The 144,179-nt window shown below is 45.1% G+C and overlaps 1 protein-coding gene across 3 annotated transcripts; it reads left to right on the forward strand.

The window, feature by feature from the left end:
- Window positions 1-23,477: 23,477 nt before the first annotated feature.
- TRIM29 (tripartite motif containing 29) lies at window positions 23,478-70,783 on the forward strand. Of its 3 annotated transcripts, XM_035139070.2 has the most exons (9): window positions 23,478-24,560; window positions 44,733-44,828; window positions 46,794-47,027; window positions 48,725-48,923; window positions 55,799-55,885; window positions 57,304-57,396; window positions 60,932-61,033; window positions 61,271-61,347; window positions 66,245-70,783. In XM_035139070.2, exons 1-9 carry the CDS (start codon window positions 23,727-23,729, stop codon window positions 66,305-66,307), a joined length of 1,785 nt encoding a protein of 594 aa, XP_034994961.2. In that variant the 5' UTR covers window positions 23,478-23,726; the 3' UTR covers window positions 66,308-70,783. The 3 variants fall into 3 exon arrangements, with proteins under 3 accessions (XP_034994961.2, XP_034994963.2, XP_034994964.2); XM_035139072.2 differs by lacking the exon at window positions 60,932-61,033; XM_035139073.2 differs by lacking the exons at window positions 60,932-61,033; window positions 61,271-61,347.
- Window positions 70,784-144,179: the final 73,396 nt, after the last annotated feature.

The following is a 144,179-nucleotide window of genomic DNA, read 5'->3' on the forward strand; positions in this document are numbered from 1 at the left end:
GGGTGCCTTAACCCTTGCCGCTTGCCGCAGCCCTATAGATTTTGCTGACTGAAACCAATCCAATTGCAAATGCTTTCAAAAGGGTGTCCACGAGTCCTTCTTGGGGAAGGCCCCTTCTTTTGCACGGAGCACAAGCTAGGCATGCAGAAGGCTCCTGATTCAACCCCAGTGATCTCATCCTAAGCACATCTAGGTACTTTGCAGGCAGAACACCCCCAGGTTTAACCCCCAGCATCTCCAGGTAGGGCTGAGAGAGAATCTTGTCTAAAATTCTGAAGAGCCACTGCTGATCAGTGTAGCCTGTACTGAGTTAGGTAGACCCAATGGCGGAGGAAGAGGAGTGTGTGGGGAGCACACCACCCCCGGCAGAGCGATCCCGGTGGGGTGCCATCCAGGCTGTCCCTCCCCGCCCGCCCGCGCTGTGTGCCACACCCCCAGGACATGCGCCAGCCCCACCCATGCCTGCTCTCCACCCCCTGGTGCTGGAGCATGAAGCTCCGCCACTGGGAAGACCAATTGTCTGTTTCACCATCGCTTCTTTACCTCCGAGGATGTCTGTGCATTGCTTAAGCTTTCTTCTTCTTCTTCTTCTTCTTCTTCTTCTTCTTCTTCTTCTTCTTCTTCTTCTTCTTCTTCTTCTTCTTCTTCTTCTTCTTCTTCTTCTTCTTCTTCTTCTTCTTCTTCTTCTTCTTCTTGTGTTGTTGTTTGCTGATGGACCTAAAGGACCCCCTTCCCCATGCTCTGAGCCCAAGAGGTACCAGAACTCTGACATCCTTCAATAAGGAGTTGAATTGCTACTGCTATGAGATTGATTCCTAGCTCAGAGGTTATCCCCTCTCCTGGTGTTTATATGTGTACCTATGAGGACACCTAGTGGCTGATGTGGGGAAACTCAGCACACGCCCTGGCTCCTGTTGCAACAATGTTGAGTAGTACATTAATTATAATTATGTCTGCCTGAATTATGACACAAGACTGTGTTTCAGTTAATTTCAGCAAGATTCAGGACATCCCTCTAAGCTTCTACTAATTGAGGGTGTGGGTCTATTATTTCGCCCCCTCCCCCGATGCAGGGCCCAGGGTGTGTTGTCTGTTGAACTCTGATTGCAGAGTTCAGACTCCACACAGGTGCTCTTAGGGTTAGGGTTGCCAAACTCAATAGAGGACAGGACTTCTGTGCCTTTAATTGCCCTGCTCTCTTTTGAGTCTGGAAACCTTAAAGAGAAACCAGCAGACCCTTTGTTTAATTTCCAAGCAAAGGGTCTGCTGGTTTCTCTTTAAGGTTTCCAGACTCAAAAAGAGAGCAGGACAATTAAAGGCACAGAAGTCCTGTCCTCTATTGAGTCTGGCAACCCTACTAGGGTAACTGGGTGATTAACTGGGTCTATACAATTCGCTGGCAGGGTCCTAAATACAAGCCTGCAGCAGGGTTTCTCCCAGAACCTAAGCCAAGTGAAGACAAGGAACAGGGAGTCTCGCTTGTCATTAAGGGAATTTACAGGCTCTGGCTTGAAACACATCCCTAAATAGAAAGGGGAAAAGCTGCCTTATACTCAGCAAATCCACCTGCCCATCTACCTCAGTATTGTCTACACTGACTGACAGCAGCTTCTCCAGGACTGCCTGCAGGATTCTCTCTCAGCCCTACCTGGAGATGCCAGGGATTGAACCTGTGACCTTCTGGCATGCCAGGCAGATGCTCTGCCACTGAACTACAGCCTTCCCAATAGCTGGTGATGCTGCTCATTTCTTCTTCAGGATGTATCGTAGGCCTTCCATTCTTTGGACCCCAAAGACTTCAAGTATCTAGAAAAGCTTAGATTGCCTTCTGTCCGCAGCTGTGCTGCCTACTGGAGACATCGTTTGTTCCCAGAGGTACTGAGAAGAGGGAGTAGCTATTATAATCTTGCAAGGGGTCTTCAAGGAATAAAATCACATATTGTGGATTATTTGCTTATTTAGGCCTACTCAGGAATCACATTTTCAAATACAGCCATACATTGGAAACCGAACAGCTTGGTTTCTGAACGTTTTGGCTCCCGAACATCGCAAACCCGGAAGTGAATGTTCCGCTTTGCGAACAATTTTTGGAAGCCAAATTTCTGAAAGGGCTTCCACGGCTTCTGATTGGCTGCAGGAGCTTCCTGCAGCCAGTCAGAAGCCACACTTGGTTTTCAAACCTTTTGGAACGGATTCTGTCCGACTTCCAAGGTACGACTGTAATATACTAGCTGCCTACCACTCATCAGGGCTAGCAACCTGCTAGTGACATGAGATTTTCTATCACAGATGTCAATGTGGAACAGAAGAAGTCTTGAGGATGCCATTCCCGGCCAAGAGGGAGAAAGAGGTCTGGGGAAGAAGGTATAAAGTCCCCCAGAGTTGGAGACATGAAAGAGTGACCAGAGGAAATGGGAGCACATCTTAATCAATGACAAACATGTACCCAAAGCTCCCAACATCATTTTTTTAATATAAAAAAACTTTATTAAAGATTTTCGTTGGTTACAAAAGTACGTGCTTTGTCTCTTTTTTCAGGTTGTAGAGTCTTTTCTACAGATCAGTTACATTCAATGTGAGACATAAATGCAGACAGTATATGCTTAGGGGAGAAGAGAGGTGGGAAGAGGGGGTGGAGTGGTAAATACTTAGTGTATTGTGGGGTTTTGGTGTCAACGTCACTTGGGCAAGAGAATTTCTATTCATTTACTATTTTTCCTTGGCAGCGAGAGAGGTGGAGGGGCAGGGCATGGTTGCTTGCCCTTTTTTGACTGCAGTGAGAGTTGTTTGTGTATGTTGGGGGGAGGGAAGAGAGAGATTGTCCCCAATATCATTTTTAGGGCAACCATGACAGCCTAGGAGTAGACTACTTAAGAAGTAGTGTTCTGCCCCTGTGCAAAATTTCTCAGTCAAAACTTCATCCTGGCCATTAACTGTGGGTCAGGATAGATCAGGGGTCAGCAAACGTTTTCAGCAGGGGGCCGGTCCACTGTTCCTCAGACCTTGTGGGGGGGGGGCGGACTATATATTTGGGGAAAATATGAAGCAATTCCTATGCCCCACAAATAACCCAGAGATGCATTTTCAATAAAAGGACACATTCTACTCATTTAAAAACACGAGGCAGGCCCCACAAATAACCCAGAGATGCATTTTCAATAAAAGGACACATTCTACTCATGTAAAAACATGCTGATTCCCAGACTGTCCGCAGGCTGGATTTAGAAGGCGATTGGGCCGCATCCGGCCCCCGGACCTTAGTTTGGAGACCCCTGGATTAATCCGTCAAAGTGAAGTTCTCTCCATTTGTTTATTTATTGCATTTTTATCCCACCCTTTCCCCCAAGGGGTTCAAGGCGGCACACATGGTTCTCCCCCTCCTCACTGAATTAGTCGCAACAACCCTGTGAGGCAGTTTAGGCTGAGAGGTGGTGACTGGCCCAAGGTCTCACCCAGTGACCTTCATGGCTGAGTGGGGATTTCAACCCTGGTCTCTCAGGACCTAGTCTCACACTAACCATTACGCATTTCTGCATCTCTTCATTATTATTATTATTTTTTAAAAGTGATGTAAACTTGCCAGCAATTTAGTGTGCCTTTCTCCTAATAGTTTCCCCTGCGTCATTCTGTTTCAGAAACATATTTAGGTTAACATTTTAAATTTAATTGGAATTTTATCCAGAGGGTTTTCTGCTGTGCTCTTCTTAATGCAGCTTATCTATGTCTGTAAAATATTGTTGTCAAATTTATATTAGGTGCTCAGGATAATTTGCCCGAGGTGCGAACATACACATCTATTCTATCAATGAATATGAAGCAAATGTTGCCCTTCCTGTCCTTTGATTTTAAATGGTTTGGGAAATGTTGAGAGAAAAAATTCAATAATTATTGTGATTTTTATCATTGATTGATTGATTGATTAACCACCCTTTACCCCAAGGTCCCAAAACAGGTTACAATTAAAACCAAATATTAAAAATAAAAATAAAAATTAAAGCAACTTGAAGTCACAGAAATAAGGTGGGCTCCCAATCTGCTTGTGGCAAGGGGATGTGACTTCTGCTTTGGTATAACTTTATTTTCTTACCCTAATTTTGTTTTTATTTTAATCCTGGCTCTTTATCCGAAAACAATTCCAGTGCAAGTTACACTGTATTGGTTCTTCTGGCCCCTTGGGTTTTCTGGATGAAGAAATGACAGGGCTGTTGCACAGGCCAGCCCTCACCAGCATAGCTGCCAAGTTCTCCCTTTTTTTAAGGGAAATTCCCTTATGCTGAATAGGCTTCCTCGCGAGAAAAGGGAAAACTTGGCAGCTATGCTCACCAGCTGAGGCACACAAGGGTGCTGGCATTGGTGTTGATTTCAGGTGAGACATCACATGATTTCGGTGAGATCTTGCTGGAAATCTCCCATAATTGGAGGTAACAGGGCAGCCATTTCATCCGTGGGGATGCCATCTTGGGAGCTTCCGCCGCCTGAGCCTCACCCCCACCTGATGGCTGCACCAGCCTTGGACAGCAGCAGCAGCAGCAGCAGCGTCCACAACATGGCATCATTTGGGCAGAGGTTGACACTTCCATGGAGGAACGATTGCCAGTGCCTTGCAGGAAGGTGGAGCAGGAGGAACGGCTGAATTAGGCACCAACACCCAAGTCTCATTAAAATTCCCACCTGCGCGACCTGGATCTCCTATGCGTTCCACCCACCTCCTTTCAAAAGCTGCATCTTCATAATTGCTAGGGCTACTATTATAATAATTGTCACTTACTTAATTTATAGACCACTTATCTTTCCTCTTCTGCAAAGAAAGGTTGCCGCATCTGGGGCTTTTTTTTTGGTCGAGAGAAAGTGGATAGAGAAAAGTTCCCCCCGCCTTTCTCATAATGCTAGAAGTGGGGGGGGGGGGCGTCCAATAAAGTTGAAGGTTGGAAGATTTGGGACAAGTGCATTAAAGGGCTTATTCAAACAGCACACAGTCATGCCATGGAGCTAACTCTTGCAGGAGGCAGTGATGCCCCCCCCCCAACTTGGATGGCTATGGCTTCATGGTGAGAGGCAAGAAATGTTTCTGAGTACCAGTTACAGTTGTACCTTGGTTCTGGAATGCCTTGTGACTTGAACGTTTTGGCTCCCGAACGCCGCAAACCCGGAAGTGAGTGTTGTGGTTTGCAAATGTTTTTTGGAAGCCGAAGGACTGACGTGGCTTCCGATTGAGTGCAGGAAGCTCCTGCAGCTAATCGGAAACCGTGCCTTGGTTTTCGAATGGAGTTCCGGAACGAATTCAAGAACCAAGGTGTAGTGCAAGAGGGATTCTGGAAAAAGTTTAACTTTGGGTCCCTGTTCTGTTCAGCTTGGGGAGAGAAGCTAAGGTTGGTATTTTGGGAAGGTGCCTGGCTTTTGTGTCTGGCGCTCCTTTAAGATAAGCTTTTCTCCTCTTCCCTTAATTGCCTTGGGAAGGTAGGGAGTGACCTAAACTCATCGGATGGTTGTTAATCAGCCGTTGCCCAGCTGCAGTGAATAGTTGACAATTGATTTATAGTTTTGGTCTTTAATCATTGGGTCTTTATTGATTAAAGTATCCCTTCAATTGGTTTAAAATCGCACTACCTCGTGGGGTTAAGAGGGATATATACTCAGTGTCTAGAGGTGCAAGGGGCCCTCCTTTGGCCACCTTTGTCAATATAAATGCCTGCCGTTGAGAAGATTGCTGGAAGTCTGCCAGAGTGTTCGTCATGCCCTTGTTGGAGTGCAGGGACCTGATGGAGGGAGTTTGTGCTTTAATCTTAAGATTGAACTTTTATGTGTAAGTACATTAGAAAGTAATGCCAATTTAGGTTTTGTTTTATTTGTATGCTTATAAGAAATGTGCACCCTGTTTATAAGTATTTTAGTTACAATAAATACTGAAAAGTAATTCTTGGTTGGTCTTACTTGCCTTTGAATGAGTGAAGCTGAATCCCGAGCCAGACCATTCGACCGCTACTAGATATTTTGTTGTTAGTTGGGTTATAAATTGTGAGCTAACCGTGCAACCCATATAAGGGGCAGAAGGAGTCTCCCTAAACCTTCTAAGTAACAGCACAACTGGGAGTGGTGGCAGCCTACTGTAACTGTATTGCTAAGCTCTAAGCCAGCCCCTGGCTTTATTCAAGTTCCTGCTGGGGTAGAAGGGGCGGCTAAGGCGTTCTACACAAGGTACCACTGTATTGGAAACCACAGAGAGCGGGCTCTTGTGCTCAGGTCTTGCTTGTGGGTTTCCCACATGCAACTGGTTGGCTGCTGTGAGAACAGGATGCTGGATTAGATGGGCCATTGGCCTGATCCAACAGGCTCTTCTTGTATTCTTATGTAAAATGGCTTCTGTTTTGCTTAATGAAGATCTTCCTGTTCAAACCAGGAACAATGGAGAAGTTTGGAACTTTCACCACTATTGGTTATGGCAGATTTTATTTTTGGTCAGTGCATGTTTGTTTCAGAGCAAAAATATTAACCACCTTGAAAACATTCGCCTTCTCCAATGCTTTATCAACCTTCCATGGGAAATGTTCATGGATATGTTTCCATTGTCCTCACTTGCTCTCACCCTTAATTGACTTTATATGCCCTTTAGTGACATCATCACCATGTAACCACTGAGTCCTGTTGGGCCAGATTTGAAAAAGAGTCCTGTTTGGCCCAGCATCCTGTTCCTCTCAACACAATGTCTACAGGGAAGCTACAAACAAAGTTTGGAGGCAACTTGTCTCTCCCACTGATGCCCCCCCCCACCTAAATCAGTATTCAATGAGTGACCTGCTGCTCCTGAAAGCGGTCTCATCATGACAAATAGCCATGATGAGTTTGTCTAACCCCTCAAGCCATCTAAGCCAATGGCCATTGCATCTTGTGGTAGCGAGTTCCACATATTAATTATGTGTTAAATGATGCACCCTCTGTTCTGGGTGTACTACTAAGCAACTACTCTATTCCCAAATTAAGAATGGAAAGCAAAAGTGGTGGACAACAAAAGAGGTTTAAAGGCACTCTCAAGGCAAATCTTTAAAAATGCAGTATAAGCACGGATAATTGGGAAACACTGGCTTGCAAGTGCTCCAATTGGATAATAGTTTCTACCCAAGGCATAGACTTTGAAGATGCATGAACTCAGGACAAAAGGGAGAAATGAACTAAGAGGAAGGCACATTTGGCAAATCCTCACCATGATCAACTCCCGCCCAGAAACCTATGTCCTCACTGTGGAAGGACGTGTGGATCCAGAATTGGCCTCCACAGTCACTTACAGACTCATTGTTAAGACTGTGTTCATGGAAGACAATCTTATTCAGCTACGAGTGATCGTCAAAGAAAAAGAAGACTACTAAATCAGACTGGTAGCCAATGGTAGTTCTAATCAGAGTAGACCTACTGAATTTAATGTACACAACTAACTTTGGTTTGTTGATTTCAGTGTGCAACTTGGATGAAGACAACACTCATTTCCAATTGCACAGCATTGGCACTCTTGGGGGGAAGAGGGAGTATCCTGGACCAAATAGAGAATTGAATGGATAGCAAAGTCTTCTTGAGATGCTTTCCCTCCTTGATCTGAGCAGTGGTACTGAGAACACATTGTGGACCCTAGCTCTGCCACTGCTACAGACATTGATAGAATCTCCAAACTTGGACTTTCTCACTACCTTCCTTCCCAATCCTTACCCGCAACCCTAGGGAGGAGGTAGGGGGTCTAGGTGGAGCTGCAAGTGCAGGATCACATGCCCCACCTTGCCTTCATGTAGGCCATCCTCGCGCCTGGGGCTAGCCCAGTGTGCACTCTCTGGGCGTCAGCCAGTCCCATGACGCTCCGTCGGGTTGAGTCTGGACTTGACGGAGCTTTTAAGTTAATTGCAATTAACTGAATAAACTGCATCAGCTAACGTTCACACAGCAAGCCAGTGGACAGGGGCCAAGGCAATCGAGCAACTGGGTGGCAGAGCCAAAGAAAACACACCGCATGAAGCAGAACCGGAGGAAGCTTCAAAGGAACCTTTTCCAAACCCTTCTTGCCAACAAAAACCCATCCATCCAAGGGTGCTCCCTTGCAGATCTGCCTCTTTGCTCCTGGAACTCCAACAGGTGCAAAAATAAATGTTGGGCTTTAAGGGTCATGAAACAGGTGTGTTTTACAGCTGCAGCTCCAGGGTGTATCCTCCTGGCCAGTGTGGGAACTCATATGAAGACATTATGCTGCTGTATATTGAGTCATTAGTCCATCCAGCCTAGAATTGTTCAGTTTGATTGACAGCAGCTCTCTAATGTTGGGAAGCTTTCCCTATTTCTTTTCCCTCCACTTCCTCACTGTCCTGTTCCTTCTCCTTTCTGTGTGCATTACAGAGTCACAGAGACAATGCCCCTGCCCCAAGGCGCTTACAATCCATATGTCGGCAGATGAGAGGGAGGGTGACAGAGGCAAGAGGTGAGTTGTCAATGTCGGTTTTTCTCCATTTCTCATTTTCCCACTCTTTAGTTCAGTCCTTCACATTCACACCTGAGTCCTCACAAAAACTCATCAGTATTTTAATGTATCTCCTTGTATATGCATGTTTGCGTGCAATTTTTGCTAATATACACATGTTGGCAAAGCCATATCCCTTAAAATACAGCAATTTTTTTTGTATGTTATCTTCACTAGTACATGCAGTTTAATAGACAGTTTATCCCGGTATGTTAGTTTTTGTACACAATATTTGGCTAGAGAACTTGATTACAAAATCCAGTGAATTACAAAGTTTGAAAGATGGCTGTGTTTTGGATCCCAGATTGTTTCAGAAAATGTGAATTAGGTACATTGGCCTTTAAATGTGAACTGGCCCAAATGTCACTTTCACCCCTTGCAAGGGGAGAGGGGAAAGATGTGTTCAAATGTTTGAGGAGAGTTTTGAAGGGAACTGCGAGCATAAGGGGCATCAAGTCATTTATGAGGTCAGGAGATTGGAGGATGGGATAGCTGAAAGAGGCACCACGGACACTGAAACTGTGGGTCCCCAACAGTTGTTGGAAAACAGCTCCCATTTTCCTTGGCCATTGGCCATGTTGACTGCAGGGGATGATAAGTTTGGTGCAAAGGCGAGCCATATTTGAGATACGCCAAGATCATACACTGAACAGTTCCCTGCCCCTTCACAGATGGGGAACCTCTGTCTTTCCAGATGCTCTTGGACTTGAACTCCCATCAATCCCCAGGGCTTGAGGATGATGGGAACTGTAGTCCAGCAACAATTAGCTGTCCCTGCTCTGCTTCTTGCAGATCCTAAAGCCAGTCACCTCTGTGTTGGAGATCACAAACCACACGGAATCATCCTCCTTCAACTGTAATCAACAGCTAACTAATCTGTTGCAGCCGCTTCTGGGGAAGCTCTTCCCACAGTCCGCTATGTGCTTCTGGAATGAGCTGGTAGAAATGGCCTGTTTGCTAAGAGCAGGTTGTACCAGAAGATTCGGTTTTCCCAGGCTGGGACAGATTAAAGGGGAGTTTTTAATCACTTGTGTTCTTTAGTATCTAGTCAAATTTTGTGCCACAATGCCTCTAGTCCTATTGAACTCTCAATTTTGGGTGGGTGGGGAGACCCATAGCTCACTGGCAGGGTGTATGCCCAGTGTAAAATAGGTCTCTGGTTCAGTTCTTGAAATCTCTGTTTATTAGGGCTGTGTACTGGATTCAGCTGCAGCCTCAGTCCCATACCAAACTGAGCTGATTCAGTGGGATCTGGGTGTCACCTGAGTCAGGCTGGGACAGCCCTGACTTGCTGCAGGTTGGGTCAGGTGGCCCCAAGCTATCCAGGGCTGTCATGTGTTAGGACATCAGGCAAGAAGTAGAGGCAGCAAAGCAGGAAGAAGTATAATAGAATCATAGAATTGTAGAATTGGAAGGGCCCCTGAGGGTCATCCAGTCCATTCCCTGCAAAGCAGGAATCTCAGCTAGAGCATCCATGACAGGTGACCATCTAATCTCTGCTTAAAAACCTCCACTAGCTCCCAAGGAAGTCCATTCCACTGCCAAACAGCTCTTACTGCCAGAAAGTTCTTCCTGATGTTTAGATGGAATTCCCTTTCTTGTAACTTGAATCCATTGGTTCGGGTCATTGCTTCTACAGCAGGAGAAAACAAGCTCGTTCCACCTTCCATGTGACAGCCCTTTAGATCTTTGAAGATGGCTATCCTGTCTCCTCTTTTCCAAGCTAAACTTACCCAACTCTCTCAACCATTCTTCATAAGGAGAGTAAGAGGACTGACTGGATGCATCTTCCTAGGAAAAGAAAGAGATGGTTGTGTGTGGATACCTTTGGATATGATTTGCAGGGTGCTGTATTTCAAGTGACTTTTTGCCCAGCGTCTCCTTTGTCCCACCTGATACCTTGCTCCCTGAAACAGCACATACTGTAGCAGGATCAAATCTTCTGTGACAAACAGGCTATTTTTAGGTTCCTATGCTCCTGACTGTTGGCCATAGTGATGGCAGCTGGAGTCCACAAACAACTGGAGGATACCAGATTGGCTACTCCTTGTGTTGGCAGTACATGACTGGATGGACCAAAAATCTAACACAGCTTCAAATAAATGTGTGTGTTTGTGCATGTGTGTGTGGGTTGTGGGTTGGGAAGCTTGTCTTCCTTCGTACTCCCAAGAGGCCAACAACTTTCCGAGAGAAGGAAGAAAGGAAGACTGAAAATGGGATCTTATGGTATTCCAGTCTGCAATTTTCTTGGATTGTTTGATATCTGAGCTCGGTTGGAAGCAATTTTCTACAGGGCCCTAATTTCTGGAGAGTGATTCATTAGAAAGCAAGTCTAATGAATTCCAAGGGACCTGTCCATTTGAATCACAAAGATGTTGAATTAATAACCTTATTCAGAACAAAGTGGGAATTATTAGCATGGCTGATGTGTTCACACTGACTGTTTAGAACACACACACACACACACACACACACACACACACACACACACAAGCAGTCATTGTTGACTTGATGAATAAAGGCTAATGCAACATTACAAGGAGCTCTGGGCTCCCATTAAAATTGACACCACTGCTCTGGAATCCGTAGCACACTTGTGGGGGAACCCAGCAGGGTCGGTCTTGAACCGGGGCTCTCAGCAGTCCGGCTGTGACATATTCCCTCTGATGGGTCACCAGAGCCACATTTCTCTCACACAACAAGCCTTGCAGACTGAATTGTTTTCCTCAAGGATGCCATTTAGGCTGAAGCACCTGAGTCACCACCTGACTGAGCACTTAGTCACCTGAAACCAAGGACCAGTCCCATACCACCAGAGCTCGATCATCATTATTCTGAGTGGCCTGTCTTTCTTACCTACATACATATGGGCTTTGATGTTGACATCCTGCCAGAACTGGGCTCAATTTGTGCATTTAAAACTGTATCATGCCACCTTAAAAAATAACACGGCTCCCCCCAAAGAATCCTGCGAATTGTAGTCAGAGGTTGTGAGTGCACTTAAAGGTAAAGGTACCCCTGACCATTAGGTCCAGTTGTGGATGACTCTGGAGTTGCGGCGCTCATCTTGCTCTATAGGCTGAGGGAGCTGGCGTTTGAACACAGACAGCTTCCGGGTCATGTGGCCAGCATGACAAAGCTGCTTCTGGTGAACCAGAGCAGCGCACGGAAACACCTTTTACCTTCCTTTCCTACCTACCTACTTGCACTTGACGTTCTTTCGAACTGCTAGGTGGGCAGGAGCTGGGACCGAGCAACGGAAGCTCACCCTGTCACGGGGATTTGAACCGCCAACCTTCCGATCAGCAAGCCCTAGGCTCTGTGGTTTAGACCACAGTGCCACCTGCATCCATAGCAGTGAGTGTAGTTAGGAGGCCTCTATTCTCTCCACAGAGCTACAACTTCTAGAGTGGCTTAATAAACCGTCCCTCTCACCAGGGGAAAGGCCAGCTGGACCCGCCTTCTGGAAACATAGCCGCTTCAAACTTATAGACTCTTATATCCACCCCGAATGACAACCCCCATAGCCCTGTAAAGCATTTTTATTTTAATAGCTGGTATACGACCGTAATAAAGCTTGATTGATTGAAACCGTCCCTCTTCCTGGGGAATTTAGCATGCAGGCAGTCCCATGTTGAACCCCTGGTGCCTCCAGGTAGGACTAGGAGATGCCCCTGCCTGAAACCCCAGAGAACTGCCACCAGTCACTGTAGACAATATTGAGCTACAAGCAATGGTTTGTGTGCCTTGCCTGCAAAGCAAGCAAGAAAAAGTAGCTGAATCTTCACCTCTGATTCAGAAAGAAACAGGAGATTTAGAAAGAGCTGCTCTTGCTTCACATTTTCTGCTTACTCAGGGATTTCACAGAGGCAAACTGTGTCCATAAAAACTTGCAGAGAAGCCACCTTACAGAGGAAGCAGCGATAATCAAAGGGAAACCATGAAGCAAGCTGAGGCAAGTTTCACCTGCAAAAAAAGAAAAAAAAGAAAGAGGAGCCACAGAAGCTGTAACACACCCTTCTGTGTTTCTTGCTAGCAAGGCAGGCATCTCTGGGATGCTAAGCCAGTATCTCACCTAACTGTTAGGGTTGCCATCATCTGTTTTCCAGCAGGGCTCCTGTGCCTTTAATAGCTGCACGGCAAGCAGAAATTTGGGTAGCGGAGCTTTCTTGTCATGCAAACACAGAGGCAGGAAGCTCTTAAAGGCAGTTAAAAATGTTATTAACAATATTGTTCATAATGATGATGATTATTATTACCCACCCTTCACTGTAAGGTCCCAGCATGGGTGTTACAACATTAAAACACAGTTTTAAACATCTGAGAATCACAAAAATAAGGTGGGTTCTAAAAATATACACCTCAAGGGTCGAATGCTAGGGCAAAGAGGTGCTGATACTCCTGATATCACCCTGTGCTGCGCTAAGCTTACTTCTGGTTTGTGATGAGGTATCTTAGAGTGTAGTGCAGCCTTGAACCCATACACTGGCCAACCTGATGCCCTCCAGATCAGCCCCGAGAACCAGGCTGGTGAAGACTGCTATACCCATTTCCTCAGAAAAATCTCCAATGTGACCTGTACCCAAGAAGGTGAATATAGAATTGTGGCCCTGCCCATTCTGCAACTCATTGGTTGAACCTGAAAGCTCTAGCCAACTGAGCTATCCAGGCTGCACAGTGGGGTGCTCTACTTTTCGTTTTATTCAGAATTAGTTTGAAACGACTCCCACCCAGCTCAAACCAGCTACATTGCTACAAAACCCTCCAGTTGCTTCTGGACTCCAATACCCATCAAACCTGACCATTGGCCATACTGGCTGGGGCTGATGGAGTCGGACGACACGACACCTGCAGGGCAACACCTGGTGCTCCACCCCGATCATAGAATCATGGAGTTGGAAGATACCATGTGGGTCATCTAGTCCAACCCCCTGCAATGAAGGAATATTTTGCCCAAGGTGGGGCTCAAACCCATGAGATTAAGAGCCTTATGCTCTATTAACCGAGCTATACAAAGGTAATTGTTATATGAAGATTACACTAGGATTAGTCTGGTCGTCCCGTCCCCCCCAGTTGACCCCAGTCTGAGGTCTCCATCTATCCTTATCTTCCATTGTTTCATGCCTCTTATCTCTTGCTGTTTACCATCTTACATATCCAGTTTCAGATATTTTTTCCTAGTTCTCACCCTGCTCCCTCTCTTTGTGCCCCTGTCTCCTTGGTGTCTGCTCTTCCCCTTCCCATCTACATTTCCCTTCCCACCCCCATCAAACTTCTCCTTCACTTCATTAAAAAAAAAGAAATGGAGAGAAAGCAAGGGGGGGAAATGAATTGGCGGTGTGACTCAGTTGCAGAGTGAATAAGCATTCACTTGTCTCAACATGTTTTCCCCAATAGCCTCCCAGGAGTTTCTCACAGCGAAAACACCTACCAAACGATGGCCTCACAGCCTCTTGCTGCACCTCTTGCTGCACATTGGGGCTGCATTTTCCCAGCGCTAAAGCACTTTTGAAGGCTGCTGCTGCAAATGACCTCATGTTGGAAGAAAGGGCTCAAAGCAGGGTGGGATTGGGATCGAGTGTGATATTAGGAGACGGCAAATCCGTTTCAGTTTCTTCTTTTTTCCTATCTTACCTGCAGTCACACTTCCACACACTTTTGCAAAACAATTTCCTCTGCTATGACGCATTTTTGCATGTTGGTTTCACAAAAAGATGCATTTTAAGGCACATCTTGCCTTGATATATACATTTTAATACAGATTAGTTGACTGGAGAACTGCACTGCAAAATTCAGAGAAGTGCGGATTTTGAAGATGTGTTTTGGTTTGTGCATTGGTTCGAGAACTACAAATTAGGCACTTCCTCATTACAGTGCAAGGAAAACCTAATTCTTCCCCATCTATAGCTACATGCTGCATGGTAATTTTGTGCCCATTAACATGCATTTTTATGTGGGTGAAGCAGAATCAATGTGCATCTGCATCCAACTCAGCAATACAACTTCAAGAGACCCCCCAAATTGGATGGGGGGGGATGGGAATTGTTGTGGTCTAAAAATGACAACTTCTGCAATCCGTTCTAACTGCATTTTAACAAGGCATCACCAAATATAAATCCGGGGCAATTGACAGAGAGTTATTGACCAGAGACTTGTACCAGGAGATGTGGAATGTGCTCCTAAATAGGATATGCTCACTCTGCATCAAAGGAGGGAAGTGGCACATGGAGAATCCTTCAAACACATATCTCAGCAGGTTTTGCTCCCTGTTTCTTGGCCGTGTCCCTCCCTTGTTTGTTTACACAGCTCTAGTAACCTGTGCAATTGACCTATTTCACAGCTCTGTTGTTTTATTGGGTTTTGCAAAGGACTCTGGATTCCACAATGACACTTAAAGATGCTTTATAGGGTTTCCCTCGCTCTGTGACTCAGACTTCCAGTCTAGGTGGCTCATATGAGAAAATTGGGCACCCCCTGCTCCGAATCTCCTGCATGATCTCCGTAGATGGAAATAAACAGGGCGTGGGTAGGAAATGTATGACCGGATCTCTTGACATCTTCTTCAGAGCAGCCACAGGGAAGTGGTGCTGAGAAGGTGGAAATTAACCTTTCCCCCTGCAACTTTTCCCTGATCCAAATAGGTTCCATGCAGGAAGTTGCTATTAGTCACATAAAGAATGGGACAAAGACAGGTGTCCACATTTCACCCATCCTCCCCGTGGCGCCCCCCCCCAACGAAGCTGTTAGCACCTTCAGATTGGAAATGAAGGGCAATTTTGATCAGTTAGTGTCGGGTAGATATTTTCAGGGAAGGGCTGTAGCTCAATTGTAAAGCACAAGTGTTGCATACAGACAGTGCTAGGTTCAATCCCTAGGATCATGTAGCACAAGTGTGGGAACTTTGGCCCTCCAGACTTCACTGAACTACAACTCCCATCAGCCTCAGCAAGCATGGGCAATTGCAAGGAGTGATGGGAGCTGTGGTTCAGCAACATCTGGAGGGCCAAAGCTTCCCCATACCTGACAAAGCAGGTAATGGGAAAGATCTTGGCATGTAACCCTGGGGTGTTCCTGCCAGTAAAAGTAGGCAATCCTGGGTTGTGTTCTCTGTGCATGGATGGTCAGAAACCAGCCTGATGACAGTGCCAATGATCACCCAGTGTAGGGTTTCAATGGATCTCTTCCGCCCTCTGTCCCAGTAAGAAAAAAATAAAATTGTTCATTTGCAAACTCTGTGGATCTGCTAATCCTGTGCCAAGGAGGATTAAATTGGTTGCTGCAAGCGGCGTCAAGACTTACTGCAGTCCAGAAAAATCCCGTGTGAAGCTCGAGTTACAGTCAGCTGTGAACAAGACTAATTTGCAGCCAGGGCCAAAGATAACACAAATTGAAAGTGGAACTGGCAGAACGTGTCTGTGGGGAGCTATCTGGCAAAGCCTGTAGCCCTGGTAGGTCAGAGAAGGAATTTCAGACTGTAATATTCCAAGCGCCTTCTTTCTTCCAAGAGGGGGTAGAGAAGCCATCATGCTTGACTCGATGGGTTTTTCCTTCATACTCCTATTCATGCAAAACATTTGGAGCAGCGCGCAAAGTGGAAACAATATCAAGCAACAGCATGAAGGGCAAAACAATAAACAAGCAATAAAACAGCACAAGATGTATTTGTTTCTTTAGAATATTCATGAATCACCTATAATCATACGGTAGCCCCTTAAGTGATTTCCAAGAAAATAAAATGTATGCAGAGTACATAAATGGGGAGAGGCATGATCAGAGTTCAAGGACATATTCCAGCTGGGCAAGAACACTCAGGGAGAGGGCAAGGCAGGGCCTGTGAGACAGAGTCCTGAAGGCCAGACAGAGCGGTATGGAGACCCATCTTTGGCTCCTGACCCTGCGGTTCCCCACTTCTGCAGTAGAATATTAAAGTGACTGGATAAGATTCTGGAAATGCTTGCCGAAATAAAAATGTTTGTCATTGGTATGAGCTTTCGTGTGCACACGAAAGCTCATACCAATGACAAACTTAGTTGGTCTCTAAGGTGCTACTGGAAGGAATTTTTTTATTTAGTTTTCATGGTGTTCTGTGTTTATTGAACTTGTATGTATATTGTTGTACACTGCCTCAGTATTTTGCATGAGTTGGCAGCATGCAAATATTTCTTATACATACATTAACATGAAATAGTATTCAAAACGGCATTCAGATGTGACATGCTGCAGTTGCCACACTGCGATATGAATTTGGCTTATTCCAAACAGGACTTGTCTCTGTGTTTTCCTGCATATGCAGACTGGTCTCTAGACATGACGTTTGATGGGCAGGGAAGGAATGGCCAAGAGGGCAGAAAATACAAATCTCAGAGGAAGACTAGAAACAGGTAGCATGGGAAGTGAAGTTTGGATGATGATGGAAGGAGTTGACTTTGGAACCTAAGATGGCAAGACTGGTTCCATGGTTTGCTTCCAGCCACCCAACCTCAGATTTCCACCACCTAATTGAAAACTGACATTTGCAGAGCAGGAACACAATATAGAGAGGGCAAAATAGAAGGAAACTACTTTGCCCTATAGTTTCATAGTGCTCTGTCCTCGTCCCTTGCATTTGTTATCCTGTAAAGGTTCATTAAATTACCATCCTAGAATTCTGAAAGGTCACTGAGCCTCATTAACAAGAAGCTTCCTTTGGTGTAGGATTTAGAGCTGCCCTTGCTATTTTGCTTGAGGGCAGTGTCCTTTCCAGGGACATGATGGCAGTGTCCTTTCCATCTAGTCTATCTGAAACCAGCAAGGATGGGTTCAAGGATAACATTCTTTCACTTCCATATAGTGGGTAGATGGTGCCCCAATACAGGGAGAATATAAGTGATTCTATAGGATCGCCTACAGAATGCAACATAGGAGCATAGCTGCCAAGTACCCTGTTTTCCCCGGGAACCCCCCGTATTATCTTACCGTTTCCCGCAGGTGTCCCGAATGGCAAAATACCCCGTATTCCCCCGGATTACGGAGCTCCTGCCGGCGGCCATGTTCTTCTGGTGCCGCACCGGCACCAGAAGTTGCTTCTATGCACTTCCGGACATGCGTAGAAGCGACTTCCGATGCCGCTGTGCCCATTTCCAAAATGTCCACAGCGCCAGAAGTCGCTTCTACAAACTTCCGGACATTTCCAAAATGTCCACAGCGGCATCGAAAGTCGCTTCTACGCATGTCCGGAAGTGCGTAGAAGTGACTTCCGATGCCGCGGACATTTTGGAAATGGGGACAGCGGCATCGGAAGTCACTTCTACGCATGTCCGGAAGTGCGTAGAAGCAACTTCCAGTGCCGCGGCGCTGCTTGTCCCGGATTTTTCAATCCGGAACTTGGCACCTATGCGTAGGAGAGTTCCCACAGTATTGTAGAGAAAATTTCATATAGTTCACCAAGCAGATTGCCACTGTCTTATGATAGGTTGGATTACAAGATGGTTGAACAAAACCCTTCTAATAAATTTGACTAGTCTTACTGAAACCTGTCTGACTTCCCTTGGCTTTCCTCAGATAATCTGCCTAAGCTGGCATCTATGCCAATTCACTTGGGAGTTTTGCTTTAAGGAAAAATCTGGCTGGGGCAGAATAGGAAGAAGTTCAATGCCCTGTACTCTCATGCAGCCTGAAATAGCTTGACTCGGGTTACATCTACTAGAAAGAAGGCGCTAGTATGTTGGGTGAACTTCATAGACCAAATTTCCTACTGCATCTGGTAGATGAGGGATAAATTCAATTCAATTGGTATTTAAAGGTGAGCCTATCTTACCTGTATTTTCCAAAGCATCACACAGACAAAAAAGCAGCCATCCATTGAAATTCATACCGTAATTTTCTGAATTTTCCAGTGCAGTTCACCATCCAAGCAATGTTTACAAAAGTGCATATACTTTTTATTTTATTTATTTCATAAAATGTATACACTGCTTGTTTATGAAAAAAACCTCACAGCAGTTTACAAAGAGAACAAAACAATAAAATTATCAGTAAAAACAGTTAAAAGCAACTATTTAAAATACTCAAAAATGTTTAAACCAGCAAAGACCTAAAAGCGTTTTACATGTTTGGATAGGTGTGTCTAAACAAAAATGTTTTTAACAGGTACTAAAATGAGTACACTGAAAGTCCCTATGTGATACCATTATGTGGGGGGTAAAGTGTGAATAAAAATGGAAATATGAAAATAACATACAGAAATGCAATTGTATTTTGGGAAATTAAGTGGCTAAAAATGCATCTATTTGACAAAATTGCATACAAAATTTTGCATGTAAAATTGCATACAAAATTTTGCATGCAAAATTGCACATATTAGGAAAAATTTGCACTGAAATGCACTGAGTTTTCACGAGGACTTTAAAAAAATAAGAAGCTACAGACTGAAGTGGAAATGTGGTGAAATGAACTTAACAATTGGGAAAATGAAACACTCAAGGAAATAGAAATGGACAGAGTCATTTCAGTTGGGTTTATAGACATGGCAAATGAAACATCTGCCGAAGTGCTCGTTGAGGGAAACGAAGAGGATCCAATTGCTTCCGCAGCCCAAGATGCGCTGATTCCAGCACTCCGTCACCACCACTCACTTTCCTCCACTCCACCCTACACTGTCTAGACACGCCTTGAGTAGAATGGGATGACAGAAGGATTATAATGACAGTGGCTGGTTGGCACATGAGTCATGCGCCAGTATTGACAAACTTTGGCTCTCTGCACACATGTGCAAAAAACTAAAAATTAAATAAATGCAATAAGTGGGCCTGAGCAATTGTAGAAGGACACAGAAATTCCTTTGTGTCCCTACCGCTCATACTGACCCTAGATAGTTTGCATATCTTGATTGTGCTAGAGAAGGAAGAAGAAGACATGCAAAAGATTATAACCTTGACCCAGCATGCTCATGATAATTGCAGAAGATAAAACCAGACAGATCAATGGGTGATATGTTGAATTTTTGTGAGGTTCAATGTGGAAAGTAATATTTCAGGTGGTCTGAGAAGTCCCTACAGTGACCACCCCCCCGATTACTGGTCTCTCTCGTTCACATCCCCCCCCTACATCCTTAATGTGCTGCTACTTCAGCACCAATTATAGAGCTTCTTCATGGTGTTATTCTAGCCAATCAGGGATCACATTGTGAACATGATGATGTCAGGTGCCATGTAGCCAATCAGCTAGCCATTCTGATGTGGCTTTGTGATGACACAACTGAGGGCCAGTGTATCCCTCCAGCTGCCTTGCTCCCAGGCAACATTCTTAATCTTTTGCATTGGCTAGCAAGATGAAGCCTTCAAGAGCTGGAGATTCTGCAAGATGTTTGCTTTGGAGGTACCAACTTCATAACAAAATCTAGCACCATCTGGCCAGCTGCCAGCTTTCCTAACTCAAAAGGAGCAAAAGAGGACAACCAAAATGACTGAGGTGTTGCTTCAACTAAATACATTTCTTTTTAAAAAAATGTCTAAGGAGAAATAGAACTGAGCTTTACATTATAATGCATGGTGTGGAAGAAAGTGGAATAAGGGAATTTTTTTCTCATAATCCTTAACGTTGGGGATCATCCAATAAAATTATTTGGCTTCAGAGTCGGGGTGGGTGAAAGAAAGACCTTTCTCACACCACATATCCTTATTTATGGAAGATGTTGCCTCCAAGTGTGGTGATGGATGTTTGCTGGCTTAGATGGTTTTTAAAAAAGGAATAAGACAAAAGCATGGACTATCCATAGCAATTGAAGTCATGGAAGCTATATAGAATGTCCAGATTCTGAGGCAACATGCCTCTAAATATCCATTACTGGGGAGCAAAAGCTGTTGATGGTGCTTCATTACAGCAGATGGGGCACTGCCCCACCAACCTCAGACAACCCCCACATACCTGCCTTCTTTCTTACAACCAGTCTAGGGGGTGGCACTGCCTGCCAGCATCTTCCTTCTTAGTCTCAGTGTTGCTCATGCTGCCCTTGCTAGACCATAGGTATGATCCTGCAGAGCTTGTCTCAATGTTCTTTAAGCCGTATATTTTTGTATTAATCCCAACGATGCCTGGATAGCTCAGCTGGTTAGAGCCTGGTGCTGATAACACCAAGGTTGCAGGTTTGATCCCCGTATGGGGCAGCTGCATATTCCTGCATTGCAGGGGGTTGGACTAGATGATCCTCAGGTTCCCTTCCAACTCTACAATACTATGATTCTGATGATAAACAAAACACGAGTGTCACAAGCTCCCCCGTGAGGGAACCAGTCCTGCAGTAAGCTGCTCACCAGAAACTGTTATCTGGGGAGGTTTGGACAAAAAAAAAAAAATGGCATAACATTTCCCAGCACTTCTCCACACAGTGCACAGTTCATCTGTGGAACTCACTCCCACAGGAGGGAGTAATAGCCAACATCTTGGAGGGCATTGAAATAGGATTGGACAAATTCATGGGGGAGAAGACCAGGGGTCCCCAGACTTACCTGGCCTTGGGCCTGTGCCTCGAGTGCTGAATCGCGCAGCGGGCCGGAGCATGCAGGAGCGCGCACCCATACGCGATTTCCGGTGTACTTCCAGGTTGCCGGGAGCGTCGGAAATAGCTTGTCCTCATGCGCCAGCGTCATTTCCGCTGCACTTCCTGGTTGACGGAACCCCGGAAATAACTTGTGCGCATGTGCATGGCCTCCACCAACCCGGAGGTGCGCCAGAAACGACGCTGGTACATGCACACAAGCTATTTCCGACGCTCCCAGCAACCTGGAAGTGGGCAGCCACGCCACGCCGCACTGCGCTGATAAGAGCGGGCAGTGGCAGTGGGGGGCGGGGGTTGCCGGGGGCTGGATAAATGAGCCTCACGGGCCATATTCGGCCCCCGGGCCATAGTCTGGGGACCCATGGAGAAGGGTATCAGTTGCTACTACCCATGGTGCCTGTGCTCTGCCTCTGTGATCAGAGGCAGTAATGCTTCTGAATACCAGTTGCTGTAAATCAGGGGTCAGCAAACTTTTTCAGCAGGGGGCCGGTCCACTGTCCCTCAGACCTTGTGGGGGGCCGGACTATATTTTGAAAAAAAAAGAAGGAACGAATTCCTTTGCCCCACAAATAACCCAGAGATGCATTTTAAATAAAAGGACACATTTTACTCATGAAAAACATGCTGATTCCCACACCGTCCATGGGTCGGATTGAGAAGGCGATTGGGCCGCATCTGGCCCCCAGGCCTTAGTTTGGGGTCCCCTGCTGTAAATCACAAGAGGGGAAGGTGCTGAGTCCTGCTTGCGGGTTTCCTGCAGGCATCTGGGTGACCACTGTGAGAACAGAATTCTAGACCAGATGGACTCCATTTGGCTTGACCCAGGAGGATCTTTCCATGTTCTTACGTCCTTACCAGCCACATTGAATGGAATATTTGTGGAAGTGCTTCGTTTATTATTTTGCAGAGTTCAGTGGCTGGCTACTTGAAGTTCATTCTCTGTTACCTGAAGTGTTAAATCCAGAACAAAAGCAGGCAAGCAAGCAAGCCTTGCATACTTGCCTCAGTACATCTGAGAACACAGATCTCCACCCTAGAACATTCCTTAATCGACTCGAGTTCCCCAAAGGCTATTGTCTTAAGAGATCACCTCAACCCAAGAAGCAGAGAGTGAAGGAAGGCGGCAGGGGAAGGAGGGATTAAGCCCAGCATATATAGTCATAAACAGCCCATGTAATTCGTTTCGTTTAATGACCTGCGTTTTTAAACAATTAAAGCACATGTCTTGTGCTTCTGTAAAGGAGCAGGCAAGGCCTATTGTGTACCAATAATGAAATCCTAATGCGGAAAATTATAAACACAGACGCGTACAATGCCCACATTTATTGAAATGCTCTGGTAGCTATTAAAAGCTTTGAACTAACTGGGTGCGCAGATAATTGGAGGGCCATCGAGAGAGGAAAAGACCTGACATGTGTTGGGTGTGTGTGTGCGTCCACAGGGAATCAGAATAAATAACCAGGATGACAGGAATATAGGAAGCTGCCTTATAGTGAGTCTGACCATTGGTCCATCTAGCTTAGTACTGTGCACACTGACTGACAGCAGCTCTCCAGGGTTTCAGGCAGGGGTCTCTCCCAGTCCTACTGGGACATGCCAGGGACTGAACCTGGGACCACCTGCATGCAAAGCAGAAGCTATAGCACTGAGCCAGGCATCCCCAAACTTCGGCCCTCCAGATGTTTTATACTACAATTCCCATCTTCCCCAACCACTGGTCCTGTTAGCTAGGGATCATGGGAGTTGTAGGCCAAAACATCTGGAGGGCCGCAGTTTGGGAATGCCTGCACTGAGCTATCGGCCTTCCCCCCATGAGCACTCATAGGTGAATGGAGACATTTCTGCCAATCTCCACTCCCTCTCATTCTCTCTCCATTTGTCAAGAGAGTAGGTAAAGTGTTGTGGTGCAGGCATTCAAACAACAATGTCAGAAGCTGAGATTCTCAGCTTCATACATTTTCTGCTTCTAGTTCTCATGGAGAATCCTGATGTCTCTCTGCAGCTTTTGGGTTTGTTTATTTAAAAAAAAACCCAAAAACGTCAGGATCTGATCTTAGGACTTATTGGCCTGGAATCTAATACCCTTAGTTCATTATGTATGAAAGTTTGTTTATGACTCTTTGCATCAATTCCAACAGCAAGCCTAGTTACATGTGCACGCAAGCAGTCCACTTACCTCCCCCCTTCTTGTACCTTACACTCTACGTATAATCCTGCTCATGCACCAGAGAAGGTCACTCCACTCCTGCTGTCAACAGAAGCAACTATTTTCAAAGTAGGTAGCAGAACTGGTTGCTGCCTCTTAATGAAAATTATTTTTGAAAGAAAAAAGTGACACATAAACAACCCTTCATTCCCAAACCTGGTTAGACAAGAATGTTCTTGGGTGTGGGCTGGCTTGTATAATTAACTATGCAGCTGGCTCTCTTGGTGCCTTTTGTAACATCTCTCTCTCTTTCTCTCTTTCTCTCTCTGGCTCTGCCCAGTGTAATTCAGGTATCTCACTTCTCCTCCCCATCTTTCAGGTGTGGCATTTAGGTAAAGCTTTTGACGTATTGTTCTTCCATTCCTTGCCGGGACAGCAGCCAGTGAGGTTGCCGGCTTTTGTGAAAGGGTAAGGTAGTCCAAGCCTTCTGCTGTTACCTGACAGTTGCAGGAGAGAGAGAATAAAGTGTTGAGGCCAGGAGAAAAAGCTACGGGATGGAGACAGCAAGAGCAAATGGGACCACAAGTAAGTCAGAAGACGTGAAGACCCCCGCCTCTCCACCAAAAGAGGCCGAAGAAGGGAAGAAACCGACTAGCCCAAACAAAGGGGAGAAAGATGCCAACAAGAATAACACCATCCCTGCGCTGGAGATAGAACAGCTCAAAAAATCGATATATTCTGGGGGTGACTGGAAGAGGCCAATCATCCAGTTTGTTGAATCCGATGAGAAGAGGTCAACCTATTTCAACATGGAGTCTGGGGAGGGCAAGAAGCCAGCGTTCCCCTCCATGCCTCTAGGGGAGCCTCGGAGGTCCCAGATGTCCTTCCCAGAAAGAGGGGACCTGAGAAAGTCTATATACAACATGGAAACAAAGAAAACCTTCACCAGCGAAGGGGATGTCAAGAAGCCACTGTATTCCAGTGGGCAGATTGCAGATCTGAGGAAGCCCCTTGGGGAATCTGGAGACACCAAGAGATCCAACTTCAACCGGGTGAGCAGAGGGTCCAGTTCAAGGCCCCGGGTCCTCGAAGAGGTCCTCTGCGACTCCTGCATTGACAACAAGCAGAAGGCCGTGAAGTCCTGCCTTGTGTGCCAAGCCAGCTTTTGTGAGCTCCATCTGAAGCCTCACTTTGAAGGGGCTGCCTTCCGGGATCACCAGCTCCTTGACCCCATCAAGGACTTTGAAGCCAGGAAATGCCCTGTGCATGGCAAGACGATGGAGCTTTTCTGCCAGACGGACCAGGTCTGCATCTGTTACCTCTGCATGTTCCAGGAGCACAAGAACCACACCACGGTGACGGTAGAGATTGAGAAATCCGGCAAAGAGGTATTGTTCCTTTCCTACATATTATACTGGACCTTTGCCCTTTCCATATCAGGAAGTGAGACACCTTGAATCAGTCTCAAGTACTCCATTTCCAACCCAGCAAACCTTCTTATGTCTAATGACATAAATGTGATACAGTGGGCCTGTCCGGCTGGTTCACATGTGCATGCCCATCACTTGATATCTCAACATGTGATGATTTTGCACCCTGATCATAGCTGTCAACCCCCGGATTTGAAGATAAGGAATCCTATGGGGCTGTCAACTCCCGGATATGAATGTAAGGGTGCTGAATAAGGGAATTTCCCTCAAAAAAGGGAAAGTTGACAGCACTTACCCTGATATGTGTGAACTGAGTGTACTCGGGGATCTAGGAAGAGCTGCCTGGCACTGAGTCAGATCATTTGGTCCATCTGGCTCAGTATTGTCTACATTGATTGACAGAAGCTCTTTCAGCCAGGGGTTATATCCAGACCTACTTGCAGATGCCAGGGATTGAACCTGGAATCTTCTGCCTGCAAAGCAGATGCTCAGCCACTGAGCTACGACCTTTTGCCTGAGAAGTATTTTGAGGCAAAATATTATGAAACTCTCTGGTGTTGGCAGAGTCACGTATTCCAGTTACTGCTTGATGCTGGAGTTCGCAAATAAGGAGCATGCATGTGCAGACTAATTATTGATTGTCAAGGTGAAGGACAGCCTGGGTCCTCATAACTTTAAGGGGAGGCCCCATCCTCAAAGAATTTAGGCTATATATAAAAGTTAGGCTCTGGGGACTTTTGTGACACTTGGAAGTCAGAAGCTGGGCTGTTGGTATAATCTGGATGTGTGCTCATGGTAGCTGTCGGGACATATGTCTGTGGGACCTGGGGTGTGTGTCAGGCATGGAAGGTAGAGAGAGAGAATGGAAGACAGGATATACTGTGCTCTTGAACTGAAGTGAGGGTCATTGTTGTAAGGGTATTTCTGGCACTGTAAAGTAGCCGAGTGACAATTACAGTGAACAGTTTACAAGGCATGGGTGATTGATGGGTTAAAACCTGATGGGTTTCGTGCAGGAGAAAGAGAGAGAGAGTGCCGGAAACTTCTATGACCTAGCCCTCATATTTCTGGAAAGAATAGTTTTAGCAGGTACAACTTGTCATGACAGAGCGCTGCAGGGTGAATAAGGATGTACTCACCTAAGGGGGACTTACACCACATAGGAGGATTTTAACACCTTTCCGTTTCTGTAGAAGGGGGATTTTTACCTCAGAAAACACCTGGAAGGAAGGGGGTAATATAGATAAACCCAAATATTTTTGGACTTTTTACTCCCTGAATGATATGAGAGGATGAAGACCCTGGCTAGACATTTCCAGTGTCCACCCCTCAAGATTCTGCCCCCAAAATACTTAACATCACTCTGTCTTCTCTTTTTCTCTGTCTCCCTACTTTTCTTTGAGAGGTGTTTATTTTCTCAAAGGATTTTCTTTCCCTTTTCTTTCGGTTTTGGGTACAGCACCTTCAACACTGAAGGTGCCCAGTGGCTTAAAAAGGTAGAGTCATGTTTTATACAGGGGGCCTCACAAAATAGTTTTAAAGGCATATGAATAATCATCACGAAAAATTCCTCTCAGAAAGAGCTAAGAAAACTTTTTTTAAAAAAATGAAAGGATTTTTAATATATATATATTTACCTAAAAAGAGGTGGAGAATTAGGGGAAGGTAATGGCTACGGCAGCCATTGAAAACTCTATTTGATGTGTTTTCTCAACTAAGTGACAGTTCATGAGGTAATAATTTCCTACATGTAAGGGCTAAAGAATAGTCCATTGGAAATAAATAGGTAGCATTATAAAAACAGCCAGGCCAGTCAAAATATTGGTCAGAGGCACCCTCAACAGGAAGTGTATAATTTTAGGATTCGCGGCAGCAACAAAAATCAATGTATTTTCACCTCTAAATCCTGTCCAGCATTTCAGGCAGCAATGCACTCCTCTAGGCTTCTCCAATCTGCCCCCACCACTGTATCTTCCATTTTTCCTTTTCCGACTGACACCCAACATTTCACGGCTAGCGAGTGTTGTTGAATTATCCCCAGGGTTTTCCCCAGAAGCAGGCTGACACCTCCATCTTGTTTCCCAGTGACCCCATTTTGAATACAATCCAGTTGCTGCTGCTGATTCAATTTATATCTTGTGCATCTCCCGAAGGAGCCCAGTGGCTCCCAGATTGGCACTGAGTTTGTTATTAGAGGGAATGATAATCCTAATGGAGGTCAAGCAAGTAGTCTGTAAAGTTCAGTATTGTCAACCCTGATAGGTAATGGCCACATTAGAAAGCCTGGAAGGATACCTGGGAGCCCAGAGATTGGACACAGCAAAACAGATACACACATAGGGACGGACTAATCTGTCAATATCACATTCTCTTGGCTCCTTATTTGTTTTCCACTTTTAAGTTCAGTTGTTCACATTTCTGCAAAAGTTTGTGATTTTTTTTTTTAAAGCCCTTATGAAAATTCACCAGCATTTCAAATGCTCACTTGTCTTAACACTCGCTTTTTAATCCACTTTTTAAGTGGATTTGTAACTGGCTTACTGACCGAACCCAAAGGGTGCTCATCAATGGCTCCTCCTCATCCTGGAGAGTAGTGACTAGTGGGGTGCCACAGGGTTCTGTCTTGGGCCCAGTCTTGTTCAACATCTTTATCAATGACTTGGATGGTGGGCTTGAGGGCATCCTGAGCAAGTTTGCAGACGACACCAAATTGGGAGGGGTGGCTAACACCCCAGAGGACAGGATCACACTTCAGAATGACCTTAACAGATTAGACAACTGGGCCAAAGCAAACAAGATGAATTTTAACAAGGAGAAATGTAAAGTACTACACTTGGGCAAAAAAAATGAAAGGCACAAATACAGGATGGGAGACACCTGGCTTGAGAGCAGTACATGTGAAAAGGATCTAGGAGTTTTGGTTGACCACAAACTTGACATGAGTCAGCAGTGTGATGCAGCAGCTAAAAAAGCCAATGCAATTCTGGGCTGCATCAATAGGAGTATAGCATCTAGATCAAGGGAAGTAATAGTACCACTGTATTCTGCTCTGGTCAGACCTCACCTGGAGTACTGTGTCCAGTTCTGGGCACCACAGTTCAAGAAGGATACTGATAAGCTGGAACGTGTCCAGAAGAGGGCAACCAAAATGGTCAAAGGCCTGGAAACGATGCCTTATGAGGAACGGCTTAGGGAGCTGGGTATGTTTAGCCTGGAGAAGAGAAGGTTAAGGGGTGATATGATAACCATGTTCAAATATATAAAAGGATGTCATATAGAGGAGGGAGAAAGGTTGTTTTCTGCTGCTCCAGAGAAGCGGACACGGAGCAACGGATTCAAACTACAAGAAAGAAAATTCCACCTAAACATTAGGAAGAACTTCCTGACAGTAAGAGCTGTTCGGCAGTGGAATTTGCTGCCAAGGAGTGTGGTGGAGTCTCCTTCTTTGGAGGTCTTTAAGCAGAGGCTTGACAGCCATCTGTCAGGAATGCTTTGATGGTGTTTCCTGCTTGGCAGGGGGTTGGACTGGATGGCCCTTGTGGTCTCTTCCAACTCTATGATTCTATGATTCTATGAATGCAATTTCCCCCAACAAAATGCATTTCTATATGCTACTGTCACCAATATATGCATTTTGCTGCATGCTTTCCTTAATTTACGCATTATTATAATGATCCATCACAAAATTCAAGAAATGCAGATTTCAGTGGGTGGCTGTGTTTCGGTTCTCATTTTGTTTTGAAAAGGGAGGATTTGATAGATTCAGCCTTCAAGGTGAACTGAACCACATTTCTCCCCATCCCCAAGAGCAGAGCATCACGTCTCGTGGGACAAACTGCTGAGAGGGTTAAAGAGATGACAAGCATGTGGGACTAACTAGGGATCTGGGTCACCCTTAAACATGTGCTGATGTATCAGGGAAGCCACCTAGCTCACTGCTTTGGACGCAGAAGCTCCCGGGTTCAGTCCTGCCCATCGCCAAAGGATCAGATGGCAAGTAATGTGGAAAACCTCTGCACAAGACCCTGGAGAACTACTGCTAGTCAGGGTTTTGCTCTGGGCCCGTCTATTAAAATGGCTTGGATGAAGGAGTTGAGGGACTGCTCATCAAATTTGCAGATAACACCAAACTGGGAGGGGTAGCTAATGCTGCAGAAGACAGAACAGGATTCAAGATGAACTGAACAGATTGGCGAACAAAATGAATTTCAACCAGGATAAATGTCAGGTTCCACACTAAGACAGGAATAACCAGCTGCACAAATATACTATGGTGGACATCTGGCTTACCAGTAGTATATGGGGAAAGGATCTAGAGGTCTTAGTGGACCACAAGCTTAATATGAGCCAACAGTATGATGCAGCAGCGAAAAAAGCTAATGCTATTCTACACTGCATAAACAGAAGTATAGTGTCCAGATCAAGGGAAGTAATAACACCACTCTATTCTGCCTTCTTCAGATCACACCTGGAGTGATCTGGAAGGTGTGCAGAGGAGGGTAACAAGGAGGATAGAGGGTCTGGAAACCAAGTCATATGAGGAACAGTTGAGGGGATTTGGTATGTTTAGCCTAGAAAAGAGGAGACTGAGAGAAGATATGATAGCCATCTTCAAATATCTGAAGGACTGTCACCATGGAGTGTGGAGTAAGCTTGTTTTTTCTCCTCAATGGCTTCAAGTTACAAGAAAGGAGATTCCATCAAGAAGAACTTTCTGACAATAAGAGCTGCTCGACAGTGGGACAGACTCCCTTGGAAGGTGGTGGATTCTCTTTCATAGGAGGTTTTTATGCAGAGGTTGGATGGTCATCTGTCATGGATGCTTTAGCTGAGATTCCTGCATACCAGAGGGGTTGGACTAGATGACCTTCAGGATCCCTTCCAATTCTACAATTATGAGTGTCAATAAGACTGGGCAAATAAGTGGACAAATAATTTGACCTGGTATAAGACAGCTTCCTATGTCCTTAGTTACAATGTTGTTTGCCTGTACACTGGGAAAAGTAACAAACCCTTTTTTTATTACACCCCTGGGATAGTAACTTTCAAAAAATAAAATAAAATGGAGGTCATCAGCAAGAATTTCAGAAGATGACATTTCAATGAGTGTTCGTCATTTAGTAAGGGATTAGAAGCTTGTTGTTTCTTTTCCCCATCTGCTGGCCTCCCCAGCTTCATTCCAAAGCCTTGCCTGTAGGCTGTGATTCACAAGGCATGCCAGGACTTGAGGGGAGCTGAAATTAACTGGAAATCTCCTGACCTGATTCTTGCTGCTCATGCAGATAAAAACTGGAACTTGGTTTTGAGCATTGCTCACTTGCTCGCTCTGGTCTGAATATGAGGCTGGGGTGAGAGAGGCTTGGTATGAAAACCTTTGGAAATGGGGACTCTGTCACTCTGCCAATGCCAAGGGAGTGTTAATGTCTTTTCAAGTCAAAGCCAAGAGCCCAAACATAGAAAAAATGGTTGACCCAATTTAAATCCAGCCAGGTGTAATGTTCTGAGAGTTACAAACTGGCTTTAAAAAAAAATGAAGAGTTTGGATTTGATATCCCACTTTACCACTACCCTAAGGAGTCTCAAAGCGGCTAACAATCTCCTTTCCCCTCCTCTCCCACAACAAACACTCTGTGAGGTGAGTGAGGCTGAGAGACTTCAGAGAAGTGTGACTAGCCCAGCAGCTGCATGTGGAGGAGCAGGGAATCGAACCCGGTTCAGCAGATTATGAGTCCACTGCTCTTATCCACTACACCACATTGAGGGCAGCCTCTTTTTTTACTCCTTTTTTTCAATTCCACCCACTTTTTTAGCAGCTCAGGATGGTGTGTATGCCTCTCCCTCCAATTTATACTCACAACAACCCTGTGAGGTAGTACGGGCTGAGAGAGAGTGACCGTCCCAAGATTGTTCTGCTAGTATCATGTGTGAGTGGGGATTTAACTTGGTTCACAGTGGTTCTAAATCAGGGGCGGCTATCCTTGCACTATCCAGATGCGGCTGGATTACTACTTCTATCATCCCTGTCCATTGGTCATGGTCACTGGGGCTGATGGGAACTGGAGTCCAACAACATCTGAAGGACCACAGGTTAGCCACACCTGCTGTAAGTCACCGCAATGGCTTATATGGGATATACGCAAAGCTGAAGAGCCGTTTATGAGTCTCGCTTGCTTGCTAATCGCTATGCATTTATGCAGATTGCAAGTGCTGATGATGTAAAATCCAAAGGATACCTGGGTATTTTTTTTTAAATTGCAACTTCTGCGTACCTCCATTTGAGGAAACTGTGTGGAAATGGTGGCCTCCCCTCCATCATGGAACTTGAAAAAGCAAAACAGCAAATGTCACCTTGATGACTTGTCTTTATATCTAAGATATGCGATAAACCCGTGTGAGTCAGAAATGTGGCAGCAACACCCCTTCCTTTCTCTATTTTCAGCAGAGCATGCTCTAGCCTTTAGCAGTGAGAGGCAAAAGCCTCTCAGAATTTACTGCTATCCAAAGTTAAGCCCAATATGTGAGGTTCCAGCAGGATTATATGATTTTTTCCCCAGCTCTGTCTTTCTATTTAAATGTCAGAGCAGATGCTAAGACTTTGTGAGGTGTCAGGTTACCAACTGTATTATCCTTAAAGCTCCTTGGATTCTGTTCCTCTTTCTTTCTCTTTCTTTCATTTTCTTGCAGAGTTATTATTATTTTATTTTTAACAAAAACTTTCTGTCAAACCTGCCAAGCCTTCGGGCTCACAGAGTTGAAGAAAGAGTGAGGGGAAAGTTTACAAAAAAAATAATACCCTAAGTACAAAACAAGGTGTGGGAAAAAAGAAGATTACTGAATAAAATTCTCTTTCACACACACAAAGCACTGGAGCAAACATTCTCTGTTAGCAAAAGAGAGTTTTACAAACAGAATCTGGAAGTGCTTCCAGGGAGCTAGATACATTTTATAAAAAAAATTTATAAATATTTTTATTTCCAGTACACTTTTTCTGAAGGTTATTTTTTGCCCCTTCCCCCCCAAAAAAACCTGATAAAGCATAAGAAATATCTGACAACCACAGGTCTGGAAATAACAAAGAACTGTGGGCCCAGCCCTCATCTTGTGTCAGATCTCATCTGAGCGAGAAGGCTTTGATCCCCCCACCCCCACCCCCGCTTTTAAAATTTATTTTCTTCCTCCTTGTTTCCTTTTGTGGGTCTAATGAAGCTCTTTAGAAGCACTGTCAGTGACTGGAACTGGGTGTTTCTAATTTAAACAAAGTGGTGTGCAGATGAAAACCTGTTCAAAGTACTTAGCCAGCCTTTGATACCTCGGTGCTCACTGGAGAAGGGGGTTTGGAGACTTCCCGTAGCTTTGGGAGAGGTTTGTGTTTTGTAACAAGTTTCCTCTCGGAGAACAAACAAGCCTTCCAAAGTATATGCATTGAATCCAGTTCTTTTGTTATCCCTTCCTGATGAAAGGGCGGTTGCTATTAGGAGAGGTGCAAAATCACAACACGCAATTCTGGCTTCTCATAGGAAGATAAGAAGTTGCCAGTAGGGACCAGTGTAAAGAGAGACAGCAAGCCTTCTGACACCCTGAATTTCTGCTGCTTACCTTAACTGGGGCAAGGAAGGGGGGGTGAGTTCAGGACTGGTGCTTCTGCAGGACAGGACAGTACTCAGATTGGTTTTGCTGGTGCCTCCATACAGCCCTAGAGCCCCACCCTGCCCAACCACCATCCAGGTAAGTTGTAGTGATGCTGGTGTCAGGAGAGTGGCTTCGTAGCTCTACCACACCACACATTGACCCATCTGGCTCAGTATTGTCTACACTGACAGGCAGAAGCTCTCCAGGGGTTCAGGTGGGGTTATCTCCCAGCCCTACCTGGAGATGCCGGGGATTGAACTTGGGACCTTTTGCATGCAAAGTAGATGCTCTGCCACTGAGCTACAGGCCTTCTGTCTATGTCCCTGAGTATGGGACTTGGCTCCCAATGCAGAGGCTGTGATTTATGGATGGGGCTGAGTCCTGGCAGTTCTGAATTAGGCTGAATTAGAGGTGGGGTTTGTAAGTCCAGATAACAGTGGAAAGAGAAGAATCTCTCTCACACACTGGAATGGTGGTGTACCTGCCTCTCCTTTCTCCCAAGCTGACTGCTAGAAAATCTGGGTGGCTTCTTAGTTTTGCAAAACTTCTACCGCTGCTCTTGTTACCAAAACCAAAGAAGGCGAGACCCAGTGGCCTGGGTTCACAGATAAGGCTAAAACATTGTTTGTTTAGTCACAGTGTGGCTTGTTTGAACACCAGAACTCAGCCCGCCAGACAAACCATGGTTTGATTTCTGGAAAAGTAGAAAAAAACATGGTTTGTTGACTTACATTCGAAATGACAAAATTCTCAAAATAAGTATAAAATCAGTAGTTTTAAAAACATGACTGGTTTGTGAACATTCCTGTGGTATCTGGTTGACCAGATGGAATGCTGAGTTGGAAATACCCATTGCTCAGAAATACCCATTGTGCTTGGCAAATTTCATCTACTGTTACAACTGAGCTGGTGTGAAAGTCTAATGCTTGTGTCTATCATAAATGGGACGTCTGCACTAGTGATAGGAGAGGTCTCTTTATATTGGCCTTTAGCTTTTATTCCCCTGCAAAATGTTAAACACGTAAGTAGTTCATTTGGCCATAAAAGAAGCCGAGAACTTGACTTATTCTGAGTTTTAAGCTTGTGATTTTCAAGTTGTTGTTGTTGTTTTTTTGGGGGAGGGAATAAAAATGTGTTGCTGAAGTCCACCCCATTGACCTAGTATTGTAAGTCTTTATTGGCACGTTGATCTTTTCAGTGTTGTAACATTACCTGAGATCATTGTTGGAGAGCAAGACTGAAAGTTAAGAAAATTAAGAAATCAGAAACTAAGAGTGAACCACTGGAGTTAATCAGACAGACCACTAGGTTACTGAACATAGCCAGGTGTTGGGGAGTCTGTGATACAATAAAGGAAGTGGCTTTCAGAATGACTGTGATGGGGTCAGATGTATGGATCCCAAACAGAGGTCAAGGGCCGTTTGGGAACTGACACTTCAAAACTGTTATCAGAAGAGCAGCCTCATCTTGGGGGTGCAGGACACAAAGCTTTGTTCCCTAACAGCTCACTGTCAATCCCCAGGATCTGGTGCCTGAGGCAGTTGCCTCCCTCTGCCTAATGGTAGGGCCACCCCCTGGAGGTTGACTTGCCACATTACACAATAGAAGCACATCATAATTCATTATGCAAGAGCCATATTCAGCCATCCTTTGACGCTGATTCTCACCACTGTGGTTGGGTTTGGGCAGGGCTATTGCAAATGAGTTGTGGGAGGAGATTTGGGTGAACACCCAGAACTTTCACTGAGGAATGACAAGAGGTTGCTTGAGTTTCCTCTTTCATCACCATATTGATTTGCGATCATCATTGCCTCATGGTGCATACAGATCACATATATGTGTTTAGCTTACTTTTCACCTTCCCATGCACATCTCCTCCCAACTCACATGAGGGTGGCTAGCTTTATTCTTACTCAGTTGTCCTACTAATGTCTACCACCAGTTCCTGAAGGTGGGGAGGTTGGCCATTTGCTGAAGTCTCAAGACTGAGAAAGAACCCACTGCCTGAACAGCACTTCCGTTCTCATTTTGCATTTCAGAGGGAAGTCACATACAGCTGTCAGGTGGGAGCCAGGAGGGCAAGGTAGGAATCAGAGTCAGGAATTCAGAACCAAAGAACAAGCCAAGAGCCAGGGAGGACAATCATTGACCAAGCAATGGTCTGAATAGGAAGCCCTTTATAGTTCATTCTGTTGAGGAGAGTCAAGGATCAAAGTCCAGATGAGCAGAGACCATTCAGGACTTGGGAACCTTTTTCTGCTTAAGCCAGACTTCCCCAATGTGGTGTCCTTCATATATTGTTAAACTATAACTCCAATCAACTCTGGCTTTTGGCCATACTGGCTGGGGCTAATGGGGGCGGAAGCTCAAAACATCTAGTGAACAAAAGATTGGGAAAGGCTGGCTTAAGCAGTTACATCAGCCTGCAGCTCGGGTGGTTTCTTGCAAGAGTCAGCCAGGCCATGATGAGAGCCAGATTTCCCATGCTAACGTAGGTTTTGCATAAATGTCAAATAATGAAAACATGGTAAGGAGTAACCTACATTCACTGGTCAGGATCGCCTCTTCTGGCTCAAACGGGCCAGACAAATGCTTTTCAAATGCTGCTTTTGCTCAGCCCAAGAACATGCTCAGCACAGAAACAAACACTAGGCGATTCTGAAGAGGGTGACCTTCAAAAGGGATCGCATTGTGCTCTGTATATTGCATGTGAAGTGTGGGTTGGCAAGAGCTGACATGAAGGGGGCTCTAACATCCTTAAGAGCTGCACTACCGAGAGATGTTCTGAAAGCACAGCATCTCCCATTGTGTGGCATTCCGACAAAAGGAGGCACACCTGTCTGTCTGCATTGTTCCCACCCTCCCTGCCATGCAGCTGTTCAAAGCATAGAGTCTTCTTTGGTTCAGGAGATGGAAATTGGTTCCCAATTTTGGGTGGGGGGACGGGACAAAGCAGTGTTTGTGTGTTTGTGTGCAATGGTCACCAAATGAACCATCCTCACTATCTCATGCCTCAGCTGGGGCATCCATCTGATCAAGGTTTTGATTCTAAATTAATTCAGCAGGAATTTTTTTGGGTGTGTGTGTGTGTGTGTAGCTCAAAAGTTGTACTGTCTCCCTCCATTTTCTGCACAGAGAGAAAGGAGCAAGTGATGACCACTTGCTGAAATGCCTTTAAAAGGATTAGACAAATTCATAGAGGAGAAGGCTTTCCATGGCTACTAGCCATGATCTCTATGCTCTGCCTCCACGGTCAGAGGCAGTAATGCTTCTGAATGTCAGTTTCTGGGAACCTCAGAAAGGGAGAGTGGGTTCTTGTGCTCAGATCCTGCCTGCAGTTTTCCCGCAGGCATCTGGTTGGTCACTGTGGGAACAGGGTGCTGGCCTTGATGGGCCACTGGCCTGATCCAGCAGGCTCTTCCCACGTTCTTAAGAGCAATATCCTACATGCAGACATGTGGGATTGGGGTTACCTGGAGGGACGGCTGTGCATTGCAGAAACCCCAAATTGAGGTGTTTTGGTTTTTTTAAAATGTACTCCCCCTACTTTAAGTAGGTCTGACTAGATGTACTACCTGTGCTCCTAAGTTGCAGAAATATCATAGGAAGAGAGGAAGCAAGTCAGAGGATTGTTCAGTATTGTCTACACACTGACTGGCAGCTGCTTTCCCAGGTTTTCGATAGGAGACATTCTGAGCCCTACCTGGAGATGGGTGTGGACTCTATTCCGTCTCCCTTGTTTGGTTCGGTTTAATTCCTCCACTTCTTTCTAGCCATATCACCTTTCAACATATAATGGGCATATATACTAGTTTAACTGCTTTGGCTCTTCCCCAGAGAATCCTGGGAAATGTAGTTTGGTGATGGAACCAGGAATTAGTCCAAGCGAGCTTAACCTCCTCCAAAGTTCTTTAGGAAGAAGAAATGGCTGGTGAAAAAGTTGAAGCTTATTTGCGCACACGCTCTCCTCCCCCCTATTTGTCCCTTAGTTTTTCTGCCTTGCCACCTAGCTGTGGTGCCCCACTGATCAGCACTGGTTTAAACCATTCATGCCATTCCAGTACGGAGGAAGTCTCCGGGTGCAAAATTGTTAGGGGAGCAAAATTTCAACACCAGTGCTGCCTCAGTACAGCTACGTGCTTCCGTCGCTGGGCTTTGTTGAAAGTGGCTTCTCCATACAAACCAGGAACTCTACTTTTCTTGTCTCTGTGGCTGTGATCTCCTGGGTGACGTGGACACCATTAGGCTGTTGAATGAGCATGCCTACTGTAAGGGTGACTCCCTACAGGGAGCCAGCCCCCATCACCCTAACATCCACCTCGCCAAGCACAGGGAGAAGCAGTGGGTCTGAAGCAGCTAGGGGGAGGGGAAAGACTCGGAGGGAGAGGGAAACCAGCGTGCAGAACAATGGGAAAGCTTAGGGGAGGAGAGATGCAGGCAAGAGCGCAAGGATGCTGGAGAGCCCTTCCACCACCCTGACAGGGAGGAGACTGAGAGGGCATCGCTTCTTCTGGCACAAGAGTTAAGGAGAGCACTGTGACGCAGGTCAAGGGGGGCATTTTGGGGTGCCCCGACTACTTTGCTGGAGTAGGAACAGACGCACGCCATTGCCGGATTCTGATTCGGAATGAGAGGTCATGTTTTAAGCTGTCTCTGCACTGTAAATACTTTGCACAATAAAAGTCTTTTAAGACAAACTGGACTCAAGCGGAGTTACTCTAGAGTAGCCACGACGACCCTCTGACACCTACTCTGTCTGTTTCCCTGCCTCCCTGGGCACTGGCAACCCACTCTATGCCATTGGTGGGAAAACCTTCTCCCAGGGGCCAAAAGTGCCCCCAAGTCCATTTATTTGGCCCTTGAGACTCCTCCATCTCCCACCAACCCTGTCCTGCACCCTCCCCAAGTAATTTTGCTCATCTGGATGTGTCCATGGACTATGACGACGTCTCTTGTTGGATGGAATGAGAGGAGTTGAGTTCCTATGGAGAAACCCCTGAGTTTTATGTGCCTGGAACATAGTGAACCATACAAAGCTAAGTCACTCCCCTTCCTCTGCCCACTTTTGCATCTGGTCCTGCCCACCATGGATGCCTGCTTAGGAATGAATGTGGCTTTCAGGTTCTCCATCCTGGTCTAGCCTTCTCTGGCTAGCAGCTGCTCTCCAGAGTCTCAAGCTACGCTTCCCCCACCACTTACTCTATGCTCCTTTTTAGCAGGTCAGGTCACTGGTCCATCTGGCACAGTCCTGTCTACACACTGACCAGCAGGGGTTTTCCAGGGCTTCAAACAGGGAGCTTTTCCCAGCCCTGCCAACCTATGACCTATCTATCATTTCTAGGACAGGAGTGAGAGGCCTGCTCTGAACAGTTCAGCCTTTGTGGAGACATCAGAACATGTCCTTTGAGTCAAAGCCTCTTCTTGATTTACTCAATTTTTGTATTATGAAAAAATTGCTTCTTCTGGCCCTTTCATGAGCACCTATAATATATGAGAAAGCACACTTCTCCCACCCCTTTAATAAATCAGACTCTCTTTGGTGTACTCCATTACCTGCCTCGCTGCTCACATTTCTTCCTCCGCCTGCCCCCTTGCCATTATGGCTGTTTGGAATGCGTCAGGCGAGAGCATCCTCACAATCTCGCCCATAAATCTTTGGGGCAAAAGCGCAATCTTTGTGGATGGCAGGGGTTCCAAGGTCTGGGCTACCCTAAATTACCGGTGAAATTTTAATTTGCCATCACTCCAGCTGTGCCTCATTGTGCCGCAGAGATTGATGTTGACACAGCTCCCATCTCCCAGATCAGGAACGCGAGCAGATCAAAGGGATTATGGCTTATACAATGAGTTAGTAACTAAAGTTTTTTTTTTCCTTTTCAAAAACCCTCTGGAATCCATCTTGACGACAAGCACCATAAAAGGGCAATTATCAATTCCCTTTCTCTCTCTTTGCCACTTTGAAATTGTCTTTCAAGCTCTGCCTAGCCCATACAGCGATAGGGCTGCCAATCACTCGGTATTATACCGCTCTATTAAAACTCTGAGCAGGTAATCAGCCAAGGAACTCCAATAAAGCCGGCCCTACCATTAGGCAGCATGAGATGGCTGCCTCAGGTGGCAGACGATGGAATGGGGATGGTGAGTTATTGGAGGGGAGAGAATTGTGTGTGCCACATAGTCTGCCCTGAGGTCATATCCTGGGCTCCCACCAAGAATCCCAGGAAATTAGTTTCTTAAGGGTGTTGGGAATTATAGCTTTGTGTGTGTGTAAACTACAACTCCCAGGATTCTTTAGGAGAGATGTGTGGTTCTCTTTGATAGCCAGCAGCATTAGTCTTCTCTGTCCAGCTCTCACTTTGCTTCAACCCTGGTGCAGACTGGATTAGCGGATGGGTGAGACCTCTGAGTACAGATGGTCATAAGTGCTTGAATTCATAGAATCATAGAGTTGGAAGGTACCTCAGGATCATCTAGTCCAACCCCCTGCAATGCAGGAATATGTAGTTGCCCTATATGGGGCTCAAACCTACAACCTTGACATTATCAGGCACCAGCTTTGATCATGCTTGCTTGAGCCTCAGACTTCCACCGGATGATACCTTGTCCCTCTCTTTCATGGACTCACCTTTGGGTCCACAACAGAGTAGCAGGCGATGGAGGGCTTCCTTGAAGATTCTCTGTGGTGCAGTGTGTCTGGCTATTAATCAGAAGGTTGGTGGTTTGAGCCCACCCTGGGATAACTGTGGGTTGGACTACATGACCCTTGGGGTTCCTTCCAATTCTACAATTCTATGATTCTAGAAAGACCCCAGTGAACTTCATTCCAAGGAAACAAAACTGTGGGAAAGCATCCATCCCTGGAGTCTCTGACTGCTTGGAGGTTGGGGTGGCATGCAACAATACATGAATATTAAAATGAAATAACACTCAAAAAGGAATATTTTGCTGACTGCATAATTCACTTAAAACAAACAAACAAAAAGCCCCAGAAACTGTAAAACCATGAAGTGATAGGGATAGCGAAAACAGGTACGTAGCTTATCCTTCACAGAATGAGCTGCACTCTCCTTTTCCTGGGATGTTAGCTAGGATTTACCCCACTACTTTTTCTTTTTTAAAAAGATATACCATCATATACCCAGGTGGCGCTGTGGGTTAAACCACAGAGTCTAGGGCTTGCTGATCAGAAGGTCGGCGGTTCGAATCCCTGCAACGGGGTGAGCTCCCATTGCTCGGTCCCAGCTCCTGCCCACCTAGCAGTTCGAAAGCACATCAAAGTGCAAGTAGATAAATAGGTACCACTCCAGCAGGAAGGTAAATGGTGTTTCCGTGCACTGCTCTGGTTCACCAGAAGTGGCTTAGTCATGCTGGCCAACACACCTGGAAAAACTGTCTGCGGACAAATGCCGGCTCCCTTGGCCTATAGAGCGAGATGAGCGCTGCAACCCCAGAGTCGTTCATGACAGGACTTAACTGTCAGGGGTCCTTTACCTTTACCTTTTTACCCTAGGACCTTAGGATGAAGAGTGGGTAAATGATGATGATGATGATGATGATGAAATAATAATAATAATAATAATTCCATCTATCAGACACTATATTGCTGCCCCAGGCAAAATATAGGAAGGTGCCCACCACCCCACCACAATTCTATGTGCAAATGTTAACCGGACAGGTAGCCAGGGCATCACAATAGGGGGGCGATGGGGGCGGAGCACTCCAGGCTCCACTCTGCGGGGGGGGAGCACGGCACCCCCTTGCTACCTCCACTGATTGCTGCCGCTACCGCAGCGGCGGTGCAACCGCCATCGTGGAGGCCCCGATGTTGCTGGCCTCGCCACTCGCTTCTTCCTGGTGGGGCAGAGACAAGGGGCAGGCCAGAGAGTAGCGTCAATGGCGCCGCCGCTCTAGCATTGTGATCTGCGGATCTGGGCACCGGAGCACCACCCCAGCAACCTGCTCCATAGTGCGCACACGCAAGCAACCCGCTCCGACGTGCGCATGCGTCATGACGTAGCAACGTTATGTCATGATGCATGCGTCACAACGGAGCGGGTTGCCGCCCCAGGCAGCAGAGAGGCTCTGTACGTGCCTGCAGGTAGCTAAACTGTTTTCCACTTTGCTTGCCTCCACTGGACATGAGAGCATCAAGAGAGTGCAGGGCAGACTGGGTGGCATTCTAGCTTTCCCCACCACAATTTCTACCCATCTGCTGCATTCTGCCTAATGATAGGGCCAGCCCTATTCACTGTATTATACTCCATCTACCTGCCCCCAAGTTCTTTACTCTTGGGGACAGAGTGGCAGGTGGAGTAAGAAACTGGGTCCCTCTGGGCTTTCTTTTGAAAGCCTGAAACTCTCCTAGATAGAGTTTTAAGCATTTGAGTGCAGTACTTGAAGGCTTGAAGGGACTCAGTTCTTTTTCAGGAAGAAAAGAGCCTCATGTTTGCTCATCCCTAGATGGGCATGAAAGAGGTTTATGGCACATCCCAGAGCTGGCCCACCCATGAGGCAGGCTGAGATATCTTACTTCAGGTGGGGGAAGCCTACAAGGTGGCCGGCGGCAGCACTGGTTTCCCTTGAGATCTTATGAGATCTCACCAAAATCTCATGAGATCTCATGCTCTTTGTGAGATCTAGCCAAAACCCACTGGAACCTGTCACCATTCAACCCAGGCGAAGGAGACCGCTGCGGTAGCAGGGCAGGACTTTCCTGTTTTGCCTCAGGCGGCAAAAAGGGATGTGCCACTCCATTACTTACATTATAAACATGTGTACTGGTTTACATACAAAATGGCTTGAGCATCATGGCTTTCCACCCAAAGGTATCATGGATATTGGTTTTCTCAAGCTTCAGAAAGTGCTTTGTTAAGAGATCATTGGCATGTCTACGGTGCCACAGTTCATTGCATAGCTGCCAAGTACCCCGTTTTTCCCGGGAAACCCCATATTTTCTTACCATTTCCCGCTGGTCTCCCGAATGGATTTTTATCCCGTAAATCCCCCGGAAAGTAGCTCCTGCCGACGGCCATGTTTCTGGTGCCACTCTGCCCATGTATGGGCACCGGAAATCGGGCAGCGGCGGCATCAGAAGTCACTTCTATGCATGTCCGGAAGTGCGTAGAAGCGACTTCTGGCGCTGCAGACATTTTGGAAATGGGCAGAGCAACGCCGGAAGTCGCTTCTACGCACTTCCGGACATGAGTAGAAGCGACTTCTTGCACCGCAGCCATTTTGGAAATGGGCAGAGCGGCACCAGAAGTTGTTTCTACGTATGTCCCGAAGTCGCGTATAAGCGACTTCCGGTGCCGTGCCGCTGCTGTTCCCGGATTTTTCAATCCGGAACTTGGCAGCTATGGTTCATTGGGTTTGTTGGAGGGTGGCTGAGCTGGCTGTTAAACCAGTTCAGGTAGGCAATGGAGGCCTGCCCTTAGCAGAACAGTTCCTGGTTACCATGTGCTTGCAAAGTCCAACAGCAATGTGACATGATTTGAGGGGCATATTTTCAAGAAATGCTTGAACTAAGATCTACACTATCCCAATCTCATGACACAGCTAGTGTGGGGTAATGGAAGGAGTGTAGGTCTTCGTCCTGCTTTCAAATTTCTTTTCTTTCCTGCTTCTCATGGTCTGACCTTGGGCAAGTGATTGCCTCTCAGCCTAACTTACTTCTCAGGATTGCACCATAAGGCAAAAGTGAGATGGAAGATTGTCTTGCCTTATACCCTTAGGGCCTAGGTGTGAAACAAATTACAAGATTTATTTTCTTCTTCATTTTTTTAAAGTGTCCACTCAAGAGATCTGATAATTTTGGCTGAGTTCCTCCCTTTCCATAAGATATTCAGCATGTGAAATGGCTTTATTTATTTGCATTGTAGATATATTGCAGAGTGCACCAGGTTTTATTAATGAAAGGCGTGTGTTGACATAGGATTGTAAGTGGGTTCCCCCCCCCCCCCTGATTCACTTTCTCAGTTTGGCAGAGAGAAAATAATTCACCTTTTGTCACCCATCTGTTTTCTGGTTCAAGCTGCCAAGTTTTCCCTTTTCTCGCGAGGAAGCCTATTCAGCATAAGGGAAAATCCCTTTAAAAAGGGATAACTTGGCAGCTATGCATCTGAAAAAACACAATGTTTGAATGATGTCCAGGTTAACTAAGCTGCATTAGTTGGATTGTGCAAATGTGTCCAAAGTCCCTGTGGGAATTTCCAAAGACTGCTAAGCAGTAAGATGAAGAAAAGAGCATGTGTGTTTTGGATTGATTTGGAAATTAAAGATTGTTCAATTCCAGCAACACCCATAACTAGAGGGGTGTGTGTATGAAATCTGGAGAATTAGAGGAATATAATAATGAATAAAGATGTGTCTAACACTTTCAAATATGTTTAGAGATAGTGCTCCTTTTCCAGTACCTTGTCAAGTTAACCCTTCCCTTCCCAACTGTGACCTCCTCCCAAAATACTGCAATTAGGTTTGAACAAAAAGTTTTCTGTTGGGGTCAATAGGAGATTGCTATGTTTGTTTTGGGTAGGTGGGTGGGGTAAGAGGGGGGGCAGGGCAAGAAAGGTATGCCCCTGGCCAGATTGGGAAGCCCCAATGACTGGCTTGTCAATCATTTGTTCCCTACCTGCTATCGAGGAAAGTAAGGAATTCTTAGGGAAGTTTTTAATGTTTGGAGTTTTATCGTGTTTTTAATATTTTGTTGGGAGCCACCCAGAATGGCTGGGGAAACCCAGTCAGATGGGTGGGGTATATATAAATAAATCATGATCATCATCACAGTATTCCTGTCTCATTGATGTAAAATTGGGACCAACATAACAGTCATTTAGGTGCCATGCAGTGTTCCTTTCTAGCGGTGCTGTGTTAGCACACACAGGATAAATAAAGGGGGGCTAGAAAATTTGTTCATCTCTCAGGACCAAGTTATCTTTCTCTGGGTGGCTCAGTTTCATAATGCGGACACATTAATTAGCATGATAGTAATTTGATTTGGCATGATGGCTAAATGGAGCCTCCACATTCAAGTGCAGTATATCTCTGGATACAGTAGATGTTGGGGACAAACATGCCTTACCTTGCTTGTGATCTTGTGGCTGGTCACTGTTGGAAACTGGAGACTGGGCTAGGCAGACCTTTAATGTAAGAACAAAGCAGTTCTTAGATTCTTACAAAGAGCAGGTATGTGCACTGGCAGAGGAAGAGGAGTGCGGGGGGAGCGCACTGCCCCCGGCAGCACGGTCCCAGTGGGGTGCCATTGTGGCTGCCCCCCGCACACGCTGGGTGCCATGCCCCACAGGCAGCGTGCCACGCCCCCAGGATGCACACCACGCCCCTATGATGTGCCACGCCCCCAGGACACACACCACACCCTTGGGACGCATGCCAGTCCTGTCCCTGCCTGCTCTCCACCCCTCGGTGCTGGAGCATGAAGTTCCGCCACTGGCTATGTGTGTGCAGGGCTCCGGGTGTGTCGTGGGGTGAACTACTGATGCACAGCAACTCCTAGATTTGCATCAGGGCAAACACGCCTATTTGTGGGTCTCATGCATTGAAATCCAGGTGTTCGTCATTGTTAGAGTTGGAAGAGCATCCCAAGGATCATCTAGTCCAGCTTCCTGCAATGCAGGAATCAGAGCTGAATCGCCAGGCCACACACTGCGATGGAGAGCTGGGGGAAGGCGCAGAGAACCGTCTTCCTTCCAGATGCCCTTTGTCACATTTTCATCTACCTGGACAAACCTGATCTTTGGACAGGCAGATTGTGCCTACAATGGCGCATCATGCACCAGTCAAGGTACAGCCAGCAATACAAACACATCTTTGCACAACTCTCAACCCTTTCTGCCTCTGCTCTCAAGGCTTGGAAGGGCTGCAATTGGACAGTGCCTGAGCGAGCTGGTGGATTTTAGTCCTCCTTTCTGATCTCACTGTCTTCCTCACCCTGCCTTGATCATGGCATCGTCAAAGGGCTAGATGCAGAGCGAATGAATCTTTGGTCATGTCTAAACAAAATTTCTGCCGAGGGCGTCCTCCGCTCTTATTGCAACATGGGCCACGTCATCCTGTAATTACATGGAAAACTGTTATTGTTGCAGAGACACACCCTGGGCTGGGCCCTGGGCTTCAAACACATCTGGATTTTGAAATCTGGCTCCTTGACACCCCCCCCCCCACAGCAACCCACATTAATGCAATGGGGGGGAGCATAATCCTAATCCCTTAACCCCCCCCCCCCAAATTCATAAGGAATTGCTCAAAGCTTTAAATCTAGCTTTGTGTGTCTGTGTGTGTTTGACTTGGGGATTGGGATTGCCTGACCCAACTAGTGAGATTATCTAGATGAGCTTGATGTGATAGCTACTCCTAATTGCCAGGAACCTGTAACTCATGGGAGCTGCAGTCCAGGGGCCAAGGGCAAAAGTGAGCAGCATCTGTTGGCTTTGAAGCTGCCGCCTAGCAGAGTATGATTTCACTGGTGGCTTTCTTTCCTCTCCACAGACCGAGCTCTCCCTGCAGAAAGAGCAGCTGCAGCTGAAGATCATTGAGCTGGAAGATGAAGTGGACAAGTGGCAGAAAGAGAGGGACCGTATCAAGGTGAGAGCGACACAAAATCCTCCTGCTCTTCCCCCTTCTTCCCCAAACTACTCGCCCCTCACTGCTCTGCTCATTTCCTCCCTCCTACTTTTTGCACTCCAACAGAGGCCACGTCCACACCATACATTTAAAGCGCTTTGATGCTGCTTTAAACAGTCATGTCTTCCCTCAAAGAATTCTGGGAGCTGTAGTTTGTTAAGGGTGCTGAGAGTCGCTAGGAGACTCCCTCAGAAAACTCCAATTCCCAAAGTTCCCTGTGAAGAGTGTCATTGGCCTGATCTTGTGGGATGCTCTCCCAATAGAGTTTGAGCAGGGAGCTTCTGCTTCAGCTTTCAAATGCCTGCTAAAAACATTTCAGGTCCACCAGGCTTATGCAGGCAATGAAAACAGATGCTTTCCACAATAGTTAGATGCTTTCTGATATTATTATTATTATTATTATTATTATTATTATTATTATTATTATTATTCAAATATATACCATTGTAAAACTACTCTCATACAGTTTTATGAATAGAGGCATATATAGCTAACGAAATAAACTTTAGTAGGTCTACTCTGAGTAGGACCAGCACTGGATACAGCTGGAGGCTTCCACCTTCTGTCTTGTTTTTCTCCTCACTTCCATTTCCTCCCCATATGGTTCTCCTAAGATGTCATTTTGCTTCCTCCGCTCATGTTCTCACCTCTTGCTCTTTCTTTTCGAGTATCTCTTCAGGGCCAGACCAACCGCATGGGCTAGAAGTGGGGTGGGGTAGGTGGAGAATAGGCCCATAGATCTAACTTGGCGGAAGGCCAGGAACACACAAGCTCGTCTCACACTCCGGGGACTACCCAGCACATTTAAATTCTGTGCCTTGGCTCTGCCAAAGTTGTCTGCTTATCTCGACTGGCAGAGCTCATCCCTGAATAGCTGAGGATGTTGCAAAAATAAAAAATCATGTCAAGCAATATATGTAAAGCCAGATTTTTCTCTTTCCAAATCTCAGGAGAATGCCTGAGCATGGGAACTTTCATTATCTGGATTCACTGTGCCCCATGTTAATGTAATATTCATTCTTTTACCGTACTACTTAATACCTTTTGAAAAAAGAAATCCCTGACCTACCACAAAGGAGCTCAGGGTGGCACGCCTTTTTTTTTTTTTGTGCATTCTCCACCCATTTTATCCTCTCAACAACCTTACGAGGCAGGACAGACAGGGGAAGTGTGTCTGGACACTCAATGAGCTTCCTTACTGAGTGGAGCTCTGAACCTAGTTCTGCATCAGTTCTAGTCCTGGGTTCTAAGACAGCCTTCCCCAACTTGGAACTTCAAGATGTTTTGAACTGCTACACCCACTAGCGGCCTAAATGATATGGAGGGCACCAGGTTGGCGAAAGGCTGGCTTAAAAGTCTCCCCAGGGATTCACAGGGAAAGTACCAGAATATTTTGAGCACAGGATTTAGCTGAGAATCTGTGTGTGGGTGGAAACATTCTCAGTAGAAACCGCTAACGTGGTTAGATCAGAGGAACCCTGGGAAGCTATCAACTGATGATGATGTCATCTTGAAGTGCTTTGTTATGCCTCTGCCCTGCAGGTTGTACTGTGCACAAAAGCACCCTTTCAGACTTCTCCTTGTTCAGCTACACTTAATAATCTAGACCAGGGTGGGGAAGCTTTTTTCCAGTCTGAGGGCCACATTTCCTTCTGAGTAGGCTTCTGAGGGCCACATGCCAATGGTGGGTGGAGCCAGAGGGAAAGTGGATGAAGCAATAAATATAAATTTGACTTTATGTTCAGCTTGCTAGTTTGTAATCATGCTCACGTACCCCTCTCTGTCCTCCACCTGGACAAGCAAAAGGCAAAATTAGAGGTGAAGGACAGGGGAAAAACACTCAGGGTATGAAAACAAGCCAGAGAGGGCCAGTTTCTTTGTGATAGATGAGTCAACACATTTATCTCCCCCTGTCTCTTCGTCTAGAACTTCACCACCAATGAGAAAGCCACGGTGGATCAGCATTTCAAAGAGCTGATCCGTGACCTGGAGAAGCAGCGGGACGAAGTGAAGGCCAGTTTGGATCACAGGGAGAAGGTTGCCGTGGAGAACATCAAGGAGATTGTGGAGGAGCTGGAAGAAAGGGCCAAACTCTTGCAAGAAGACAAGGAGACCAGGGAGCAGATAGGCCAGATCAGCGACTCAGTGCTCTTCCTGCAGGTATGCAAGGCTGTTTTTTTCTTCCATGCTGACTGTGGTGGCTGGTGGCTATTGGGGCTGGTAGGGCAGAAGGCAGGGAGGCCAACACTAGGTGGAGCTAGAGTCAATGAGCTAATTTTGTCTCCATCCTCCTCCCCACTACAGAGTTCCACAAGGGCAACACTGAAACGAAGGAGGAGGAAACAGCCATAGACAGTGCCACCCACCTGGAATTCTTGTTAGTAGCTGGGCTGGTGAGAGGGAGGGCAGACTGAGGTTGGTGGGGCAATACCCCATTTGCCCTCATGGCCCAGTCTCCGCTGCAAGAAAGAAATCAGATGGCAAAATACCTGCATGCTTTTACGACTTCGCTGTATAGCACCTTTACGCTATTGCCTGATTTGTCTATAGCAGAGGTGGGCAGCCTGTAGCGCTCTAGATGTTATTGGATTCTATCTCCTATCAACCCCAGCCAGCATGGCCAATAGTTGAGGATGATGGGAGTTGTAGTCAAGCATCTGGGTGGGTGAAGGTTTTCCACCTTGGCCTATAATTTATGCAAATATGTATACATCTCCACACTCAGCACCTCCGCCCCCCTCCCCAGGTTAAATCATACATAAAGGAAACTAAACAGCTGTTCATAGATGAGATGTGTCATTTATTCTGTCAGCATTGGTGAAAGGGAAGGAGAGTTTTGAAATCGCTGTTCTCAGCCAAACACTGGGAATTCTGCTTTGACCTGTAAGGAGTTCACCAGAGGCTGACGACATCCTTTCAAACGTTTCATCTTCATCCACTATCCTGAGCATAAGGGCTATTCACTTGCTGTGTCCTTCAGATGGGGCGACACAGTTCAATTGGTGGGGTATTATTATTATTATTATTATTATTATTATTATTATTATTATTCCTTCGACTTCCATCAGCCCCAGCTAGCATGGCAAATGAAGATCTAACTTGCAATCCAGTGACATTTGGAAGGCATCATACTGGCTACCTTTGCTATATTCACTGTCTTTTTATTACTAATAATGTTCAGTAGTGTAATGGCAAATTCAGAAATGCAGGGTCTGCTCCTGGTGATCACACCCATACCCCCTCAGAGGCGCATGCCTTCCATAATGATTCAATAAGCTTATAATTATACAATAATATTTAGGGATGCATTGCCATAATCAATGCAGGTCTCCATGAGTTGCCGTTCAGCTAGATCTACTATTTTCTGTACATGTACATGGGTAAATGTTTAGGAGCACTCCAGCATCTTATTCGGCAGTGACTTAAGTTGCACTTTCCATGAAGTTCCATTGTACATAACAGAACCTGTGCATCATTTTCTTGAAATGGATTCACCTTGTGTTTTCGTTGTTCCTAAATCCTTAGCTTTGGAGCAGACAGTGGTTAGAAAGCTCCCCTTTCATGCAGATTGAGTAGCTCTAGGATGCTGGAGACAGGGACCCTGCTGAAGAAATAGTAATCTGTCTTTGACCCCCTGCAACCCTGGATCACTACACCACTGCCTATATCCTGTCTTTCTTCTATTGAACTCAAGGTGGCATATCTAGGATTTCAGAGTGGTCCATCGGTACTTAGACCAATGACCAGACCTAGGCCTGCTTAGCTTCAGCCCAGTGGCTCTGTCACGTGTCTTCAGACCAAACCCTCCTCCTCCTCCTCTGTATTCCACTTCTGTTTATCACTATTATTCCTGGCAGGAATTTGGAGCAATGATGAGGAGCTACACCATTCCACCCTCCCTGCCGACGTACAGCATCCTGCTGGAGGGAGAGAACATGAGCCCGTCTATGGGGATACTGAGAGACGACCTCCTGAACGTGTGCATGAGACATGTTGAGAAAATCTGCAAGGCAGACCTCAGCAGGAACTTCATTGAGAGGAACCACATGGAGAACGGTAAGGAGAACTTATTCCACCTGGCCTTTTAATTCAGTTTAGAAGTGGTTCAAGTTGCTGCATCCCCTTGAGGAAGGTCTCTGGCCTGTCTGTTTCTGAGATTACAGTGCCATCTCCTGTACCCACCTTTCTTGAGAACATCTCTTTGTATTCACGGGGGCTTACTTCTGAGTAGACATGCATAAGATTGCACTGTGAAGTTATGTGCACTTTCTTTGGCGTTTTATCATTTGAAGTATACTTGGAACTCAAACTTGCAGAAACAATTGTAGAACTTTTCCTCTTTATTTCCCCAAAGCAAAGGCATTCTTCCTGTACACTTCCCCCCAGAAAGTCTTTATTATTTCACCCTTCAATGCAAAGATTCCCCAACAAGCTCGAAATACAATATTTTTTAAAACCAGCAATAATATTATCCAAACCAAAACTAATGATAAAAGTTCTGCAGATGAAATGAAGGAGCAAGTGCATAAAAGCAGAGCTTAAACCACAGTTCTAAGAGGCCTGAGATTTTATTTTATTTTTTAAGTTATTTCACCTAGTGACAAATGGAATTTATTAATTTATCTATCTATCCAGTCATTCTTTCATTCTTATATCTCACCCTTCCTCCCATCTGGAGCTCAGGGCGGCAAACGACTAATAGAGAAGCAATTATGCAAAGTAAGACATCATGTAAACCACAAAGTCGCAGCAGCAGCAATTCAACAGCAAATAACATCAGTAAAAGCTGCACCAGAAAATAGTTTGCCTCATTATGCAAATGTCTGGCTGGTATAAAAATATTTACAGCCACCCTGTAAAAACACCATCGCTTACCTCTACCCCTCCATCTTAAGACACAGAATGTCTTAAGTGAACAGCTGACACTTCAAAGTGCAATACTTAATAAATCATGCATCAATTTAGCTAATCAGTAACGGTGGAGCAATAAAAATGCAACAAATACAGCAGAATATTCAAATCCAATAAATGGAATGTAGTGATTTCACTTGGCTATTATGGCTAATAGCCACCAATAAATTTCACCTTCATGAGTTTGTCTAAGCCAAGAGTGGGGTACAGTACCTGGGGCCTTCCAGGTGTTGATGGACCCCAACTTCCATCAATTCAAGTCAGCATGGCCAATAATCAGGGATGATGGGAACTGAAGTCCAAAAACATCTGGTTGGCCACATGTACGAATGGAAAAATCTACCAATTTCAGTTTCTCCCATTTTCTTGTTTGCACCTGCCTTATGTTCGATTTGCCTCACTTCTGCATCAGTTTGCATTTTTTAAAAAAAATCTACATGAACATTTTTAATATGTTTTGTGCACAAACATCCCAACACACCCATTCCTGCACATTTCTTTTGCCTAGTGTATACATTTCTGCAAGTTATCCCTTTAACATAACACATTTCCATGCATTACTGTTGTGCACACTTTCCATTAACACATGCACTTTGGGTTGACAAAGTATATCACATAATTCCGAGAAGTGCAATTTTGAAGGACAGCTGTGTTTAGGTTTTCGTGTTGGTTCAGAAACATGTGGATCAGCATTAAAGTGTAAACTGATACAAATCTCTTCCCCAGCCCAATATTCAGTTTCCCTGGCACACACACACCCAACACTACACCCCTGAGTAGTTAGAGTGTTGGACTAAAACCTGGGAGACCAGAGTTCAAATCCCCACTCAACCATGAAGCTTACTGTGTGACCCTGGGCCAGTCACTGCTTCTGAGCTTGACCTACCTCACACGGCTGTGTAGGACATGTTGAATTTTTCAACTTTCAAATTCTAAAAATTAGGTGTGTTAAAAAGTTGTGACATGACTTGGGAATTTGGAATATATTTTGGTTAAATTAATATTATTTAATTTTGCTTGCTAAGTAAAAAGTGTGGAGAATTGAATAGAAATCATTAAAAATGATTGCCAAGTACTTGCAGTTTTATTAATTATTTTTATTTAGCATTGCCTGGCATTTTCAGAAGGTAAAATTAAAATTCTTTGGTTTTCCAAAAGCAATTTATATGCTTCTTCATCAAAGGTAGACTTGCCAAGCTAAATGTTGTCCAGTCACAAAAATAATAGCAGATTTGCATTCCTCACAACATTGCCCCAAAATGTATTCTTAAGACCTCTCACTGATTCCCCCCCCCTCAAAAAAAAGTTTCACCTCCTAAAATGGCACTTCTTACATGTGGCGGAAATTAAGCAAGAAGGGGGAGAACAGCATACACCCCCTTGAGGTTCTCGGAGAAGAAGGTATTATATAAATTCAATAAATAAATGAATGGACAATGCAGTGACTATCAGTATATAGATCTTAAATTAAGCATATAAATTAATATAAGCACCCAAGATTTCCAAATAGGTAACCACATGAAATTGACAACTGTATGAAATACATTTGCAAGATCCTCAGACCATAGATCAGGGGTCAGCAAACTTTTTCAGCAGTTGTGCGGTCCACTGTCCCTCAGACCTTGTGGGGAGCCGGACTATATTTTGAAAAGGAATGAATTCCTATGCCTCACAAATAACCCAGAGATGCATTTTAAATACTGTAAAAGGTCACATTCTACTCATGTAAAAACACGCTGATTCCTGGACTGTCCACGGGCCGGATTTATAAGGCGATTCAGCCAGATCCGGACCCTAGGCCTTAGTTTGCCTACCCATGCCATTGATGGTGGGGATATATCCTCAAAGAATAAACCTCCTATCCAACACAAGGGCTGACAAGGGGCTCATGAAGCACAAAGTTGTTATACTCTGTAAATAACTTGCTTCCCTTTGTCAAAACTGAACTGACTGCCAATTCATTTCATCCAAAATTATATTTTACAGCACAAAAGGGAAACCGTCCATTCAGATGTCAGTGTTAAAACATCCATGGCATTTTGTTTGGGCTGCAGTTATATTCTTTCCCTGCTGATGCTGTGAAACTGTGCTTTGCAACACAGTAGTTCTTAATCATTGCTTATAATTCATGTAATTTCTGGCCCCATGAAAACTGCTGACAGTTGCTAGATGTATTACCCACATTTTTTTAAATAAAAAAACACCTCAATGATGTAGGGAATATAAGGCCTTAATCTGTTTCATGTCTCAGATTCTTATCTGTAAAATGGAGATAATATTTCTCCGCATCACGAGGAGTTGAGAAATCTAAAATATGAATTAACTCTTGGCAGCTCCCGGTCCTGAGAACCAGATAGATGCCTAGATAGATCGTCGCAGGGCCTCCAGACAGAATCTACTTTGCACAGGGCAGAAGGGCTGGCATTTATGTGCGAGTAATGATTCTCATGCGTAGGGAAGATGAGGAGTCAGAGAAAGGCTTCTATCGCAGGGAAAGGTCTTTGATGTGGCTCTTGATGAAGGTTGCCATGGAAACCCCAGATCTTTATCATTTCATTAAGATCTGTATCAAACATGCCTCTGTTTGTTCGTTGGCAAAGGGTCTTGCAAATCTCTCTAGGCTTCAAACACATCTAACGTGCCAGAGACATGCTGGAACACTCTGGCGCAATAATAAGATGCGAGGAAGCAGATCAAACATAGAATTGGGCTGAGTGCAGTCATGGGTACAATCTCATCTAGCTTTCTGAGCCAGCATTTTAAAATACCCCCAATTTAAAACTGAAGATCAAGAAAGGTGCTAGAAAGGGAAGGAGGCATATTTGGGCAGCATGTGCACCAGGAACAACAAACCTGTGGCTTTCTGGATACTGAGGCTCTCCAGCTTCCATCAAGGTCAATGATCAGAGATGATGGGAGCTGTAGTCTAACAAGCAACTCCTGCAGGGCCACACACTAGTTCTCAGGGCAGAGCCCAAAACTGAAGCGGATCTTGAACTGTAAGGAAGTATTAAGTCTCTGGAATCAGTAGCACAGGAAACATGGTTAAATACATTTAGATTTTCCAAGGCATGTCCAAAGGCCTGCACTGAAGGGACCTTTTGTAGTTGTGTAGGAAGGGAATTTCATAACTGCGGGGGCCACCACTGACAAGGTCCTGTGCTTGTGAACTTAGTAGACTGTACTTGTGGGCCTCTGCAGCTGATTTTAAAATATGGGGGGGGGGGCAGCTCATCTGAGTGAAGGTGCTCCTTGAGTTAAGCCAGCCCCCAAATGTTTAGGACTGTTAAGTAGGGGCTAGGAACCTGTGGCCCCACAGATATTGTTGAACTACAACTCCATTATCCCTGACCATTGGCAGTGCAGGCTGGGGCTGAAGTCCAAAAGCATTTGGAGGGCCACAGGTTCATCACCCCAGTGGACAACCCTAATGGGTTTATTTTACACTCTGTCAAGAGGAAAGAGCAGCCTATAACCCCAGGGAGCTTGCAATTATACCACCCACAATAACCTCATCCCAGATCCACAGGAGCCAATATTCACACAGCTTCACCTTTCCTGTCTGTAAAATGGTGACAGGATTACTGGCTTGCCTTATAAGGCTGTTGCAGCAGTTGATGAGATAATGTGTGCAAAGCGCTGGGATTTTTTTTTAAAAAAACCCACCCCATAAGTATATTATTAGTACCAGGAACAGACTAATATATGGGACATAACTTCCATTTATGAATGTTCCATTGCCACTGTGGATAAGTATTTCTGTAGTGCTATCCATGTGCATGGATCTTTGCGACACATAGTAGTTGCGCTTTTAGTTGACCCAATGAAATGGATGAACCTATGCTAATCATGTACTCTGAGTAGGCCTAGGACTGTCTATAACCCCATGGGTTTTTTTTACTCAGAGCAGTATTGAGGTGCCCCAGTGTGGATCAGGACCATGGTGTTGGGAGAAGGGTGCTTCCCCATCACAAACCATTTCAATTTCCACTGTCTGTAGAAGAGGAAAACATACTGATGTTTCGCCCTCTGTGATTAATAGTAGCATTGGAAGGTGAGAAATTTATGTCAGGAAAATGACCCCACTTTGAATCAGGGCATGATGAGTGGCTTTTATTAAAAAAGGAAAAGAATTTGGAAGCTGTATTCAGGGATCTCCCACATCACATTAAGCTTAGACTTTATTAGACCAAACATATCTCCCCATGTTGCTTCTTGGTGAAGGTTATGGAAATCACTGTTCTTTTTGGATGGATGTAGAGCCTTCTGCTTCAAGAGAATTTATACTTTTCAAATAAATGACCATGATTATTTTTTCTTTCCCTGCTGGCAAAGTATTCAGAGACTTCAATTAAGGGGGAAAGGCATACAAAATATGCACATTGAGATAAATTCACACTAAAATGCTGGTGAGTGTTCATTAGGGCTCCCCCCCCCTAATGGCAAACTGTGGAGAATTTAACTTAGGGTTAGAAAAGAGAATCCAAAATTGACAGAATCACTCATCCCTAATTGAGCCTTCATATAATAAAACCAAATCTGAAAGGTACTAAAGTAGAAGGGTTTCTTTTTAAGAAGTCACAGGTCCAGTTTAGGAGAGAAGGGTTGCGTCATCCGCCGCCATCCACCTACACACATCCAAGACAAAACTCTGTTTGCTCCACCCACTTCTATTCTACAAAAGAAAGGGGAACTTTAGCACCTGGTTCTGTAAGTGGTGTCTCATTCAGAGATGCTACAATGCAATTTTCACAGCTGGCCAAGTCTGTGGGGAGTTGCAAAGAGTGCAGATAAGTGGATGCCTCCTCCAGCAAGGGTTGGAATAGCAGAGAGAAGGCAGAAGGAAGGGAACTCTGCTGGGATTGATAATGGATGTTAGTAGGTGGTCGTAAAATACAGGTTAGGTCACAAAATGCCAGCTTCTGTGAACCACGGTTTCCTCCTGATCAGTGGGATTTCTGCATGGGGACACTCATTAGATCACACAGGGTACAATCTGATGCACTTCTCAGTTTGAACCATTGACACTTCCCAGTGACAGATGCCCCAGTGACAGCCTGGAAGAAAGACCTGAGTTTCCATTCAGGCTCAGCTTCGCACATCCTCCTTAGCCATTTCTGCACAGTTTTGGCTAAGCCAGGAGAATAGCTTTTTTTTTTTTTTGAGTCTTAATGCCACATTCCCTGGTCGACAACTGCAGACCCTTACTCTTGTACAGCAGGTGATATTTGAGTTTGTTTGTGTTTTAACCTGAGCCTGCCTCATTTTCAGTTTCAAAATCAACCTGTTTGTCAAAATGCAGCTTTGAAATTTGGGGATTTTGCAGTGCAGTTCTCTAACTTCACAATGCACTAGATTAAGCAGGTGCATGAAAACAAACTAATTAGTGAAACCAACAAGGATGCATTTGAGTAGGGCAAAATGCTTGGAAAAAATGGGCACATGAGTCAGATCGGCATATATAAATGTGCTTCTTATAAAGCCATACTAAGAGGCTGGTGAATTTTCACGAGGATTTTGCTGCAGAATAATCACAAATTTCGGCAGGAATGTGGAGGATTGAATTTAAGGCTGGAAAAATAAGAAAGTGAAAGAACCAAAACTGATAGATCCTTCTTCCATGACACACACAAACTTACACCTCTTGATCCTCCCTTCAGGCAAGCAAGAGGAATTATGACAAAGGCACATTTTAGCCAGGCAAAATAACTCATGTAGGTTGTGGAACAAGGCCAATGAGGGTCCCAGCTCCTGACCTAAGGATCCCCAGCTCTCTCAAGAGCCAATAACCAATCACAACCTTTGCTCCTTGTGCAGGCTACATGCAGCTCAGCCTGTGATCCTGCTGTCATCAAGTAGCAAACATCCAAATGTGTATCACGATCTCAAAAAGAACTTTGTGTACCTGATGAGTCTTCCTGGGTTCAGCTTCTCAGTCCAGACCCAGGGAGCTACTCCTTGTTTCTTTGCTTTCCCCCCTCTTGTCTTATGGTTGTTATGTTCCTGCTATGAACTTTCAGGAGATCACCGTTTCATGATGAACAACTACTCTGACTGGAACCAGCCAGACAGCATGAAGAGGTTCTCCATGTTCCTGAATCCAAAAGGTATGAAGCAGAGGCTAGCCAAAACTACCTGCCAAGCTACCAGTTTTGTTGGTGTGAGTGTTGCGAACTGCTACAGCTTTATTTATTAGCCTTCTCAAAGCTACAGGTCTTGATGGACCACAACCCTCATAGTCACAACCAGCATAGTCAATGGTCAGGGGAATGATGAAGGTTGGAGTCCTCCAACACGCAGGAAACAAGCTTGGAGAAGACTGTTTTATATTCATGGAAGGATCTGTGTTGTTCCAATGTTCAGCACCCTTTTGTCCCCCTTGCCATGTACTTTTTCTCAAGGCCATTTTCATCTCCTGTGCCCCTGGCTTCATTTGCCCTTAGTGCCATTTCATCTGATTTGTTGACTGGCAACTAATGATTTTTCATGGAATCGTAGAGTCTGTGGGGTTCTTGGGAGGGCATCTACTCTACTTCCACTGTCCGGTGGAGGAAATCCAGAGATCAGGACTATCCTCAGCAACAGGTAGCTGGCCACCCTCCACTCAAACAACCTCCAATGAGGGAGAGCCAGGTCATTTGTTCCATTGTTAAATTGCTCTGAACAGCAGGAGGGTTCTTGTATTGTTCAACCAAAACCTATCCTTCACCCCTGTGTATTTTACTTTGAACATTTCACAGCAGTAGAGAACCAAGCGAGACTTAAATGTCCTCTTCCCAACCCGTTTGGAGGCCTAGATGGCATATAGAGATGATAAATAAAGAAAACAATTTCTTGGGAGGCTATTTCGAACTTCTGATGGCTCTCGAGCAAAGAGCAGCTTAACCTGCTCCACATCTCTCTCCCAAAGCCAAAGTCCCGACATCCCCAAGACAATCAGTCTGAGAGATGGAGCATGAGTGAGTAAATGAATGTAACTAATGGCTACTCAGGGAGAGCTTTGGGTCATTTGACTCAAAAGCTCCTTTGGTGCACTAAGGAGAAGGATGGACAGTTTCATTCACAGGCTGAACTCTTTCCCCTGTTAAGATTGGGTACATTATTTCTGATTCTAAATCTGCTGATTGGATTGTTTTTAAGATGGCAACACTGGACAGATCCTGCTGGTGGGGTGTGTGTGTTGCAAACCTGCTGCATTCCCTCTTCTCTAACCAATAACCAAACCAATAAGCAAAAGTTTAAAAATGTTAGAGGGAGGTTTGCATAAAGTGCCTATATTAGTGAAAATAGCATACAAAAAATGTAGGTGCGCGTCGGGGGTGGTGGTGTGTGAACTAAAATGCTGGTGAAAATTGAGGACTCCTCCCCCCCAAAAAATAATAATAAGGGCAGTGATGCAGAAATTGTGCCAAACGGAACTGAAGACTGAAACTGAAATTGGCAGATAAGTTCACCCCTAGCAAATCCTCAGTCACCTAATTTGTTTTCACACCAACTAATTCCTTAACTGCATTCTCTCATCTAGGAGGAAACTACAACACTAGAGCCTGGGAATTTTCTGCCTTGCAGACTGCAGAGGAGTCCATTACAGCAGGGAACTCTGCTTACTCTCTGAAAGGTACTACTCTTCACACCTTCAGTGCTGCTGCTGGTGGTGCACCACTCCACCTTACCCCGTCAATTCCCTTTTACAGAGTTGCTATCTTTCCCTTCACCCCTGGGGACATAGGTTAGTAGGAGAGCATCTGCTTTGCAAGCTGATGGTCCCCCAGGTTCGACCTCTCAGTGCTTTCATTTAAAAAGAAAAGCATGAGCTAGCAGGCCCTCCCAAAAGCCACTACTGCCCAATGCTGGTGATTTAGAGCCCCTGAGAGGGCTGAGAATGTCTGGCAGGCAGTGTGGAGTAGAAAGTCAGGATGGGTTCTTTAGTTAGAATCCTGAAAATTAGGACAGTCAGGAGTAGTAGACCTTTGAGGACCTCAGGCAGAACCCGACGAGCAGAGGAGTTGTTCCAACAAGAGCACTGACTCAACTGAGCCCTTTGATGCTCCCTAGGCATGGAAGCTCCTCTCAGGCTCCACCCTCCTGCTGAAGAACGCAAATCTTTAAAGGGCCTGGAGCATAGCACACCCTCACCTGCCCATGACCTTGTGCTAGACACTCTGCATGTGCTAGCAAGCAGATCCACCGGAGGATGAAAATGCACATCCCTAGAATGAATCAGGCTTGGGGCTGATATTCTCTACAGGTCTAGATTCAGAGGTCTTGGGCCTGTGGGAAGGATCTCTGGTTGCTGAGCTAAGGCTCAATATCTCCTCGGTCAGTTTTCACCATTTGTTTTTCACCATTTGTACCTGTGTCTAGATCAGAGCTGGACTTTGGATCATTAGAGTAGACCAGCCTTCCCTAGTGACCCAAAGCTGTTTTAGACTCCAACTCCCATCAGCTGCAGGCAGCATTGCCAATGGTCAGGTAAGATGGGAGTTGTAGTTCAGTTATCTGAAGGTCCCATAGTTGGGGGAGGCTGGAGAAAATAGTCTTGGTCATGATCTTTCTCCAGCTATCCACATTCTCTTATAATACCAGAACTTGGGGTCATAGAATCATAGAATTGTAGAGTTGGAAGGGACCATGAGTGTCATCTAGACCAACCCCCTGCAATGCAGGAATCTTCTGCCCAACGTTGGGCTCAAACCGTGACCCTGAGGTTAGGAATCTCATGCTCTACTGACTGTGCTATTCTCCATCATCCTACAAAGAGGTCTATTGGAAGATTCACGACAAACAAAAAAGGAAGTACCAAATATTTATTCACACAGCACATAGTGAAACGATGAGGTTCACTCCCACATGGTGTAGTAATGATGGCTGTAAAGGCAGTTTAGACAAATTCATGGAAGAGTAGGCTATCAATGGCTACTAGCTACACCAACTATGTTCTACATCTGCTCTCAGATGCAATATGCCTCTGAATACCAGTTCCTGATACTCACAAGTGGGGAGAGTGTTGCTGTACTAAGGTCATTCTTGAAAGCTTCTCATGGGCATCGGGTTGGCCACTGTGATAAGGGGATGCTGGACCAGTTGGGCCTTTTGGACTGATCCAGCAAGATTCTACTTATGTTCTAAGAGGAAGCAATGATCTGACACAGTATAAAGCTGCATCGTTAACCCTTGGAATAGGAGCTATTGAAAAGTTTCTTGCATGGATGTAAGATGAAAGGATCCATTCACTTCTCTGTGTTGGGAATTGGTGCCCCTACCTCTCCTCCCATCCCAAAGTTGCGACTTAATTTGGGGACCAACTCTTATTTCTTTTACACAACCACTCTTTGTCTGTTACGTGTTTGGTGTGTGTATATATATACACACCTCCAGGGCCATATTTAAGTGCATATAAGCTGTACACACATAGGTACTGTCTGCACAACTGGGGATCTATTCAAAGGTCCCACAGTCTTGTGGATGGAGCCTACCCACGTACAGTTTGTACACATATTGACTCTATTAGTTATCAGAGGGCCTTCTTGCTAGTGGCCCCCTCTCTGAGGAACACCCTCCCATCAGATGTCAAGGAGACGAAGAACTACAGAACTTTTAGAAGACATCTGAAGGCAGCCCTGTATCAGGAAGCTTCTAATGTTTGACATTTTATTATGTTTTGATATGTGCTGGAAGTGGCTGGGGCAACGCAGCCAGATGAACAGGGTTTAAATAATAAAATCGTTGTTATTTATCATGTCAGATATATGTTGGAATCAGTGAGTGGCCCCAGTGGGAAGCAGCTGACCTGCCCTCCCTGCGGTTGAGTTGCTGCTGCATACCAGGATGGAAATAGGGAGGGTCGAGGTGGCAGTGAGGTTGGCGGGCTGGAAACAAGCCAGTCGAGCCAATCTGGTGCTCTTGCTGGTCAATTTGTACCATGTTGACCTCCTCTATCCCTCCTGCTTCATGCCCATTCAGATGAATCTGTAAATACTGGTGGGGGCATCTCTTCATGAGTGGACACTGCAGTTTGTTACGGCTCTGTGCAAGCAGCTACACCGCATCCCTGCACCACCATTTAGCAAACAGTATATGAAGCAACACTGGGAGGTGGCAAAGACAAATTACCACAAAGGATCCTTCCAGGGCATTGTAAACCAGACCTTATTATTGTGTGAACACATCCATAAATACAGGTCAGTGAGTCCCAGAGCAGGATACGTAGAGAGTGCAAGATGGAGAGGCCCTGATCCAGCAAAGCCTGATGCACAGCTCTGCACGGGGTAAAAATTCACACTGAGAAGGAATTTTTACAGGAATGTGCCAGCTAATTATGGTAATGCCAGAAATTAAAGCTAGCACTTAATTAAAGAAATCTTAACCAAGTACACACATGTGTTTTACTCAATTAATTGATAAATAATTGGCAACAAGTGGATATATTTGCATATGGATAAAAACAATAGTACTGAGGAAGAAGCATCCTTATCCATTTTTAAAATGAATCACGGATATGTCAGTACAGGGATCACCTTGGAAGTTTTCTTTCCTTTGAAAGAGAGAAGAGGGGAGGTGCTTCTTTTAAAACAGTGCTTGTCTTCAGTTTTTAAAACAACTGTTATCACCCCCATCATCTGTTGGACAATTTATCAGAGACACCTCTTTAGTTGTTAAAAAGGTTTTTGGAAAGCAATTAACCTAACTGATTAATCAATTAAATATTGCACTTCTAGTGGCAGAAATATTTTCAGGATGAGGTCCAGGACCCATTTATTCTGTGATACTGGAAAGTTTGAGGAGAACTTGGCATCTAGGTTCATGCCAGTGGAAGCCACAGAAATTTGTTTCTTATCCATTGTTTCTTGATTCCAGTGGAGTTCTTCTTGCTCTCAATCCTGCTTTTATTGAAGAAGTGACACCCAAATTTTCAGCTCTATGCTTCCTCCCACCACTTCTTAACTCAAAGAAGTGTGTGCCTCCTACTTAGTTACTCCTGCATTGGGGCAGATTCATCCTGCCTTTGTGCCTATGGTAGGGACTATTGCTGATTCCGCAATCTGCAGTCCTGGCGCAGAGGCTCACAGGATCTGGCCCAAATGTGCAGAGATTTGTGGAGAGAAGCATTTTCTACTCCACCTCAATGTAATGTTGCTTCTTCTATTTTCCAGTGGGCAATGGGACCAAGATGCCTTATCAGTTCCCCCCAATTGGCCAGAGTTCACCGGGAGATTTCAGCAAGCAGTCCGACGGGAGCCTCTATACCAAGAATGGTACTTTCAGGGCTTCTATGAGTTCTTCCCCCCTCTCCCTTCATCCTCTCTTTCTGTCTTTTCTCTGGGGAGATATTCATTCCAAATGTCCCAGTCTGACCTGGCTGCTTTGGAATTGCTGTGCTTTTCGGTCTTATGTTTAAACAAGGTGTCTCTCTAACTCTGGAATGCACCCGGCGGCATGCAAGGGAGGGTCTTCCGGGAATAATAACCACAGATGCCTTGTGTCTCCTCCAGCTTACCCTTCCATTGTGAGGCACCAAGCCACTAAGGTGCAACCTCAGACATGGAAGTCCTCCAAGCAGAGCATGCTGGTAAGTCATTAGACCTGCTCTTTTCACACCTTCCACCCCAAAGGCCTTCTGGGCTGCAACCCTAACCCTACTTACCTGAAAGTAAGCTCTGTTTAACTGAGTGGGATTAAGAGCATAAGAACATCTGTTAGGGAGTCTTTAACCATAATTCCTGAATTGCAGCAGGTTGGACTACATGACCTCTGCGGTCCCTTCCAGCTCTACAATGCTATGTTTCCATAAGAAGAGTTCTGCTGGATGTAGCCAAAGGCTTGTCTGCAGTTGGGCATCTTTTTCATACAGTGGCCAACCAAATGCTCTAATGGGAAGCCCACAAGCACAACCACACTCTTCTCACTTGTGATTCCCACCAACTGGTATTGAAAGCCATACTGCCTTCAGCAACGGAGGCAAAATACATGCATAGGTTGCACTGTAAATCGAGGACAGGGGTAGAAGAACTCCCCCTGTCCATTTACTATTATTTACAGAATTTCCATGTCACCTTTTCCCAACATGAAACCTCCTAAGCAACACATAGTATGACAACCACCATCATCAACCATCAGAAAGTATTACTATTACTATTATAGCTCTCAAAAATGCAACCATTGCCAAAACAATGCACAGATAAATGGTCAAGAACAGAGACAAATGTGCTAGTTGTCCCAGCGTTAGAAAGGAGTAAGCAATTATTCACCTACGTCTGAGAGCATGACAGGTCTCTGGTGGGAGATCTCTGGTGGGAGGGCACCCCAAAATTCTGGAGCCAACTGCAGCCTTACATTGGCTGACCAGGCATGAAATACGGGGTGCTTCACCTCCCTAGGTGAAGCTGGCTGGCTGGTTAAATGGCCCTCATTCTATTTTGTAGATGTTGGCTTCCAAGGGAGTGACAGGTCTGTGTCCTCTGGTCAGGAGGGCTCTGTCTAAGCTACTGGTGCTTACCCACCAAGAAGATAGCCTGGACTTCATCTGAGTCCTCAGCTGTGCGCTGCAAAGCTCTCATGGATTTCCCAAAGTGGTTCCACAAGAATACTAGTTATCAAATAGGGCTATAAAGTGATAAAACACCAGCTCTGGTACAATATCCTACTTCCCTCTCTGCTCCTCCTCATGTGCTTCACATCCACAGAGGAGAAAACGACAGCATGATTCCATAGACGACTCAGGATTTATAGAAAGTGATTAAGGAGGATCAAAGAAAGAGATAGTGGCTAAGTTCTGTTGATGAAGAGAATCTTGATTGTCGGCTGTTGTTTTTAATAAAAATAATTAACTGCATGGCATCCAGAGAGAAGGCAGGAGGCTTACAAATTTCACCATTCTTGGAACATGACAGTTTGGCCTAAGCCTTTCAAAATTATATATAAAAAATATTCTTAAACTACTTGAGAACACTGACACCCGCAGCCTGTAGGAGGTAGAACCTTTGGCCCTCTTGCCTGCCTAACTGTTCATATGGATAGCAGGGATGGAAGGGACATTGCTCAGTGGTTGAGCATCTCGTCTGCATGCAGAAAGTCCCAGGTTCAGCCCCTGGCATCTCCAAACAGGGCCAGACAAGACCTTGCCTGAAACCATGGAGAGCCACTGCCAGCTACTGAAGACAGAATTGAGCTAGCTCGGTGTTTCCCAAACTTGGGTCTCCAGCTGTTTTCAAACTACAGTTCCCATCATCCCTGACCACCGGTCTTGCCAGCTCTGAATGATGGGGGTTGTAGTTCAAAAACAGCTGGAGACCCAAGTTTAGGAAACACCGAGCTAGATGGATCATTGATCTTACTCAGTATAAGGCAGTTTCTTGTGATGGCTCCCAGGGGATGGAGGTGTAATCCTCTGGTTCAGATGCCTGATCCAATGACCCAAGTAACTTTTTCTGACCCACCACAAGACCCCACTGATTTTTGGTGGAGTGTGCTGGGGAATAAATTAGACACAGAACTGTATAGTGGAGCCGAGCACCCTGTTGGGGATGGCAACCAGCCCATCGTTGCTTAGAAGAGCAATCATTTTATGACGGGAGTGGGGCATTAATCTTCTCCTCCACAAATCTGCATGGGAATGTCCTGTGCGTTTGCAAGAGAGTATGTGAAAAAAGAATGTGGGGTAATCACATACACTTCAGGAAATGCCTGCCACTGGCTTCCTGGGGATTGGCCAAGGTTGAATGCAGCCCTTAGTGTAATTTGCTAGATTATCTGGGCCATTTTCATTTCGGATGGCCACCCAAACTGGGAATATGCTCTAGAGTCTCCTGCACCTCCAGAGGGAACTATAGCTTGTTCTCAATTGGGCCTGGAGCCCAGGAAGGACCGCAGCTCAGTGGCAGAGATTCTGCCTAGTATACAGAAGGTTGTGGGCTCAATCCCCAATGGCTGATAGTTGAGAGGCCCTGGAAGTGTGTTATACTGAATCAGACCTTTGCTTCCTCTAGTTCACTTTTTTCTGACTGAAAGTGGCTCTCCTGGGCTTCAGATGGGGAACACTTTCAGCTCCACCTGGTGATGTTGGGAATCATATCGGGTTGCAAAGCATAGCTGCCAAGTTTTCCCTTTTCTCGCGAGGAAGCCTATTCAGCATAAGGGAAAATCCCTTAAAAAAAGGGATAACTTGGCAGCTATGTTGCAAAGGATGTGCTTTTTACCTGAGATGGATCCTGCTTGATCTTGGAGCTGCCCCTGTTGCTTGAGTAGCTGGCCTCTTTAACTGATGGGCTTCCAAGTTCTAGGGATATACAAAGCTGTTGTATGCTGAATCAGGACCTTTGTACAGCTAGCACTGTCTTGCCTACGCTGAATTGCAGAAGCTCACCTGGGGATGTTCCCAGTCCTAGCTGGAGATGCTGAAACAGGTTACAGCCCTAGCAACTGCCCAGCTCCACCATCTTCCTGCACTAACGATGCTAAGTTGGTCTTCTATGTGTATTCAGCAGCTAGAGCCATTTGGTCTTTGAATTGCAGTTATACCCAAAAGCAAACAATCGGGCTGATAAATAAAGAGCATTAAATGTCCCAGAATAGATGTACTTCCACTGGACTGTCGAGGCTCGGCAGGAGCTTTTATGGTCTACTGGGCCAATAATCCTGCTTTTAAAGCTGCTTTAAATATGTATTTGAGTAATCCAGTCCTTAGAAAAAGGCCTGTAAATATGAGTCCTAGCAGCCAGCAGCACTGCTTGAGGAGGCCTGTCCCACCAGCCCATTGAGGGTTATTTAAAGGGTAGTTGATTCCCCTCTTTAATTAGGTACAAAATTGGCACCATAAAGCAAATGGCTTTAATACTCCAGGCAGTGCTGAACAGCAGGAACTTGGAGGGAGAGTGATGCCAAGTGAAAGGGCAGGTGGTTCCTGTCCACCACCCATTGCAAACACTTCACAATGAACATAAATCTTTTTTTAACCAGCTGGGTTATTAGGAATGCTGCTAATACAGTGGGGTTTGCATCTAACCACCTCTCTTTAAGATAGGAAATTCACTGGGTCAAAAATTGCAAAAATGAAAGACTGCTGTTACAAACAGGAATGGGCTCATCTGTCATTTTCAGTTTCTCTTGATTTCTCATTCTTCCAGTTCTAACTTGAGTTCTCCACATTGCCACAACAGTTTGTGAATATGTATATCTTTATTTGCAAAAAAATCCTCATGGCTAATACACATAATCTCCCAACAGACACAAATTTGTATGCAATGTTTCTTAATCTATGCACTTTTGCAAAGCATTTTCTCCCCATATACTGCATTTTTCCATGCAATTTTCAAGAAATGTGCATTTATATGCATTTTTGTACATATTACTTGGCTGGAGAACTGCGTTGCAATATTTAGAGAACTGCAATTTTCAAAGGATGTATGTGTTTCGCTTCACATATTGTTTTGGAAAGTATTCACTTTTAAACCTGGACTGAATCAAATTTCACGAGTCACCCCTTGTTACCATTTCACATTACACAATCTGGCTCAAGATTGACTGTGACAGATCTTTGTCAACAACTGTAACAGTTACAACAATACATCTCGGAACCAAGCTTTATGGGGAATGGTTGAAGGAACTGGGTATGTCTAGAAGAGAAGAGAAGTTTGAGAGGTGCTCTGGTAGTCTTCCTCAAATATCTGAAGTGACTGTTGGGTGATGGAGCAAGCTTGTTTTCTGCTGCTCCAGAGGGTAGAACCTGAACCATTGGATTCAAATGACAAGAAAAGAGATTCTGACTGAATGTTATAAAACTTTCTGCTGGTAAGAGCTGTTTGACCATGAAATGGGACTCCCTCAGAAGGTGGTGGACTCTCCTTCACTGGAGGGTTTTAAAGAAAGGTTGGGTGGCCATCAGTCAGGGAAGCTTTAACTGTGATTTCTGCACTGGAGGGGTTGAACTAGATGACTCTGGGGGCACCTTTCAACTCTACAAATCTATGAGTCTATGATAATAATTTGCACACACAGGACCTTATAGAGTTTGATGAGCTGTCTCTCCTTGCAGTTCCATTTGGCACGGAGGAGCATAGCTGCCAAGTCTCACGTATTCCCCGGGAAACCCCCCATTTTTCCAGCCATTTCCCGCTGGCAGCCCGGATTTAAACCCCCCCTGTAAATCCCCCGGATTCTTACCGGCCTGGGGAGGCTCCTTCTGCGCATGTCTGGAGTCTCTGGACACGCACAGAAGCGATTTCTGGCGCTGCAGCCATTTTGGAAATGGACAGAGCATGCATAGAAGCAATTTTCGGTGCCACTCTGCCCAGTTCCAAAATGGCCGCAGCGTGACTTCCGGTGTTGCGCGGCGCCGATCCTGGATTTTTCAGTCTGGGAGTTGGCACCTATGCGGAGGAGGGCAATGCGTATCAGATATACAGAAGGCAGCAGGTCCATCCATCTGCTTCTTAATCTAAAATCACCCTGTGCTTTTTTTCCATTTGCAGTCCCACTACCGCCCCTTCTACGTCAACAAGGGCAATGGAGTCACTTCCAATGAAGCACCTTGATCCTAGAGGATTACAAGAGGAGTCTGTTGTGCTAGGACAGGAAGAACGTATGAAAATTTTCATGGATGTCTCAACTGCTGCTGCTGTATTAACCATGCTGTTTTAATCTTTTTTCCCCCTTTTTTTGTAATTGATGGGAGGTGGAGGACGGTGCTCTAGGAAGAAGATGCAGTAGTGCATGCCCCATTCTAGGAGGGAATGGAGACCATCTCTCTAGCTGTATTAGGGCACCGTCATGTTATTCTTGGTAACAGCTTTTCAGCCCCTGAGAAAATAACCCCAAATGCAAACCTAGTTCTATAATGCATCCCTTTCCCCCTACCTATCTGCTTAGCTCATGCTAGGTGTCTAGTAGGGAAGATGAGATCTGAGCTGGGCATCACTTTTCTTCCCACCAGAAGGTCTGCGCCATGCCACTGGACTTCTCAACGTAACCACTATTGTTTTCACCCAGCTTTCTGTTTGTTATAACTGCACCCTTATCCACTCCCATCAGAGACACCCTCTTGACTTATAATGGGGGCTCTTGCTGTGTAGACGCAACCCCAAAACCTGTTTGCTAATAGCAACAGCAATAAAAGAAAAACCCACAAACTTCTAACAATTCCTTGTTGCTACTTAACTGGGCATTGCCTGTGAATTGAAAGCCAAAAGGATTCGTGGTGGCCCATTGATACATCCTCCCTCCCTCAAGCCAGCCAGCTTCTCAAATTATAGAAGAAAGTGGGAGAAATCTATCCTGCTAATGGAAGATTGATTAGATGTCTCTGCTATTCCTTTCCCCTCAACCCTCTGATGATATTGGCTGATATGCTCTGGTTCAGTTGTTTTGTTTTATTATCTAGAAGAAGAGTTATTACTGGAAGTTTTGAGATTTATTCTTACAATGCTACAACGGGACACTGTGTGTGCGTGTGTGCGTGTGTGCATGCATCTGCACCTACTGTTGCAAACTGAATCAGTGTGAGGTGAGAACCAGGGCAAGGGTGTTGCTGTGGCTTGTGCTGTCCTAACCAAAGAGCTACAGTCGTCATGGGAACCATTTCGCCCAGTCCCTAGAATTGGTACCCAAGCTTGAAGGCCACTGGCCATCTCCTACAAAGTTCCAAGAGTCTCAATCTTCAATGGATACTGGACACATTTGAAAGCACTGGGACCCTTCCTTGGAAGGACACACTCTTTAGAATTGCAACACTGTTGGGAAGCCTGGTTGGTTTCCATTGCGTGCCAAGGCCCCGTGACTCGCAGTTCCCTAGTGATTAATAAACACATGGACATGAGTATTTAGGTTTATGGGTTCAAATAGGCCACAACTTTATTGGTTACAGATGTGAGCGGTTTGGTTTAGGGCATTGGGTGAAGCCAGGCTATATCTTGACTCTCACCTGTGTGCAGGGAGTCCATCTAAGGGTAAATGACCAATAAGGGGAGCCCTATGACTTACATCAAATAGGGGCACCCCGGGGGTCCCTGTTGGGGTCATGGCATTGCCCTAGCCCATTTCCAGCCATTGGACAGGATCCACACCCCCGGATCCCTTTAACAGGATACCCTTATCGAGAAGGGGCAGGTGGAGGCTACAACCTCCCCTCCATCCAAACAAAGGTTTACTCAATGCCTAACCTCACAAAGTTGTGACGATTGCTACAAGGTAGGCAAAAACCCAATGGCTGGTGCCAGTTTGCCAAGTGGAAAAAATTCCTACCCGGCCCCAACAATATGATGGCTGACATTTGTCCATAGCAAGGTCATGTCAGAGCAAAGCATGAAAAGAGGGTGGGTGGGTTGGGAGAAACGGCAAAAGGTCAAGAGAGGAGAAGCCCCCAACCACTCTGTGGTTAAATTTCCTGTGGCCATGCGCCCTATTGGCTCTGATTGGCCAGTGGGGCCAACTGGGCATGGCCCCGCCCAGCGCCAGTGACGTGGCTGGGACAGCACCAGGGTGCTGTCTACTCCCCGGCCCCATGCTGGATCACTGCAGGGGCCCAGATGCCTGGACACAACACTGCCCACCAGAAAAGGTGAGTGGACTTATTGTTCATGCCTGTTCCTTATAGCAGCTTGCTTTCCCCACTCCTGATACCTGGAAATATACTCAAACAAACAAACAAACAAACACACAGAGCATCTGACTAACAGAGGTCACACCTTTTGCATGCTGAAAATTACCTTGTAGCTAAGCCCTCTGCAAAAAGAAGCAAGACCCTCCCCACTTAAACTACACTGCTCTTAAACCAGTGCTTTAGACTTTTAAAAGTTTGTGGTGTGAAAGATCTTGACACTAGGACCCCTAATATTCTGGGGTGTTCTTATTTTTTGAAGAAGAAATGTTCCAAAATGCAGAAACTGAGGCAGGTTTTAAGAAGTCTGAGAAGTGGGGATGGGGTGGCGGAATGTATAGATAGAGATGTATTTCACCGAAAGGGAATTTAAAGTATAGAGTTCAACAAAGCCCTCAAGGACCATCTCGTCTCACTTCTGAACAGTTCCTTAGAGGGGGAAGCACCTCTCCTCCAAGGTCCTATTGATACCATCTGTAGAAAAAGATTTCATAAGCTGCTGAAGCATTTTTCTCTGTTGCCCAACCTGTTCTTCCCTGACAACCACCCTGAATTTTGTTTGTCACTGTTTTGGACTGTTCTTGCTTTGTTGTTGCCTTCCTTTCAGGGTGAAAGTTCTTTAAGGTAATAAAAATTATGCATTGGTGTTTTTTTTAAAAAAAAATAAACAAACAAGATAGAGAAAGAGAGAGCTCAGAGCACGTTGCTAGATCTCATGATGGTGACTGATTTGTCTTGTTCTATTAGTGCACTATGAAGCCTCCCCACCCCACTCAATTTAACATAACCATTTTTTATGTTGGGAAGAATGCCTGTAGGTTTTCCATGAAGACCGCTGGAGAGAGGCCAGTTGAGAACAGGCTGGGGAGAGCATCATGTCCTGGTTTCCAGTGAGCAAGAGGGACATGCTTTACATCTCCCCTCCCATTCCATAGAGACAATGCAGAATTTTATCATTTGCACTCCTATCCACATTTCCATGCCCCAAAGAAATCAATTGAGGCTGCCCCTCCTTAGCTATTGCCACTGAAATGAAGCCACGTAATTGGGGATATGGATCTATTGCTAACCTGCAGGATGAGGCATAATGCAAGCAAAACGCATTTGCACCATCACTGTTTAAGATGGCAAAATAGACAACCTGAAGTCTTGTTCCCCTTGTAATTGCTGCCTAAAAAGTCCTCATGCATTTGCAATTTGTTCCTCGTGGTGTTGATGATCTCGATTAAGCATGGTGGATTAGCTTGCAGGAACGAGGGAGCTTTCGCAAGACCAGTGTTGCTGCAGCTGGCAAAGCTTATTTTGCTTATTCCCAAATGCTTTTTAAAATAAAAATAAAAATGGTGACACTGAGAAAAAAATTCAACACTCCAGGTGAAGCTAGAGCAAATAAGCAAAGCATAAGTGTCAGACATGACCTGAATGGATAGCTCAATTGGTTAGAGTATGGTGCTGATAATGCCAAGGTTGTAGGTTTGATCCCCATAAGGGACAGCTGCATATTCCTGCATTGCAAGGGGTTGGACTAGATGTTCCTCAGGATCCCTTCCAATTATTTGATTCTATGAATGTGGTGTGAAAGGAAATCAAAACCAGCTGATCACCAAAAGAGAGCGTGCTTTGCAGATCCTCCTTTTAAACTCCCTCCTAGTCATCTGCGTATTAGAAGAATCCAAAGCAACAACCAACCCAACAACCCACTGCAGCCAAAATATTCCTCTTCCATAAAGAGCTCTTAATTTGTGCTTGTCCACCTCCAGAAAATGGTTCTGGGGCTAAACCTCAGACTGGATGTAGTAGTGATGAAGTCAACAATGCCTTGAAGCTTGTATGGAGAGTGTCTTGCTAACCAGACAAGCAACTCCACACATCCAGCCCCCCCCCTCCCCAAGGTATATAAATGACTTAAGGAATTCATAGCAATAAAATTAACAAATTATGAATGAGTAATAATAAGGTCCTGGCTGAAGAGGGCTGGCCGTAAGGCAGGCCTGATCCACAACCAGCAGGACCTCTTTAGGGATCCATTCCTGGTTGCAAAATGAGAAGCAAATTATCAGAGGGAGGGGGAGAGTCTCAAGAGAGCTAGCTTGGAAGGGCTTGTAATGTTTTTTATAATAAAAAAAACAGATTTCTGTCCTTTGAATTTGAGGTGTGTGTGTGTGTGTGTGTGTGTGTGTGTGTGTGTGTGTTGTCACACTGTTTTGCCTTTTGTTTTACAACATTCCCTGTTCTGGATGATGTCACAATTTAGAGGCTTCTGAGGCGGAGGTGCAGGTTTAAAACACTAATAGTGACAAGTTAATGTTAATTGACTTCAGAAAGGAGGTTTATGTAGACGACTTTGCTTTGTAAATGTCCCTGAAAATAGAACAGTAGAACTTAAAAAAATAAAATAAAATATTGTTTTTCTCCATTTGGAATGATTGCCAGATGTTTCATTTGTACAAAAATTCACTTCTGCTTCAACATAAACCTGTGCTTGGATGTTGCACATGGCATCCCATGTGCATACAGTTTAGTTTTCCTTGGTATGCAGTGAGGACCCAGCAGGAATTCTCTTACAGGTGACGTTGTGTTATAATGTTTTAATATATCTTCTTTTCGTCTTGGCCAAAGTGGCAGAAGTGCTTTCTTGGGGGGGGGGGGCAGTGAGCCGTACCCTGTTGGTGAACAAAGGGGGAGAGCAGAAATACAAGCAGAAAATTCATGGGCTGCAGAGTCCCATTCTGTGGCTTCCCTCTCCAGTGCAATCTTGTTGCTAATCTTCTCTGTATCTAAATGTTAAAGGTAAAGGTACCCCTGACCGTTAGGTCCAGTCATGGATGACTCTGGGGTTGCGCACTGATCTCGCTCTGTAGGCCGAGGGAGCTGGCGTTTGTCTGCAGACAGCTTCTGGGTCATGTGGCCAGCATGACTAAGCTGCTTCTGGCGAACCAGAGCAGCACACGGAAACGCCGTTTACCTTCCCGCCGGAGCGGTACCTATTTATCTACTTGCACTTGATGTGCCTTTGAACTGCTAGTTGGGCAGGAGCTGGGACCGAACAACAGGCGCTCACCCCACCAGGGGGATTCAAACTGCCAACCTTCCAATTGGCAAGCCCTAGGCTCTGTGGTTTAGACCACAGCGCCACCCGCGTTAGACCTCTATAAACCAGTCAAGAAAATAATAATGGGTAGAATTTGACACTAGGCCCACTCAGACTAGCCAACTGAAATGAATGAGCATGAAAAGTTAGGATAGCTCAATTGGTTAGAGTGTGGTGCTGAGAACACCAAGGTCGCAGGTTTGATCCTTGTACGGGACAGCTGCCTATTCCTGCATTGCATGGGGTTGGACTAGATGATCCGCAGGGTCCCTTCCAACTCTATAAATGCATGTGTGTGCATGAGCGCGCGCACACACACACACACACACACACACACACACACACACACACACATACCTGTTGATTTCAATCCATTTACTCTGAGTTCATGCTAGTTGCATGCCGCCAATTGCCATTATTTTGGAACAAAAGTTGCCAACTTCAACCAGTTCCTGGAGTTGTGCCTTTTAACAGCATCTTCATCTGCAGGTGCATTACACAGAGGAAGCTGTCATACTGAGTCAGACCAGTAGTCTATCTGGCTCACTGTTCCTGCCACTGACTGCCAGCAGCTCTGAAGGGTTTCAGGCTGCAGTCTCTTCTCCTAGCCCTACATGGAGGTGCCAGCAATTGGACCTGGGACCTTCTGCAGGCAAAGCAGATGGTCTACCACTGAGCTTTTCCCTAAATATAGTATAATATTACATTACGAGCAGGAGGCCACATCTATTCCCATGCTGTGTAGAAAGTGGTGTTTTGCTTTGTTGATTTCTTCAGATCAGGCTGCCTGAAGGACATAGGAGCAGATAGATAATTTAACAAATTCTCGGAAGATATAGAACTGTAAATGGCGACTGGTCACAATGGCTGCATCACCTCCAGGATCAATCGTGGGTACTAGTCACTGGATCATGAGCAGGAGAAGGCTATTGTGCTCATTTCCTGCTTACAGGCATCCCAGAAAAAGCATATGCTTAATCACCATGAGAACGAAATGTTGGGCTTCAAAGATCTTTGCCCTTTAATGGATCCAACCATTAAAAATAAGAACCACCTGTAGCCCTTGGAAATGATTTGCTTGTTTTGTAAAGTTCAGGGCTCATTCTAAAAATAAAAGGTTTCAAGTATTGCATTTTGTTATCAAAGGCAAGGGAACACTAGAAAGGGGGGAGAGAGTTTGTGAAGTGAGTGATCAATATTACAACCTCCTTGAATATCATCTCATAAGAGGAAGATGGGGGTTGATTCCTGTCTGCTTCTTTATATGTTGCTTGTTATATATATATATATATATATATATATATATATATATATATATATATAATATTGTTTGCCCATAATGAACTGACGGGTCAGAGCTGTTTCACGGAGAGGGGCTTGAGAGAAGATGGCTATAAATTCTCCTCATTTATCCTACGCATTTCGACTTATTGGCTCTTCCCCATCCATTCCGCTCGCTGCATCCATTACCGTTATTACTGTGATTAAAAGGCAATCAAAGAAAATCTTCTCCCCTTCCTAAAATGGCTGCCAACGCTTTGCTTCCAGCTCTCAGAGATGCAAGCAAAGGGTGTTTCAGGCAGTGGCTGCTGACGTATTTCAGTTTCCAGGGAAGAAGTAACAAAGGAAATGCAGAGTTTAGCCTGGCCTGGCACACAAGCCCTACTACTCCTGAGAAGGCTGTCAATGGCTGCTGGACATAATGGATATGCTCTGCTTGCATAGTCAGAGGAAGTCATGCTTCTGAATGCCAGTTGCTCTTGTGCTCAGGTTCTGCTTGTCGGTTTCCCGCAGGCATCTCGTTGGCCACTGTGAGAAAAGGATGCTGGACTCGATGGGCCATTGGCCTGATCCAGCAGCCAGGTTCTTCTTATGTTCAGGGGAGCCACTGAAATTTGAAAGCCCAAAGTCTGCTATTGGCCGTAGCTCTTCCCTTGTGATAGCTACCTTTGGAAAATCTGGGTCCTAGTGGGCTTCTGGACCACTTCGGCTCCTGGCAAGACAGTTGTGTGTGTGTCTGTTGCCGTGTTCAGAATTCAGCATTCTGAGCCTGGAGGGGTGGGGGGTGGGGGACTGGGAAACGTATTTCCTTCAAAAGGGTTTGCTTCAAAAAATTGTCCCATGAGGCTTCTAATGCCAAATAACCACAAGATATTCTCTGAAGGCTCAAAAGATTGCTGAGCATATATTTGTAACAGTTTTGCCAAAGTTTGGATTGATTTGGGTCGGAATGGGGATGTTTCTGCCTGGAAATTCTCAGCTGCAAGAAAAATCAAGCACCCTTACTCTGGAAATTGTTTCTGAAACTCAGAATATGAAATTAAACACTCGAGTGCCTGCAGGTCAGCAAAATGCCCTGGGAGTCAACGTTTTGTAGGTCACCAGAGAGTTCTGTAGGGATTACAGGCACCCTGGGAATTGCATATCCCAGTGCCTTGTTGACCTGGGACGCCATCAGCAAGTTCAGCACAGGCTCAAGGAGCCCTGGGACATTTATTTCCCAGGGTAAGTGACATCCCTACTGAGTACTTGGTCTAGTCCCTGGCACCCTGTCATTTCAGTATTACATATACCTGGGCGGACTGGGCGTCCCACAGAGATGTCTCCTGGTCACTCTAACTGTTGCCCCACCACTACCAAGCAAATTTTGGGCCAAGAGCAGAGGGCAAGGCTCAAGGGTTTATGAATGGGATGGACATGGGGTGGGGATGTAATTGGGTCATTGAGAACAAGGCAACATTTCCTAATTCCAAAATTCCATTGAACTTGGTTGGGAAAGGAAAGTATTTTCCAAAGGAGGAAATGGGAGGAAGAAGGCACTCATATTATCCAAGCTCAGTTCCTAATTGTGTCAAGTCAGTCGCTGAATAAGGGACCCAGGTGGCGCTGTGGGTTAAACCACAGAGTCTAGGGCTTGCTGATCAGAAGGTCGGCAGTTCAAATCCCTGCAATGGGGTGAGCTCCCGTTGCTCTGTCCCAGCTCCTGCCCACCTAGCAGTTCGAATGCACGTCAAAGTGCAAGTAGATAAATAGGGACCGCTCCGGCGGGAAGGTAAACGGCGTTTCTGTGCGCTGCTCTGGTTCGCCAGAAGCAGATTTGTCATGCTGGCCACATGACCCAGAAGCTGTCTGCGGACAAACGCTGGCTCCCTCGGCCTATAGAGCGAGATGAGCGCTGCAACCCCAGAGTCGACACGACTGGACCTGATGGTCAGGGGCCCTTTTACCTTTACCTTTACCAGTCGCTGAATACAGTCGTACTTTGGCTGCCGAACACCGCAAACCCGGAAGTGACTGTTCCAGATTGCGAACGTTCTTTGGAACCTAAACGTCCAACGGGGCTTCCGGGGCTTCCGATAGGCTGCAGGAGCTTCAGAAGCTGTGCCTTGGTTTCCGAACGTTTGGAAGTTGAACGGACTTCCGGAATGAATTCCGCCCGACTTCCGAGATACCACTGTACTTGACATCCCATGGTAGCCAGTTAATGAAACCATTGCTGGTGTCAGGTTTCAGTGGATCTTGGGTGTGGTGCCCCGAGGGGCCCCTCAATGAAGTCCCCGCTTACCCCTTCCCTCCGTCCAACTGAGCAGAGGGCGCGTGCGAAGGATGCTGCCTGGAAAGGATGCTGCCACCTCTCCTCATAACTTGTTATCACTTGAGAGCTCAGGGTGGGAGGGCGAATAGGCAGTGGCAGCACAGTAAGGTGCAGCAGCAGCAGCAGCAGCAACAGCAACAGCAGAGCACTGCAGAAATGTGGGCCTTGGCAGGTGACCTGCAATGCTGACCTCCAACACTGGCCTTCATGAGTTACCGAGCCTAATCCATAAAAGCAGCAAGAACTAGGATGCACACACAGATGTGCCCAGCAGGGGTCATTGTTCCACTGCAATTCATCTGTGCCATTCGGTCTGTGCTGCTGTTCGTCTGTCTTTGCTATCGGGGGGGGGGGGGGGTTGGCGGCCCCACCTGCCAACACGTCTGCTTGGATAGTCAAGGAAGTGCGGTGAGAATTTAGTTGCCCTGGCTTATGGGAAGCTGGAGGTGGAAGAGCATACACAGAACCACAGATCTTATGGCAAGGTGGAATTCAGGTTTTGGGAGTACAGGAATTTGATGCACTACAACCCCAGGCATTTACCTCTGGCTCACGGGATGGATAGGATGGATTGATTATATTTCCCTTCCGCTTTTCATTCAAATGAATCCCAAAGTGGCTAACAAACAATAACAAGCAATAGCATGATAGAATGTACTAGAACATCACAAATGCTGCATAAATCATGTAGAAAACATCTTGGAAACAACCTATAAAACTCTGTTTAAAAGCAACAATTAAAAAAATAAGCTAAACACCCTTTGGAAATAGCTCCCTTATGAATGCTCCTAGGGCTGGAGGGTTAGAACAAGGCAGCTGGGAAAAGCCATTGCCTGCTGGCCATCATAACCTCTCTCTCCCCTCACCTTTGCTACTTTTTTGAGGAAAAGCCACGACTGTTTAATGCGCTATCATAGCACTTTAAATGCATGGTATTAATGTGGCCCAAGTATTTTATTCCAGCTCCCCGTTACAATTTTTCCTAGCATCCTGAAAATAGATTCAAACAGATTCCATTGAACTTAGAGCTCTTAATTGGCAAGGGCTTCAACATTCAGCTCAAATGTAAGACCCATCCCCAAAATTTCAGGCATCGTCACCCCTGAATGCAAAATATCGAGAAATATGAAGCATTTCTGAGAACAAACTCATTTATGTTCCATCTCCATCTGCTAGCAGGATTCATTCTAAAGAGCTCTCCATTAACCTTAATATCTATAAACAGAAGGAACAGTTCTAGCATAGGGTGCAGGAGGTTAATATTTATTCAAACCTTTCAGAAAAGAGGTTGAACAATATAATACATGCCCAGATACTTGCAGTAATTAATTTATATGGGATTTCCCCCCCCCCCCCGCTTATAAATTAAACCTAGTAATCTTACAGCTCCTCATAAGTCATCTATGTGGCCCTCCCAGATGGTCCTTAGGCATAGACAAACAGGCCAGCCCATTATTCAACATACGTTTTTGGACAATAATTGATATTCTTCTGCCCCTCGCCAAACAGATGCTAGCAGAGTGTCTCAAAACGATTCGCAAATATTAATTTGCAAGCGCTGACACCCCAGGGAGGCAAGCAAACATCGTTTCTGCTGGAGAGAGGGGGAGATGGCTGTCTTTCCCCATTAATTCCCCCAAAAAACAAACTGAGAGATATCAGAAACATTCTTGTTTGGAGGGGGAGGGGAATGGACAGTGTGCCCATGAAAGGGATGAAGCACTAGCAAACAAAAAACTGATACAGCAAGCATTTCTCCCCCGCTTTTTTTAAAAAAACAATGGCTTCTGGTTCAGGAATGTTTGCTGTATGTTAATTTGGTGTAGCATCAGATTCGCATTAAAGTAGATGTACCTTTCCCCGTTTATCTGTTTGTTTTGTAAGACAAAAACTTTAATAAAAACTAATGAATAGAATAGAATGACTTGTTGAACTCTCCAAAACTGTTTTTCATTGCCAGTAAGAGGGGTAAGAGAAATTCAGTTTATTTCAGATATTGATGTGAATCCATTGAATTCTCCCTTTCCAAATCAATATGTGACCCAAAGCAAGGCTATCCTTCAAAATTCACACTTATCTGAATTTTGTTTCCCAACAAATAATGTCTACAAATAGGTGATATGGGGAGGTGTGCAGAAAAATGTATAAAATGGTGGGGAAACGGCATATAAAAATGCATTAGATCTGGGAAAACTAGCTTACAAAACTGTGTTTATGATGAGAAATTTGCATGAAATCATTGATGAATTTTCAAGGACGTTTGTTTTTTAAAAAATCACAAACTGACAAATGTGGAGAACTGAAGACTGGAAAAATAAGAATCTGAGCCAACTCAGAATTGAGAGATTTGCTCGTTCCTACTTGCTAAGCACCCAGGATGCCCCACCCACCCAATTGGGTCCTACTAGGAAGCAAAATTCAAAGCTGCTATTCGCCACCCCAGCCCCTGAGCAAGCAAGCACCCTACACAACCCCTCCTCGTTTACATATCCCTTGTACAAGCAGGGATTTCCCTTCTTTTCTAGGTTGGTGCAGCTGCCCTCAGTGTCCTCCTGCCTCCTAGCATCATAGGCTTAATGATGGTCAGAGAGCAAATCAGTCCCCGGGGAAATACAACTCTCCCACCACACCAGTAATTTCAGCTGTGTGGGTTTTGCCTCTAGTTACTTAGTAATGTGGTGAGGAAACCACACACAGATTCCAGCCAACATGTTATAGATAAAAATAGGGACATTTCTCCTTCCTGATTGCAATACAATAGCCGGTCCATTGCATTGGCTTCTGAAGCATAATATATTAGCAAATCTGCCATAACATAAGACTCACAAGAGTCCCCTGGCTTTGCCCTAGTGGCAGCTCTCTCCGGCCACATAGCATGGATGTCTGAGATGGAGAGGCCTATCATGTATACTTTATATAGTGGGCATTCCTGGATCCAGGACATAGCTGCCAAGTACCCCGTATTTCCCGGGAAACCCCCATTTTTACTTACCGTTTCCTGGAGGTCTCCCATTCCAGCTCCTCTCCCGTTATTTTCCCTTATTTTTGTTCCTGTCGGTGGCCATTTTTCTGGTGCCGCTTTGCCCATCTATGGGCACCAGAAAATGGCCGACACCGGAAGTTGCGTCTACACACTTCCGGACATGCGTAGACGTGACTTCCGGTGCCAGCGCCGACCATTTTTGGTGCCCATAGATGGGCAAAGCGACACCGGAAGTTGCATCTATGCAACTTCTGGTGTCCCGCAGCTGCCGATCCCGGATTTCTCCGCCGGGTACTTGGCAGCTATTACCCAGGAACTCTGAATGATCAGTTTGAGGGTAGACGAATGCCCATGTTACTCACATGTCTCCCTATCATGTCGGTCATGTGCAAAGGAGTCTCCTCTTTCATTAAGAAAAAAGAAAGAAAAGACAATAACACCTTCAGCATGTTCTGCAGAACATTTTATCTGTTTAAGGGAGCTGTTTGTGCATATTTATTGATTTATATAAAAAAATTGCATACCACAATGTCATAAAAATGTATCAAATCAGTTTACAGCAATAAAGCATACAAGTGTACAACAAAGAGCATATAAAAAAATAAAAAGTTAAAAACAGACATCAATTAACCATTATATTCTTAATGGCCTGCATAGGCCTGGCAGAACAGAAAGTTTGTCAGCAGGCATTCAAAAGTTGACACACAAAGTGTCTGCTGAATCTCTAGTGGCAGAGTGTTCCTCAGGGCTGGGTTGATGAAACTAAGGTCTTAGTTTCTTGTTGTTGTCAAAGATCTCAGGGAACAAGCAATGATGCTCATTGGTCTCAATAATTCAGCTAGGATATAAAGGTTTTGGTGGTCCCTGAAATTCCTTTGGTCCAAGTAGTTCGGGGCTCTGCAAATCAATTCAAGGAGCTTGAACCTGATTTGGGAGTAGATGGGCAGCCACTGCACCTGCTTTAACAATGGTGTCACCTGTTGTTGGTCAGATACCCCCACCAGAAGTCAGCCCCACACATCCTGCACCAGCTGGACTTCTGTACCAAATTAAAGGACAGCCCCACATAGAGCCTTATTTGGCTAATTGAAGATCTTGGAAAATGACTTTGCTCTTAATATGTAGGAGGAAGTGGACAGTGAAACGTTTTTCTCTTTTCCTCATAACATTATTATTATTATTATTATTATTATTATTATTATTATTATTATTATTTATTCAACTTATATCCAAAGGTTTCAGGGCGGTTCACAACAAGACCACAACATATAAAATCAAACAAAAAGCAGTAACCCAATAACCCCCCTCCCCAAAAAGGCCACCCAAAGGGTGTTGGATGTCAGTAAGATCAACCAAAGGCCTGGTTAAAAAGGAACATTTTTGCCTGGCGCCTTAAGGTGTATAATGAAGGCGCCAGGCGAACTTCCCTGGAAAGAGCATCCCATAGATGGGGAGCCACTGCGGAGAAGGCCCGTTCTTGTGTTGCCACCCTCCGGACCTCTTAGGGAGGTGGCACACGAAGGAGGGTGTCAGAAGATGATCTCAGGGAAGAGGCAGTCCTTGAGGTATTGTGGTCCTCAAGCTGTCTTGGAAAATTCAGGACAGACCACAAAAAGTACTTCTTCATGGAGCACAAAATCAAACTATAGACTAGATGGGTCATTGATTTGCTCCAGCAGGCTCTCCTTATGTTCCTATCTTCTTAATCTTGTAGCAGGATGGACAAGTGGTACTTGAAGAAAGGCAAAGTGTTGATTAGGATTTCCTGTTCGTTAAATACTCTTTCCTTCCCTCACCACGTTTTTGCAAGAATCAGAAAGTACTGCAAGGTGAACAGATTTAACACCCCTGATACCGAGTCACTTCTGCAGCAATGATGTACGGGCATCACCCATCCTTTCTGTCTCAACTGCAAAACACAAATACCAGGGGATGTTTGGCTCCTTAGCCTGCCTTTGGCCTCTCCAGACTGCTTACGGATTCTGCCTGCAATCTCCTCTTGCAAATCCTGTAGGATTTAATATCCACTCTGTAATCTATTGGCACCAATAGGCATTATCTAACTAAACCTTAAATTGAAAATGCAACTCTTTCCGTTTTCCCAGGCTGTCGAGAAAGAAGTCGGGGGCTCTTGGAGCCCAGTGTAATTTACTCTCTTGCTAATTAAACTATGTCCATCAGCTGCCTCTGCTGAAGCACTCAGTCGGCTGATATTACGGGTGCTTGAAGGCATCGCTGTGCATGAGTGGAACTGGCTGTCGGCATGACCATGGCAAACTGTGACAGTAGACTTAGTTGTGTGGTTGGAAGATGGACATAAGAAAGTGGGTCATAAGAACCATGTGGATCAGACCAAAGGCCCATCTAGTTGAGCACCATATTCTCACAGTGTCTAACCCAGGCATCCCCAAACTTCGGCCCTCCAGATGTTTTGGACTACAGTTCCCATCTTCCCCGACCACTGGTCCTGTTAGCTAGGGATCATGGGAGCTGTAGGCCAAAACATCTGGAGGGCAGCAGTTTGGGGGTGCCTGGTCTAACCAGATGCAATAACACTCTCTCCAATGACGACGATGACTAATTATTATTATTATTATACCGCCCTATACTCGGAGGTCTCAGGGTGGTTCACAGAATAAAATCAAAACAGAAAAACGCAAAAGACATTTTTAAAAACCAACCAATACCCCCTCCACATTTTCAAATGTCAATCAAATCAACTAAAGGCCTGGTTAAAAAGGAATGCTTTTGCATGGCACCTAAAGGTCTATAACCAACAGCAGAGGTAGAGCATATTGATCATGTCTAGTAGCCTTAACCTCCATGAATTTGTCTACTCCTTTTTTTTAAAGCCACCCAAGCCAATGGCCATTACTATGTCTTGTGGGGACCCAGGTGGCGCTGTGGGTTAAACCACAGAGTCTAGGGTTTGCTGATCAGAAGGTCGGCGGTTCGAATCCCTGCAACAGGGTGAGCTCCCGTTGCTTGGTCCCAGCTCCTGCCCACCTAGCAGTTCGAAAGCACATCAAAATGCAATTAGATAAATAGGGACCGTTCCGGCGGGAAGGTAAACGGCATTTCCATGTGCTGCTCTGGTTCGCCAGAAGCAGCTTTGTCATGCTGGCCACATGACCCGGAAGCTGTCTGCGGACAAACACCGGCTCCCTTGGCCTATAGAGCAAGATGAGCGCCGCAACCCCAGAGTCGGACACGACTGGACCTGATGGTCAGGGGGCCCTTTACCCTTTAAGTCTTGTGAGAGCAAATTCCATCATTTAACTATGTGTTAGGAAGCACTTAAAAACTTTTGGAATAGAGTATTCTCTGTTATATACACAATTACAGGCCAACCCTATTCTTCAAATCCTGCCTTTTCCTATCTTTGGTCATGGACTTAGGCTCCTCCCTGCACCACAGCGAAGTAGTAGGCTTCTTACTGACCTCAGAAAGATTAGTGATAGCTCAGCAATGGAAGAACCAGACTGAAACACCCTTGAATATATAGGAGAATAATATCTGGGATGCAGCAATGCCTGAGCATCTCACCAGACATAGTGGGGCAATTAAAGGCATAACGAATAGAGGCATCTTCCAAGGCACATGGACCTCTTTCTTTAACTATGTTAAGGACCAAAATCAAGACCTTCCTATACCGACCACTCAATATTCTCAGTGGAGGGGTTACATTAAGTAATATGTGTGAAGGTTGAATGTGTAAGTGTATGTCCAGAGACAATGGATAAAACAAACAACATTAGATGTACTGATGGGAAAGTGTTTAATGGTTATTGTCTTTGTATTTGTTTAAAAACCAATAAAATTTCTTTTTTAAAAAAGAAAGAAAGAAGGACGAGATGGTTTGTCTGTCATCTGTCCTAAATCATCCAACATTCAGCTTCATTGTTCTAGTACTTTACAATCTCTATTTTGGGGTGAAATGGGCAGAATTGTAAACAATATTCCAAATGCAGCTGCACCATAGATTTGTATAATGACATTATGTTATCAGCAGTTTCATTTTCAATTCCTTCCCAAATGATCACTAGCATGGAATTTGGCCTTTTTCACAGCTGCTGCATGCTGGGTCGACATCTGGATGGTGCTATCCACTATGACCCTAAGGTCTTGTGCAATGGGCCAGTGCAGCTGATCCTCCAGCTCTATAGATTATTTCTTCAATATGTTGCTTTCCTGTGAAAAACACACAAAGCAGCTTCCAGTTAATTGATTCCCGATTGGGAGTGCCTGGTGCTGCCCTGGAATTTCTAGAAATCAAACAATATTGTGAATTCTAAATGGAAGGTGTACATTGCTAGTTTGGAACCGTCACTCCCGAAATTGGGTGGAGTCATGGCAAAGTTCCCTCTCCCCATTAAACTAAGATCATGGCCACTGGTCATATCACCTCCTGGCAAATAGAAGGGGAGGAAATGGAGGCAGTGAGATATTTTACTTTATTGGGTTCCATGATCACTGCAGATGGTGACAGCAGTCACAAAATTAAAAGACGCCTGCTTCTTGGGAGAAAAGCAATGACAAACCTAGACAGCATCTTAAAAAGCAGAGACATTACCTTGCCAACAAAGGTCCGTATAGTTAAAGCTATGGTTTTCCCAGTAGTGATGCATGGAAGTGAGAGCTGGACCATAAAGAAGGCTGATCGCCGAAGAATTGATGCTTTTGAATTATGGTGCTGGAGGAGACTCTTGAGAGTCCCATGGACTGCAAGAAGATCAAACCTATCCATTATTATCAGCCCTGAGTGCTCACTGGAAGGACAGATCATGAAGCTGAGGCTCCAATACTTTGGCCACCTCATGAGAAGAGAAGACTCCCTGGAAAATACCCTGATGTTGGGAAAGATGGAGGGCACAAGGAGAAGGGGATGACAGAGGACGAGATGGTTGGACAGTGTTCTCGAAGCTACCAACATGAGTCTGACCAAACTGCGGGAGGCAGTGCAAGACAGGAGTGCCTGGCGTGCTCTGGTCCATGGGGTCACAAAGAGTCGGACACGACTAAACGACTAAACAACAACAACAACGAAGTCACAATTTAGTCTGCCACCTTGACTCAAAATGGTGCCTGGCTTCCTAGATGACCCACAGGTCTCTTCCAGCTCTATGATTCTATGACCTGCATCTTATCCTTTGAAACCCTCATGCTGAGTTTTGGGGTGATATCTCGAGAGGCAGCCAAACCTCTGGCAAAAAAGAGAGGCAAAGACATGCAAAGCCATGCCTGGTATCCAAACATTGATGAAGACTGCCACCCCCACCTCTGAACCCCTCATGCCAAGTATGGCAACAATATATCCATAGATGGTCAAATCTATGCTAAAAAATGAATGCAAAGTCATGTTTTGGTCCAGCATCTTGCTTCAAAATGGCACCCAAACACCAACATAGACCCTCACCCCAGGAACCCTGTTCAGAGTTTGGTGACAATATCTTGAGAGGTGGCTGAACCTATAGGAAACAAATGGACAAATGGACAAACCACTTTTCAAAATATGCAACTGATCATGTTTATATCCCACCTTTCCTCCAAGGAACTCAAGGATAAGGTAGGTGTTACTCCCTCTCCCCATTAAAGCCTATGAAGTGGGTTAAGCAGAGAGACAGTGGAAGGCCCAAGGTCACCCAGTGAGCTTCAGGGCTGAGTATAGTTTTGAACTCTGGACTCCCAGGTCCTAGTCAGACACTCTATCACTATACCACTACTGGTTCTTAGCAAAGGAATGATGAAATATGAAAAATTAAAATTAAAAATGTATGTACAATAAGACTACAATCCTATGCTCCAGAGGTAGCCTTCTAGATGTTGAGCACTATGAGTCTCACCATCCCTGACTGTTGGCCATGATTACTTGGTTTGATGGGAATTGCAATGCAAAATATCTGGAGGGCACTATGTTGACTACCTATGCTCCATAGCAAGAGTGGGGAATCTTTGCCCCCCCCCAAATGTTGCTGAGCCACACCTGTCATCAGCCCCAGTAAGCATGCCCAATGGCCAGGGATGATGAGAGTTGAAGCTAGGCAACATCTGGAGGACCAAAGTTTCCCCACACCTTCTCTAAAAAATCTCCCCCAGCACAATGTCCAGAACAGGCCCAATCCACAAGGACATGAGATGAGCCTGGTGGACCAGACCAAATGCCATCTAGTCCAACATTCTGTTCTCACAGTGGTTGACCAGAAGCTTGTGGGAGGCCTGCAAGCTGGAAGTGAGCACAACAGCGCCTTGCCCACCTGCAACGGCCAACAATTGGAACACAGCAGCGACAATCTCATGTGCTCTGCAGATGTACTCTCAGAACCAGATAGAGGTCATCCCATTCTGCCAACCCCTATGGCCAATTCACTGTTCATAACATCTGCTGGCCCACCAGCAGGCTTGGTAAACAGGCTTAACTGGAATGAGAGGAAGTGAAAGAGAATCCCAGACACCAATGTTCTTTCATTTAGTCCACCCATATATGAATGATCAAGCTGATGATTAACCTTCCTCTGTGCTGTGCTTCCAAGAGAAGGAAGCAAATCTCCTGAAACTCTTCCTGTGCTTGCCCTTTGGACGTCATCGCAGGCAAACCATTGAGCCCTGAATATCACTGAGCAGTGTTCATTTTCTTTGATGATTTCCCATTTTTATTAGGAAACGGTGAGGGGGGGGGGAGGATCCCACACAAATCAGTAAGCAAAGAAACAGAAAAAAAATCTAGACAATCCTTTTCAGCATCACTTGACTAGATTAGGTTTCATAATAATCATCCAAAGATATGAACAGTTGTCTGATGAATGGATAGTGCAAAATTCAAGCAAGGCTTTGTTTAATAATCATCGGGTTTGGTGGCTGGGCAATTCACAGGACCGGTACTGTTACTCTGACTCTTGTAAAGAAATAGAGCATTAGAAAAAGCTTAACTGCTTGCCTAGGAGGTTTATGGTCCTTAAAGCTACCTGCATTAGAGTAGTTCTCACAGGTGAACCTTTGACTTGACCATCTTTGTTAAGGGTGCTGAGAATTGTTAGGAGACACCTGTTCCCCTTCAAGAGTGACAATTCCAATAGTGACCTGAGAAAAGGGATTGATTATTAAATCACTCTGGGAATTGTAGGTCTGGAAGGTGAATAGGGGACTCTTGACAACTTTCAGCATCCTTAACAAACTAAACTTCCCAGGATATATATATACAGTGGTACCTCGCAAAACGAATGCCCTGCAAGACGAATTTTTCGCAAGATGAATGCATCTTGCGATCTGATGGTGACTCGCAAGACGAATTCGTTTTGCGAAAAATTCGCCTTGCAATTCACGGTTTCCCATAGGAATGCATTGAAATTTAATTAATGTTTTCCTATGGGCAAAAAAAAGAAATTTCAATGCATTCCTATGGGAAACCGCGATTTGCAAGACGAATTTTTCGCAAAGCGAATTGACTCACGGAACGAATTTAATTCGTCTTGCGAGGCACCACTGTATATACAGTATATTGTATTTGTGTGTGTGTGTGTGTGTGTGTGTGTGTGTGTGTGTAAAGGCTGTTTAAAATGGTATTATACTGCTCTAAATTTCCAGTGCAGATGGGGCCTACCTGACACTAGGAAACTCACAAGCAGGACATAAAAGAAATTGCTATTGCTTCCAAGCAACTGGTGACAAGTGGAGTGCTGTCTCTGAACATCGAAGGTACATACAGTCACCATAACTAGTAGGAATTTGGAAACTCTTTATTTCCTAGGCCAAGAATGGAGAACCCATGAACCCCTAGATGTTGATAGGCTATACCTACCATCATCCCTGATCATTGGCGATGCTGGTTGGAGTTGATGGGAGTTGGAGTCCAAAAACATCTGGAGGGTCACAGAGTTCACTTCAGTGACCTCGGTGGTGCTTCAAAGCAGAGGTAGTTGGCATAGAATCCCTCATATGTGCACATCAGCCCCAGTCAACATGTTGAATGGCTAGGGATGACGGGAGTTGTATTCCAGCCACGTTAGGAGGGAATGACAATTGCTATCCCTTCTCCAAAGGGTCCTTCTGGTGACTTGCCATGTAGATTAGCCTCATGCAGGGCTATGGGATCCCAGTTCTGGCCCCAGGTGGCTCTTGCCTATGGCTGTGATAGTCTGATTCCAGGTTAAAGCACCATTTCTGAGGTTGGTCATACTGGTGGTGGACAGAATGGCCAGATTTCACTGTATAGAGACAAGGAGCTGTTGAGTTCTCTGTTGTAGCTACATCTCAAGTAAAAATATCTCTCTCTCTCTCTCTCTCTCTCTCTCTCTCTCTCTCTCTCTCTCTCTCTCTCTCTCTCTCTCTCTCTCTCTCTCTCTCTCTCTCTCTCTCACACACACACACACACACACACACACACACGATAAGCATCATTCATTCCACCCCCTCATTCCACCCCACCAGCCACTCCACCATTCATGCAAGCTAATGGGATTAACCTAAATGCACACAGACACTACTGGAATGGGTGGGGCATGAATCAAAACATCCCGCCTAAATTACACCCAATTCTGCCCTTGTGCCTTTTCATAACTCTGTGTTCATCCCTGTCTCTTGCACAGCTGTGGTAAGCATCTCAGCAGGTGTGTTTGGAAGGGGTCAAATGTGGGGCTGGAGGAGATCTCAGGACTCGGTGCTGACTGGAGAATGTTGAGGTTGGTGGGATGGGAGGCAGGAAGCTCAACAGTTGGTGGCAACACAACCCATGACAAGCTGAGTCAAATAATTCTAGTTTTGTCCCTCTCCTCCTCCCTGTTGAATTCCACAAAGTGATTTGAGGAGGAAGCAGCTGGTGGTCAGTGCCACCCTTGAGATGGTTATTAAGGAAGAAGGCAGGCAGGTGGAGGGAGGTGGCTGAGGACAGCCTAACCTTGCTGGGGCAGAACCCCATTTGTCCTGATGGTCCAGCCTACACTGCTTGGCAGAGGGTGGGGAAGCTATCTCAGCTCAAGGGCCACATTCTCTCATTGACAGGAAACAGTTCAACCCTTTACCCTCCTCCCTCCCTGATTTGGGTCCCATGCTGGATTGGGGCACCATGCCTGCTCTTTTTACTATTTTTTTTTAATCGCACATTTGCTCATTGCGCACATGAGTCCACACTTCAACTCCTATCCCAAGGTTTCCCAAACTTGGGTCTCGAGCTGTTTTTGGACTACAACTTCCATCATCCCTGAACACTGGTCCTGCTAGCTAGGGATGATGGGAGTTGTAGTCCAAAAACAGCTCGAGACCCAAGTTTGGGAAACCCTGTGACCTATCCAGTAGGCAGCAAGGTTTCTTCAAGGAGCAAGAGGGAGCTGGCAGGGCTCAAGGAGCAAGATAGAAGCTGAGGGCGCTGGCAGGGCTCATGCATCAGCCCACATGTGTTTGCTGTAGACCAGGGATGGGAAACCTGTGGCCTGAGAAATGCTGCTGGACTACAACTCCCATCATATTTGGCCATTGGTCACCCTAGCTGGGGCTGTTGGGAGTTAGAGTCCAGCAGCATATGGAGAACCAGAGGCTCCCACTCCCTGCTGTCGACAGAGGAAGGTGCTGATAAACAGCCTCATGTTCCCTCTTTCATGTTCCTTCTGCATGAATAAAATCTGAGCTAATCTCAGAAATGATTTTGAAGTGCTTATGATGACACTAATGCCACCTAAGTGCTTAAAGACAGCACTTGGTGTGTGTTTTAATGTGTTGGGGAAAAGATTAGCTAACTGCAGTCATCTCAGATTTGATGGCTTGGTTCAAAACCTTTTAAAGCCAATCAGGAAACAAAGGAACATCCTCTGGCTGAGGGGGAGAGGGGGTCAGAGCAGGGAAGTGGGGCTTGGTTCAATCAACAGACAATGATGGGGCTCATCATATCACTCGAACTAGGGGACATCCAATGAAGCTGAACACAGGAAGGTTCAGAACAGACAAAAGAAAGTATTTTCCCCGCCCACACAGAGCACATTATTAAACTATGGAACTCTTATGGGAGGCAGTGATGGCCAACAGCTGTTGTTGTTTAGTCGTTTAGTCGTGTCCGACTCTTCGTGACCCCAGGGACCAGAGCAGGCCAGGCACTCCTGTCTTCCACTGCCTCCCGCAGCTTGGTCAAACTCATGTTCGTAGCTTCGAGAACACTGTCCAACCATCTCGTCCTCTGTCGTCCCCTTCTCCTTGTGCCCTCAATCTTTCCCAACATCGGGGTCTTTTCCAGGGAGTCTTCTCTTCTCATGAGGTGGCCAAAGTATTGGAGCCTCAGCTTCAGGATCTGTCCTTCCACTGAGCACTCAAGGCTGATTTCCTTAATAATGGATAGGATTGATCTTCTTGCAGTCCATGGGACTCTCAAGAGTCTCCTCCAGCACCATAATTCAAAAGCATCAATTCTTCGGCTACCAGCCTTCTTTATGGTCCAGCTCTCACTTCCATACATCACTACTGAGAAAACCATAGCTTTAATTATACGGACCTTTGTCGGCAAGGTGATGTCTCTGCTTTTTAAGATGCTGTCTAGGTTTGTCATTGCTTTTTTCCCAAGAAGTAGGCATCTTTTAATTTCATGACTGCATGATTAATTCACCATTAATTCACCATCTGCAGTGATTATGGAACCCAAGAAAGTAAAATCTCTCACTGCCTCCATTTCTTCCCCTTCTATTTGCCAGGAGGTGATGGGACCAGTGGCCCTGATCTTAGTTCATTTGATGTTGAGCTTCAGACCATATTTTGTGCTCTCCTCTTTCACCCTCATTAAAAGGTTCTTTAATTCCTCCTCACTTTCTGCCATCAAGGTTGTGTCATCAGCATATCTGAGGTTGTTGATATTTCTTCCAACAATCTTAATTCCAGTTTGGGATTCATCCAGTCCAGTCTTTCGCATGATGAATTCTGCATATAAGTTACCGTAAATAAGCAGGGAGACAATATACAGCCTTGTCGTACTCCTTTCCCAATTTTGAACCCATCAGTTATTTCATATCCAGTTCTAACTGTAGCTTCTTGTCCCACGTAGAGATTTCTCAGCAGACAGATGAGGTGATCAGGCACTTCCATTTCTTTAAGAACTTGCCATCGTTTGCTGTGGTCGACACAGTCAAATGCTTTTGCATAGTCAATGAGCTAGAATGAGCTAGGCCAACAGCTAGAATGGCTTTAAAAGAGGATTCAATATATTCATGGAGGAGAAGGTTCTCAATGGCTACTAGCCCTGATGATTATGCTCTACCTCCACTGTCAAAGGCAGGCTACCCTCTGAACATCAGCTGCTAGGGAGAACAGGAGGGGAGACTTCTTTTGCACTGCAGTCCTGCTTATAGGTTTCCCACAGGCATCTGGGTGGCAACTGTGGGAACAGGATGTTGGACAAGTTGGGCTCTGGACCAGATTTAGCAGGCTCTTCTTACATTCTTAGACACAACTTTTTAGGAGCATGGAAAGCTGCCTCATCATAAGGTTGGACACTTTGTCCATTCAGCCAAGTATAGTCTAGTCTGGCTGGCAGTTCCCCTCTAGACCAGAGGTAGGGCATCTGTGGCCCTCCAGAAGCTGCTGAACTGCAATCCCCATCATTCTGGATGATGCTGGCCATGCTGGAAAAGGACTGATGATCACTGGCTCTCCAACCCGGCCATGGACCACTTTGCTGCAACAGATGGATGCTGTGGATATTGGTTGCTTTTACGAAAGAGCAAATCAGCCCATTTCTGGTCTGTGTCCCTTTCATGCGACTTCATCCAGTTTACCTTTGAAGACAACCCTACCTAACTTGTACTTCTCAAAACAACACGAGAACCAAACCACACATATCCATCAAAATTCACACTTCTCTGAATTTTGCAGTGCAGTTCTCCGGCCAGGTAACATAGATATACATGAGTAAAGGGTGCATAAAAAGGCACATTTTGTGTGTGAAAATAACACAAAATGCATTATATTAGACAAAATTGTATCATCCTCTGGAATTCCTCCCACTCCCCACTGCATCTTATTAATTACAGCTTTAGCAAGATGCATGGAAATAAACCAGCATGAAAGAAGCAAGCCAGGGCAAAATCTAAGATAGAATGTTGATCAGCACAATAAAAAACTGTGATTTAAAGAGTAGGGAGGATGCAGGAAACCAGCAATTAACTCCCAGATCATTGTTTGTCAAATAGATTAAGACAATGCCATATGCAGACAGAAAGAAAGGTATGGGAAAAGATGTAATTAGGCCAATAACAATAAAACTACTATAAAATTGCCAGTGATCAATAAGCACAACAAGAAATGATATTCAGGTGGCTTTGCAGCTCCTTTTTACTGTCTGGAATAGCTGATGTCCTGCAGTTCTGCAGAAGTGTAAGAGCTGTAATCTGTAGAACTGCGAAATCGGGATAGGCAGAATGTAGATCTCAGTCTATTGGTAGATCTCTGAATGATCAGCAATAGATTGGCAAAGATTTTTGACTCTCAATTATTTAACAATAGTGTGTGTGGGATGACTCCCACCCTCAATTATACTACTGAAATGAAGGAAGTGTTGGGTAAGCAGGAAAGAATTTCTATGTAGGAAGACAGTGAGATCCATTCAGTTCTGCTTTTCATGTCCTGGAATCCTTTAATTATACATGTAGTTTAGGGATGATGGAAAACATTGATTCAGTATGTATCTAAAGCCAAATTTATCAAATTTACACTTTCCCAAACAATATGCAAACTGAAACACAGCTGCCCTTCAAATTTGCACATTAGGGCTGGCCAAGACATTTTGGCACCTGAGGTTGACCCCAAAATGGTATCCCCTCCCCACCAGGGAAGAAGGGCTCAGGGAAGATCTACACCAGGGGGGGAAAAACAGGGAAAGAAAGATTGACATCGGGATCTGCTACCCTGGTGAACCCTGAGGCGGATGCTTCACTTTTGCCTCATGGGTGGGCCGGCCCTGCCACTTATCCACATTTTGCTCTGTAGGTCACCAACCAATGTTTTTTAAAAGGCTTATATTAGGGGAAAGTATGCTTACAGATGGATACACTAGTGTATTCCCTTAGGGGAAACTGCTTGCAAAAATGTGTAAATTAGTCAAATCTGCACCCAAATGTGTTTATTAGGAGAAATTCAGACTAAAATGCTGGTGGATTTTCATGAGGATTTTTTAAATAAAAAAAATCATGAACTATAGCAAATGAATTAAAAATGGCATAAATGAGAAATGAAATTGGCAGGTCCTTCCATCCTTATTGTAGTCTTATGTGCCAAGCTCCAGTTGGTGGGTCTCAGAATTCTGGTTAAAAATATGTTGAATATATGTTAAATGTGTTCAATGTGTTAAATATTGCAAGTGGACACATAACCCAAGGTCTTTCACTCCAACCTTTGCTCCTACTTTTACCCCATCATTGATTCCAGACCCACAGCTTGCAACAAACCAAGGCCACTATGATTCCAATTCAGATCCTCCCCCCTCCATACCCGGAATTTGCATCAGGAAGGGCCCATAGCTCATAGAATCATAGAGTTGGAAGAGACCACAAGGGCCATCCAGTCCAACCCCCTGCCAAGCAGGAAACACCATCAAAGCATTCTTGACATATGCCTGTCAAGCCTCTGCTTAAAGACCTCCAAAGAAGGAGACTCCACTACACTCCTTGGTAGCAAATTCGACTGCCGAACAGCTCTTACTGTGAGGAAGTTCTCCCTAATGTTTAGGTGGAATCTTCTTTCTTGTAGTTTGCATCCATTGCTCTGTGTCCGCTTCTCTGGAGCAGCAGAAAACAACCTTTCTCCCTCCTCTATATGACATCCTTTTATATATTTGAACATGGCTATCATATCACCCCTTAACCTTCTCTTCTCCAGGCTAAACATACCCAGCTCCCTAAGCGGTTCCTCATAAGGCATTGTTTCCAGACCTTTGACCATTTTGGTTGCCCTCTTCTGGACACGTTCCAGCTTTTCAGTATCCTTCTTGAACTGTGGTGCCCAGAACTGGACACAGTACTCCAGGTGAGGTCTGACCAGAGCAGAATACAGTGGTACTATTACTTCCCTTGATCTAGATGCTATACTCCTATTGATGCAGCCCAGAATTGCATTGGCTTTTTTAGCTGCTGCATCACACTGTTGACTCATTGGTAGAGCTCAGTGGTAGAGCATCTGATAGGCATGCAAAAGGTTGCAAGTTCAATCTTCAGAATCTCCATGTCAATCCAGGAGCTACCTGTGTCTGAAACCCCGCAGTCAGTGTAGACAATACTGAGTTACATGGGTCAATGGTCTGACTGAGCATAAAGTAGTTGGCTGTGTTCCTAAAACAAACTTCCAGATGGATTATGGCAGTTATTTTCCCCAATGCATATTGCAAGGGCAGAAGTTGGGTCTGAGTCTGCATCAGGAACCTGGGGAGGGCGATATTTCAGGGTCGAAGCATGGGGATGACCGGGGGGGGGGTGCTGTAGCCCCGGACACATGATTTTGAGAAGGGGTGAGCCAGGCGCCCCCATGCAGGGATCCCTGCTCTGCCTGCCTGCTTCCAGGGGTCTCTGGGGCATGGAACCTGGCCTTGCTGCCACGCCCCTGGCCCCCCAACTGAATGGTTGTGCAGCCAGTGTTGGTGGGATGTACCCGCCAAGGGCTGTATTGGTTGGTCAGGCTCCCCCTGCACAGGCAGGCGGGCAGGCTATGCAGCATGGCCCCACGAATCCTCCGTGCCCTGTGCCTGCCCAGAAGCAGTGCTGGCAAAAGTTGGTCTTGCCCAGCATGTTTTGTTCACCCTCCATGCCCAGTCCCTGGTCCCATGTAATGTGTGTGTGTGCCTGCACTCCAGATGCCAATAAATGATGCAATGCCATGGTGAGATTTAAAGCGTCCTACAGAGTACCAATCCAGATCACACCCACAAGGTGCTGTAAAAAAAACAAAAACCCAAAACCCTGTACTTAAGGTCACAGGTACATAACTGATGTATTTTGTTGCTTGACCCTTGCTCTCTTCATCAAACGAGAGCCTCATTCGCCGTAGATTTATTTCACAAGCATTGTTTTGCTGGAGGGCTTCTTAGCCACGCCAAGGCCATCACTCTCAAAACCATAACTTGATCCAGTTATTTATTCACCCTGTCCCCCAAGCAGCCATGCCTCCTACCTGGGAAAAAAAAAAATCTTCATGTACGTATATTCATCCTGGGCATAAGCTATAATTTCCCATAATTGCTTCGGAACAGCAGAAAACCCTATTATATTTTCATTCGGTGCAGGGATATGCATGGTCTCCTAGGGTACTTTTCAGTTGTTCTCTTTCTCCCAAATTACACAAATGGATGTTGTAATAGCATCCTTCCTCCCAGCAGAGATGCTTTTCAGAGGGAGTATTTGACCTTTGGTGAAAAGGGCCTTGGAAGTTTTAAATGCAACTACTTCCACCGCAAAGTGGGATGGGCTCCTTTCAGTTTTTCTGCACCCCCTGGTGTGACATCTGCCCAGGCCACATTCTGCATGTTTCGGTTGACATTTTCAGACTTGTGGAAGTGGCACCTCCACCTTTTTAGTCATGGGAGAGAAACTAGACCCACCAGAAGGGACCACGATGCCCTTTGCATGCAGAATTTATTTTGCATGCAGGTTCAATCCCCAGCATTTCTATGTATAAAAAAGCAGATGTCGTGCAGTGGGAAAGACCCTCTCGCTGCTCGAGAAAGCCAATGCCAGTTGGTACACACAATTCTGGGCGAGGCTGACAATAGTTGAATTTGGTAAGGTTGCTTTCTATGCTTGAAGCTAGGAAGGTGCAACTCAACCACCCTTCCAACCTCACCCATTAATAGCTACTGACTTTTTATATCATCTACAAAAGTTCCACTTTATTTAGAAAGCTTGGCTTTTGGACCTGGATGGGTTTTGCAGAACCTGAGCTGCTGGATCTAAGAAGTTCTCTTTGCAAGACCTCAGCTAGTTTCCTGAATGCTTTCTTCATTTCAGTCCCACATTCATTCAGATGGGCTCAGACCTTAGACCTCTTTTTCTGCTTCCTGACTTCCCTGTGGTTCTTTCATAAGTGTTCCACTGTTTATCAAAGAGTGGGCCAGGGTCCCCAGTTGGCCTCAGAGCTTTTCCAAGTAAGCCTTAATGCCACAGCTTGCCCAGTGCCTCCTCTCTAGCCTGAATTGCTCTCCCCCTCAGCTGCGCCATAGCCTTTGCCTAGACCAATGCTAGCACCAGCCTGTCTGCAAGTTGAGTCAAGACTGCTGGGAGAGAGAGAAGCTCAACAAGAGAGGGGAGGGAAGTCTCTTCTGAGGGAGAAGGGCCTGAAAGAAATGCAGAAGAGCGCTAAAGAGGTGAAGACTTTTCAGCAACATTATAATCTGGGAATAGAATGGAAGGGGGTTGGAGAAGGGAGCTGTAAAGGAAGGAAGAAATGAATGAATGTAAAAGGAGCAGTTAGGAGGGACAAAAGCAGGCACCCCCAAACTTCAGCCCTCCAGATGTTTAGGACTACAATTCCCATCTTCCCTGACCACTGGTCCTGTTAGCTAGGGATTCTGGGAGTTGTAGGCCAAAACATGTGGAGGGCCGCAGTTTGGGGATGCCTGGACAAAAGCAACTGGTGGTTGGGGGGAATAAGGTGAAGGTTAAGTGTGAAAGAAAAATAGTAGAAGAAATTACAGGAGATTGAAAGGCATGTTGGGACAGGAAGGCAAATAAATAAATAAATAAATAAATAAATAAATAAATAAATAAATAAATAATCTGTCTCCATTTAGAGATTGGAACTAGTAGATTCTGTCTAAAAAGGAGAAGAAAGAAAAAAGGAGGAGGCCGAGTCCCAACACCTCCAGAAGCCAACGTTTGCACTTGAGGAAAGCTGAGCTATGGAATCTCTAGGTACAAGGATAAAACACATTGTGGCAAAGAGAGGTTCCATTTCAATAGGAGATTACCAGTAACTGCTAGCTGATTAGGCCGAATTACAGCTTCACTGGCTGCCATTTTGTAAAGAGCTCTGCCCCAGCACCTCAATATTTTTTCAGCCCTCTCCAGACAGCCCTGAGGGTACAATGTTTGAGAACCCCGTCCCTATTTAGCCCCAGTCCTTCTGGCGCATGTAGTTAAACTGTCTAGATGCTCAGACGTGACCCCAGCCCCCACACTATCCTATTTTCAAACATATTCCCTTTTCTTCTCTTCCTACATGGCAACCTTTGTCCTAAGCTTTCAAAGCCTTCATAAAAATGAATAACAGAAACTTCATAAATAAAGAATATGGTCTTTAGGTCAAGGATGTATCACAAAAATAATTGCCTAGTGAGGGGGATATTCTTTAAAATATTTCACATTACTGTATTTTTCTTTTATACCAGCATCTATATCTAATCAAGGAGTTGATTTCTCTCAGTGCTCCCTTCAATTTAGCTTCCTTTTGATTGCTATGGTATCCAGTGACTTCCCTGGAAAAGAAATTGTACTGTGTAGGTAGAGAATAGGATATATACATCTATACAGATGTGTGCTCCAGGTGTAAAAATCTCAAGTCGTTAGATGGCAAATAGAAAACCCATTGAATTCCTTTTATTGATTTTAATTGGCTTTTGGATCCAAGCCGAGCTGGAGAGTGAAGGGTGATTAAATCCATAAATAGGACAGCCTAATAGATCAATTAGGCTAATGCAGTTATTGCTTCTATAAATACAGAAGAAAGTAAGACAATTTCTTAGCTAGGCAGAGACAAAGGAAAGGCTATTTTAACAGAGTGGGGGAAATCTGCATGAAATGAGGAGAATTTGAGGACATATGACCACACATTGAAAAGTACAAACTAATATAGGCTTCTAGTCCAATAAGCAAAGGTCGTTGGAGTCAAGACAGGGATGGGCCAACATCAGACCTGCTACCTTTCCTCTGCATTTGGGTGGCTGCAAATTTCCAAAGAGAGGTAGGAGAAAGCTAGTCATAGCTCTCCCCTCTTGGTTTCCCCAGGTTTATATCCATACATTCACAACCTGCCTCCCACATGGCCCCTGATTCCAGCTCTGCTCCAGGAAGCAAAGTGAGGTAGAGTGTGGGGAAGTGAAGGTGGGAGGCAAGGTGAAGTTGGCCTCTTATGTATTTCTCCGAAAGAGGAAATGTGCCACCCAAGAAGAAGACAGCATGGATCTGCACATGATGTGCCTGCCCTAATTTATATGTGGAGAAGCGCATTTAGAAACCATTGCTGTAACTTGACTAGAAAGACAATATATCTCAGTGCAGGTGGAAAGACAATGAGCAGAGTGCCCTCTCGGCCTGCTGTGGATGTCGATGAGCACCTTCCAGGCGCCTGAAGGTCTCCTTTCCTAAACATAGGACTTGTGTGGTGTAGTGGTTAAGAGTGGTAGACTCATAATCTGGGGAACTGGGCTCGCTTCCCCGCTCCTCCACATGCAGCTGCTGGGTGACCTTGGGCTAGTCACATTTCTTTGAAGTCTCTCAGCCTCACTCACCTCACAGAGTGTTTGTTGTGGGGGAGGAAGGGAAAGGAGAATGTTAGCCGCTTTGAGACTCCTTTGGGTAGTGATAAAGCGGGATATCAAATCCAAACTCTTCTTCCTTCAAATTCCACCAATTGCTGCTAAGAATACCAACTTCTGGAAATCACAAGCTAGGAGAGTGCTGCTTGTGAGCTTCCCATAAACATGTCATTGGCCACTATGAGGAAAGTTTCTAGACAAGATGAACCGCTGGCCTGATCCAACAGCCAGGCTTTCCCTATGTTCTTAATAATTATGGGCAGGCTTTCACAATCTAAATGGCCAGAGACCTTTGCAGCAGCACACAAAACAGCTTATGGTTCTGATGTATTTTGCAATGGGCATGGCATGTGGGGAAGGAATGCAAGATCTCCATCCCACACTCATCTGTTTATACTCAGGCCAGTGTGTGGGCCAGGGATGGAAGGATCCATTGGTTTCGATTATCTTAGTTCCTCCTAATTCCAATCTTAAATTCTATTCTCCCCATGTCTGCAGCAATCTGTGATTTGGGGACAGCTGTGACTTGAAGATTCACATTTCCCTTCCCCCTCCCATGAAAATCCACCAGCATTTTAGTGTGAATTTCTCAAATAAAGCATTTTTGTACAGAGTTTTGACTAAGGTCCACTTTTCTCGTAAGTAATCTGTTCCAATAAACTGAATTTCTGCACGTTATTTTCACTACTATATTCCTTTTAATGCGAATCTTCCCTAATATTTGCATTTTTGTAAAAATTCTTTGGTTGGTGAACATACATTGCAAAGTTCAGATACGTGCAAATTTCAGAGGATGGTTGTGTTTGGGTTTTCATATTGTTTTGAAAAGTGCAAATTTGATAGATTCAGCTTCACATGAGAACTGAATGGGATTTCTTCCCATCCATATGGGCGGTGGCTATGCACAGGCTCCTGCCACATTTGATGGGTGCTAGGATGGTGTCTTGCACCTTGTCTGCCATGATATAGGGTGTTTCCCTGTATCTCCCTACCAGTCATGAGACAAAAGACCCTTTGTGCAAAATCTACTTCTCCTCCTCCTCTTTATTGTTCTCCATTCCTTCACATCCCTCCTGCTGGTGCCCTGGCTCAAATTAACCCCCAAGGAGTGACTGATGAGATGACAATGTTAAGCGCTATCTGAAAACAAGGGGCTCGCATTTTCCTTGCCTGCGTTTATGCTGCCATGAAGAAGGCGACGTTCTTCTGCCAGGAAATATGTACATTTGGATTTACACGCTGCGCTTTGGCCACTGGGGCAGCATCCGTCATGCTAATAGACAGGCACAGCCGACAAGCGGCACTCGGTGAGTGAAGACGAAGTCTGCAGCCTTCATGCTTGGCAGAACCTGCCCCTTTCCCAAGGGGGGCTCTTAGGATTTGCTTGCATGGCCCAACAAAGGAGGGGGGAAGGAGGCATTCCAGAATCCTCTGCTGCCCCTTCCAAGTCCTCCTCTCCCTGTTGTGCCCCCTAGCTGATGCTCATAAGAGGGGCAGATTCCCACTGTCCAACAAAACCAGCTCTGCCTGCATAGGAATGGACAACCTGTCAGTTTCAGTCTCTCCTCATTCTCTCCCCCCCCCCATCTTAAATCCAGTTCTCTGCAGTTCCACATTAGTTTGTGAATGTGTTTTTTCAGGTTCTCAGAAAAACTCATTACAACTTTATGATAGGGTGATTTCCCCCTCCCCAATCTTAACACATAGATGTGTTTTATTTTCACTGATCAATGCATTTACATGCACAATTGACATGTGTGTGTGTGTGTGTGTGTGTGTGTGTGTGTGTGCGTGTGTGTTGTTTTGTTTGTAAATGATTTTTTGTAACCCACTTTGGGACCTTAGAATGAAGGGTTAGTAATTAAATCCTCATAATAATCAAAACATTTGTGTACACTTTACTTGGCTGGAGAACTGCATTGCAGAATGGGAGAATTTTGAGTGTGAATTTTGAAGGATGGCTCTCTTTAGGTTCATGTATTCGTTTGAGAAGTGCAGATTAGATACGTTCACCTCTAAGTGCAAATGGAATCATTTCCCTCCCCGCACTCCCTAGAAATGGAACAAGTGTCTTAGGGGGAACAGCCCTTCCCTAACCAACAGTTCCCTAAGTGCCTAACCCTATAGGTATGGATAGGTGACAGCACAATCCTAACCACATCTACTCAGATGCACGTCCTATTGAATTTAATGGGGTTTATTCCCAAGGAAGTAAGGTTAGAGTTCCTGCCTGAATCTTCCAGGCTTGGTTTCTCACTGGCCACACCCTACCCTGGCCACGACCAACTCTAAATTTCACTTTGCTATGTGGTGGCAGAATATTAACAGAAAATTTCTGCAAAGTGGCCTCCTTTTTTTCTGGAGGGGAGAAAAATTAAAAAATCTCAGATATTTCTTCAGAAACACAAATTTTGGCTCCATTCTATCATCTATCTACCTACCTATCATCTATGTAATCATCTATCTATCATCTATCTCATCTCTATGTATTATCTATCATCCATCTCTATCTCTATCTATCTATCTATCATCTATCTATCTCATTCATTAAAAAAGAGCTCAAGGTGACATACCTGGTTCCTATTTTATCCTCACAACAACCCTTTGAAGGTGGTGGGGTTAGGTTGGGAGATAATGCTTCTTGGCTGAGTAGGCATTTGAGCCCTGGTTTCCCAGATCCTGGTCCGATGCTGTAACCATGACACCCCAGCAGCCCTCAGAAGATGCCTTCGGATGCTGCCTACTAGAACCAGACCTGTCCCAGGCAGCCTCCTATCTGGGTTTGGGCTCAGGCTTGCTTAGCTTCTTTGGCACGGTTGCTGTGTTGCACTTTTAGGCCGTGCCCAGAGATGCCCTGTGTGTTTGCTAACCCACGCAGGTTTAAAAATGGACTGAGCTGGGAGTCCTCTTAGCTACTGCTAAACTCCTCTTGGGCAAGCCAGCTATGAAATATTACTTTGTTGTCTTCATGCTTTCTTCCTTGCTAGATAGAGGGAGGGAGGGAAAGTTGTAAAAAGATGCAGCTGCATAAATTATTGATCCTGGGCAGAATTAAAATTAATATAGAATGAATATTTACTGCGGCAGATCAAGCACTCGGCTATAGAACTTTGCTGAGAGATCAGCAATATGATATGGGATGTGGAAGACAAGCCGTTTTGTCTTCGGAAAAGTGCTGCATGTAATCCTCTGCCCCTTCAAAAAAAAAAATCAATCCGTATTTAGCACCTGGGTAATCCTGGTTTTCAAACCAAGGGGAACGGACTTGTATAACCAATGTAAACAGTGAAAATTAAGAAAATTAGCATGCATTGCTTTGATTGGCATAATAATAATAATAATAATAATAATAATAATAATAATAATTTATTATTTATACCCCGCCCATCGGGCCTCTCTAAACAGGGCTGCCTTCAGATGTCTTCTAAAAATCTGATAGCTGTTTTTCTCTTTGACATCTGATGGGAGGGCGTTCCACAGGGCGAGCGCCACTACCGAGAAGGCCCTCTGGTTGGTTCCCTGCAACTTGGCTTCTCACAACGAGGGAACCGCCAGAAGGCCCTTGGCACTGGACCTCAGTGTCTGGGCAGAACGATGGGGGTGGGGACGCTCCTTCAGGTCCATGCATCCAACACCCATTAGCAGATATGCACACAAATGGCTTTGTTACACTGAACTTGTCTACAAGTGTTTGTGTGAACAGGTGTGCACTTCTTGATTTGTACAGCTTGAGTGGACACAGAGAGTATGCTATATAAGCATAGGCCCAACTATTTGTGTAAGCAGGCACACAAATGTTGTACATTGTTTGGATGTAACATGTGAACACCGTGCAAATGCTCATACTGTACATATGCTGATTCAGAAACACCTACCATGAACAATTGTCATAGCTGCCAAGTTATCCCTTTTTTTAAGGGAAATTCCCTTATGCTGAATAGGCTTCCTCGTGAGAAAAGGGAAAACTTGGCAGCTATGACAATTGTCAGTGAGGAAGCACTCTTACTACCAATAATATCATCAGAAGAAGCCCTGTTTAGTTGTACTACAGCTGGCGGAAATCCATCTTATGACAACTCAGAGGAGGACCTTTTCAGTGGTGGCACCCACCTTGAGGAACTTTCTCCCTTTGGAGGTACTGCATATACCTACAGCATTTGTGTTTCACTGCATCTGCTTGCTCGGGCATATTCTGACTGCCAAGTCTTAGGACTCAGCTATACAGCTGCAAATAGAAAATGTTTTAAATATGTTTTAAAGTGCAATATACAAATGTGACACTAGATGGTGACAGTGAGCTATGATAAATTAAATGTATTTCTCAAAACTTTTTTTAAAAAAGCATTTTCACAGTGTTTATTAATATGTGTGTAGATTCCACCTTAGTATTAACTTCTAATGCACCCCTGTTTATCATTTCACTTATTCTGGTTTATTGTAGCTGTGTGGTTTTACAAAGTAAGTTGCCTTGTATGGAATCAGATCTTTGGTACTTCTAGCTCTGTACTGCTTGAACTGACTGGCAGCAACTCACCAGGGTCAGGCAAGAGCTTTTTTCAGCCCTACCTGGAGATGCTGAGGATGGAATGTGTGAAAGGTATCTGCTCCACCTCTGAGCTATGGCCATTCCCCATTGCATTGCTCCTTTGTAAACCACGTTGGAAATATTCAGGTGAAAGAGATGGCATATAAGCAATTTCCAATAGCAACAAATATAACACATTCACATGGCCTGATCTATCAGGAACACTGGGCATCTACTTTCCTGGCAAAGGGCTCATAGACTCCCCCTTCTCTGATTCTTTTGATGCCTGCATTCAAGCCAGTCTAGCCCAGTTTTGGCAGAAAACACTCGTCTGAGTCTGTGATCAATCCTGTAGCTAACTGAGCTAACTTAACTCCTTCCTTCCTTTGGCATGTTGTGCCCCCTGGGGGAGAAAGGAAGCAGCATCTGTTCTCTCAGCAAGAAGCAGAAGATGATCCTTGGAGGCTGGTTACTAAACAGCAGAGGGAGGATTTGAAGATGTAGAACACGGCCAAGCATAAAGAGCCTATCAGCCCACTGGGCACCCGCTGGGGGAGAAGGAATTGCAGACAGCTCCCATGCTGAGTAAGTGCCCGGCTTAACAGATACGCATAGCGCAGATGGGGAAGAGAAGGCCTCGTGCACAGTGGAGCAAATCCACCAGCATTTGGCACCCGGAAAAAAATAAATTAGGAGCAGGAGTTACAGCCAGAGAGCAAGTGGATCATTGCTGAGAAAGGAGTGAAATTTTCTAAGGCTGCCACTGCTGTGGAGAGCTGAAATGTTCATTTTCAAATGGGTCACTTGTTGCAATTAGGATAACACATGGTTTCTTCTTCTTCTTTCATTAAATAAGTAAAATCGCAGGTCATATTTATTTGTTCATAAGAATATAACACAATTCTGCTGCATCAGGCTAAATGGCCCTCCTGGTCTAGCATCCTGTCCTCTCAGTGATCAGCAAGAGCACTCTCTTCTCCTGCAGTTTCCAGCAACAGAATTTATGTCGAACAGACATAGTCTGAACAGTCACACACACACCTTTCCCACCAAGAAAAGAAGTCTCCATGTTCTGCCAGGTGGATCCTTGGGTCTGATCCAGGAGCCATGGCTTTTGGGATGCTCTGATGCGAGGAGAGAAAGAAAAGAGAGAAAAGAAAAGAAAGGAGAAGGTGTCTAGAGAAGTGTTCTATAATTCTGTATCCATCGAAATTTAGAATCCAGCAGAATAACTTTTGTGGGCTGGATGAATGCTCAGAAAGGACTACTTGCCCATTGTACAACTGGGACATTTGTCCCAGGTTAATAGTCATGGATGAGTCCCTGAGAAGTTTGTAAAAGAGTGCTCCTCATCCCTCTGTGGTTCCTCCCCCAACCCCTGCTGAAAGGCAAGTGCGAGGCTTCGCTGTTTCACAGGGTCCAGCGAGGATGCTAAAGATGCAGTGGTTGCTAGACAACAGCAAAAAGTGCTCCCTTAATCAGCTGTGAGGTGGCAGCTGCGGAGAATAGGAGGTAGCAAAATGGAGAGGGAAGAAAAGCAGGAATGGAAGAGGGCACAGGAGGGGATCTAGCCTGGCACCATTTATTGTGGGAATTAGCACTTGCTGTTAGAGCTTATGCCAGCAGCTTTCCTAATGATGCGAGTTATTCAGATTGGAGAAGATTTCATAATGTTAGGGGAAAGCTGCTTATCTCCTTCCCAATACAAAACTGGCATTGTTGAGCATAGCACGATTAAATCTTACATTGAGGATGCCTATAGGTCAGGGATGGGGAACCTGTGGTGCCCTGGCTGTTGTTGGACTCCAACTCCAGTCAGCCCCAGTCAGCATGGCCAATGATCAGGCATGATGGGACTTGTAGTGCAGAAACACCTGCAGGGACACAAGCTCCCTAGACCTCATATAGGTACACAGAAGAATTACAGGCAGCCAGGGAAAACTGTGATAGGATTTAGGGGTGTGAATCAATAGTCAGTTCAGTGCTCATTTGCATATAATTTGCAAACAGATTTTCCACCCTAAATTTGTGCTATATTCCTTTATATTTCTGGAAGTGGCTTTTGCATCATGTGAAAGCTCAAATATAATGCAGGTATGGAAATGTTGGAGAAATGGAACAAACTGCCATGTGAAAGCAACCTGAGACTAATGAGGAGGAGTGCCACCCCCTGGCCTGGTTGCATGCAAGAAGGCAGGCAAGTGGGGCCAAGTGGAGGGCAGACTGAGGTTGGTGAGGCCATGCCACATGTCCCCTAATAGACCAGCCTTCGCTGCACATGACATTGAGACCTGTCACATACAGAATCAATCCCTTGCAATTCCAGATTATATTGTGCCACTCTAGATAATGCCTGAAACTTAGAGCTGCATCTCTGCTATTCAGAGTTCTTGTGATTGTATTTGTCTCACTTAACCTGCCTCAAGAAGATCTCCTCACTGGGGCAAAATCCCCTGGAGATTGAAGCATCTGTTTATTCTCGGACACTCCCGAAAACAGGTAACTTTTCTTCCACCATCCTCTCTTTGCACGCAGCACCCACATAAATATTGGCATGGTGCATGCATCTCCATAAATTAAAGAAACTCACCCCGTCGGTTTAGCATTCAACAGCAGACAGAGCAAGCAGGGAGGACAGAAAAGATGCAGATTCTCATTAGCAGGCGTAAATTAGCATAGCTTGCTTGGCTGAAAAGGAGGTGAAACATTGTTGATTGTCACCAATAGAGAAATTGGACCCAGTATATTTTTCTTACCCCCTTTTATGTTTGATGAGCTAGATGAAATTACTTTCCTGTTGTTGTTTTTTTATATGCTCCCCACTTCTGCATTATAAATTATGGCAGGGATAGGGGGGAAAGGGTCCTGTGTTTCCGTTGTTGTGGAGAAAGCCTTTCATTAATCAAAGTTAATTGTAATCAGCTGTTGGGCCCTATAAATAATCAACTGTGTCATGGAGATACAGAACGAATCCACCCAAATTATGCTAATGAAGATGATTAGGCTTTATGAAATCTAAATTTCAGTACAGCAAAGCAATCAAGCAGGGAAATTTCCATTTCTGTATGTCTGTTGTGTGTAGGTGTCCAGGAGGACAGGAGGTGTACCTATTAAATGGAGGCAGGGGTTTTTTTCCCCAAAAGCAAAATGAAAGGGAGCCCAATCTTCTGTTTGGGAGACTCCAACTGATGTTGTAGTCAATGTGCTTTAGAGACTGCAAAAATGGTTAGTGACAAGCATGTCCTATGAATGGATGTAAGGAAACACTGAACATGTGGGTAAATGCATGTACATTCCTTGATTATTGTAGGTGCAGGGCTGGTGTCCACACATTTAAAAGTGCCGAGGTGCATTTGTTTGAACTGCAGCAGCCAGGCTTAAGCACCCTGATATCCTGTGCTTTCAGGACTTTGGTCTCACAGCAATTGTTGCAGGCTTAGCGCTGTGTGCAAGAATGCCACCTCGGCTGCAGGACCACCCTGATTGAGTATGTATTCGTTTAAAGTACTGTTTCTATCATCCTCTTCTGTAAAAAAAAAAAAAGGCTTTTGGAAGTGTTGAGGGTCCCATGCATCAAGGAGCTATGTGTGAATGGGCAGTCACACATCTAGCACCACCAAAAGACATTTAATTATTTCCATGCCTCAAAACACAAAGCTTTTCAGTGTTGTCAGATTCAGATTTGTGTATTTGTAGCTAGACATTTGACCATCACAAAACCAGAGTTTTAAGAAACAGAAGGACATACCCATATGGAAGTTTTCATATGGGATCTTAGGGCGATAGGCAGGCAATTAACCACAACACAAAGTTAACATCAATAAGAACAAAACTTTATACAACCCATAACAACCTTAACATTCTGAATTTTCCCTGAGTCCACAGCCTTTCCCCCCCTTTTAACAGATATTAAACCTGAATAAAATCAAATAAAACCTGAATGAATAAAAGTATTAAGTTTCTGAATCTCCGTCACAAGATACAGACCCTTCTGCCAATATCAGCTATTACAGAGTAGGGATGCTGGATAATTCTGCTGGAAACAGAAACGGGAGTGGAAATGGTCACAATTCACATGTTCGACTTAAGTCAGGAATGGAAATCACACAAGCGAATATGAACGGTATTGACTATAGTTTTTTTTACCCCATAAATATTACATGAATACATTATTTTCTGCATTGTTTGATGTTTTAAATTTCCCTTACTTTGAAATTAAGCATGTGATCAATCACATAGCTAATTATGTTTACAGTATTTGAGCCATAGTGGACAGCTAGACAAATAACATAGGCTTTTAGCAGAAGGTGAACTGCGTGAGAACGGAAGCATCACTGATTGTGATGAACTGACAACTGGATAGAGATAATTGTCTCTTTCAGCTGCTACTGCAGAGAGAAAATATACAGTCATTACAGTTATCTATTTATTTATCTTGTCACCTCAAAATTACAGCCTTGTGCAAGGTCCTCTCCATATCCTTAGCTGCCAAGTATCTCATTTTTCGTGGGAAACCCCGGATTTTAATTGTTTCCTGCTGTTCTCCCGAATGGAGAAAAATCCTGGAAATCCCCTGGATTTCCTTCCTGCCAGGGAGCCTCCATTTTGGGTGCCACTCTTCCCATGTGTGGGCACCGGAAATCGGGCAGAGCGGCACCGGAAGTAGCTTCTACGCATGTCCAGCGGCCAACTTGGTGGTGGCCTGGCGGCCATCACCAAGATGGCCGCCGGGCATACGTAGAAGTGACTTCTGGTGCTGCTCTGCCCGATTTCCGGTGCCCACACATGGGAAGAGCGGCCCCGGAAGTTGCTTCTACGCAACTTCCAGTGCCGCGCCACTGCTGATCCCGCATTTTTCAGTGGGAGACTTGGCAGGTATGTCCATATCTCTCCCTAAAATTTTCCCCGAGCATTGTTCCCTCAGCAGCCCCACCAGCCCCACACATTTGAATTGGTCTTACATCACTTGAAGCCATCATGGTTTCCCTCCAAAGAATCCTGGGAGCTGCAGCTTGTTAGGGGTGCTGAGAGTTGCCAGGAGACCCCCTTTCCCCCCATAGAGCTACAATTCCCAGAGAGGATTAACAATCAATCCCTCTTCCCAGGGAACTCCAGATAGGGACCTTGTTTAATACACCCTGTTTAAAGCACCCTCCATATGGATGGAAGTAAAATCTCCACCAGCAGCAGCATTAGTGGTCATTTTTGTACTTATCCTTTTAAGTAAGGTGGGCAGAATATATTTCTTGGTATATATTTTCTGAAGTGTATTTTAATTTATTGCTGTTGCTATGCCTTTGCTATTTTTATTTTTCTTGTTTAAGTCGCTTTGAAACACCTTAGTGCAAAAAAGCAGCAATTAAGTATAATTAATAGTCATGATGACAACAAAAAAGCATGAGTTACCAGTTCTCTCATTGCAAATAAACTGATCCGGTAAAGCTGGAACCTCCTTGCTTTCAGGAATGAGGAAGCATGGAAAGCTCTGTCTGACAGCAGTCCCTACAGAAACACCCCAGAGTTGCCATGATCTTGGCTGCAGTGATAAAATCATAATTTTTTAAAGCCTTGCATTGCCAGAGAAGTTGCTCTTCTTCCCTCCTTCCACAGCCTATCAACCACCACTGCATAAAACTAATTTAAAATAGGAATCTGGGGAGTGCTGTGTGAGAAAGACAGAAAACAAAACAAAAAACCCAGCCCTGTGATTGAAATAAACCCACATATGAGGAAAAGAAGAAGAAAGCAATCTGATTTTTTTTTAATGTACCGATTAGAATGTGTGTGTATATACCTGTATATGAAATGCAACAGAGGAGGAGGGCAGGGGGGTAGGAAAAAATTGAGCCCACCACAGAATCAGGGAAACCAACCTTTTAAGCCCAGAGCCAGCTTGAGTTCCAGTTCTGATTAAATAGACTTGTTAATAAAGCTACATTTGGGTGGGTGGGTGGGGGGTTTGGAGGGAGAAATGAAAGAGAAAGCAAATCCTTTCAAATAAGATTTGATTCCTGCTTTAAATCCACGGCTTTATTTATGAGTTTCTGTGGCCTGAAAAGAGATAGAACGAAATAATCTTGGCGATTCAACATAACTGCAGGGGGCTGGAAGGAGGTGGTATAGGCCTAGCAGATTGCTTGCTGTACAGGTAGGATCCATTGCTCCATGAGGAGATCCACAGAGTGCAAAGGTCTCCCTCTCTGTGCGGGTGAAACCCTCCCCGTAGGCCTGTGACTGCCTAAGTTGGGGAAATGCATACTGTCTGCTACTCAGTAAACTGTGATGGTGTGGGGATGGCAGATTGCAATGGTGATGTGATGAGACCTATGGATGGATCTGCAGGGGATGTCTGTGGCAGGGTAGCTTTATGGGGAAGGAGGGTCATTCAGTGGCAGGGCAACTCCTTTGCATGGAGGTTCAATCTATGGGTGTCTCCAGTAGGGCAGGGAAAGACTTGCTGCTTAACCCTGGAGAACCAGTGCCAGGCAGTGTAGGCCAGGGCTTCTCAGAAAGTGGTCACAGGTGGTGGTAGTGGCCAATGAAAAGTGTGTGTGTGTGTGTGTGTGTGTGTGTGTGTGTGTGTGAGAGAGAGAGAGAGAGAGAGAGAGAGAGAGAGAGAGAGAGAGAGAGAGAGAGAGAGAGAACCTTTAATCTCCCCACTAGAAAATTCAGGGAGAGACTTTCCATTCAACTCTGCTAAATGAGGATGGGCATGTTGTTGTTTAGTCGTTTAGTCGTGTCCGACTCTTCGTGACCCCATGGACCATAGCACGCCAGGCACTCCTGTCTTCCACTGCCTCCCGTAGTTTGGTCAAACTCATGTTCATAGCTTCGAGAACACTGTCCAACCATCTCGTCCTCTGTCGTCCCCTTCTCCTAGAACAGTCCTCTATTTGAAGGGAAGTCCAGTTCTAGTCCAATTTAAAGATAAAGAACGAAAGGAAAGGAGACCTTGAAGCTGTCCACCAGCAGCTAAATAGCACCTGAGCAGCAGCAGTTTTCTTCACTATGGTGAGGTATATATTGTATTTCTACTTAAATGATAGTAATTATGTCTAAATTTACATCTATGCATGTAAATTAGCATATGCATATCTTTTATAAATCTGGGTCCTTTTTTCCCTTTTGCATCAGCTCTCACCCCCCTTGTGATTCCCAGCAACTGGCATACAGAGGCATACTGCTTCCAACAGGAGAGATAGAACCACGGTGTCATGAGCCATGGTGGTTTTCTTCCTCCTCCACTGTTGGAAGCAGAATGCCTCTGCACGCCAGTTGTTGGGAATCATAAGTGGGGAGAGCGCTGTTGCAATTGCAGTCTGCTTTGGGACTTCTTATAGGCATCAAGTTAGCCATTGTTGAGAAAAGGATGATACAGCAGATAAGATGGACCTTTGGCTTTGGCCAGCAGCCAGGCTCTTCTTATATTAGGAATGTGGGAAGGTGCCTTATCCTGAACCAGGCTACTGGGTCCCTCTAGCTGAGTACCGAGATCCAGTGTAGTGGTTAGAGCATAGCTTTCCAAACTTTTCATGTTAGTGACACACTTTTTAGACATGCATCCTTTCGTGACATAGTAATTCAGTTTTACTAGAAAACTGGAGGTTAGACTAACCCCTTTCCAGCCCTGGGAGGAATGCAGGGAGCATTCACACAACACAGCTACACAGGCAACACACTAACTTGTCACAACACAGTTTGGAAAGCTCTGGGTTAGAGTATTGGACCTGGGAGACCAGGGTTCAAATCCCCTTTCAACCATGCAGCTCACTGGGCAAATGAGCCAGCTCCTAGGAGCCGAGGTCCCTTCAGTACCCCAATAAAATATTTGAGGGGTACTGCCCCCCAGGTTGATGGGCATTGACATTAAAATGGTGTGTGTGTGTGTGTGTGTGTGTGTGTGTGTGCGCGCGCCACATCTTGTGATTGATTATAGGGGGCGGGGCTTACCTGGACTATTATATTCAAGTTGGCCCCCTGCCACTGGGTGACCTTGGGCAGGCTACTGTCTGCCTGTCAGCCTAACTTACTTCACAGGGTTGTTGTGCAGATTAAATGGGGGAGGAGAGAACCATGTATGGCACTTTGAGCTCCTTGGAGGAAAAAGAAAGGTAGGGTATAAATCCACTAAACAAATAAAATTGCTTACACAGACTGGAAGCAGTCACCAGGTTGGGGAATGATGACCTAGATGCTCTACTGACCCCACGATTCTACCTCTCGGACATGCCACAACCCCTTTCTACAACCTCATCTAAATCAGCTCTCTACATAATCACAGCTACAAGGACTGCTAACCATGAGCCCTATCTTTCCTCCTCCACGCCCTTCCGAGCTGAGGCTGTGGATGGTAGCGCTGGGGGAGAGAAAAGCTTTGCTTTTTTGCAGAGTGACAGACTCCTACTCTTTGGCATCAGCTTGTCATCTGCAGGCCCACTTCTGCATTATTTTCAGAAGGAGGTTAAGGGAGTTGGAGACTGTATCTCTGGGAGCAAGCAAAAAAATGCATGAAAAATGCCTGAGGGGACTTCAGCATTCAGAGGAAAACATGCCCTGTTGGGCTGACAGGTGACACACATACACAATGATTACTCCAGAGTGCTAGGTACCTGTATGGAGCAAGGCATCACACACCCACACACGTTAGAAGACATCCATGAAAACCACAGATAGGAAAACTGAAGCCTTGCAGACAGGTGTAGTGGTCAGGGGTTCTTGTTGGTGGAGTCAAACACCCATTTACTATTATTGCAGCAAAGTCCTGGCAGGGTCCCTGCCTACAGTGTCCTAGTAAAAGGTAAATTTGGCCAGGAGTTTAGTTTGAAAAACACAGGGAGGAGGAGGAGGAATATTGCAGAAGAAACTGCCAAGCCGGGAGGGTAGATTTCCCGGCTTTTGGATTCTAGAAAAGTGGCCTAGCCTGACTTCTTGTTAATGAAGTGTTTTACAGTGGTGATGAGAAACTGTCCCGGTGGAACAGGAGCACTGGGCTGGGGATATCGGGACACACCTGAGCAGAGATGAAGCAAGATGGAATGGAAATGGGGAGGTGGAGGCTGTGGTATGGAGAGAAATAAAAAGCTCCATTTTGCACAACCTTGAGGTTTTGTGATACTCTTTTAAAAAAAGTTTTGAAAAACTCTCGCTGCAGATGGAGCTTATTCTCCATTCTCCTGGGTTCTTTGCCCAGCTGCTTGTGTTTTAGTACTGAGATGAAACTGCTTGCATTTGGGGAGAACATATATACACAAATAATAAACTATGTGCTTATATATCACAATTGCATTAAAAAAATGAAAGTGGCATAGAGCAAACATATATTCAATAAAAGCCAAAATCACAGACAACCAGTAAAAACAACAACATTAAAACATATTGGTTTTCATAAGCCTGGAAGCACAGAAAAGTTTTCAGCAAACATTTTAAAATTCCTGCCAAGGTTTCAGCACTACTTACAAAATTGTTCATCCAATCATTTTCATCGCACCCTGTTTAGGGGCCAGAAAGGAAGGTAGCAATGATTACAAGAGCCCCTTCCATTCTAAAGCATAGAGCAGGCATCCCCAAACTGCAGCCCTCCAGATGTTTTGGCCTACAACTCCCATAATCCCTAGCTAACAGGACCAGTGGCCAGGGCAGATGGGAATTGTAGTCCAAAACATCTGGAGGGCCGAAGTTTGGGGATGCCTGGCATAGAGGCTAAGGCAAATCAGGACCCTGGTTAGCTCCCAACGGGCCCTGTTGACTGAGTAAGGAAAGGTGTCTTGAAAAGGGCCAGAGTCATCTCAGGGCTTAAAAGGCTGGCAGAACCTTCTCTTCCAGTGGCTCCACCTGCTTGGGAGAGCTGCACACAGTCTTTAAAAGGTCTGTAGGCCATTCTGTTAAGAGTAGTGAGCCTGCCCTCAGAACTTATGGAAAGTGATGTGTTCCTGAACGCTCTAGTAGATTTTCTAGCAGAGAAGGCTGGGGATCCTGTTGAAGCTATGGGGGATTGGTGTCGAACAGCATTTAGAGGATAGCAGCAAGCGGCCCATCTTCTTTGCCTTGTGTTCCTGATTGGCAAGGATCACCCACAAGACTAATCCAGCAAGAGCCCCTCTCAACAGACTGCATTTTAATTCATTAATATAACCACACAGGGAGATCCATTTTGCTATGTTGCATTGCATTATTATCAATGATCTCTGGTATGCTGGCATTGTAGTAACTGGGGTGGGGGGTAGGGGTGGGGAAAGGCACCAAAGGAAGAGCTCAATGGCACCAAGCAGAATTTTAACAAATGAATATTCTCATGAAGTGTTGTCTTGGAAAGTTTTCTCTCCCCTTCAAAACATCATTTTTGGCTTCAAGAGTAAAGTTGGAGAGTATTTGGGTGAAGTCATAATGCTCATGCCCTTCACACATCTTCTGGGGCATCTCACGCCTGCCCTGAATCATAGCCAACTCTGTGGAACATCTGCCTTTCTGAAAACCCCATCACTTTAGGAGGTAGGAAGTCGTAGTCTTGAGAAAGGCTTCTTTTGGTGTACAACAGCTTTCTCTCCAATAAAAGCATTGCCATGCTCCCTGGGGACTCTACAAGAAACCAAAAAGCGAACGAAGGTTAAAATGCTGATCCTGAGCTGCTAATATCCCTCAGGAGCTTTGCAAAACATCCTCTTGGAATGAGTCCCATCTGGTTAACAAGGAGAAATGCTCGAGGCACAGGAAATCGAGAATAAAACCTTGAAAGGTTAGTGAATGTTATTTCTTTTCCTCCCTCCCAGACATCACAGAAAAATCTAGAACCTCCTGTCTTCAGGGAAGACTTTTCATATGGTTTAGGTGGCTGAGGAACTCCTCTGGGTCTGCCTGATACAGAGCAGCAAACATCACCCTCAACCCCGGCCAACATCAAGGTGCATAATACCAGAGGCAGGCAAAGTTAGTCTGACAAGTTACATGAAGCAAACACGAAATGGCTTCAGTGTCTCCCCAGTTCTCTGTAGTAAAAATAAATAAATGCAAAGCACTACATTAGCTAATGAATTTTCTGCCCTTTCATGGCACCTAAACTCATTCTACCTAATGGTAGGGCTGGCCCCATCCATGCAGTTAACATGGGGCACTATCCAAGCTTGTTGGTACCCCCCTGCCTGAGCTGACAGCATATGATACATCACATCCAACTTTCCTCTGAAGTTGTATATTGAGAGATCTCATTTGCAATGAGCATGTTCTGTTTCTGGGAAGTTTGCTTGCTAGTATTTTGCAATCCTCCTTGTTAAAGAACTCTTGATTAGAGAGCTGCCTTGTACTGAATGCCACCTGGTCCATCTAGTTCTGTGTTGTCTACACTGACTGTCAGAAACTATCCAGGGTTTCAGATAGGGAACACTCCCAGCCCTATCTGGAGATTCTGAAGAATGAACCTGGGACCTTCTGCATTCAGAGCAGATGCTGTACTTCAGAGCTATAAACTCAATGGCTGTAGAATAGCATGTGGTGTGTGTGTGATCTGGAGATCGTCAGATGTTGTTGGACTACAACAGTCTCCATCCCTAACCATTGAACTTGCTATCTGGGTCTACAGGTAGTGGGTGTTGGAGTCTGGAGGGTCACAACTTCCTCATATAGAAAACAGTGTCGGTTTTACATATAAGCTAAACAAGTTATAGCTTAGGGCCTCACTCTCTTGTCCCCCCCCCAAAAAAAAACCCAAAGATAAAAAAATCTGGATTTACATTTCCAAAATATAAGATAAAAACAAATAAAATAAAACCTACATACAGCAACAGTGTTTTGTGTTGTGTAGGCTCCTATTTGTTATGTGCAAATGGCTTTTGATACCTATTAGTTCCATAAATTACCATATAGCATATATTCAACACAAAAAACAGTGACAATTTGTTGTTGACAAAGGACAGCTGGACATATAAAGGGCCCCCATTACCTTCAGTAGCTTAGGGCCTCATGTTTTATTGTGCTTTATTTAGATGTTTTAAGCAGTTTTAAATATTTAAATGTATATATTTTAAATTTCCTTTTTTTAAATGACAGAAGTGTTTGCCATACTGGGCTTCTTGGGAGGAGAGGTGGGATATAAATTTAATTACTACATCCTGCATTGTAGGGTGTTGGACTAGATGACCCTTGGGATCCCTTCCAACTCTATAATTCTGTGATTATATGTTTGAAAGGGAGAGGAGAGCTTCAGCTGAATCTCCACCTCTCTCCCAAATCATTCACATATTCTCGAAGTCAAAGGAGGAGCAAAAGGGATCACGCAGCAGCCCCAAATTAATTCCCTTCCCCTCGTTTTTTATCTGGGTCGCACCAGCTAGCAATGTATTCTTTAGGAAAGAATCTCGTCTTCGTTTGGGAGCTGCAAATGTCAGAGAAGCCGTCACCTCCTCGATTCGCCTGTTCCAGTAATGAATTACCCTCACCGCGAATAATTAAATGCCTTATCTCTAATTTGAGTTTGTTCAGGCATTAATTTCTTTTTATGCCCTCACCTGCAAGATTAAATAGTGTTCTATGTAATATCCGCTACGTGCCGTCACTCACCAGACGTGTTTGTCGTCACCTGGGAAGGCCTCGGTTGGCTTCAGAGAAGTCGGAGACCAGCGATGGCTGGTGCTCAACGAGACTGGTAGGGCAGAAGCAAAGGAGCCCAGCAGTAGGTGGCGCCAGAGCCAATGACAGAGCCAACTCATTCTAGCTGTGTCCCTAGGCTCCTCCTCCATGAGTTCTCCAAAGGCAACACTGAGACTAAGGAGGAGGAAGCTGATAGGCAGTGTCACCCCCCTGGCCTTGTTGCAAGTAAGAAGACAGGCAGGTGGGGGCTGCCTGAGCACCGACTGAGGTTGGTGGGGGCAGTCATCCATTTGTCTTAATGGACCAGCATCCTCTGCCTGGTAAGACCCATCAATGCATTTTCCTTCCAAGCTCCAGAGTCCCCCAAAGGAGGTGTGAACAGTGAACAACAAGATATCTATGGGAAGCCCAAAGGCAGGACCTGAATGCAACAGTAGCACTCTCCCCAGTTGACCCACACTGATCGTCAGTCCTCCTAGTTCAGACTGGACTGACAGTTGAAACTTACATCCGTGCTGGCCACAGGATGGCATCCTCAATGGTCAGAAGCAGTATGCCTTGGAAGTCACAAGTAGGGAAAGTGCTACTGCACTCAGGAGATGCTTGTGGGCTTCTCATAGACATGTGGATGGCCACTGTGAGAAAAGGATGATCAACTAGGAGGATCTTTGTCCCAATCCAGCAACTAGGATCTTCTGGATGAAAATCCAGTTAGAAGCAGCCATTAGGCATGGTGGGGCCACTGCCTTGGGCAGCAGAAGCCCCCCAGGGGGCACCCCTGCTGTCCCCCACCTGCCCTGCCACCTCCACCAACAGCAGCAGAGAAGCACCCCGTCATTGGTGCTGATTTGGGGCAAGGTCACATCCATTTTGGGTGAGATCTTGCCCAAAATTAGTGTAATCTTGCCCAAAATTGGCCCCACTTCCCTGCTAGTGGCCAATGCAATAGGATGCAAGGCAATGGCAGGAGCAGGTAGGTGGTGGCAGGAATGATGGGAGTGACCGGGCAGGGCAGCATTCCCTGCTTTGCCTGAAGTGGCGAAATAGGATGTGCCTCCTCTGGTTAGGAGAGTGTAGCTTTGGGCTGTTTTATCTCCAGACTGCACTGCCAGAGTTACCCCATACCTGAGAGATGGATTGGTTCTCCTCTAGTGCTGATCAGCATTCTCTACCAGCTCTGATTTGATACTATCTGTAGGCCATTAGTTGCTTATTTCATCCAATTCATTATATTCTCTTTGAACTTCCTCTGTTTCCTGACTGGAATTTGTTTGAATGTTTAGCTAGGAACAAAAAAAGAGAGGAAAAAAAGAGGGGGGGGGAAGAGAAGAAGTAAAATACGAAGGGAGATCCATTTATTTATTCTGTGTTGGGACTCGTACTTTGCCCTGCAGCTGACATTATATTAATTGTTTCTGTTTCATTTGTGTTACTTATGAGGGAGGCAGTGTGGGAGGAGAGGAGACGGATGGGGGAAGGTGGAGAGTAGGGTGGAATCATTGGCAAATGCAGATTTAAGCACTGCAAATATGTCTGTGGATCTTGACTTTGGTTCCTCAGCCTTTGCCCTTTGCGTGCTAGAACAGCACCTTAGTTACTCACCTGGGGCCTTGCATTTGCCATCCCCAAACCTTGCCCGGGCAAAGGAGGAAATTTGGCAATTTGTGGAAGGGCTGCAGCTCTATGGTAGAGTATCTGCCTTACATGTAGAAGGTCCCAGGTTCAATCCCTAGAATGTCCAGCTGTCTGAAACCCTGGAGAAGCTGCTGCCAGTCAGTGTAGACAATATGGCTTTTATTATTATTATTTACTAAATTTGTGTACCACCCTATACCTACAGGTCTCGGGGGGGGGGGGTTAGCCAATGGTCTGACTCAGTATAAATCAGCTTCCTGTGTTCCTAACCCCTTTACCATCTGTCTGTCTGTCTTCTACATATCTGATTATCTGTCTGCCCATCTTTCCATCTGTCTGTCTGTCTGTCTGTCTGTCTGTCTGTCTGTCTGTCTGTCTGTCTATTCTATCTATCTATCTATCTATCTATCATCTATCTATCTATCTATCTATCTATCTATCTATCTATCTATCTATCTATCATCTATCTATCTATCTATCATCTATCTTCTATATCTATCTATCTATCTATCTATCTATCTATCTATCATCCATCTATCATCTATCTATCTATCATCTATCTATCTATCTATCTCTATCATCCATTATCATCTATCTATCTATCTATCCTTTCTTTTCTAATGTCATTTACTCTCATCTAGGCTGGTGCCACATCAAGACTCACTTGGCCTTCAGGCAGCTGCGTGGGGGTTAATGAGAGGACAACAAAAATGGATTTTGCAACCCTTTATGGTTGCTAAGAGACTTCTGCTTTGAGCCTGGAAGGATAAATGCCCACCAACTATTACACAATGGACTGAAGAGCGGTAGACTCGTAATCTGGTGAACTGGGTTCACGTCTCAGCTCCTCCACATGCAGCTGCTGGGTGACCTTGGGCTAGTCACACTTCTCTGAAGTCTCTCAGCCCCACTCACCTCACAGAGTGTTTGTTGTGGGGCAGGAAGGGAAAGGAGAATGTTAGCCGCTTTGAGACTCCTGTGGGTAGTGACAAAGCGGGATATCAAATCCAAACTCTTCTTCTTCAAACACCCTTGTTAAATTTGAATGTACTCTCTCTCTATATATATAAAAATGCCAACTTTTCTTGGATACCTATTCGGGCATTTGGATGGCATTCAGCTTGCTACATGTATAAACTAAGATGGCTGTATTGCTGGGTGTTATATTGTTAATGTGAGCTGATGGAGCTCCTGCTTGCTTTGGTTTCCTGTAGGTGGGTTGTTTCTTTCTGATTTCCCCCTTTGTTTCTCCTTCCCTTGTCTCCCTAGCTTTTTTATTTATTTATTTGACAAATTTGCTATAAAAAGAATCAATTAAAAGAAAGGCTTGCTCAGCTTCCAAAAGTTAGAGTGTCATCTTCCCTTTTCAGACCGGCCCTCCCACAACCCTGTTCCCTTCAGACACTTTGGACTCCAACTTCCATCAACCCCAGGAAGGTGGATGGGGCTGATGGGAGTTGGAATCCAAAACATTTGCTTGTGGAAGCTTGCTTCTGCCAAATCAGTGCTTCCCAAACTTGGGTCTCCAGCTGTTGTTGGGCTACAATTCACTTCATCCCTGACCACTGGTCCTGCTAACCAGGGATGATGGGAGTTGTAGTCCAAAAGCAGCTGGAGACCCAAGTTTGGGAAACACTGAATCAAATGGATGGGAAGTTATGCAAGGGGTTCATATTTCAGTGGAGCTTCAGGAGAACTACTCTGAGCAGTGTCTTTGCTTCCCTCACCTCCATTCCTCACACCCTGTCCATAAAATTTATCCTTAAATTTGCTTGCAAATATCTAATGTTTATTGCATTAATATCTTTCATTGATGAAGGATGCTGCTTTGACTGTGTCAGTTCAAAATGCAGGTGGGCATCCTATTTAAATGCTTCGTGTGCACACACCGCACCCCCTAACTTGACAGCTGGCATGCAGTAGCAACCAATCAGAAGAGCAATGGGTTATAGTCAACAAAGTTTTGCTCTAAGTGGACTTGCTGAAATTAATGAACGTGACGGAATTAGGTTCATTACTTTCCATGGGTTTACTCTGAGCAAAACTTAGTTGAATACCACCCAATCTCCTTGGCTAGGTTAAAAAACAAAGCGGATCTTGGAATTTTGATATTACAGTTTGGTTCAGAAACTCTAATACCCAATTTGGGGGTCAAATACGAACATTCCAGTCCTCATCTTCAAATTTGACAAATGGATGACTTTAGTTTCTTTTCCATTTTGATTCCCCAATGCTCCCTCTCCACGAGAGACCCTGGGCTGCCAAAGAGTAGGCTGAATCATAAATGAACTGAGCAAAAATGCCTTCACTTGCCTTTAGAACATTTTAGCCCACTTTCTTTTTGACAGCTTCTACAGGCTGTTTAACAGGCTGCTCTGCAAATTATTGAACTATTTATTTTTGGTTCCATACATGCCAAGAGAGTTTCACCCTGGCCATGTTGCCAATGTGGATTGTGGTGTTCTAATAGGTTCCATTAGTGCTTTTACATGAGCACCCCACCATCTCAACTTTCTGTTGCCATAGTAATGACACAAAAACAACCCACATTCAATAAGGAGAATCAAGACCACCAGGTTTTCCACTCAGCTGCCAGCAACGTTCCACCTACGCACACACCCTGCCAATCCCTTTAATCTAGGCTCGGCTCCTGCTAGGGCTGTACTGAATATTCACCCATTCCACTGTCAGCCCCAAAGCAGACATCTTTCCTCAAACTCAAACAACCTGTAGCCGTTCACATTCTTTTCAATCTGTCCACATCCTGTTCAATCTGCTATTGTCTTCTCCCACTTCAGCCATTTTGGTGTTCCTCAATTATTATTATTATTATTATTATTATTATTATTATTATTATTATTATTATTTGTTTGGTTATAGTTCCCTCCTAGAGTGAGCTCAGCCAATAAGGGACCAGAAAGTGACACAAATGGCATCATGGCAGTATTTAGCGAATCAGACTTGGTGACAAGCTGATATCACAGAAGGCAAACAAGGCCTATTCAGAGTGCAGGCAATACTGCCCAAATAGCATTTACAAAGCCTATTCAGAGTGCAGACAATGTTTCCCAAACAGTATTAGGAAGACATTTGGCTTCAACTACAGTGTTCTCCAATAGAGGAGAAGGACGCCAGTACTGAACCCCCCCCAAAAAAAGCACTTCCAGTTTTGGCTAAGCCCAAGTTCCTTGGTAGCATCATCAGTGTTATGGGAGCACCAGAAGCTGAATCTCAGCTTCAGTATCACGTAAAAGAAAAAGACCAATTGAAAAAGGCTCCTGGCATCTACCAGTATTAAAGTCAAACTTCAGAGTTCTCTGTGGATTTTGAAGCCACCCAAGGCATGGATTAGTTAAGGCAGTTATATCTCCAGATGTTCTTGGATTACAACTCCCATCAGCCCCAACCAGTACTGACAATGGTCAGGGGTGATGGGAGTTGTCATTTAAAATCTGGAGGTGCACAGGTTCCCCATCAATGAGTTAAACCCCAATATGCATTTGAACACACAGAATCAGAGAGGGTCAAGAAAGGCATAACCTCCCCCCCCACCTTCTGACAGTTCTTGCTATGAATGATGAATGTTCACATTTTATTCTTTTTGCAATATTTTAAGGTGTCAAAGTGGAAAAAACTGACCTGTCCTCAGCCAGGATAGGTACCTCTCTGTCTCTGTCTCCCTCTCTTTCCCTCAGCAATACATTGAGAGTCCTACCTCCTAACTTAAAATAGAGGAGAGGGAATAATCATTTTTGGTTTAATGATGACGAAGAACAAGAAATACTGGTTTTATAAATGCATGCATTTAGGGTGCATACATAATACATAACATGGATTACTTATTACGCCTTAAGCATCCTTTAACCATCTTGTCATCCTCATAATCAGACTGGTACCTTTCCTGACCCTTTCAAACAGGTGCTTTCAGATACTGTGATCCATTTTCAATTACGGTTCAGGATAAAGGATGGTGGTCTCAAGGGGTACCACTTGATTAACCCACTGACTAAAGTAGAGCTTGAAGTCATGATTCTAAACAGTCTGTGAGGTGAGAATTCATGGTGAAACAGCGAGCCAATCCACCGCTTTTTGGCCCAGTTTCTTTGCAGTAAGACTCACATGTTTCAGCCATCTACCTGTATAAGACTTGTCACCAATTTCTAACCTGGAGAATGCTGCTCCCACTCTTAAGTGGAGGTGAATTTGCCATGCCCAAAGTTCCCTGGGAAGAAGATTCAGGATAGTTTTGCCCTGGAGGGGGGCAGTTGGGGAAGGGGGAGAAGCCAGGCTTTATAAGCCAGATCCATCCCAAACACTCAGCTCTTCCCTTTGCAGTGTTCTCCCTCTGCAATATGGGCTTTGCTAGTTGCCTGTTCAACGGACAACAGTGGTTCTCCAACTGGAGCCTGGGCCTCAGCTGGTGCCTGACAGCGCCAAATCCTGAAGCTACATCTTCCTTTAGCGCCGGAAACAGGAAGACAAAACCCAGCTCAAACTCTTCCATGATAGGAAAAAATTCCAGAGACTTTTTAGTTAATGGGGAAAAGAGACAACTAAAAAAAAAGTGGGGGTGAGTTGTTCACAACAGAATAGAGGTGAATATGAATGGTATGGAGTGAATGTGCAGCATCGCCTAGTCTTGTAACATTATTCCTCAGAATAACCCAATGAAGGTGATTGGCAGCAGGTTCAGAACAGTGGAGATAAAGGGTTTCTTTGTGCAATGCATAACTGTGGAACTCCCTGCCATAAAAGTTAGTGCTTGCTGCAGGCCTGTACGGCTCTTCTTCTTCTTCTTCTTCTTCTTCTTCTTCTTCTTCTTCTTCTTCTTCTTCTTCTTCTTCTTCTTCTTCTTCTTCTTCTTCTTCTTCTTCTTCTGGATTAAGATGAAAACATGGAGGAGTGGTCCGTCAATGGCTATTTAGCAATGCTGAATAAATAGAACTCTCAAATTCAGAGGTGACATACCTCTGAGCGACAGATGATTGAGAGAAACTATTGGGTTGTTTTTTTTTTCCTTTCTGCTTTCAGGCCAAGCTTCTGAGTGCCTCGTGATAGCATCAGCATGCTTGACTAATGGACTCTTGTTCCGACTATGCAAGGTTCTTAAAGTCCACAGGAAATCAAAGATCAAAATGTGAAAGCAAAAATTCCAGCAGTCCCCCTAGATGTGAGCTAAGAACTTAAGAAGAACTTTTCTGGATTGGAACGAAGACCCTTCTAGTCCAGAATTCTGTTCTCTCAGAGGCTATCTGGAACCCTATGGAACCCCATAAGCAGGATGTGAGCACAATAGCCCACTCTGTTTGAGATTCCTAGCGTACTGTCTCCAGCACCGGTTAGCTGCCGGCAGGGGAGGGGGGGGGGTCCTTTTCCTGCAGACTTTTGGTAGGAGGTGAGAGGTGATGAAATCAGCATGCAAATATTAGACACATAGGCACGAGCACACACATTGTATTTATGGGGTCCTGACCCCTGCTGGGGCTAATCAGTGATGGGAGATGAATTTGCCATGACATAGATGCCCGTTGCACTGGTCCATTTGCCTCCGCCTCCCTCCAGAGTAATAAATGAAGTAGTTACCAGGTGCCTCTCTCTGCTCTCAATGCTGGCAGGTTATTTATATGCAAATTTTTCCTGCCTAGCGTGGCTGTTCATAAACATGATAACGGAACCTTCTGTGGAGATAGGACGTGACTGAACCTCACGAGGCCCCTTCTGATCCAGCCGGGAGACTTAATATGGGATTATCCACAACCAATTAGATGCTATCAGAAGCAAAAAGGATACAGCTTGCTTTTACTGACACACAGATTGTTAAAAACCGGGATTGTGGCGAGGAGAAGCAGGGGAGGAAGAAAGGCTGAAGTGATACCCCCACCCTGAAAATGTTTGCCACTGGGATTAAAACCCACAGGCACTTCAAACTTTTGCCCGTTTCAAAGACAGCGGGGAAACTTTCCTACCTTGCAAGGCCTGTGAGATTTTCAGTTGGCTTTTACTTAATGTCCCTGCTAGAGATCAACGGATCTGTTCATTTTGGTTCTCTCACTTTCTCATTTCCCCCACCTTAAATCCAGTTCTCCGTGTTTCTGAACCAATTAGCCTACAAAGAAAAGGAAAGAAAGAAATCCTCATGAAAATTCACCAGCATTTTAATGCAAATTCCTGCTAATAAACAGTTTAACACAGTTTCAACATAATGTACAATTCCCCATATATAACACATTTCTGCCCGATACACTCACTCATATATTCATTTTCAATGCACATTTTCTTCATATATGTGGATTTCTTTGGGTAAATGTTGTTTGTTTGGAGAACTTCATTGCAAAATTCAGATAAGTGCGAATTCCAAAGGATAGCTGTGTTTCAGTTCACATATTGTTTAGGAAAGTGTTAATCTGACAGGTTTGCCTTTTAAATGTGAACTGAATCAAAATTATTCTCCCCTTTCCTTGTCCCTGCCTCATAGATATATTTAGTTATTCTCTTTGTATGAGAAATTCTCACAGAGTGATAAACATTCTCTGATCCCTTATATCAGCTCCCTTATATCACTATTAAGAGTGTAGGCATCCCATGATTCTCTTGGGTTCTGATGCAGGGAGTTCCAAAACTCTCCCAGGATCCAATGCTTACATTGAACTCCACATCAGCACCAGCTCTACCTTCTCTTCAATGGTGGGCAGTGCTCCTATGCTTCTTCTATGTGTCACTACAGAGTATGCACCAACATGGAAGGCTATATATCACAGAGTTTTGTTGCACATTGAACACCAAGGTACACATTGGCTACTGGGCCAGCTTCAAGGTTTTTGTGTTAATTTACAAGGCCCTCAACAACTTGGGTCCAGGATACATAAGGACTGTCTGGCCCCTAATATCCTTCCCTGATTACTGAGGTCTTCAGGGGTGTCACTAGTCCTGTATGGTTCGTATCTGCCAATCTGCGGATTCAAGGCAATATATGAAAACAATGTGTTCGAGTGAGAGCATGATTGTCTTAGGATAAGGTAAACGGAGGATGCCATTGCAGATTTAATTAGACTACAGTGTTGCCAGGCATTAACGCTTCAGTTGTCTGCCTCATAGCATGCAGTATTCGTAGCTATTTCTTGAACTGCCTAAACATGTGGACTTGTCATCTTCAGACAATTATCCCGCCTCACTCTCTCTTTCTCCCCCTCTTGCTCTCATTCCTTGTGGTTGATGCCAAGGAAAGTTGAGAAGCAAACTGATATGCCTGTTAATGTCTGCAGCTGCTTAAAACCAGTGATTAGTTGAACTCCCAATCGTGGTGAAGAATCCAGACTTCCCGTTATCGATGTAAGAGCCACAGTTGCCCCTTGATGGCCTGAATGTGACAAACCGCTAGCGGTTGCAAGAAGGACACCATGTTCTCCTTTAGTTAAAAGTAATGAGGAGCAGTCAGTTTCAATGTGACAATCATCACATGTCATGGTGATGAGGGGAGAAGCCCCTCTGCGGCCTTGTCAAATCCTGCTTTAGGGTGACCTTTGTTTCCAAAGGCACCTGCTCACATGGTTCCGCGTCCTTGCATGGCCCTTCCAGGCCCTTCCGTCGCTTCCCCAGATAGGAGGGTGATAGGCCAAGCTAGGCCCTGCCACTCATTTCCACAGTTTTCTGACATGGGACTTTCAAGGCCCCACACCGCTTGTCATAGCAGGCCTAACTCTCCCTGACAGGCTTTGGCAGCTCCCACTTTCCTGATCTTGACAATGCGGTGGCAATTTTGAAGCCTCGTGGTGCCTCAGGCTCTTAGGCCTGTCTCCTCTTCATCTTCCCCCTTGTCCGTCCCCCCGTTCAGTTTTTCCTCACAAAAACTGCCAGCGCTATCTACTCTAAGCAACAAGGGAGAGAGCGACAACTTTAAAGGTGCCACAGAGTGAATGCACTAAATTTAGCATTTACATCGCAAGCACCTGACAGGCTGAGGCCTAGCACTGAAACTCACCTTTCCCCACTCTAATGGGAGTGTTAAAAAAAAGAAAATAAAATAAAAGCAACCTCTCCCCCTTGGTGCCTCAGAGCTGTGAACTAACCCTCTTCATTAGTCAAAGAAGCTCCAGGCCCATTTCCTCTTTTTGCTGGGGCGCTGAGGGAGATTCAGGACTTTGACAGACATCAAACGCATGTAATGAAAAGCATATATATAGATATAGTGTTTTGCCTACTGTCAAGCTTTAGATGCCAGTACCGTTGACCTTTATTCATGTGTTTCCTCAGCCTGCAATTGCTAGATCAAAATATTGAACATAAAGAGATGCTGTGGCTAGCACAGCCCATCCCATCTATACCACAGAATTGATAGTATTCAGAACGAAGGATATCCAGAGTACTTAATTTTTGAAAACTAACTGTGCTGAGACACATGGCAGCCTTAGCTTTTTACAAAATAAAACCCCCCTGTGATACGGTTGCAGCTGTGAGCAACCTATGGCCCTAGGAGCCTGTAGGGGAGCCTGAGGCATGGGGGACACCAGACCCTCCAAGTGCCCTGTTATGTACTGAGCTGAATCCTAGAACAATAGGATTCAGAATCAGCAGTCTGATTGGTCCGCAGGAGCTACCCAATCCAACTCCAGGTGGAAGCGAATCTGCAACCTGATTGGCATGCAGGAGCAGCCAATCAGGAGGCTGGCAGAAGTGAATCTGCAATCTGATTGGCCTGTAGGAGCAGCCAATCAGGCTGCAGGCAGAAGTCAATCCACAACCTGATTGGCCCACAGGTGTAGCCCTGAAGTAGCCAATCACGCAAGGCCCATTGTGCAAATAATGTATATAAGCAGATGGTTTTGGGAAAAGAGCCATTCTTCTCTTCTTCTCCTTGATGACTATGAGCTGAATAAAGAGCATGAAATTCACTCTCGACTCCGAGTATATTTCACTGTCCCTATTTTCCAAGGACAGTTCTGGATTTAGAGAAGTCATCCCTCTTTCTGATTTGATCCCGGAATGTTCCACTTTTCCTTAGGACATCCCAATTTCCATCGGAGAAATATTGGAGGGTATGGGACAAATTTGAACCCCCAAGGCTTTCTGTTTGGACCTCAGGACTCTCCACAGGCCACACCCCTTGCTACAGGCCACAGGCCACATGCGTCACCAATCCTGCTTTGCACCCTGCCTGTGTGCTTTTGCCTGGCTGAATTGTGCCCTTCATAATAACATAAGAAGAGCCCTGCTGGATCTGGTCAATGGCCCATCCAGTCCAGCATCCTGTTCTCACAGCGGCCAACCAGATGCCTGTGAGAAACCAGCAAGCAAGACCAAAACACAAGAGCAAAATTGCAGAGAAAGAATTCCCTATGGTTTCATTTTAAAGCACCTCCTTTTGGGTTTTTTTTTTTTTTTGCAAAAAGAATAAAGAATAAATAAAATAATACAAGGGCATAGGAAGCTGCCTTGGTCCATCAAGCTCTCAATATTGTCTGCACTGATTGATGGCAGCTCACTATGGTTTCAGACTAAGCTCTTTTCTCCCCCTACCTGGAGATGTTGCAGATTGAACCTGGGAGCTTTTGCATGCCAAACATGTCCTCTATCACAGGGGAGCCACAACCTGCTCCTGGCAATAAAAAATTGAATTGATGAGTGATAGGGAAGCAGAGCAGCCCCTGGATTCTAACACGGCTTTCTAGGAATGCAGTATTAGAGATCAGAATGAAGCCATCAAGGAATTATTGGTGTAGGTCCTCTGCAGGAGGCGACAAGCGACTCTTTCTAGCACTGGAAGTGCTTCTACGGGCATTGGATTTATTCTCTCATCCACAGCATTGTGGAAGGGGACCAGCACAAGTCAAAGTCAAAGGCAGCTGCAGCTGCAAGGGTACCATGGAGGTGGGAGACAGACAGCCCCCTGGATCAATTTGTTGTACGGGTGGTGAGTGACTCTTGCCTGCAGAGACAGGGCCTGTGAGTTCTCAAGGAACCTGTCAGGAATGCTGCGCTCTGATTTACGCCGGCAAGGGGCGCCGTATTTCACTCCGATGACAGATGCTTTCCTAATATTTTAATCACGCCGTTAACCTTCAGACTGGCGAGACAGATACCGGTGCCACCCTCCTCTGCTGTGATCCTTCTTTGAGGGTTGGAGAGGCAGGAGATGGGCTTTTTCAGGAAATGCCACAGTGCAAGAGGTCCTGGATAACATCTGGAGCTCAGGGTATTGGAGATTTGGATGCCACATGTTCTACAAATATAATAGGGATGATTTAGAGAAAGAAGCACCTTTTATATGTGACTCATAGGTGGGGGGACTGGGCAAGCCATCTGTGCCTGCTGCAGTGTCTACCTGTTTTGTGAGAGGTAATTCTGCCCACCTGGGACTCCAAGCCCAAGTTCAACCCGGCAGCCATTTCGCTTTCAGAAATCTAAGGCTTAGGTATTTGTGAGGGGCTGAAATACTTTGAGTTTGTTTTAAAATTGATTTTAATACAGTGGTACCTCGGTTTACAAACACAATTGGTTCCGGAAGTCTGTACTTAACCTGAAGCGTACTTAACCTGAAGTGAACTTTCCCATTGAAAGTAATGGAAAATGGATTAATCCGTTCCAGACGGTCTGTGGAGTACTTAACCTGAAGCGTACTTAACCTGAAGCGAACTTTCCCATTGAAAGTAATGGAAAGTGGATTAATCTGTTCCAGACGGTCTGTAGAGTACTTAAACTGAAGCGTACTTAACCTGAAGCTAACTTTCTCATTGAAAGTAATGGAAAGTGGATTAATCTGTTCCAGACGGGTCCATGGAGTACTCAACGTGAAGCGTACTTAACCCGAGGTATGAGTGTAATTGGTTCCGGAAGTCTGTACTTCAGTATAAGTACTCCACGGACCGTCTGGAACGGATCTAATGTCAGATGTGACTTGACATCTTGGAAGAAGACAAAGAACAGGACCTCGCCATGATGGACAGAGGGGCAGGTGCAGTGAAGTCTTGGTCCCCCCTCCCCCCCCCAGATGACAAAATCAGCACAGAAATCACAATTTCATCTCCTGATTTCCTAGCTTACACTGGTGCTCAAGATCCCAAAGGTTTTATTTCGCATTCTCTTACTGCTGGGACATCTCAATAAAATAAGAGATGCTCTTTAAAAAGAGGGAGTGCTGAGTGCCATTAGAAGGCAAATCAATAGGCAGGGTTCATTAAACATAAAGGGTTGTTGGTTACACAGTCATGCCAGGCTTCGTCCAATAGCACTGCCAGTTAAACCACCTGCAGTCATGAAGATCAGGACTGTGCCACAAGGAGCGGGGAGAGGGGGGGGAGGAGAATCCCAGTTACAGGATTCAAATACGTGCTTGGTCATCCCATGTCGTTTGACTCTGACTAGGACTTTCTTTATGAATTCAGCTCAAAAATCATAAAATTGTAGAGTTGGAAGAGATGCTGAGGGTCATCTTATCCAACCTCCTCCAATGCTGGAATCCCAGCGAAAACATCCATGACTGATAGCCACCCAACCTCTGCTCAACCTCTAAGTGAACATACATTCTTATGAGTCCACTGGATCAGGGAAAAAGCCCATCTAGTCCAGTATCCTGTTCTCATAGTGGCAAACCCTCAAGCAGGATCTGAGCATCAGAGCAATCTCCCCTCTTGTGGCTTTCAGGAATTGATATTCAGAATCCTTACTGCCTCCAGCTGTGGAGGCAGAGTATAGTAATTGTGGTGAGTAGCTATTGAGGCCTTTTCTTCCAAGAATTTGCCTAATCCACTTTGAAAGCCATCCAAGTTGGTGGCCATCACTACCTCTGCTGGGAGTGAGTTCCATCATCTAACTCAGGCATCCCCAAACTCGGCCCTCCAGATGTTTTGGGACTACAACTCCATCATCCCTAGCTAACAGGACCAGTAGTCAGGGATGATGGGAGCTGTAGTCCCAAAACATCTGGAGGGCCGAGTTTGGGGATGCCTGATATAACTACTGTATGTGCTGCAGGAAGAAGTCCTTTATTTGATCTATTCTGCCTCTTCCAACATTCAGCTTCACTGGGTATCCACAAATCCCAGTGTTAGGGAAAAAAGGGAGAAAAAAGTTATCTCTACTTTCTCCATGTCATGCATAATTTTATAAACTTCTGTCATGTCACTTCTTGCTTGCTTTCTCTCCAAACTGAAAAGTCACAAATGCTCCCATTGGGGAGTAACTCCATTTCCTCCATCATTTTGGTTGCCATTTTCTGAACCTTTCCCAACTCTACAACACCATTCTTTTAAGGCTAATCTTGAAATTTAAAAGGCCTGGGACTAAGGTGTCTAAGTAGACTTGGGACCCAGCTACATTAGTATATTTTAAAAGTGTTTAAAATGCATTATAACACTGTGACATCAGATGGTGCTATGGAGTTCTGTCTTTCGGCAACATGATTTCCTATTATGTGGCTTACAATGCACTGCTAAGCTCATCCTTGCCTGCATTGGCTGTCGTCAGCTCTCCATGATTTCAACCCATGTCCACACCAGAAGATTCATGTGTAAGACTGTGAACTGTTGCTGTTGTTGTTTAGTCGTTTAGTCGTGTCCGACTCTTCGTGACCCCATGGACCAGAGCACACCAGGCACTCCTGTCTTCCACTGTGTCCCGCAGTTTGGTCAAACTCATGTTTGTAGCGTCGAGAACACTGTCCAACCATCTCACCCTCTGTCGTCCCCTTCTCCTAGTGCCCTCAATCTTTCCCAACATCAGGGTCTTTTCCAGGGAGTCTTCTCTTCTCATGAGGTGGCCAAAGTATTGGAGCCTTAGCTTCACGATCTGTCCTTCCAGTGAGCACTCAGGGCTGATTTCCTTCAGAATGGATAGGTTTGATCTTCTTGCAGCCCATGGGACTCTCAAGAGTCTCCTCCAGCACCATAATTCAAAAGCATCAATTCTTCGGCGATCAGCCTTCTTTATGGTCCAGACTGTGGACACATGACATTTAATTCTAGAATCCAGGTAGTCTACACACAATATAAATCTGTTGCGTATTTTTTGCTCCTGAAAAGTATTCCTTGACAAACTGGTTTCATTCAAATGCAGATCGATTCTACATTACCCCATTTGAAAACAGAAGTAGGTAATCCCAGCAATGAGGAGTATATCCACATATGCCCAGTGATGTTGTGGGTGGACATATGTCAAGATCACAATCAGCATTTCCTTATTCATTCACCTGGGGCATGTGCATGGGTGAATAGGTATGGATAACCTAATCAAAGGCAGGATTTTCAAACTTGTACCAAGTAACCTCAGCTACCCTTGTGGGTGGCAGGATGGGAGGACAATGCTCCCTAAAATTAAGGCACAGGCAGCCTACAATCTACATTAGACTCCCACATGGAGTCAGGCATCTTTTCCTGGCCTAACTGGGTCCTTCTGCATCCAAAGCTCTGCTATGAGTCTTCTCTTAAACCAGCCACGGGGGACCACATTCCTCCTCAGGGTCTCACTTCCTTCTGGGCAAATGTCCAAGGCCCACATACCAGTGCTGGGCTGGAGGCAAAAGTGGACAGAATAACTAAGGCTATTTCTACCTTGGTACGACAGGCCAGTTTCTGCACAAACCACTCTGTATCCAGGCACTGTCAGCGTTCAAAGCCACGTTCCAACCAGGCAAAAACACCCTAGGAAGATGTAGAGCAGGGCCAGTAATGCGGGTGGGGAGAGTTCCAACAGCTGGATAGAGAAGTCCAGAGGGCTGCATTTGTCCTCTCAGCTTGAGGTCCCCTGCCCCTGTCCTGCACAAAGCTCTCCCCCCCCCCCCGTGAAGTTTTTCTTTCGAGTCCCTTCTCAGCTGCCATTCCAAGTCCTTGGAAGTTTGGTGGGTGGCCATCCCAGTTCCTCCCCTTAAATTTTGGAACTTCCATCCTAGACATATTTGCCGGAGGTGCGCTCTCTCTCCCCCTCGCTCCCTCGCTCCCTCTCTCTCTCCTGACCTTTAAGCACAAACCACAGCACGTCCTCTTCTCTCAAGCCTTTTATGGTGTCAAATGATATTTCACTCTTATAATTGCCAGTCTGTGACATTATCTTGGACAATGTTCTTGTTTTATATGGATGTTAGGAAGATAGGGAGCACAGGAACATAGGTAGATGCATTATACTGAACCAGACTTTTGTTTCACCTAGCTCTGTACTGACTGGCAACAGCTAACCAAGATTTCAGAGAGGTTTTTCTCTGAGCTGCTGCGGATTGAACATGGGACCACTGAGCTATGCTTTTTCCAATCCTCACCACCACCATCATATCAGTAGTATGGTAAGCCTGAGGCTGTTTTTGTTTTTTGCAAAAAGTGTGGGTAGCAAACAAACTTTCCCCTCCAGCCAAGGGCTTGAAACAACTTGTCCAGCATAAAAAAAAAAGAACCCAGATGATGTGAGCTGGAAAGCAAGCAAGCAATTTTGGCTGCTGAGTTGCCGTCTACCCAACACTGAGCCTCTTATCAAGATAAGGACAAACAAATTCCATCTGCACGGCCCTGAGAAACTGCGATTAGAAGAGCGTCCTGGCACATCAATCCCTTTCTCAGCCTTGTGCTCTTAATAAACCTGTTCCAGAGATCGACAGCGACAAATACGATATTGCAACAGACATGGACCTCAGAAGCTCAGGCCCAGGGAGGTGAAACAGAGTGCAGCAAGTAGGGAATGGAAAGAGAAGGATGGAGAGGGAGAAACTTTTACTCTGTACTGAGGGAAAGAAAGAAAGAAAGAAAGAAAGAAAGAAAGAAAGAAAGAAAGAAAGAAAGAAAGGGAGGGAGGGAGGGAGGGAGGGAGGGAGGGAGGAGTCAGGGGTGGGTGAGGAGCACTGCAAAATGGAACTACATTTGCTTGATCCTCAGTTGCACTTAAAAGAAAAACAATATTACGGGACTGATGTAATATGCATATGATCAAAGTGATGGCCCATTATTCCTCCTCCATTCCACTTAAAACTATTCTGCAATTACACTCTGATTTTTCCTGTCTTTTAGTGTTTAGTGTTTTCTCAAGAGGAAGCAGGATGGGGCAGAAATTTTATTTTGTTTGCATTTCAGTGAGAAGCTATGTATTTTGCACTTCTTGAACTAATACCCCCCCCCCCAATTCTGCATGAACCTCCAGCCTACTGCAAACCTTCAGACAGCAGCCTTATTTGGCTGCTGCTGTGGCTGCAATTAGTGATGGTGGCAAAGGCGATGGTGGCAGGAATGGTAATCTGCATTCTCCAGGGTCTCTGGTGCCTGGATGCTGCTGTAGAAGCATTTCAGGCACCAGCGATGGAGTGGAAGGGGAGGGGGAAAGAGAGCTGCCTCTCTGCTGCAGTCTTAGTCACCACAACAGCACCAGCAGGTGAGTGCTTGGTTAGATGGAAGTGAGGAAGGTGAGGCTTTTTATCTGGCTTGGATTCCTTTTCTTCTGCAAGTCAGAGAAGAACTCCGAGCAAGGGGGAGGAAGAGAGACAATTGTCCAGTTCAGAAAACACAGGTGCTCTATTCAAGGATGCCAAATTCCTCTTGCGCACCAGGTAATTACAAAGTTTGTCTCTGTGACTTTGTTACCGTCTAGCCATTAAAGAAGCATTGTTAAAAATTAGCCATACAAATAAGGCTGCAGGTGGCTATCTTCTTCCTTGACTTCAACAGAGCACTGTTTCTCATGACACTAAATTCACAGGGAAGGAGATGGTATCCTTTGACCCTGGATGTGTGATGATGGCTCAGAGACGCCAACAACATTGTCTTCTAAAAAAAAAGAGGGAGGGAGGAATAGATGGTTCTCCTTCTACTGACATTTCAGCTTTCCTCACACATCAAACAAAGGGCATGGATCTCAATGAAGAAAACAGTCCTTCTAGATGCCATTCTAAAAAGCATCTCACTGTGAAAAATCAGACGTGCCAATATTTACAGTGGAATCCAAAGACCTTGCTTTCTAATTGTAGTTGATCAGGTGCTAGAGGCACATGATTTACCTGCAGTCCTAAGTAGGGATGGAAAAAAATTGTCAGTTTCAGTTCTCTTGATTTCTCAGTTCCCAAATCTTTTGCAGACATGTGCATTAACCCCCCCCCACAAACCCTTATGAAAATTAGTCCACGCTTCAGTGTGAATTTTTGTATGCAGTTTTTAATATACTCATGCTGCAAGCAGTTTAGCATAATGCATTTAACATATATTATTTCACTAATATATACTGTACTTTCTAAAATGCTCTTTCCCCATCATGTTATATGCATTACTTTTTTTTTTTGGTACAGATTGCTTGGTTGGAGAACTGGACTTTCAAATCTGAAGTAGAGTGGATTTTGAAGGATAGCTGTTCTATTTGGCTAATTGCAGCCTCTGGGAGCTCATGAACAGTACTTGTAAACAGGGGTGATTGTGAGGGTATTTAGCAGGGGAGTTTGAGGGGGAAGTCCAGAGTGTGATGAGAGTCCATAGTGTGATGCTGCAGCAAATAAACCTAATGCTATTTTAGGCTGCATCAACAGAAGTACAGTGTCCTGTTCAGGGGAAGTAAGAGTACTGCAATGGCTTCAAGTTACAAGAAAGGAAATTCCAACTAAATTTCAAGTACAGTGGTACCTTGGTTTAAGTACACAATTGGTTCCAGAAGTCTGTACCTAACCTGAAGCGTACTTAACCTGAAGCAAACTTTCCCATTGAAAGTAATGGAAAGTGGATTAATCCGTTCCAGATGATCTGCGGAGTACTTAAACTGAAGCGTATTTAACCTGAAGCGAACTTTCCCATTGACAGCAATGGAAAGTGGATTAATCCGTTCCAGACGGGTCCGCGGAGTACTTAAACTGAAAGTACTCAAACCGAAGTGTACCTAAACTGAGGTATGACTGTTGTACTATCTGGCAATAAGAGCTGTGGTGGACTCTCCTTCATTGGAGGTTTTTAAGCAGAGGTTGGATGGCCATCTGTTTGGAATGCTTCCTGCATTACAGGGGGTTGGACTAGATGATCCTCGGGTTCCCTTTCAACTTTACAATTCTATAATTCTCTGTTTAAGTTCATATATTACTTTCAGAACAGCAAATTAGGTAGTTTCTTATTAAAATTCAAACACAATTGAATTTCTCCTCCATCCCTAGCCCACAACAAATTGTCAGCCAACAGTGTAATCCAGGGGTCCCCAAACTTACCCAGCTTTGGGCCAGTTCCTCCAGCGCCGATCACGCGGTGGGCTGAAGGGTAGGGGAACATGCTCCCAAACGCGTGCACACTCACTTTTTCTGGCGAGGCACCAGAAATGGCTTCTGCGTATGTGCAGACGTCATTTCCGGTGCACTTCCAGGTCAGTGTGGCACCAGAAATAGCTTGTACGCATGCGTATGGGAGCGCGGTCCCTTGCCCTCCGCCCCTGTGTGCGCACAAGCTATTTCTGCCGCCGCGCCGACCTAGAGATGGGCAACCGCACCGCGGCACGCCAGTAAGAGCAGGTGGCGGCGGCCGTTGGGGGCCGCACAATTGACTCGCCTGGGCCACATCTGCCCCCCATAGTTTGGGGACCCCTGGTGTAATTTCTAGAAACTTGAATTCACTTCAGGTAAATGTGACTTGGAAGAAAATAAATAATCAAGATTGGCATTTACAGGAGGGTATATAACTGGTTTTGAGGGAAACAGGCATACACATTAATTACTCACAAAAGAAGAAAGAACATTAAGGATAGGGTAGTTTATAGCATTATGTGTTTCAAATTATGAGGTGTATGAATTCTGCCAGGGATGACAACTCCGCTGGGATTATTCCCCTGTGGGAATTGTGTTTATTGCAAATAAACACTTAGGAAAATGGGTCTCCCTCCCATAATCCAGTAGACAACAGAAATGCTTTTTCACTTACTAATATGAATATAATTTAAGCCATTAAGTGTTCCTATCCATAATAGTGATACATACACAAATTGGGAAGGAGAACAGTAATATCTAGAAAAGTGGAAATGAGGAACTATTGATCAGACATTTCTTACACTACAGATGCAAATTCCCTTTTTTAAAAAAAGTTTTTAGGTCCCAGTGTTTGTAAAGGTTAAATGAGAGCTTAGAGTTTTTAATCTATTGGGAAAGACATCATAGAAGGCATTTAAGCTGCCGAGCCTGCCTACCCTTTTATAGACTGTAGAAAGGTAGCTTTAGTTTAGAGCATTCAATCTGACTTCATATCTTAGGAAGTATATTTAATAGCAAGCTTCCTTCAAGACTTGGATAGTGCTTGGAAGGGTAAAATAATGGTTTGTGGTCAGAATGAGATTTTTTTTTTGAGAGAGAGAGAGAGAGAGAGAGAGAGAGAGAGAGAGAGAAGGAGGGAGGGCACTCTGTAAATATGTAAATATTGCCCCTTCTCCTGGGATAAGTCCTCAAAGCCCAGACTTCTCCCCACTTAATCCAGAGGACAGAGGACCTGGGTTTTCCACATTCATTATAAAGAATCAGGAAGCCACTGGTGGACAAAGGTGGGGGTGTGGTCCGCCCCGGGTGCCACCCAGGGGGAGTGACGTTGCGGCTGCCCCCCACCCCCAGGACGCTCAGTGCTCGCTGTGCATCCCTGGGACATTCGGCGCTCGCTGCACATGTGCCAGGATGCGCACCACTTGCTGCGCATCCCTGGGGCTTGCAACGCCCTCCCCGTGGGCAGCATACCATCACCCCCAGGACGCGCACCAGCCATGCCCCCGGATGTACACCACTCCCTGGTGCCAGAACAGGTAGCTTTGCCACTGTCAGGACGTCCAAAAAAAAAATTGACTCCTAGTTACCTTAATTCCTAAAGACCAAGTAGTATTGCTTCATATCAGGGTTGGGAGATTTCAGGCCAGAGGCTGAAATGTGGCCCTCTGTACCTCCCTATCTGACCATTGAAAGCTGACCATCATTCCCAAAATATAGTATTGATTTTTCTTGAATCTTCCCATCATGTCTCTTGCCACTGTCTCTTGTCACACCCATTGAGAAGCCAAGTCAAGTCTGGGTCTTTAATCACTGTAATACAATATTCAGAATTTTTAGAAATCACATAGAACACATCACCCCCAAACTTGCTTATGGCCTGACACTTCCACCATAAGTGACTCCTTTGCATGGTTTGAAATACCGCCATATGATCTGCATTCATTTCAAGCCATTTAGCATTGGAAATGCATACCTAGATTCAAGTCCATTTAGATAGCTGCAAACGGGAACCAAGAACTTCTATTTACATCTGAACTTTTTTCTTTTTAATCCAGCCATTGAGGTGATAAATCCTTCCAGCACCTTGACTGCACTCCTGCCCATCACTGGTACCTTTTGTGTGTGTGGCGAAGTACAAGTAGAATTTTGCTGCTTACAGACAGAAGGTGGGGGATTATAAGGTTCATTGAGGACGCAGCAAAAGGGAGCTTTTCCATTTCCTTTAGAAATCACGACGTGAAAATTCTTTCACCTGGGTTTCATACCGAGAAGCACAATCCACTGATCTTTCATGCCTCTCATTTGCCAATTGAAAAGCATCATGAGACTCACACACTTGAGTTGCCAAGGTGGATTGTGTGTTCTAGCAAGGCTTTACCTAGCCGTATGCCATTAGATCTAAGAATCTAGTCCAGGGATGGGGAACCTCAGGTTGAGGAGTCAAATATGGCCATATAGGCCTCCCTAAATGGCCCTCAGAACCCTCCCGCACCCCTCCCTAGCTATACTTCACACTCTGACTGCTTTTGTCTGCCTGGAATGTATCCTTGAACTTTGAAAATGCCTCTTGGATGCCTGTATGGCAGACAAATAGTGGTGTGTGTGTGACTGGGCGTGCACACAAAGGTTAAATTTACAATCTTTGCTCTGCCAGCTTTTGCATTTGGCCCTGCCTACCACCGGCATGTGGCCGCCAGAAGGTTGCCTAGGAGAGAAATGTGGTCCTTGGGCTGAACATGGCTCGCCAACCTTGACCAAACCCGTGGTCCTGCAGTTGCATGTAGTCTGTGTGCCTGGGATGAAATCAAAAATTTGACCCAGTGTAATCCACATTTTTAATCAGTGGTGGTGGTGCAGAGGCAATTAACCATCTGAAGATGGGAGAATCATTAGGGATGCAGGGATGCTGAGCTCGTGTATACAAACACTTTAACCAATGAGGTTTATGTTATGCCTTCATTCGTACTTTGCTCTGTCTATATTCTGCTCCACTGACAGCAATAAATTGATGATGAATTCCAGGAGCCAAAACTGATCACAGCTGTGCATATTTCAGGATGGACAGAGCCCTTTTCTTGCCGCTGGTGCTAGTTTTGCAAGGGCTCATTCATAAGTCAGTTCTGTCCTCTCACCGTGTTAATCTGCATTAAAATAAAATAAAAATCTGTGTGAAAATGTGTATTCGAAGTCTTATTGAAATATGTACTTTATCACATGTTTTCTCACAAGGTACATTTTGGAATGCTTATGTTACCGCAGTGTACACCTTTCTAAAGATATATTGGATGCTAAATTATTCATTTAATAACAAATGTTTGAACCGATAGTGGTATCACCCATTTCAGAGCAGTGTGGAATCTGAAAAAGTATGTTCTCATCAGCACATCTGTCTGGAAGCTGGAGACTGGGTCAGTTTGCATTGGAATTCACTGAATTGAATTCCTCAGACATCCTTAGTTTTAGAAATATTTCTCCCCCCCCCAAACCCCTCTCAAAACCTACTTGAATTTGCTTTCACAGGAGATAATTATTTTATTGACAATATTGTATAAGAGGCAACCAGGTTTTGCAGAATTTATTTCAATATCTACTTGCAAATCTTGCTTTTAGATAATATGTTATTAATGCCATTATAGCCAAATCCCAAACTTTATTAAGCCATTTCCCCACATGAAGGGAGTAGTGTAACATTCCAGTTTTGAGCCATCAACATTCCAGCAGATGTGACTAGGTAGGATGTAAGTTCCTTGTGCTTTTTCTTTATGATAGGTGAATAACTGAGGAACCCCTTGCCTCAAGAATTTTCAATAGTTGTTACCAAAAGTGACTTTATGTCCTCGCTTTCAAATTCTCTGGGTGAGCAGAAGTCTCCAGATTTGGGCCAACATTTTTCTTTGGTAGCATTCAGTAGCTGCTCTAATTTTAAACATCATTCCACATTGGGCCTAGTAAGTAAGAACATGAGGTATTCACAAAAAACAAGCAAATCAGGTCTTCACTGAAACCAGTTTGAAGGAACACTGAAGTAAGCCCCTTTGTTGTTGTTGTTTAGTCGTTTAGTTGTGTCCTACTCTTTGTGACCCCATGGACCAGAGCACGCCAGGCACTCCTGTCTTGCACTGCCTCCCGCAGTTTGGTCAAACTCATGTTGGTAGCTTCGAGAACACTGTCCAACCATCTCGTCCTCTGCCGTCCCCTTCTCCTTGTGCCCTCCATCTTTCCCAACATCAGGGTCTTTTCCAGGGAGTCTTCTCTTCTCATGAGGTGGCGAAAGTATTGGAGCCTCTGCTTCAGGATCTGCCCTTCCAGTGAGCACTCGGGGCTGATTTCCTTCAGAATGGATAGGTTTGATCTTCTTGCAGTCCATAGGACTCTCAAGAGTCTCCTCCAGCACCATAATTCAAAAGCATCAATTCTTCGGCGATCAGCCTTCTTTATGGTCTAGCTCTCACTTCCATACATCACTACTGGGAAAACCATAGCTTTAACTATACTAAGCCCCTTTACCACTTGTTAAACCCCTCTACCACTTGTTAACTGGAATTTCCCACAAATCTCGTCCCCTCCCCTGGGGTGTACCTGCTTAGCCAATTTTGTCCCATCTTGCCCAACTTTTCAAAGAGACATATTGGGTTTAAGTTAGTTGGAATAGACTCACTGGAATTAGAGGACATGACTAATGTAGGTTCATTAATTTTAGTGGTTCTGCTTAGAGTAGAACTTCCTTGGAGACAAACTTTTACACTGGTCCTTGCTTAATTTCATTTTAAACAATGGGGTGTATGGAATACCCTAATTATACTAGTGCAATGTGTAAATGCCTGCACATCCCCATGCCCTCCCCCAAACTGCTCCAGAGGATTGGGGAAAACCCTGGAATAGATTTAGAGGGTGTGTATGGGGAGGAGAGTGGTGAGAAGTTCCATTGTTCTGGCAAAAATACTTGTGCTAACAGACAGAGATTGAGTAGAGTTGCTGCTTTCGAGCCTGTTCCCTAAAGGGCTTTGTGATCCCTCCTAATGTGTTTATGCAAACCAGGGAAATTAGGGTTGTGAGAGAAAACGGGGGTGTTTGTCCTACACAGCTGCAAAATAGGAGAGGGTGGGCAATGCAAAGCAATCAATTTTCCTCCATGATAGATCCATAAATCTCAGCCTTCTGTCAATGCAGCTAATGATTTGTGACATTATGGATTAAAAAAAAAGGGGGGGGAGAAAAGAATCCAAAGTCTTGTTACAATTTATGTCATTAAAAACAACGCCAACAAAGTCATAAAATCAAGGGCAAAAAGAGCAGGCAGATCAACGCAAAATGAGGCAGACTGACACCAGTGCAAGCTAACTGGCAGATTAGAGGAGGGGGCTGACAAACACTCAATAGGGATACAATTCTTCATGTCTGGAGGAAACCTGTCCCTAGATATCAGAGATACAAGATGAGCAGTTTCAGAAGGCAACTGTTAACAGTTCATCCTTTCCACAAATGTCCACTCAGAGGTAATTCCTGCAGGGGGTCTGTGTCTGTTCCTGGAGCAAAACACCAAGATGTGCACCCCTGTATTCTACATCCCCTAGCAGCATCCATACACACGGGTTTCTCTGTGACTCAGCCAGCCATAGGGAACCTTCTGTCTCTCATTTGATATTCCCAGCCCAATGGCCAACTTTGTAGCAGCTATTTGAATAGTCTTCAGAAGTCAACGTCATATTTTTCCCCCCTAAAAAAAGGAGTTACTGATTTAGGATGATGAGAACTTTGGGTGGCATAAATCAGTTCCAAGCTAGCTCTAACAGGAGGGATGTGTGCATGCGTTTGTGTGTATTCTGCTTCAAAGCTGAGACTTTCTAGGAGTGCATCAGCAAGGAATGAATGTTTTATAGTCAAGTTGGCTTTGGTAATGGCAAGACTGAGCACCTTTTTAAGGAGCCTGGGGAGGTCCTTTGATTCACTGTCCTGAAAGCCTGCCTGCGTGTTGCACCCTTTCCCCCGGAGAGCCAAGGATGAGCTTGGTGCTTGTCATCCATCGCAAAAAGATTGGCAGGGAGGAGACAGAGAGTGGCTCCTCCATTATTGATAACTACCGGCTTCCTTATGCATCTGAAATCAGAGTGCTACTTAAATTAAGCCTTCCTTTGCCTTCTCCCCATCTTGTTTGTCAAAATGACGACAAACGAAGTGGTGGGATGAATGCTGCAGTTAGCAGTTTTCAATAGGGAATGTGCTGATGGCTCTGCTTTGATGGAGAGAGGAGCTCTTTGTGTATATACCACACATAAATCGAGAACGCATGCTGAGTGTGGATCCCTATGCATTACTATTATTATTGTTGTTGTTATTTACATTTTTATCCCACTGTTCTTCCAAGCAGCTCGAGGTGACTTACATAGTTTTCCTCCTCCTCACTTTATCCTCAAAACAACCCTTAGACTGAGGCTAAGTGCCTGGCCCAAGGTCACCCTGTAAGCTTCATCGCTGAGTGGGCATTTGAACTCTGGCATCCCAGGTCCTAGTCCGACACTCTAACCGCCATGCCACGTTGGTGTAGCCAAAACAGCACCATCCACACAGGAAGTTGCCTTATACTGAGTCAGTCCCTTGATCCAGCTAAGTCAGCATTGTCTACACTGACTGACAGCTCTCCTTGGTTTCAGGTGGGATTGGCCCTAAGATCATCTGCATGGAAAACAGATGCTCTACCACTGAACTATGGTCCTTCCCCATAAGAGGGAGGTATCATAGGGAAAACCCCAAGTTATGCAGAACTGCATAAACAACATGACTAGCAGACCACAGGCTGCATGCTAGTTCAATATTACAGAATACAGGCAGTGTTCTCTCCCAGCCTTAGCTACCTGGAGATGCTGGGGATTGAACCAGGGACCTTCTGTGTGCAAAACAGAAGCACTACCACTGAGCTATGGCCCTAGAAGGGGTTGGGACTTAGCACACTGCCCACTACATTGCATTGCCTTCTGTTGCCTGCATTTTAGAGTGAACAGCAAGCACATCACAAGAAAGTGGGGTGTGCTGCAGATCCAGATTAACAGGAAGTCAGCCTTTTTACAGGACCATCTAGACAGCATCCTGACAATACTAAGTGCTTGTGTACATGGAGGAGGTTACCCTTGTTCCCTTTGTCGGAAGACCTAATTGATCAGACAGTCTCAGGTGCCCTTTAATGAGCTGCATGGAAATCCATTTTTGCTTGGCGTCTGGGTCCATCTCCTGAATTAAACAGCTGTGACCTGGAGACCCATTGCTCCTACTTGGAAATGCTTCCCCACCCCCACCTTGCTTCCTCTCCTTTCCACCCACCTTGATAATTACCTACCATTGAATATATTTGTGGGCATCCTGCCAGCCACTTAGGGTCCACAGAAGGTGACTTCAGGAAACATCTCTGAGAAGAACAGCTTGGCAAGTGATGGACAGGCAAAACCCTGGTGCAGTAAATGCAAAGTGAAAAGAGTGAAGCTAAAATAAGCTTGGTGGGGATGGGGAAGCAGTGAAAGTTTCGTTTTCAGAGCCTGCAGCCTGTCTTTGGGCTGATTGGCTAGGCTCTGGTGTTCTTAGGTTTGCAGCAGTGGGGCCGCCTAATCCATGAGTGGGCAACCTCAGGACCAGTGGCTGAGTGCAGCCCTTCAGATAGCTTTGTATGGCTCCCAGGACTATAACTCAGCTACATCCCACACTGGCCTTCCTTTGCACCCCAGGTTTTTTTTTTTTTGCCTGGCCTGGTTGGAATGAGACCTTGAACTCTGACAGTGCCTCTTGCTTCCCTGAATGGAGGATAGAGAAGGGTTTGTGCACAAACCAACCTGTTGTACAAAGGCAGAATTAGTCACTGCTGTTCTGCTCACTTTTGCTTCCAGCCTCACCCAGAACATGCATGTGGGCCTTGGAAATTTGCCCAGAAGGAAGAGAGAACCTTGGGAGGAAAGTGGTCTCCCTTGGGTGGTTTAAGAGAAGGCTCATAGCTCAGTGACAGAGCAGAGCATTGCATGCAGGAGGGCCCATTTAGGGCAGGAAAAGATGCTTGCCTCCATGTGGGAGTCTAATGTGGATTGGTTTTGTGGAGCATCATTCTCCTTCCTCTTGAGAAGACTATCAATGCCTTTTGAATGGCTGGAATGCAGCCTTCAACTCTGGCCATGCCTCTTGCTTGCAGGGAGAGAGGATACAGAGGGATGTGGGAGCATGTGTAGAAAATAGCCTACTACTGCCAAAAGGTAGAATTCACAGCCATTGCTTTGCCAACTTTTGCTCTGGCTCTGCCCACCACTGGACCCTGGGAAGTTGCCTGGAATGGAAGTGATCAGACTGTATCAGAGCCTTACACCTTATCCACCTTATCCTTTATCCATCTACCAGATCACTGAGTTTCTCCTGGAAGTTCCAAAGATCTCAGAAGCCCCCTCCGCAGTAACCCAGAGCAGGGCTTTTACCATGACTGCCTCTGTTCTGTGATCCAATCCTGTGATCCAATCCTGCTTACGAATTTCCCAGAAGAGGCATCTGGTTGGCCACTGTGAGAACAGTGTGGTGGACAAGATGAGCTGTTGGCTTGATCCAAAAGACTCTTCTTATGTTCTCACAGTATGTTAGTTATCTTGTGTGTAAACCACCTTGAGATGGTGGTTTAGAAGACAATTCATAAATCAACAATAGTAACAGCAGCAGCAGTAATGAGAAAATGGAGAAAGGACCTGATTGGTGTCTGCCTCTCACCACCCTCTTGTGCCCCTAAGAGTCGAGCACATGCCCAGAGCAAAACTGCAGCATGAGAAAGGATATCTGTTTCCATCAACCATTTCCTCATGGGCAAAGGCCATCGGAGGCAAAAAGCAAAAGTATGAAATGCTGAGCTGCAAATAACTCCCCCACCCGTATACTAAACAGGTTCTAAGTGACAAGAGTCAGCCAATTCCCAATTTATTTTGGAAAGGCATCAAGAAAGGGGAGCGCATCTCGGTTGGTGCAAAAGGCAGGGTTTTAGATATTAAATGTGATTTTGCCTCCAATAAGACCTTTTTATCTTCTCCCTGTCTCTCTCCCTCATATGACAACTGAGGGTAAAGAAGAAAGCAGGAGGCTGTCAGAGCTCTGTTTATTTAACCACAGCGCAAAACCCTGCATGGTGCTTTCTTATCCTGCCACCAGCTGTGGCTGACTTGCAGCTGACAGAGGGCATGGCAGCGAGACAGAGCGCTGCTGGCGACGTTGTCATTTCCGCTAAGAATCTTCAAGCTCGTTTCCTCTAATCTCTGCCTTTCTCTGAAAAGTGTGACTGAGCCCATTTAATGAATTCTTTTATGGGATCATAATGTGTGAGACACGCACTCCTGTGACATGATGGTGAGGCGCGTTGCTTCATTTCCACACAAGGGTGGGAAAATTGTGGTCTTGGCTTCAGAGTTTCGGTTTCTTCAAAGATGACAGTTTGGATATATCTACAGTACCTCGGGATAGGGCAAACTTTCTGGTGCCGACTGGCACATTTGCAAATCGAAGAGATTGAGTGGGTAACTTACCCTACGGGACGCAGGTGGCGCTGTGGGTTAAACCACAGAGCCTAGGGCTTGCCGATCAGAAGGTCGGCGGTTCGAATCCCCGCAATGGGGTGAGCTCCTGTTGTTCGGTCCCTGCTCCTGCCAACCTAGCAGTTTGAAAGCATGTCAAAGTGGAAGTAGATAAATAGGTACTGCTCCGGCGGGAATGTAAACGGCGTTTCCGTGCACTGCTCTGGTTCGCCAGAAGTGGCTTAGTCATGCTGGCCACATGACCCAGAAGCTGTCTGCAGACAAACGCCGGCACCGTTGGCCAGTAAAGCGATATGAGCGCCGCAACCCCAGAGTCATTTGCAACTGGATTGAATGGTCAGGGGTCCCTTTACCTTTACCTTACCCTGCAGGGGGAAATATTTGGTTCAGTTCACATTGAAAGACAAATCTACCTAATTTCCAATTCCAGGACCAATATGTGAACCGAAACACAGCTATCCTTTTAAATTTGCAGTTCGATGAATTTCGCAATGCAATTCTCCAGCCTGGAAATGGCTGCAAAAATGCATGCATTCATGAGAATAACATACAAAAATACATTCTTTTAGGCACAATTGTGTACAAAAATGTGTATGCTAGGAGAAATTTACACTGAAATGCTGAAGAATTTTCATGACTTTTTTTAAAAAAAAACATGAACTGATGTGGAAATATAAAAAGCTGAACTTATGATAGGAAAAATAACAAACCAAGAGAAATGAACAGATTTCCCGTCCCCATGGGCAGCACAACGTCGCCGCAATCAAGTACACACACTGTAGTCCATATTACCGTATTTGCTACAGTGAGATGCTTCTTTCAAGCCTAATTTTGGCAGCAGGAGGTGGGAAAGTAGATCCATAGCTGCCAAGTTTTCGCTTTTCTCGCGAGGAAGCCTATTCAGCATAAGGGAAAATCCCTGTAAAAAAGGGATAACTTGGCAGCTATGAGTAGATCCCATGGGTATCAGAGAAGGCCTCTTCAGGTGCAGATGCACCCATGGGTGCCAGTGGCACCCCCTGACCTATCATCACCTTTTTTCCAGGCAAGGGAGGAGGAAGAAGCAGAAGGACATAACAGTGGCTCTGCTAGGACAGTCTCCTGTCCTGCAACTTAGCTGATAATTCAGTCAGGGATATGGTGCCAGGCAGGAAGAATATGTGACCGAAAACACAGCTGTCCTTTGAAATTCTCACTTCTCTGAATTTTGCAATACAAGTCTCTCCAACCAAAAAGGAAAAGGAAACTGCTAGGGGGAAAGTACTTCTTAGGGGAAAGTGCACACAAAATCACTTATATTCATGGAACTACTGAGTAAGAATACTACATATGAGGGGAAACTGTTGCATAACTTAATAATTTTGGGCACGTTAGGTGAAACAGACCAAAAAATATGCATGAATTTTTCATGAGTGCTCTAAAAATAAATAAATTGCAAAGCAATGTGGAAATTGGAAGAACTGAGCAGATGATTAGAAAGAATAAGAACAGAATTATTTGGAAAATAATGAAATTGGAGAGAAACTGGAATTGCCCACCACTGTCACCAAATTGTCCTCAATGGCAATAAGACAATCTTTTTTTTAAAAAAAGAAAAAGCACACTACTTCTGTCCTAATTCTTATGCCTGTTCCCTGAGAAGACAAAGGTTAACCCCTGGCCACTGAACCAAGGTGGGTGTCATTGCCTTTACAATCAGGCGTGACTGAAGAACTCCCATGCCATCAAACCCCAGAATGAGAGGACCTATCCAGTAGTGGGGATGGATTTGCTATCCATGAGCTGGGAACAGAGACATGAATGGAGCTCAAAGGCTGAGTGTCTTTAAAAAAAACAAAAGAATGGAAGGCTTAGCAACCTCTTCAAGGTCTGGTGGTGAGAGTCAGTGTCATGAACTCACACCACTGTTTCCACTTCAAGAAGTCAGTGGAAACTTATGTAGCAATGAAGCAACACTGCTATACTGATCTTGGCTGTCCCAGTACTTGCCCCTGGCAGCTCATGTCTCTTCCCTTTAGTTACATGCTAACAAATACTTAACACCTGACAGAAAGCTGCATACTTTTGCAAAGAATCCCAGCAGCCAGTGTTTGGGTTGCAGCATTTCGGACTTTCTAGTTGAGAGAAAAGACGAGCAAGAGGTGACATGATAGAAAATTATGCATTGCATAGTGGATAGAGTGGATAGAGTAGCAGGCATTCCCAACA

Source organism: Zootoca vivipara, chromosome 15 (assembly GCF_963506605.1).
Source record: "Zootoca vivipara chromosome 15, rZooViv1.1, whole genome shotgun sequence".
Taxonomy (NCBI): domain Eukaryota; kingdom Metazoa; phylum Chordata; class Lepidosauria; order Squamata; family Lacertidae; genus Zootoca; species Zootoca vivipara.

Coding starts and splice junctions, on each gene's coding strand:
- TRIM29 (XM_035139070.2), top strand. CDS start 23,727: ATGGAGACAGCAAGAGCAAATGGGACCACAAGTAAGTCAGAAGACGTG. Junction 24,561..44,732: donor TTGAGAAATCCGGCAAAGAG/GTATTGTTCCTT, acceptor TCCTCTCCACAG/ACCGAGCTCTCCCTGCAGAA. Junction 44,829..46,793: donor AAGAGAGGGACCGTATCAAG/GTGAGAGCGACA, acceptor CTCTTCGTCTAG/AACTTCACCACCAATGAGAA.